The 123,726-nt window shown below is 44.5% G+C and overlaps 1 protein-coding gene across 2 annotated transcripts; it reads right to left on the bottom strand.

Annotated features, from left to right (window-relative positions):
• Positions 1 to 33,309: 33,309 nt before the first annotated feature.
• KERA (keratocan) lies at positions 33,310 to 112,003 on the bottom strand. 2 transcript variants are annotated; one of them, XM_069764371.1, is made up of 3 exons: positions 111,902 to 112,003; positions 109,548 to 110,435; positions 33,310 to 34,072 (listed from the first exon to the last, which is right to left on the bottom strand). In XM_069764371.1, exons 2-3 carry the CDS (start codon positions 110,425 to 110,427, stop codon positions 33,903 to 33,905), a joined length of 1,050 nt encoding a protein of 349 aa, XP_069620472.1. In that variant the 5' UTR covers positions 110,428 to 110,435; positions 111,902 to 112,003; the 3' UTR covers positions 33,310 to 33,902. The 2 variants fall into 2 exon arrangements, with proteins under 2 accessions (XP_069620472.1, XP_069620471.1); XM_069764370.1 differs by lacking the exon at positions 111,902 to 112,003 and adding an exon at positions 111,671 to 111,816.
• Positions 112,004 to 123,726: the final 11,723 nt, after the last annotated feature.

Genomic DNA, 123,726 nt, shown 5'->3' with positions numbered 1-123,726 from the left:
CATGCGAGAAGGGATCAGCAGAGGCCGCCCAGTCTGAAGCAGGTGTAAGGACGTGTGTGAGCGGCCAAAATATTTACTGCTCAAGGCCACGAATCCCAGCACCGCAGTGTGGCTTTATGAAAAGACACTGTGGGTCTGGGATTTATGGCCATCGTTAACCGCACCGGCCAACATGAAATGATGTCATAAGATGGGCAGCGCTAACAGGGCATTGCCAAGGGATAACACAAGAGCGCAGACTCCTGTACAGCAAATAACAACGCTCAGGAAGCTGCGCCAAGCACCAAGGCGTTATTTTGGACACCTGTGCTGCGTCTCATCAAAAAACCAAGTCACGCATCCACTACAGTTTGACTGTAGAATGGGGTAAATTGTGTATGTCTTTCATTCAGCGTGTGCAAGTAGACAAATTAATAGAGCAACCTTTCACTTGTGCAGCATTAAGACTGCACAAGGTGTGTCTCTTGTACTTTGTAACACCTGAGGGGGGGGTTAAAGGTTTCCTTTGAAATTGGTTCAACTAGGCTTCGGCCTACACTCTGCTCCTCTCCTCCTCCTCCTGCTTCAACACGGGCTCTAACATCGCTAGTTTTTGCCCGCAAGTGCTAGCTGCACAGAGAAAAACACACGCCATTGTGTTAGTGGGGTTCAGCAACGCCAGCTGTTCCCCCAGTGTGTAGCCGGCAAAGTGTCCTGCAAACGCAAAGCAGACACAAAGCTGCCTCCAGTGCAGGCTTCGGCCTACACTCATCTCCCCCTGCTTACCCTTTGCTCCAACACCGCTAGTTGGGGCTCTAGGAAGACAATCTTTAATAGGCAAGGCAACGCATCTGGGTTCCAGCACCGCCAGCTGGTTCTCGGCAGTGTTCTTGTCACAGGTACTCCCTCGTGCCAAGCCTGGTTTCAGCACCGTCAGCTGTTTCCGGGTTGTGTCAACTTCACTGAGACGCCTATGCTTGCCCTGTCGTGGTGCGGTCGAGTTAGCCAACTCCAGGGTGCCTCCAGTTTAGGAGCTTCCTATGTGGGCTGCGTGAACTGGTAGTCAAGGCTGGTTCTGTAGTGCCAGTAGGCCCAGCTCCCCCTGTAGGACTGTTGGGGTTCGGTAACTGCAGCTGCCTCGCGGCCTAGCTGTTCTCTCCTCTCCTGTGGGCCTTGGGGTCCACCACCTGGTTCCAGCACCGTCAGCTGGTTCCGGGCCAAGCCTTTGGCTTAGGTGCCTCCTTCTGGGTATCCGAGTTCCGCCAACGCCAGGCGGTCCTTGGTAGTGCTTTTAAGCGCGGGCACCTACAGCTTAGTAACCGGGTTCCAGCACCGTCAGCTAGTCCTCGGTCGTGCCATTGGCTCTTGCACACTGGGGCAACGCATCCGGGTTCCAGCACCGCCAGCTGGTTCTCGGCAGTGTTCTTGTCACAGGTACTCCCTCGTGCCAAGCCTGGTTTCAGCACCGTCAGCTGTTTCCGGGTTGTGTCAAGCTCACTGAGACACCTATGCTTGCCTCGTCGTGGTGCGGTCGGGTTAGCCAACTCCAGGGTGCCTCCAGTTTAGGAGCTTCCTATGTGGGCTGCGTGAACTGGTAGTCAAGGCTGGTTCTGTAGTGCCAGTAGACCCAGCTCCCCCTGTAGGACTGTTGGGGTTCGGTAACTGCGGCTGCCTCGCGGCCTAGCTGTTCTCTCCATTCCTGTGGGCCTTGGGGTCCACCACCTGGTTCCAGCACCGTCAGCTGTTTCCGGGCCGAGCCTTTGGCTTAGGTGCCTCCTCCTGGGTATCCGAGTTCCGCCAACGCCAGGCGGTCCTTGGTAGTGCTTTTAAGCGCGGACATCTACAGCTTAGTAACCGGGTTCCAGCACCGTCAGCTGGTCCTCGGTCGTGCCATTGGCTCTTGCACACTGGGGCAACGCATCCGGGTTCCAGCACCGCCAGCTGGTTCTCGGCAGTGTTCTTGTCACAGGTACTCCCTCGTGCCAAGCCTGGTTTCAGCACCGTCAGCTGTTTCCGGGTTGTGTCAACTTCACTGAGACGCCTATGCTTGCCCCGTCGTGGTGCGGTCGGGTTAGCCAACTCCAGGGTGCCTCCAGTTTAGGAGCTTCCTATGTGGGCTGCGTGAACTGGTAGTCAAGGCTGGTTCTGTAGTGCCAGTAGGCCCAGCTCCCCCTGTAGGACTGTTGGGGTTCGGTAACTGCGGCTGCCTCGCGGCCTAGCTGTTCTCTCCTCTCCTGTGGGCCTTGGGGTCCACCACCTGGTTCCAGCACCGTCAGCTGGTTCCGGGCCGAGCCTTTGGCTTAGGTGCCTCCTCCTGGGTATCCGAGTTCCGCCAACGCCAGGCGGTCCTTGGTAGTGCTTTTAAGCGCGGGCACCTACAGCTTAGTAACCGGGTTCCAGCACCGTCAGCTAGTCCTCGGTCGTGCCATTGGCTCTTGCACACTGGGGCAACGCATCCGGGTTCCAGCACCGCCAGCTGGTTCTCGGCAGTGTTCTTGTCACAGGTACTCCCTCGTGCCAAGCCTGGTTTCAGCACCGTCAGCTGTTTCCGGGTTGTGTCAAGCTCACTGAGACACCTATGCTTGCCTCGTCGTGGTGCGGTCGGGTTAGCCAACTCCAGGGTGCCTCCAGTTTAGGAGCTTCCTATGTGGGCTGCGTGAACTGGTAGTCAAGGCTGGTTCTGTAGTGCCAGTAGGCCCAGCTCCCCCTGTAGGACTGTTGGGGTTCGGTAACTGCGGCTGCCTCGCGGCCTAGCTGTTCTCTCCTCTCCTGTGGGCCTTGGGGTCCACCACCTGGTTCCAGCACCGTCAGCTGGTTCCGGGCCGAGCCTTTGGCTTAGGTGCCTCCTCCTGGGTATCCGAGTTCCGCCAACGCCAGGCGGTCCTTGGTAGTGCTTTTAAGCGCGGGCACCTACAGCTTAGTAACCGGGTTCCAGCACCGTCAGCTAGTCCTCGGTCGTGCCATTGGCTCTTGCACACTGGGGCAACGCATCCGGGTTCCAGCACCGCCAGCTGGTTCTCGGCAGTGTTCTTGTCACAGGTACTCCCTCGTGCCAAGCCTGGTTTCAGCACCGTCAGCTGTTTCCGGGTTGTGTCAAGCTCACTGAGACACCTATGCTTGCCTCGTCGTGGTGCGGTCGGGTTAGCCAACTCCAGGGTGCCTCCAGTTTAGGAGCTTCCTATGTGGGCTGCGTGAACTGGTAGTCAAGGCTGGTTCTGTAGTGCCAGTAGGCCCAGCTCCCCCTGTAGGACTGTTGGGGTTCGGTAACTGCGGCTGCCTCGCGGCCTAGCTGTTCTCTCCTCTCCTGTGGGCCTTGGGGTCCACCACCTGGTTCCAGCACCGTCAGCTGTTTCCGGGCCGAGCCTTTGGCTTAGGTGCCTCCTCCTGGGTATCCGAGTTCCGCCAACGCCAGGCGGTCCTTGGTAGTGCTTTTAAGTGCGGGCACCTACAGCTTAGTAACCGGGTTCCAGCACCGTCAGCTAGTCCTCGGTCGTGCCATTGGCTCTTGCACACTGGGGCAACGCATCCGGGTTCCAGCACCGCCAGCTGGTTCTCGGCAGTGTTCTTGTCACAGGTACTCCCTCGTGCCAAGCCTGGTTTCAGCACCGTCAGCTGTTTCCGGGTTGTGTCAAGCTCACTGAGACACCTATGCTTGCCTCGTCGTGGTGCGGTCGGGTTAGCCAACTCCAGGGTGCCTCCAGTTTAGGAGCTTCCTATGTGGGCTGCGTGAACTGGTAGTCAAGGCTGGTTCTGTAGTGCCAGTAGGCCCAGCTCCCCCTGTAGGACTGTTGGGGTTCGGTAACTGCGGCTGCCTCGCGGCCTAGCTGTTCTCTCCTCTCCTGTGGGCCTTCGGGTCCACCACCTGGTTCCAGCACCATCAGCTGGTTCTCGGCAGTGTCTTTTGCTCTTGTACCTTCTGCTCCCCATCCTGGTTCCAGTACCGTCAGCTGGTTCCGGGCAGAGCCTTTGGCTTAGGTGCCTCCTTCTGGGTATCCAAGTTCCACCAACGTCAGGTGGTCCTTGGTAGTGCTTTCAGGCACGGGTACCTCCTGCTTAGTAACCGGGTTCCAGTAACGTCAGCTGGTCCTTGGTAGTTCCATTGGCTCTTGGACCTTCGGCTACCCATCCGGGTTCCAGTACCGTCAGCTGGTTCTCGGCAGTGTCTTTTGCTCTTGTACCTTCTGCTCCCCATCCTGGTTCCAGTAACGTCAGCTGGTTCCGGGCAGAGCCTTTGGCTTAGGTGCCTCCTTCTGGGTATCCGAGTTCCGCCAACGTCAGGCGGTCCTTGGTAGTGCTTTTTAGCACGGGTACCTCCTGCTTAGTAACCGGGTTCCAGTAACGTCAGCTGGTCCTCGGTAGTTCCATAGGCTCTTGAACCTTCGGGTAGCCATCCGAGTTCCAGTTCCATCAGCTGGTTCTTGGCATTTTCTCAGCCTTCTTGTACCTTCTGCTACATTTCCAAGTTGAAGACCCTAACGTCGACGACCCGGAAGACCACCCCGATGACGACGACCCGGAAGACCACCCCGATGACGACGACGACGACGGCGGAGACGACGACGGCGGAGACGACGACGGCTGAGACGACGACGGCGGAGATGACGACATTGGAGACGACGACCCTGGAGACGACAACATGGAAGACCGAGAAGCAGAAGAACAAGAGGCTGCAGAACAAAGAGCAGAAGAACATTAAGCATAAGACTTAATATCAGAGCAAAAGATATTATCTAAATTATATGCAGAAGAAGACTAAGCAGTGTATGGGGGTGAGTCCGTTCCTCCTCGTGGTGCCCCTGGATAAAGCCTGATGCTGCAGGCCAAACTGAACGCGGACAAATGTAACTTTTGTGACTGGCAGAACGGAAGGTGTAATCTTCCAACTTTTATAGATAACAACTACGGGAATGCCTGTCACAAATGAGAATATGATGAAGAAGTAGAATAGGAAGAATAATAACAGTGGAATAAAAAGAATATGTAGAATAGGAAGAATAATAATAGTTGAAGAAAATGAATATGAAGAATGTAATAAAAAAAAAAAAATAGGTAGAAGATGAAGAAGAAGATGAATAAGGTGAAGAAGTTGATGTCAAAGATGCTGATGATGATGAAGATGAAAGTGTGGGAAAAGGAAAAAAAAGAAGGGGAAGGTCGTGGAATAGTGAAACATCAATATCTGACAAAATAAAAAAAATTTACATAGTCAATATCTTTTTCAATCCGAACGTCTTTAAAAAAAAAAAAAATCATGCTATTCTATTTGATTGGACTAATCCTCATTGCCTTTAATGTCTCCGCCACCTCCCCCATACATCCTACATTATTCTTAGTTGTTTTCCTTCATGTAGAATGAACCTACAAGGAAAGAAAGGGTTTATTTTAATTCCGATATTTTGGTCCCATTGACTTGCATTGGGATCGGGTATCGGTATCGGCGATATCCGATATTTTTTGAATATCGGCCGATCCAAACCGATACCGATACTTTCCGATATCGGAAGGTATCGCTCAACACTATTCATAACGAAACAACATAATCTTTACATGTGTGTGGAACCCACTTTTAGAGAAAAAATATCAGACATGAAACAAATTCCATACCGGGTAAGAGGGGATTAATGGAACCGCAGTCAACAAAGGCGATGGTCATGACAGGACTGCCGGCAAGTTCCAATTCCACCTACAGCACAATTTTAGCAAGTGAGGAAAAATGTGCCTTGGAGTCTGGACAACCTCCTTGATTGTTGCCCAGACTCAGTCGTTTTCCAACGGTTTCACTGAAGAAGGGCAGGAGGGACAGGCCCTTTTCGAGTGTCGAGAGGCTCCACAGTAAAAGCATAGTAGATTGTCTCTACAGTGTCTTCCCTCATTTTCCTTTACCAAGATAGACCCAATCTCCATGGGCTCAGGTATGGGTGCAGCGTCACACAATTTGGAGCACAAGGGAGTCTCTTGTTGCATCACTCCTCTAGCACAGAGTCTCCGATCCATATGGACTACCTGCGTCATGGCATCCTTCAGGATATCAAGAGGAGGATGTAATGCCAGATCATCCTGTAGATGGTCAAACTGGCCCCTGAGGAACTATCCCCTCAGGGCGGCGGCGTTCCAAGCTGCCCAATGCCTAAATTCTGAGCAGAACCATTCAGTGAAGTGCCTCCCCTGTATCAAACTCATCATCATATCCTCTGCCAGACGCACTCTATAACGCTTATCATGAATGTGCCCCGGAGCCTCAAAGAACAGTTTTACAGACATACGTTCAGGAGCAGAGGAAGAGAGAGAGAAAGCCCATGCCTGTGGAGCCCCCCCTTAACAAGGACATTATGACCCTCACCCTCTGCCCTTAATTTCCAGAGGCCCGGGATGTTATTCAAAGAACTGGCATCCCTTCTTGAAGGCCCTAAACAATTTTTTATTTCCAGCAAAACTGTTGCATAACTTTACCGGTGGCTCGAGGTCTGTTAGGGATACATCAGTGGGCCCCCCCAGGGACCCCAATGGAGCAGACCCCTGTAGAGTGCCTGCTACATCTCTCTGCACCTGTTAGTGCAAGCTAACAAGGACTTGCTGCTCCATAGACAGCTTCTGCATAAGCTGGGAGAGCTCATTAACCTGCCCTGTGAGAGCCTGTAACGTATCCATAATATACTAACACCCCACCACCAGGGAAAGACTGTACGGTCAGCTATAATGTCAAGACTTCTGAGTATTACTGCTGCAGGGAGAGCTACGAGCTGCAGCAAGGGAGCTGAGAGCAGAGTGGCGGGGAACTCACCAGGTAGTTAACAAGACCTGAACCATGTGACAGGGAAGCAGGTGGTGGAGGGAGGTGCCAGACACCAGGGTGCAGAGGAGATGATATATACTGGAGGGTAGTTAAACATGCCAAGCTCAAAACCAAGAGATAACGAGGTAACCAAGGGATGAGGCGGAGAGATAGTCAGAAAAGGAGCCAAAGGTCAGAAAGCTAACAGAAAAAAAAGAGCAGAGTAAAGCACGGAGAGCAAAACAAGCAAATGCAAACCGAGCACACACTTAAGGGGTCAGACACACAGACTAAATGAAAGTATAGCTGACAGGGAATCTTAGTATGGACTTTGTATAAATACTCCTCCCAGATCCAAAGAGAGACCAGCAATATTAACCCTGAGAGAGCAGGACATGAAACATGTCCTAAACCGTGACAGCAGAGCCATGAAAATAAAAAATATTTTTATTTTCCTCAAAAATGATTTTCAACCCAAAATTTTTTATTTTCACAAGGGTAACAGGAGAAATTGGTCACCAAAAGTTGCTGTCTAGCTTGTTCTGTGTATGCCAATAATCTATATGTGTGGGGACAACTGTTTGAGCAAACATTGGGGCTCTGAAGGGAAGTAGTGACGTTTTGAAATGCAGATTTTGATGGAATGGTCTGCGGGCATCATGTTGTGTTTGCAGAGCCCCTGGTGTACCTAAACAGTAGAAACCCCCCACAAGGGACCCCATCTGGGAAACTAGACCCCCCCCAAGGAGCTTATCTAGATGTGTGGTGTGCACTATGCTCTGATTCACAGAAGTTTATAATGCAGAGCTGTAAAAATAAAAAAATATTTTATTTCCACAAAAATGATCTTTTCACCCCAAAATTTTTACTTTCACGAGGGTTACAGGAGAAATTGGACTATGAAAGCACGCTGATACCCCATATCTGGGGGAACCACTGTTTGGGCGCATGGCATGGAAGAGAAGCAGGAGGGCGCCCATGGGGGGAAGCAGGAGGTCCGAGGAACACGGGGAGGTACCAGGGGGGTCAGTGATGTGCGATCACATCGGAGGACAGAGAAATGAAATGTCACATCAGACTTTTTTTTGTGGTCGACGGTTTACAGTTAATACCGGCGATCACAACCAGGGGTCGGTAAAAACTGACCCGAATCATGTTCTTTGGGGTCTCGGCTACCCCCAGCAGCTGAGATCCCGAGATCTGCTTGGTGCTGGCTGGCAGATCTCAGCTGGCACCCTGCACATGCGCCTGCCATTTTCTTCCGGCGAGTAACATGGCCACTTTGTTCCCTGCAAAGAGATGATGTGAATGCAACACCATCACCAGTGTCACAGAGCATCTCCACACGATTCCATTGAAGGGTTTAGCTGTACATCCCAGACACTGGATCCCATAGTTTACATGTGGCCTAAGTGATTTCTTAAGAGCTAACAATATGTTGGGATCATGGGAACCACACTATGTGATTCCCAGCCACCGATACTTTTCCAGCTGGCCATCCCTGCTATGCAAGAGCATGTTGCATCAGGTGTGCAGTGCACCATGCCATCAGTGTACAGATCCACATAGCCACCAATACATGGCATGGACCAGTAAGTATAGATAGGGACATTTTATCTCTCTAACTGCCCACTGACTAAATATTGTGGCAGTTAGGCCTGAGGCAGAAAGCATTTTGGTGCATTACTACCACTGCGAAAGATTGCTGGATGTTTTTGGGATGTTTTTGTCCATGTTGCCTCCTTCTTCTACTCCGCTTCCTCCAGTGCCTCCTCAACCAGTCTGCATGACACCTGCTCTACCAACTTCTACACAGCCACTGGTAAACTACACAGGCTGTTCTGAAACGCATTTATTTGTGGGAAAAATCCTACACAGTGCAGAAGCTCTGGATGGGAGTCATAAAACAGACAGTTGTGTGGTTGGTGCCTATAAACCTTAAGCCCAGTCTGGTGATGTGCGATAATGGGCGAAATCTCGTAGCAGCTGTGGGCATAGCTGGTTTGACACGCATCCCTTGCCTGATGCAGGTTCTGAATTTTGTGGTGCAGAACATCCTTTAAAATTACCCAGATATTTTAGAGCTGCTGCTGAAATTGCAGGCCGTCCGTGCGCGCTTTCAGCATTCACAACCTGATTCTGCTCGCCTGTCTGTGCTGCAGCTTCACTTCTGTCATCAGCTCACAGCCTCCTACAGTTGTACTCAAAAGTTTATATACCCCAGCAGAATTTTTGCTCTCTTGCCCTTTTTTGATAATACCAAAACTTTTTCTCTACTCATGGCTAGTGGATGAGTGAAGCCATTTGTCAAACTACTGTGCCTTCTCTTTTTAAATCATAATGACAACTAGTGTTGAGCATTCCGATACCGCAAGTATCGGGTATCGGCCGATATTTGCGGTATCGGAATTCCGATACCGAGTTCCGATATTTTTGCGATATCGGGAATCGGTATCGGGATGAAGATTGATGTGTAAAATAAAGAATAAAAATAAAAAATATTGATATACTTACCCTCAGGTGCGCCCTGGTTGTAACCGCTGCAACCGCCATGCTTCTTTTCCTAAGAATGAGTGTGTGAAGGACCTTCGCTGACGTCGCAGCTTGTGATTGGTCGCGTGAGCGGTCACATGAGCGGTCACGCGACCAATCACAAGCCACGACATCATCGAAGGTCCTTTACGCGCTCATTCTTAGGAAGGGAATCATGGCGGTTGCAGCGGTTACAACCAGGGCGCGTCCGAGGGTAAGTATATCAATATTTTTTATTTGTATTCTTTATTTTACACATGAATATGGATCCCAGGGCCTGAAGGAGAGTTTCCTCTCCTTCAGACCCTGGGAACCATAGAGGATACCTTCCGATATTTGTGTCCCATTGACTTGTATTGGTATCGGATATCGGTATCGGCGATATCCGATATTTTTCGGATATCGGCCGATACCATCCGATACCGATACTTTCAAATATCGGACGGTATCGCTCAACACTAATGACAACCCAAAACATCCAAATGACCCTGATCAAAAGTTCACATACCCTGGTGATTTTGGCCTGATAACATGAACAGAAGTTGGCACAAATGGGATTGAATGGCAACTAAAGGTAACATCCTCACCTGTGACCTGTTTGCATGTAATCAGTGTGTGTACATAAAAGCTGTGTGAGTTTCAGGGATCCAAAAAGACTCTTGCATCTTTCATCCAGCCACTGACGTTTCTGGATTGTGAGTCATAGAGAAAGCATAAGAATTGTCAGCTGATCTACGGGAAAAGGACTGTATAAAACAGCACAGGGATACAAAAAAATTTCTAAGGAATTGATAATGCCAGTTAGCAGCGTTTAAACTGTTATTAACAAATGGAAAATCAGGGGCTCTGTAAAAATAAAATCATGGTCAGGAAGACGAACAAAAATGTCAACCACAACTGCCAGGATAGTTGTTCGGGATGCAAAGAAAGACCCACAAATAACATCAGCTGAAATGCAGGACTCTTTGAAAACTGAAAAATTGTTCTATTATTTTTCAACTTTTTGCATAATTTAGTTGTCTCAAATTGTTCTTTCACTACTGTCATAATTATTTTTTATTCTATTGTTATACAGCAGTGTAGTATTTTCTTCCTGGTGAATTGGTCATTAGATAAATAAACATATCATTCTTTATTATTTAGTTTTTATACTATTGTGTGTTAAAATTTGTGCCGGCACCTTTTGTGTTTATATTACTATTTACCACTATTTGTAAAGGTATTTTATTCGTAACAATTTCTCTATTTTTGTCCTATTACTCTTTGACCTTATGTTCGGGGTTTTCTTTATAGGTTTATATTAATTTCCGAATTTTTCTTCCATTCCTCCTATACAGCAGGTGTTTAACACTTTTGGTGTATATAATTACTATGCCTTTTTTGCACTTGTGTTAAACATCTATTTTTGTGTTCTGTAATTGTGTTTAAAAAGCATTTTTTTTTTGCAAGTCAAAATTTGTCCCTAACTCCAAGTGCATTCAATCACATTAGTGACTGCTCTCAAAGCCATCAGGATCATCATGGGAAATTATGGATTACCTCTTTAATTCTGACAGGTGAGGAACATTGTTAATTATTATTTCAATTAATTTGCAGGGGACATTGGCTTCAGTGGACTTGGTGATTATATGACTATGGTTTAATTTAGAGTCAATAAAAGAGTCTGTGTCACTCTTTCACATAAAGGACTGTTTTCTAAGTGCTTGTTTTTTTATACAATATCACTATGGGATTAGTAATGGGGGCTTGATGTCACTGGACAATACAAAGGTGACATCAATCCCACAAATATGAACCCCACTTGCCACCACCACAGGGCAAGTGGGAAGAGTCAGGCAATGCACCAGATTAAAAAGTACACATATGTTGTATCGCCGCATCATTGCCACAATCTCATCTTGTCCCGCAAAAAAAAGCCACCACACAGCTCCGTCAGCAGAAAAATTTAAAAGTTATAGCTCTCAAAATAAAGCGATGCAAAAATAATTATTTATTCTATAAAATAGTTTTTTATTGTGTAAAAGTGCCAAAGCATGAAAAAAACTATATAAATGCGACATCAATGTGATCATACTGACCCAAAGAATAAAGCTGCCTTATGAATTCTTCAAACGCAACGGCATAAAAAAACAAGTTGCGTTCTCTTGCCGTTGACAGGCGATTCAAAATGACACATCCGCATACATCCGCATGTCCTTCGAGCACAATGTTAAAGATAGGTACGCAGGATGCATGCAGAAGTAGGTGGACCTAAACAGAAGTACGGAAGTGGGCAGAGCTTCAGGGAGGAAGTACACAGCCGTCCGCAAAGCCCCGGTACGCAAATGGGAACAAAGCCTTAGCCTTGCGAAAATAAAATACTTGGCGCTAAAAAAAAATGTTTGTGTGGAAAATATGATTTTTGTTATTTTCACAATTCAACGTTATAAACTTCTATAAAGCACCCGGTGGTTGAAGGTACTCACCATACATCTAGATAAGTTCCTTGAGGGGTCAAGTTTCTAAAATATAGTTACTTGTATGGGGTTTCCACTTTTTAGGCACATCAGGGCCTCTCCAAACTCAACATGGCATTCGCTATTGATTCCAGCAAATTTTGCATTTAAAGGGAACCTGTCACCTGAATTTGTCGGGACCGGTTTTGGGTCATATGGGCAGAGATTTCGGGTGTTTGATTCACTCTTTCCTTACCCGCTGGCTGCATGCTGGCCGAAATATTGGATTGAAGTTCATTCTCTGTTCTCCATAGCACTACGGAGGACAGAGAATGAACTTCAATCCAATATTGCGGCCAGCATGCAGCCAGCGGGTAAGGAAAGGGTGAATCAAACAACCGAAAACTCTGCCCATATGACCCAAAACCAGTCCCGCCAAATTCAGGTGACAGGTTCCCTTTAAAACGTCAAATGGCGCTCCTTCCATTCCGAGCCCTGCCGTTTGCAAAAACAGTAGTTTTCCATTTATCACTGATCACTATCGCTCTGGTTCACTGATGAAGCCTGTGTAGGCAAAACTGTTTGGGGGAGAAAAATGTGTGTGTCTTTTAGTTTCTAAAGTTTTACCAGTTAGGATTGAAGTGAAATAGATATATGTATAAAAAGTTACATAGATGCATGGACTGCAGTCATGATTTAATTAGAGAAATAACCCCATAAAAAGAGATATTGATTATCTGTACCCTATTATAAAGGTGTACCAATGCTGGGAAGCCACTCTGTGTAAACATACAATACATGTTCACTTTAGTAGTTTTATTTTTGTCACACTTTTAAATGAAAATTAATAAATTTATTTTTTAAAGCATCCCTTATATTGGGTCTATTTTTCAAAAGTGTTTTTTTCCCAACATATGGTGTATTCATGTACTGAGGAGAAATTGCACAACAAATTTTGTGTCCATTTTTTCCTTTTTCACTTGTGAAAATAAAAAAATTGGGGTCTAAAGTAAAATTTTTGCAAATAAAGCTTAATGTTCATTCCTTCCACGCTCCATTACTTCCTGTGAAGAACCTGAAGGGTTATTAAACTTCTTGAATGTAGCTTTAAACACTTTGAGCAGTGTAATTTTTAGAATAGTGTCACTTTTGAGTATTTTCTGTCATATAGACCCCTCAAATTCATTTAAAATGTGATGTGGTCCCTAATAATATGGCTTTGTAAATTTTGTTGGAAAAAAGTCATGACACAAGGGCTTCTGTGATTGGCTGCCAAAGTCACATTTGCCTCTCCATTTAAAAAGCGGACATCTTGTTTTGTTGGCACCATTTTCTCAGCATAGCAGCGCAAAGAGTCAGCTCCTGCTTCTGCAAGTGAACTTGTCATTTAGTTAGATAGGATCCTGTCCAATGTGAAATCAACCTTACAGCATCTAACTAGATTGTGCTAAAACTGTGTTGCAGTCAAGAAGCCCCATTTGCTAATTCAAATTGTTTGGGCTATATCTGTGTTGCAGTCATGAGTAGTGTTGAGCATTCCGATACCGCAAGTATCGGGTATCGGCCGATATTTGCGGTATCGGAATTCCGATACCGAGTTCCGATATTTTTGTGATATCGGGAATCGGTATCGGGATTTAGATTAATGTGTAAAATAAAGAATAAAAATAAAAAATATTGAAATACTTACCCTCTGACGCGCCCTGGTTGTCACCGCTGCAACCGCCATGTTTTCCTTGGTAGAATGAGCGCTTGAAGGACCTTTCGATGACGTCGCGGCTTGTGATTGGTCGCGGTAGCGTCATGTGACCGCTCACACGACCAATCACAAGCCGTGACGTCATTGAAAGTCATTAACGCGCTCATTCCTAAGAATGAGCACGTTAGGGACCTTCGATGACGTCGCGGCTTGTGATTGGTCGCGTGAGCGGTCACATGACGCTACCGCGACCAATCCCAAGCCGCGACATCATCGGAAGGTGCTTCAAGCGCTGATTCTTAGGAAGGAAGGCTCCCGGTTACAACCAGGGCGCGTCCGATGGTGAGTATAGCAATATTTTTTATTTTTATTCTTTATTTTACACATGAATATGGATCCCAGGGCCTGAAGGAGAGTTTCCTCTCCTTCAGACCCTGGGAACCATTACAGGATACCTTCCGATATTTGTGTCCCATTGACTTGTATTGGTATCGGATATCGGTATCGGCGATATCCGATATTTTTCGGATATCGGCCGATACCATCCGATACCGAAACTTTCAAATATCGGACGGTATCGCTCAACACTAGTCATGAGACCCAATTTACTAATTCAAATATTTTGGGCTAAAACTGTGTTTTCAGTCAGGCATCAGGAGACCCCATTTGCTAATCGAAATCATTAGGCCTAATATTGGGGTTCAGCCAGGAGGCCGCATTGGCGAATCAAAATCATTAGGGCTAATAGTGTTGATCAGGCACACTATCTAAGAAGATAAATAGTGATTGTTCTTTGGGCCTAAGGTTGTGAAACAGCTGGTTAAAAGAGGGGAAGGATACACAGAACATGAGTGGGAAAAAGTGAGGTAGTGGTAGAAAGGGTAATAGCCTTGTTGTTTGATGTTTTCGTGGGTTGGATGTTAATGTTACTGAAAGCTCAACTTAACAAACATTGTCTTATCCTATCCAAAGACAACTGACAGCATCTTTTACTTGGCTAGTCACCTCCCTTTCTTTTTCAGTCTCACAGCAGTACACTTTGTAGATGAGGCTCGGAAAGAAGTTGTGCTCCAGTGATGGCTAGTGCTACTCTCCTCCTCTTCCTCCACCTTAACATCACAAACAGTATAATACTCAGAGGTGGTACCCCAATCATCCTCATTTCCCCCTGCATCACAATTTTCCAACAACCCTACTGACAGTGGGAAATCACAAATGGTCCAGTCTGCAGAGCTATTCAAACATTCTATTCCATGGGCATCAGTGGTCTGCTCCAAAGATTCACAGAAACCAGATTAGGAAATCAGCTGCACCGATGCCAAAAATATTTCGATTTTTGATCCGGGGCCTGATGAAGTAGGGTCCAAGCAGAACCCTGGAGGTGGCACGGAGGAAGCAAGCTTCAGTATTACCCCGCCACCAACACACTATGGACTTGGACCTCATAGAAGTGGCCAATGCATGAGCACTTTCGTGCTGCACTGACTGCAGCATGATACCTGTATTCTTATGGTTAGAAATCTGACTCTTGGGTTCCCACTGGGGTCTTAATATGAGACTTAACCTTATAATCGATGTTACCATTACGCAACCACCAGATGTGTGAACCAAAACTAGTCATCAATGTCCAAATTTCACATAAGTCTCTCTTTTGTGAAAATCACTCAGTACCAGTAAAACCGGAAATCGTAGATTCTCCCCCAGCAGACATGTCCCATATCGTTGATTGCTGAGATCATCCCCCCAGATTCCATATTTGGTCTTTTTGAACCTGTGAAAAGTGAGAGAGAGATAGAAAGAGAAGGGAAAAGAGAGAATAAAATGGAAAAAAGGGGGGAAAGGTTTCCGAGGACCCTCCCCACCACCGTCTTCATATTGTCCTGTGGAAGATTCCAGCTTTACCTTTAACTGAACACTTTTGCTGTCCATGAAAATCGCTTCTCTTCGACCTCTCAATTGTTGATTCACTTGGCATCTTGTCTTGCCTGGTTCTTTTTGAATGACCTTGTTATAAGGGTTCTCTGTTCCTTAGCCATTGTGCTTTTTCCACTATCTCCCTCTGACTGTATCTCCAATCGCAGTCTATAAGGCCTCTTTCACACATCCGTCGGTACGGGGCAGTCGCAAACCGTCGGCCCGACGTACCGACGGACGTTGTGCAAATAGTGGGCAGCGGATGCAGTTTTCAGATGCATCTGCTGCCCATTATGAGTTCTGGGGCGGAGTTTGGGCCGGCCATTTGTCGCAATGCGTTGCTAATGCAAGTCTATGGAGAAAAAATGCATCCTGCGGGCAACTTTGCAGGATGCTTTTTTTCTCCAAAACGATGCATTGCGACGTTGGCCAAACAATGGATGTGTGAAAGAGGCCTAAGGGCAGGTCTTCCCCCTCTCTTCCTTAGTATCATCTCCAACTACCTCTGTTTGTGGACTTACATTGCCTGGTGAGTGTTGAACAGATGCTTGTAGTTGCTGGGATATACATTTCATGGCCTCCTTGGGGTCTGTTTAGGAATGCAATGAGCCCTCTCTTGTTCTAAATCGCAAAGTTGCTGGGTAACTTAGTTGGAATCTTATATTGCGCCTGAACAGCAGAGTACACATTTCACTGAAGGCCCTCCTTTTTCGTGTCACCTCAGTTGAATAACAGAATTTTATGTCCCTGGATTATCAGTGGTTGTCGTCTCCCTTTATAAGCCCTGAGTAGGGTTGAGCGAAACGGGTCGTTCATTTTCAAAAGTCGCCGACTTTTGGCAAAGTCGGGTTTCATGAAACCCGATCCGACCCCTGTGCGGGGTCGGCCATGCGGTACGCGACTTTCGCGCCAAAGTCGCGTTTCAATGACGCGAAAAGCGCCATTTCTCAGCCAATGAAGGTAAACGCAGAGTGTGGGCAGCGTGATGACATAGGTCCTGGTCCCCACCATCTTAGAGAAGGGCATTGCAGTGATTGGCTTGCTGTTTGCGGCGTCACAGGGGCTATAAAGGGGCGTTCCCGCCGACCGCCATGTTACTGCTGCTGATCTGAGCTTAGGGAGAGGTTGCTGCCGCTTCGTCAGAAGCAGGGATAGCATTAGGCAGGGTCCATTAACCACCAAACCGCTTGTGCTGTAGCGATTTCCACTGCCCAACACCACCTTCGGTGTGCAGGGACAGTGGAAGCTACATTTTTTTTTTTCCCCCTCAGCGCTGTAGCTCATTGGGCTGCCCTAGAAGGCTCCCTGATAGCTGCATTGCTGTGTGTACGCCGCTGTGCAAACCAACTGCTTTTTTCAAAGCACAAATCCTCTTGTTCCTTCCTTTCTGCACAGCTATCTTTTTGGTTTGTACACACTTTTTATTTAATTTGTGCATCAGTCCACTCCTTATTGCTGCCTGCCATACCTGGCTGAGATTACTGCAGGGAGATAGTAATTGAAGGACACTCCCTGTTTTTTTTTTTTTTTTGTGGGAGATTAAGATTGACATTTCTGCTAGAGTGCCATCCCTGTCTGTGTCATCTCTCACTCAGTGGGCCATAGAAAGCCTATTTATTTTTTTGCTTGATTTGGGTTATAAAATCTACCTGAAAAAATCACTACATCAATCAGTGGGAGAAAAATATTGGCCTCAGGGCTTGTGTGCCACTCTTGACTCCTGTGTGCATCATCACTCACTCAGTGGGCCATAGAAAGCCTATTTATTTTTTTGCTTGATTTTGGTTCTAAAATCTACCTGAAAAAATCACTACATCAATCAGTGGGAGAAAAATATTGGCCTCAGGGCTTGTGTGCCACTCCTGACTCCTGTGTGCATCATCACTCACTCAGTGGGCCATAGAAAGCCCATTTTTTTTTTTTTTTGCTTTATTTGGGTTCTAAATTCTACCTGAAAAAATCAATAAATCAATCAGTGGGAGATTAATATTGGCCTTTGGGCTTGTGTGCCAGTCCTAAGCGTGCCATCTCTCTCTCTCAGATAGTGGGCCATAGAAAGCCTATTTATTTATTTTTTTTTTATTGGGTTTATAAATTTTCCCTGGAAAAAAAAAAAAAAGTGGGAGATTAATATTGGCCTCTGGGCTTGTGTGCCAGTCCTGAGCGTGCCATCTCTCTCACAAATAGTGGGCCATAGAAAGCCTATTTATTATTTTTTTTTTGGTTTTATAAATTCTCCCTTAAAAAAAAAGGGAGATTAATATTGGCCTTTGGGCTTGTGTGCCAGTCCTAAGCGTGCCATCTCTCTCTGTCTCTCAGATAGTGGGCCATAGAAAGCCTATTTATTATTTTTTTTATTGGGTTTATAAATTTTCCCTGGAACAAAAAAAAAAAAGTGGGAGATAAATATTGGCCTCTGGGCTTGTGTGCCACTCCTGACTCCTGTGTGCGTCATCTCTCACTCAGTGGGCCATAGAAAGCCTTTTTTTGTTTTATTTGTTTTCTAAATTCTCCCTGAAAAAATCATTTTATTTTCTTTGGTTTCTAAATTCTTCCTGAAAAAATCATTTTATTCTATTTTTTTTTTCCTAAAGTCTCACTGAAAAAAAAAAAAAAAAAAACAAATCAGTGGGAGATTAATATTGCTCTTTCTGCTTGTGTGCCAGTCTTGACTCCTGGGTGTGCCATCTCTCTCTCTCTCTCCAATTGTGGGCCATAGAAAGCCTATTATTTTTTTAGCTTGATTTGGGTTCCAAAATCTACCTGAAAAAATCACTACATCAATCAGTGGGAGATAAATATTGGCCTCTGGGCTTGTGTGCCACTCCTGACTCCTGTGTGCGTCATCTCTCACTCAGTGGGCCATAGAAAGCCTTTTTTTGTTTTATTTGTTTTCTAAATTCTCCCTGAAAAAATCATTTTATTTTCTTTGGTTTCTAAATTCTTCCTGAAAAAATCATTTTATTCTATTTTTTTTTTCCTAAAGTCTCCCTGAAAAAAAAAAAAAAAAAAAAGAAATCAGTGGGATATTAATATTGCCCTTTCTGCTTGTGTGCCAGTCTTGACTCCTGGGTGTGCCATCTCTCTCTCTCTCTCCAATTGTGGGCCATAGAAAGCCTATTATTTTTTTAGCTTGATTTGGGTTCCAAAATCTACCTGAAAAAATCACTACATCAATCAGTGGGAGATAAATATTGGCCTCTGGACTTGTGTGCCACTCCTGACTCCTGTGTGCGTCATCTCTCACTCAGTGGGCCATAGAAAGCCTTTTTTTGTTTTATTTGTTTTCTAAATTCTCCCTGAAAAAATCATTTTATTTTATTTGGTTTCTAAATTCTTCCTGAAAAAATCATTTTATTCTATTTTTTTTTTCCTAAAGTCTCCCTGAAAAAAAACAAAAAAAAACAAGTCAGTGGGAGATTAATATTGCCCTTTCTGCTTGTGTGCCAGTCTTGACTCCTGGGTGTGCCATCTCTCTCTCTCTCTCCAATTGTGGGCCATAGAAAGCCTATTATTTTTTTTAGCTTGATTTGGGTTCCAAAATCTACCTGAAAAAATCACTACATCAATCAGTGGGAGATAAATATTGGTCTCTGGGCTTGTGTGCCACTCCTGACTCCTGTGTGCGTCATCTCTCACTCAGTGGGCCATAGAAAGCCTTTTTTTGTTTTATTTGTTTTCTAAATTCTCCCTGAAAAAATCATTTTATTTTATTTGGTTTCTAAATTCTTCCTGAAAAAATCATTTTATTCTATTATTTTTTTTTCCTAAAGTCTCCCTTAAAAAAAAAAAAAATCAAATCAGTGGGAGATTAATATTTACATTTGTGCTTCAGTCACAGTCCTGCGTGTGTGGCATCTCTCTCATTTGTTGCCACCAACAACAGAGTGTGTAACATTGTGCCTGATTTTCGTTGTGGTCTCACTCACCTGTAAAGGGGTAGCTAAATCATACTGAAGTTATAGCTCACCGTGTAATTTGTGTGACAGCAACAAATACCGTTAGTTTGTTTACGTTTTTAAAACAATGAGGAAGTATGGTGGAAGAGGTCGTGGCCGGGGGCGTTCATTGTCAGCTGGTAATGAGGGTAGTGGTAGTGGTGGAGCATCAGCTGGTCGTGGGAAAAAAAATATTGCACCTAAGTCTGGAGCTGTGGAGCCAGGTTCGTCGTCTGGCTACACAAGGCCTCGAACGCTCCCTTTTCTGGGAGTAGGAAAACCGCTTTTAAAGCCGGAGCAGCAAGAGCAAGTTTTGGCTTATCTTGCTGACTCAGCCTCTAGCTCTTTTGCTTCCTCTCGTGAAACTGGTAAATGTCAAAGCAGCGCGTCGTTAGTGGATGTTCACGGTCAGGGATAAGTCGCTTCCTTGTCCTCTTCAGCAAAAACAACAACAGAGAAGAATGCAGCAGGCGACACAACGGGTTACTCCATGGAGCTCTTTACACATACCGTCCCTGGCTTAGAAAGTGAAGCAGTTAACAGTCCATGCCCATTACAAGTTGAATCTGACATGGAGTGCACTGATGCACAGCCACAGCCAGACTACTATGCTGGTCCTTTGACTCAGACCACAACATTGCCCTCGCAGGGTGCTGATCAAGAATCAGACCCTGATGAGACTATGTTGCCCCATCACGAACGCTATACCACCGACCGACACGGTGACACAGACGAAGTTGCACACGAGCTACAAGAAGAGGTAATAGATGACCCAGTTCTTGACCCCGATTGGCAGCCATTGGGGGAACAGGGTGCAGGCGGCAGCAGTTCTGAAGCGGAGGAGGAGGGGCCGCAGCAGGCATCAACATCGCAACAGGTTCCATCTGCCGGGCCCGTATCTTGCCCAAAACGCGTGGCAAAGCCAAAACCTGTTGGAGGACAGCGTGGCCATCCGGTTAAAGCTCAGTCTGCAATGCCTGAAAAGGTATCCGATGCTAGAAAGAGTGCAGTCTGGCATTTTTTTAAACAACATCCAATTGATCAGCGCAAAGTCATCTGTCAAAAATGTTCAACTACCTTAAGCAGAGGACAGAATCTGAAAAGTCTCAATACAAGTTGCATGCATAGACATTTAACCACCATGCATTTGCAAGCCTGGACTAACTACCAAACGTCCCTTAAGGTTGTAGCACCCTCGGCCAATGAAGCTAGTCAGCAACGCAACATCCCTTCCGGCAGTGTAGGGCCACCATTTTCCGCACCACCTGCAGTATCTGTGCAGGTTTCTTTGCCAGGCCAAAGCAGTCAGGGTCAGGGAATCACCAGTTTCGTAGTAGGAAACACTGCATCTAGGGCACTGGTGGCAACAATACCATCTCCCACCGTCTCTCAGTCTGCCATGTCCACCGGCACCCCCGCTAGTTCCACGATCTCCAGCTCTCCAGTCCAGCTCACCCTACATGAGACTATGGTTAGAAAAATGAAGTACTTAGCCTCGCATCCGCGTACACAGTGTTTGAACGCACACATAGCTAAACTAATCTCGTTAGAGATGATGCCCTACCGGTTAGTTGAAAGCGAAGCTTTCAAAGCCCTGATGGACTACGCTGTACCACGCTACGAGCTACCCAGTCGACACTTTTTTTCCAGAAAAGCCATCCCAGCCCTCCACCAGCATGTTAAAGAGCGCATCGTCCATGCACTCAGGCAATCTGTGAGCACAAAGGTGCACCTGACAACAGATGCATGGACCAGTAGGCATGGCCAGGGACGTTACGTGTCCATCACGGCACACTGGGTAAATGTGGTGGATGCAGGGTCCACAGGGGACAGCAAGTTTGGGACAGTTCTGCCTAGCCCACGGTCTAGGAAACAATTGGCTGTAGCCGTTCGCACCCCCTCCTCCTCCTCTTCGTCCTCCTGCAGAAGCGAGAGCTCGTCCACAGACCGCAGTCGCACAACCACTCCATCCGCAGCTGCCACTGTTGCACACCAGGTCTCCCATTATGGGGCAGCTACTGGCAAACGTCAGCAGGCTGTATTGGCTATGAAGTGTTTGGGCGACAACAGACACACCGCGGAAGTTCTGTCCGAGTTCTTGCAGAAAGAAACGCAGTCGTGGCTGGGCACTGTAGATCTTGAGGCAGGCAAGGTAGTGAGTGATAACGGAAGGAATTTCATGGCTGCCATCTCCCTTTCCCAACTGAAACACATTCCTTGCCTGGCTCACACCTTAAACCTGGTGGTGCAGTGCTTCCTGAAAAGTTATCCGGGGTTATCCGACCTGCTCCTCAAAGTGCGTGGACTTTGCTCACATATCCGCCGTTCGCCCGTACACTCCAGCCGTATGCAGACCTATCAGCGTTCTTTGAACCTTCCCCAGCATCGCCTAATCATAGACGTTGCAACAAGGTGGAACTCAACACTGCACATGCTTCAGAGACTGTGTGAACAGAGGCGGGCTGTTATGTTTTTGTGGGAGGATACACATACACGAGCAGGCAGTAGGATGGCAGACATGGAGTTGTCAGGTGTGCAGTGGTCGAAGATTCAAGACATGTGTCAAGTCCTTCAGTGTTTTGAGGAATGCACACGGCTGGTTAGTGCAGACAACGCCATAATAAGCATGAGCATCCCCCTAATGCGTCTGCTGATGCAAAGTTTGACGCACATAAAGGATCAGGCGTCTGCAGCTGAGGAAGAGGAAAGCCTTGATGACAGTCAGCCATTGTCTGGCCAGGGCAGTGTACAGGACGAGGTAGCGGGCGAAGAGGAGGAGGAGGACGAGGAGGATGATGGGGATGATTATATTTTTAATGAGGAAGCTTTTCCGGGGCCACTGGAAATTGGTGGCGCGGCAAGGCCGGGTTCTGGTTTTTTGAGGGACACAAGTGACGTGGATTTGCCTGAAACTGCCCCTCAACCAAGCACAACCGCAGATTTGAGAACTGGAACTTTGGCCCACATGGCGGATTATGCCTTACGTATCCTCAAAAGGGACACACGCATAACTAAAATGATGAATGATGACGATTACTGGTTGGCCTGCCTCCTTGATCCTCGCTACAAAGGCAAATTGCAAAATATAATGCCACATGAGAACTTGGAACTAATATTAGCAACCAAACAATCAACTCTTGTTGACCGTTTGCTTCTGGCATTCCCTGCACACAGCGCCCGTGATCGTTCTCACACGAGCTGCAGGGGCCAGCAGACCAGAGGAGTTAGAGGGGCAGAAATCAGAAGTGGCGTTGGCCAGAGGGGTTTTCTGACCAGGTTGTGGAGTGATTTTGCTATGACCGCAGACAGGACAGGTACTGCAGCATCAATTCAAAGTGACAGGAGACAACATTTGTCAAGTATGGTTACAAACTATTTTTCATCCCTTATCGATGTTCTCCCTCAACCGTCATTCCCATTTGATTACTGGGCATCAAAATTAGACACCTGGCCAGAATTGGCAGAATATGCATTGCAGGAGCTTGCTTGCCCGGCAGCTAGTGTCCTATCAGAAAGAGTATTCAGTGCTGCAGGTTCAATACTAACAGAAAAAAGGACTCGTCTGGCTACCCAAAATGTAGATGATCTAACCTTCATTAAAATGAACCACAACTGGATTTCGAAATCTTTTGCCCCACCTTGCCCGGCTGACACCTAGCTTTCCTATGAAAAGGTCTTGCCTGTGGACTATTCTGAATGCCTTTTCCAATCTCGTAATTTTCTGCACCTGATTGTCCAGCATACGACATGTTTACACCTCACTAAATGGCCAAACTCCCCACACGGGGCCGTGGTATCGACACTTGGCGACAGCACCCGTGAGAGTGCAGTTTGTCTGAAGAGGTGGGTGAGCCCGCTTTTGGTCGACGGCACTGCCACTGGGTCCCTCCTAGTACAATAAAGTGTCTCTGGCGGTGGTGGTGCGCACCCAACATCAGACACACCGTTGTAATATGAGGGGCCCTGGGCCTGTACCGCCGGCCACAAGACAGTTTCCCCCCACCCCAGCTCAAACAGTGATCTACCACTTGCAAAATTATCTCACAGCTCCACCAATGTTTAGTCTATGCGCTGACATCCTTCAATGCCCGCCACTGACAATACCATTGTATTGACATTTTTGTTATGTTAGGCCTTCGATGCCTGTCTGTGGTCACTCCTTCCACTAGGCCTCCACTGACCACACCACTGCTGCCCGTGTACCCCTGTAACCAATTTAAAATTGCCTACAGCCATGTGTTATTATTTTAGGCCTTCGATGCCTGTCTGCGGTGACTCCTTCCACTAGGCCTCCACTGACCACACCACTGCTGCCCGTGTACCCCTGGAACCAATTTAAAATTGCCTACAGCCATGTGTTATTATTTTAGGCCTTCGATGCCTGTCTGCGGTGACTCCTTCCACTAGGCCTCCACTGACCACACCACTGCTGCCCGTGTACCCCTGTAACCAATTTAAAATTGCCTACAGCCATGTGTTATTATTTTAGGCCTTCGATGCCTGTCTGCGGTCACTCCTTCCACTAGGCCTCCACTGACCACACCACTGCTGCCCGTGTACCCCTGGAACCAATTTAAAATTGCCTACAGCCATGTGTTATTATTTTAGGCCTTCGATGCCTGTCTGCGGTCACTCCTTCCACTAGGCCTCCACTGACCACACCACTGCTGCCCGTGTACCCCTGGAACCAATTTAAAATTGCCTACAGCCATGTGTTATTATTTTAGGCCTTCGATGCCTGTCTGCGGTCACTCCTTCCACTAGGCCTCCACTGACCACACCACTGCTGCCCGTGTACCCCTGTAACCAATTTAAAATTGCCTACAGCCATGTGTTATTATTTTAGGCCTTCGATGCCTGTCTGCGGTGACTCCTTCCACTAGGCCTCCACTGACCACACCACTGCTGCCCGTGTACCCCTGGAACCAATTTAAAATTGCCTACAGCCATGTGTTATTATTTTAGGCCTTCGATGCCTGTCTGCGGTGACTCCTTCCACTAGGCCTCCACTGACCACACCACTGCTGCCCGTGTACCCCTGGAACCAATTTAAAATTGCCTACAGCCATGTGTTATTATTTTAGGCCTTCGATGCCTGTCTGCGGTCACTCCTTCCACTAGGCCTCCACTGACCACACCACTGCTGCCCGTGTACCCCTGGAACCAATTTAAAATTGCCTACAGCCATGTGTTATTATTTTAGGCCTTCGATGCCTGTCTGCGGTCACTCCTTCCACTAGGCCTCCACTGACCACACCACTGCTGCCCGTGTACCCCTGGAACCAATTTAAAATTGCCTACAGCCATGTGTTTTTATTTTAGGCCTTCGATGCCTGTTTGCGGTCACTCCTTCCACTAGGCCTCCACTGACCACACCACTGCTGCCCGTGTACCCCTGGAACCAACATCAGAAAATATAAAAATAAGTATTTTGCTTATAAAAAAGAAAATACTGGAGAGATATCAAATGCAGACATTTTAACATTAAAAACAAACACATACAACAAAAATCTGGTACAGTACTAAAAATGGCCACCAGCTACAATAACTTTCTCCTGCAAGTAGTTAACTGAAAGGTTTTTTCAATTTTAAACACAGATATGGCATCCACCGAGTGTTGTCCTGTCGCGTCTTCTTTATATTATTGCCAAGAAGATGCAAAACAATGAAAATAATAAAATCATTATTTACCAAAAAAATAGAGTAAGTCAAAACCACATTGCAAATAAACATTCATTACAAATAAAGAAGCAGGGCGCGTCCGAGGGTGAGTATATACCTAATAAGAATATAATCACCCTCGGACGCGCCCTGCTTCTCTCCGACAGCCTTCCTTCCTAAGAATCAGCCCTTCCGTGGTGTAGAGAGAGGGTTTGTTACACTCCAAGGTGTTCCCCAGGTTGCCTTTCCTGAGCTTCGATCTTCCGGCTCTCGTTTAGTAGTTGTTGGAAACTACGCTGCATTGGGCCTACAAATTGGGTATGGGGTGTAGAGAGATGGTGTGTTCCACTCCAAGTTGTTCCCCAGGTTGCCTTTCCTGAGCTTCGATCTTCCGGCTCTCGTTTAGTAGTTGTTGGAAACTACGCTGCATTAGGCCTACAAATTGGGTATGGGGTATAGAGAGATGGTGTGTTCCACTGTAGAGAGATGGTGTGTTCCACTCCAAGGTGTTCCCCAGGTTTCCTCGCCAATGCTTCGATCATCATGCTCTCGTTTAGTAGTTGTTGGAAACTACGCTGCATTAGGCCTACAAATTGGGTATGGGGTGTAGAGAGATGGTGTGTTCCACTCCAAGGTGTTCCCCAGGTTTCCTCTCCATTGCTTCGATCTTCATGCTCTCGTTTAGTAGTTGTTGGAAACTACGCTGCATTAGGCCTACAAATTGGGTATGGGGTGTAGAGAGATGGTGTCTTACACTCCAAGGTGTTCCCCAGGTTTCCTCTCCATTGCTTCGATCTTCCGGCTCTCGTTTAGTAGTTGTTGGAAACTACGCTGCATTAGGCCTACAAATTGGGTATGGGGTGTAGAGAGATGGTGTGTTACACTCCAAGGTGTTCCCCAGGTTTCCTCTCCATTGCTTCGATCTTCCGGCTCTCGTTTAGTAGTTGTTGGAAACTACGCTGCATTAGGCCTACAAATTGGGTATGGGGTGTAGAGAGATGGTGTGTTACACTCCAAGGTGTTCCCCAGGTTTCCTCTCCATTGCTTCGATCTTCCGGCTCTCGTTTAGTAGTTGTTGGAAACTACGCTGCATTAGGCCTACAAATTGGGTATGAGGTGTAGAGAGATGGTGTGTTCCACTCCAAGGTGTTCCCCAGGTTGCCTTTCCTGAGCTTCGATCTTCCGGCTCTCGTTTAGTAGTTGTTGGAAACTACGCTGCATTAGGCCTACAAATTGGGTATGGGGTGTAGAGAGATGGTGTGTTCCACTCCAAGGTGTTCTCCAGGTTGCCTTTCCTGAGCTTCGATCTTCCGGCTCTTGTTTAGTAGTTGTTGGAAACTACGCTGCATTAGGCCTACAAATTGGGTATGGGGTGTAGAGAGATGGTGTGTTCCACTGTAGAGAGATGGTGTGTTCCACTCCAAGGTGTTCCCCAGGTTTCCTCGCCAATGCTTCGATCATCATGCTCTCGTTTAGTAGTTGTTGGAAACTACGCTGCATTAGGCCTACAAATTGGGTATGGGGTGTAGAGAGATGGTGTGTTCCACTCCAAGGTGTTCCCCAGGTTTCCTCGCCAATGCTTCGATCATCATGCTCTCGTTTAGTAGTTGTTGGAAACTACGCTGCATTAGACCTACAAATTGGGTATGGGGTGTAGAGAGATGGTGTGTTCCACTCCAAGGTGTTCTCCAGGTTGCCTTTCCTGAACTTCCATCTTCAGGCTCTCATTAAATTGTGGTTAAACGGAACAACTGCATTTGGCGTACTAGTTGGTTTGGGGCCTACTATCGGTGTCTGCCGCTCCTTGCTGTTCTCCTGGTTTCCTGTCCTGAAATTCCGTTTTCAGGCGCTCGTTAAGTAGTTGTTAATGTTAGACTGCATTTGGCCTACTAGTTGGGTTGGGGCCTACTATCGGTGTCTGCCACTCCTTGCTGTTCTCCTCCACTGAACAAAGCTGTGCCGCCTGTTTACTACTGTTGCCAATTTTGAACTGCATTTCGACTACTTACTGATTTGGGCCTACTCTCTGTGTCAGCCTCTCATTCCAGTTGTCCTCCACTGCAATGCCCCCTGATTAGTCCTGTGTTACCAATTTTGAACTGCATTTAGCCCACTTTATTCTTTGGGCCTATATCTGTGTTTCCTCCTCATCCTGCCCATTGCCCAGCCAGTGATAGATGAGTCTGCTGGTACATTGACCCATAACGCAACATTTCCCGTGCACGCTACACTGCAAGATTGTGACCCTGCTGAAAGTCAGGTCCCCCTTCCCGCATACCATACCACCTTACACGGGGACAAACAGGAAGGTGCAGATGAAAGTGCAGGTTCCTTCATCAGGTGGGGGGAGGAATACTAGTTGGCGACGTCACTGGCACAGGGCCTCTCATGGTACGCAAAAGTGTTGCTGCCGGTGGGAGGCGCCCCCGCCGTGCAAACACACCGCTGTACTTTGAGGGGCCCTGTGCCAGTGCCAATGCCAACGAGTGGGCCCCCCCTGCTTGCTCAGGTTCACAGCACTTGCAAAGTTGAAATACTTACCTCTCCCTGCTCCACTGCCGTGACGTGGTCCAGATTTCCTGGGCCCACTAATTACTTGAACCAGCCCTACCCACCACAACTTTAGCCAAATGACCCCCAATTTCAAATGCCTTCCAATTATTATAAGGTAAATTACGCTTGACAAGCTTCATTAAGAAGAATGGATGGTTTTGACATTAAAATGGGCACTCTAGGTGTTTTCCTGGCCCCCACTCACTGCCGACTATGCTGCCCCATTGACTTGCATTGGGTTTCGTGTTTCGGTCGATCCCGACTTTACGTCATAATCGGCCGATTTCACTCGACCCGACTTTTGAGATAGTCGGGTTTCGCGAAACCCGGCTCGACTCTAAAAAGGTCAAGGTCGCTCAACTCTAGCCCTGAGTATTTTGTCTAGAGTTCTAGTCCTCTTCCTCTCTGAAGAGACAATTTGCATATTTCCCAGAGGAGCATTGTGGCTTTAAGTCTCCTCACCTCGACATGCACTCTCCGCAAGGAGAAACGATTCTTCTTGGATCCCAGTCAGACGCCTCTCAATCAGCCAAACCAGATCTCCACTTTGCACTGACGAGGGGCAGTACCCCAAAACACAGTGTCTGCAAATTGAGATTCTAGTTTGGCTATTATCCTAAGTCATGTGACAAGGCTCGTTAAAGGGTTGACATTGACAGTTAGGATTGCTACTTCCAATAGGTGGCACTAGAGTTCTAGTCCTCTTCCTCTCTGAAGAGACATTTGCATATTTCCCAGAGGAGCATTGCGGCTTTTAGTCTCCTCACCTCGACATGCTTATCATGTCACTCTCCGCAAGGAGAAACAATACTTCTTGGCTCCTTGTCTTTGAAATTCAGGCACTTTGCCACTGACTGATGCGGTCTCTTTGCTTCCTTGTTGTTTTGCATATTTCTGCCTCCACCAAGTTCTGGAAACTCTCTGAGGGGGCCTATCCTGTGTGCATGCTCCACTCTGCATTTATATGGTAGTCCCAATTCCTTCGGTAATTCCACCTCAAAGATGTCATTAAGCTGCTGTGTATTTATTGACTCTGAGAGACCTATTAATTTCAGGTTATTTCTGCGGGACCTGTTTTCCAGATCTTCCAGTTTATCCATAGTATATGAGGACTGTTTCTTTAAATCATTAACTTGCTTGTCTAGCTGGTTGATTTTGTCCTCAGCCTCAGATAACCTTTGCTCTGCCTCTTGTAGTTGCTGTTTCTGGTGAGACAATTTGTTCTGCAGATCTTTAGTGGTAGCTTTTATCATGTCAGCTACAGCCTGTGCAAAGTCTTCAGCTAGATATAATGCCATTTCTTTTGCTAACTGCTTAAAGTTCATTGTGCTATGGGCATGTAGCTGCTTTTCTAATGTGTCTCCCAGCTCTGTGATTCCTTGGGGGCTATAACCCTTTTCTATCACTGGGGCTTCTTCCCAACCCCCGCTTTATCTCTTCCACCATCTGACCTGTCTGTGACTCCTATGCCATTATCTCTTTCCCGCTCAGCAGGTCTCCTTCGATCTCCTCCTCCGCCTGCTCTTTCCCCGTGCCTCTGGTAACAAAGCGGTCCATGCTGTGACAGCTTTACAATCAGTTCTGTGACTCCCCCGATGCCTGATAAGTGTCAGGGCTGTGTAATAATAATAATAATCTTTATTTTTATATAGCGCTAACATATTCCGCAGCACTTCACAGTTTGCACACATTATCATCACTGTCCCCGATGGGGCTCACAATCTAGATTCCCTATCAGTATGTCTTTGGAGTGTGGGAGGAAACCGGAGTACCCGGAGGAAACCCACGCAAACACGGAGAGAACATACAAACTCTTTGCAGATGTAGTCCTGGGTGGGATTAGAACCCAGGACCCCAGCGCTGCAAGGCTGCAGTGCTAACCACTGAGCCACCGTGCTGCCTATAGTGCTGCCCATGTGTAATTGCAGGATTGCTGCGGAGGCAGCGGGAGCCCCTTCACACACATCTGTACATGGCGATGCCAGAACTAGAAGTTCAATGGGATGTTTTACTTGTTAAGGTACCTTCACACTGAACAACTTAACAACGATAACGATAGCGATCCGTGACGTTGCAGCGTACTGGATAGCGATATCGTTGTGTTTGACACGCAGCAGCGATCAGGATCCTGCTGTGACATCGCTGGTCGGAGCTAGAAGGCCAGAACCTTATTTCGATGTCTTAACTTGTAACCAGGGTAAACATCGGGTTACTAAGCGCAGGGCCGCGCTTAGTAACCCAATATTTACCCTGGTTACCATTGTAAATGTAAAAAAAAACAAACGCTACATACTTACATTCCGGTGTCTGTCGCGTCCCTCGCCGTCAGCTTCCCGCACTGACTGTGAGCGTCGGCCGGCCATAAAGCAGAGCACAGCTGTGACATCACTGCTCTGCTTTACGGCCGGCCCTCACAGTCAGTGGGAAGGTGACAGCGAGGGACGCGACAGACACCGGAATGTAAGTATGTAGTGTTTGGGTTTTTTTTACATTTACAATGGTAACCAGGGTAAATATTGGGTTACTAAGCGCGGCCCTGCGCTTAGTAACCCGATGTTTACCCTGGTTACCCGGGGACCTCGGCATCGTTGGTCGCTGGAGAGCTGTCTGTGTGACAGCTCTCCAGCGACCACACAACGACTAAACAGCGACGCTGCAGCAATCGGCTTTGTTGTCTATATCGCTGCAGCGTCGCTTAATGTGACGGTACCTTTAGTAGCTTCTATAGAATCTGCACTTACTTTGCCATTTCTTTCCACTGAGAACTATCTTGGAAAGATAAATTAATCACCTAAAATAGTATGATTTGTTCTTGATAAAAAAATTATCTGCTGATAAATTTGACCTGTCCTGTGTTAGGAGTCGAGTTCCCGCCGCTGCACAGGAGGTATCTTAAACCATGTCCGCTGCGGTATCCCATTCTTCTCCAGCCACAGTGGAGTCTGCTCAGCAGAGATGTCGGTCACAGCATCTGGCTCAAGCTGATACTGTGTGCTTGGTTACTGCTGCCTTTCCAGGTTCTGCCTTTGCATCCAGTACTGATAAGCAGCGAGCAGGCATTTCAGGGACTAAGTCCTGCTTTTCCTATACTGAGCATGCCCACAGGACGACCTCTCATTGGAGGTTGGGGGTCACACGCTCAGGTTCTGTAGCAGCTCCTATTGGACCACTAGGAAGGTCCTTCAGTGCTACAGCTGTAACAGGTTTGCATGGCCGCACGGCCATGCGCAAGTGTAAACCTATTATCGTGTGGGTGTGGATGTGTGCTTGTTCTGGTGATTGCTCCTTAATCATTCCCATTCCTTGTGTTGTTGAATGTTCGCGAATGTTGGAGCACTCTGTGCTATAATCTTAACTTATCCTGACAAATGGTCAGTGTAGGGTGGGAATTCCCACTTGATCTCTGCATCTGACTCAGGGCGTCCTCAGGCACACGCTCAAAAGCCACCGAGGGTCAGAGCGGGATAAATCACTGGCTTAGTAGGGGTGAGTCTCAGGGATCCCACTAGTATTTGTCTGCTGCATCCTGTGTTCGCTAACAGGGCACAGTGTTTCATTTGTTTCACTGCGACTCTGTGAAGCAACAGAGTTCGCTTTAGTTCTTACCGGGTGTCTGAACCCGAGTTTACTCTGGCGTAGAACCACCATATAGTACCGCCATTACTTAGCAGCAGGCTACACCTCTGCACGGTGCACCCCGGGCTGCGAACGCACCTTTACCATCTTTAATCTATTCAGTGCGTTCTGCCAGCCGTAACACCCTGCTACTATTACAAAAAGTAGATGGTCTAGAAAAGAAAACTTTGTGTTCTTAATGAAGCCATGATTGCACAACAATTTAATTTTTAGATGTAAAAGCTTAACAGGGGCAGCACGGTGGCTCAGTGGATAGCACTGCAGCCTTGCAGTGCTGGAGTCCTGGGTTCCAATTCCACCTTGCCACCTTGGACAACATCTGCAAAGAGTTTGTATGTTTTCCCCGTTTTTGTGTGGGTTTCCTCCGGGTACTCCGGTTTCCTCCCACATTCCAAAGACATACTGATAGGGATTTTAGATTGTGAGCCCCATCGGGGACAGCGATGATAATGTGTGAAAACTGTAAAGTGCTCCGGAATATGTTAGCGCTATATAAAAATAAAAGATTATAAAGATTAACAGACTCAGTTGTCCTAAGATGCCTACTAAAAATCATAGATCCCCATACCAAACCCCCTCAAAAAATAAAAATAATTACATTTAATATTCGGGGGTCACAGGAGATCATATCTCATAACTTTGTAGCCTTTACAAAGTAAATTTCCTTCTACTGAAGGGGTTAACTAGTGGGACAGTTTAATAGAGCAGGTCGTTACGAATGAGAAGGTACCAAATATGTGTACTTTTTTGTTTATTTTTTAATTTACATAAATAAATGTATTTATTGGAAAAATCAATATTTCAGACCATATGGCAACAGTCTATGGTTCTTGGCCAACTGAAAATAGACATATGGAAAGTTAAGATTAAATGATGTGTTGTCACAGTTATTAACATAGTTCTACTCACTAATTGTCACATCACTCATTTTTCTCAAGGCTAAATATATCTCTGCACCGTATTAGCTAGTATGCAGAGAAATACTAAAAGTTGAGAATATTCAGGTCAATGGTCTTTTTCTTTTTCACTGAAATAGTTCTATATCCTGTTGTGCATAAATGTGTGACTCTTCACATTTTGTGTGGTTCTCTACTATGTCCAATGAAAAGAGTAGTCTCAAAAGCTTGCTATTTGTTACGATCTTTTCAGTTAGCTATTAAAAGATATCAGCCATCGAAGACACTCAATTTTTAATATTTTTCTCACTCGGGTCAAAGAGATCTCCCTGATTTCAGTTGAAATCAAAACTATCTACCCCCTATTGCATTTTTAGTACTTGTTAGAGCACCCTTTACCTGTTATGATCTGATGCCAATGTGTTACATAGATATACACAAGCTTATGGTATTGTTCCTACGTAGCCATAGCCCATTCCTAATGGACAATAGCTTACAGTTCTGGAATAATCTAACTTTTTACATGCTACACCCACCTTCTTCAAATCTTACCAAATACCTACTATGGAATCCAAGTCAAGTGGCTGTAATGGTCACACCAGAATCTCCTAGGACTTTTGAAATCACACCTTAATGGATTTAATGAGGTGTGATTTTTTCCTGTTGGGAGTTCAAAAGACACCCAAACTTCAACTTCCTTACATAAGGCATGACAATTTCTCCTAAGATTTTTTGATACTTGAATGAATCCCTCTTGTCCTACACATAGTTTGGTTTGCAGTAAAACATCCCCAGAGAATCATTGAGCCACGGTCAAGCTTCCTTGTAGTTAGGTTGTCTTTTCAGCATAAGCTTCATTCTTCCTTCTCCCGACATAACTCTGTTACATAGGCCAAAAAAAGTTCCAATTTTCTCTCATCGATCCAAAGAAATGAATACCAAAGCTTCTCTTGCTTATTTATATGGCTTTTAGTATATTGGAACTGACTTACCTTCTATCTATAGTCCTTCCAAGCATTAACACCTATGTCTTCCTTTTTTCATAATCATCTGTATTCTTCTAAACCACCTTTCAAATTGTCACATTTTCTAATTTCAGAAATTATTTTGGGTAATTCTTTACAGAAAAAAAACTGTGGTTATGCACTTTTATGACACTTGAACCTGTTATATTTTTTATGGGAATTTCTTTGTATGCCGCTGTGTTCTTTATTTTATGGTGTGGTATACATTTTTGGATGCTTGCTTTTGAATTGCAGATCTTAATATTAACATAAAGGAACTTATAAGCAAATTATTTTCGATTACTTTAATTTTAATTTTTACAGATTTACAATAGAGTTGTCACTATTTGCACAAATAAAACAGAAAGCAGAGGTACATAAACATTTACATATTATTAGGTTAACCTGGTGCATGGTTTCCATGTACATCATGGTGAAACACCAAGTCAGTCAAATGTCTTTGCAACTAACATCCACATTTAATTAATAGATTTAGTACATTGATATTTTAAAGATTCCAATAAGGAACCCAATGTAAAAACACACTAATACATTGATTGAGCCATACCAACATTACTATAGTTTAAAATAATGCTTTACAGTACACATTAAATCATATGGGCTATACTCTTGGAACACCCCAGTTTGTAGCATTATCTGCCAAAGCCTGTAACCTTTGGATCCAGGAAAATTGATCCCTCAGCTGCTTTAGCTGTGCTAATATATGATTATTCTGCAAACAGAGGCATTAGTTTACAAAAATATGTTAATCCCATCCAATTACATCAATACAAAAATTCCTTGAAAGATGATTATGAATGTAAAATGACTTGCGTTCATTTTGTCAATCTCAATCAGTTTAATTTAGTCATACAATAGATACCTAAATAACAATAGCCTGAAGAAGTCTAAAGCAAATGATAAGATCTAATGGAATTGGTGGTTTAACTTCGTTTCCATCCAGACGTAAATAACGAAGACGAGGTCCATGTGGAAAATGTGAGTCATTTTCTTCCATGACTACATTAGGACAAATTGTAGTTCCACTTATGTCTGAAAAATAAAAAACAATTTAATTAATACATTTTCTTCCTAAATATCATAAATTAAGGAATGCGCTGTTTTTTGTTTCAGATGTTATGTTTTCGATATTTTGACAAATATATCTGTATAGTGCTTTTACCATGATTTCTGTAATATACATATAGAATTAGAAATACCAGAGCAGATGTCTTTTAGTACATATTATGCAAAAGTGCAATGTCTTCATTAGTAGATTAAATATATTAAAATGTACAAAATATTAACAAAAATGACATGCAAAAACTATTTTGAATGATTCTCATTATAATGATTATAATATAAATTGTCAATATTCAATCATTTAGTAGAGTACAGTACAGTAGACATGTCAACTCCTGGCAATATTAAAGGGAATCTGTCATCTCATTTTTCGCATATAATCTGCAGCCACCACCATTAGGGGCTTATCTACAGCATTCTGTAATGCTGTAGATAAGCCCCCTATGTAACCTGAAAGATGAGAAAGACAAGTTAGATTATACTCACCCAGGGGCGGTCCGATGCGGTTCGGGTCCGATGGGCATCACGACACTAACAAAGGAGGATGACGACATCGTATGAAGAGGGGAGGCGCCTGACCCAGACCTGTGACGCCCCTCGGACCCGGACCACCCCTGGGTGAGTATAATCTAACTTGTTTTTCTTATCTTTCAGGTTACATCGGGGGCTTATCTACAGCATTATAGAATGCTGCAGATAATCCCCTAATGGTGGTGGCCGCAGCTTATATGCAAAAAATGAGGTGACAGATTCCCTTAAGTATGCAGCCAGTTCTTATTTTTATGTTTTCATTTTTTCCTCCTATTTTTCATGGAGCTATCACTTAAAAAAAAAAAATCCATTGACACATACATATCAGGGCATGCCTTTGCAGAACAAGATTTCATTTTGAAATGCATCATTTATTTTGCTATATAAATGTTAAGGGGTAGCTTTTAATGGTAGCCAGACAACTCTAAATGAGTTATAAGTAAACCCCTGGATGTTTGAGATCGCTTCAGCCGGACTTTTTAAAAAGTCCAGTTTGGGACCTGAACTTGATCCTGGACACCAAACCATATATATGTCAATGAGGACCCAAACTTCAGTGCTGTTTAAATTGTGTATAATGGTCAGAGTAAGGGCTAGAGGGCTGCAAAGGAAGATATGAACAGGACAATTGCCCTGCAAACAAATTACTAAAAGGGAATCTGTCACTCCCTGGGACATATATAACCTTTTCTTATGAGCATACATGTGATAGAAATGTTAAACTAGTCCAACCTGTATGCCTCACATTAGCGGTCTTGTTAAGAAATCTTATTTTATTTCTTGAGGCGCAGGTGCTGGTGACTTCCGCTCCAGTAACCTCCGGCGTACGTGATGATAAGGTGCTCTCCCCACTTCCTCCCTGCATAGTCAACACTATATACACATGGTTCCTAGCGATGACTATGTAGGCAGGAACTGGGGAGAGCACCTTACCATCGCACACCCCAGAGGTAACAGTGACTTGCTGGCGCCTGAAAATCCCTGAATACATTGCCCACAGAAGGGACAAAACTCTTGGTTTGTGGAGAGAGTGCAGGGTGCAGGGGCAGGATACCGGTACCACAACAGACATGCATGGAACGGAGGTAATATTAAAATGAAGACAGGAGGCAGGGATTTCTTCCAGGCCCCATACACCCCAGGGCCTGGAAGAAATCATTGGCATAAAGAAAGAAAATAAGATTTCTCAACAACAAGACCACTAATGTAAGGCATACCAGTAGGACTAGTTTAACACTTCTATCACCTGTATGCCCATATTAACAGGTCATATACATCCCAGGGGGTGACAGATTCCCTTTTAAGGGGTTTATAGCAATCATGATAAAATAGAAAGTAAATGTGTAATATAAAAATTTTAACAGTGCCTTCTCAGACCCTGAAGTTTGCTACCATCATGCCAGTTAACAATTTCACCCACAGAGCATGGGGTATAGTACCCCTACAGAAGGAGCTTACAGATTTTACCCACAGAAAATGGGGCACAGTACTCCCATATCTCCAAAATGTCAGCTGCAGTAGCCTATGTTACAAATGCCGCTGATGAAAAGCTGGTAGTATAAACTTGAATGGAGCTGGCGGTCCGCCGAGAGGCTTGCTGCCTGCAGTCTAGTTTAAAATTTCACCCACAGAGCATGTTTCCACATTTCCTTCACAAAAGCTGATAACAAATTCCACCCACAGAGCATATTTTCACATTTTCCCCAGAGAAGCTGGTTGAAAGTTTCACACCCAGACAATGTGACACAGTACCCCCACAGACAGAATTACAGAGTACACACAGCAACATTTGCCACAGTACTCCCATAGGTGAGGTTTCAGGGTACACAGGGGTAACAGAGAATCAGGGTTATATTTCAGTGAGGCAGCCTGATAAACATGTACCATATCCAAGGAAGGCAGCAGTCAAGCAAATTATCCACTTCTCAACAAGTCAAGAACTGTTGTAGTGAGACAAAATAGCCATCCATGACAATTTAGAGGCTGTGTAATTAGATTGAGTAGTTAAATCCTTTAATGAGCATTAGGCCCGGCCACAAAGGTACAATACAAATTTTTTTTCTAGGTACACTATGCTTTCAGAAATGGCTGCAGAGTATATTGAGGCTTTTGGGCACAGTATCCCCACAGAAGTTCATAATGAATTTCACCCATAGAGCTTGTTTCCACATTTCTCCCTCAGAGGCTGGTAACAAATTTAATGCTTAAAGCATGTTTTCACATTTCCCCCACAGAAGCTAACAAATTTAAACCACAGAGCATGTTTCCACATATCCCCCACAGAAGCTGATCACAAATTTCAACCCAAGAGCATGTTCTCACATTTCCCATGCAGAAGCTGATAACAAACTTAACCCACAGAGCATGTTTTCACATTTCCCTCACAAAAACTGATTACAAATTTCACCCACAGAGCATGTTTCCACATTTCCCTTACAGAGCATGTTTCCATAAAAGCTGATAGAGAATTTCACTCACAGAAGCTGACAACAAAGTTTAACCAAATAGCATATTTCCACATTTCCCCTACAGAAGTGGATCGCCCCCAGTAGGGCAGTTGGGTACTCGGAGCCGGGCCCTTCGGTTCTCAAGGGGGATGTCACGGTGGCTGACCCGGTGAGTGGCCCTAGGGGGTCCACAGTAAATGGGGGAAAGGTCTTTAAAGGGATAAAGTTAGTGATGCCACCTGTGGTATTCGGTCAGGGTGACCGACGCTGCTTAGGGGTCCGCCGGGGTGATGTTATGGCAGCTAGATGGTATACCTTCCCACAGGTGAAGTATGTTCCCAGGGCTTCCCAGAGATGTAGATAGTGGATGGTGTGAGGCGCAGTGAAGATCAAGGACACAAGGTTGCAGTCTCTTTACCTTTTTACTGAAGGCTTCAGCATCCACAGTCCAGAGCACCAGATCACAGGGCAGGCAGAGTCCAGCCGATCTGAAGGCAAATCCAGAGTCCCCTTATCCAGGTGGAAATCAGTAGCCTTCCTCTAGCGCCTGAGTGTTGTAGCCCCTTCTTGCTGAGCTTCTCGGTAAGGTCCTCACAACTATTGAAGATGTTATGTCCCTCTCTGTCCCCCAGAGGGATAGGACAAACCCATATGACTGATGGCCTGAGGCTTTTTACAGGGACTCTAGCATGCCCCAGCCCCCACAAGTTGCCACCGTGCCTCCTGTGTATAGGTGCAGATAGGTAACGTGGAATTATCTGTCCTGTCAGTCTCTGAAGTAAAGCATAGAGATCCTTACTCCCTCGGTATTCTGGCTACCGGATTCCTGTGCCTCAGAAGGAAGCAGTGTGCTCCTGGTGTTATGATCTGGTGGCCTTGGAGCAGCATGAGATGTACTCTGGAGAAGGTGGTCCCTGTACTGACCGCAAACCCTGAACCTAGCAGCGCAACTAGAAGTAGCCGTGGGGGGTACCTAACACTCCCTAGACCCCTCGGCACAGCCTAAGATCTAACTACCCCTAAAGACAGAAACAGGAAACCTATCTTGCCTCAGAGAAAATCCCCAAAGGATAGATAGCCCCACACAAATATTGACTGTGAGAGGAGAGGGAAATAACATACGCAAATATGAAATCAGATTTTAGCATAGGAGGCCATACTAGCTAAAAAGAAAGAATAGAACAGAGTACTATGCGGTCAGTATAAAAACACTAGAAAATATCCACCGCAGAAAATACGGATCACCACATCTGACTAAAGACATGGGGGGTATATCTGCATCTCTAGAGAAATAGCTAGGCTGCAAAAAATCCTTCACAGACCAAGCTGGACAAGACAAAAACATGAAAATGCAAGAACTATAAGGTCCACTGCAGGTGGACAGCAAAAACAAAGCCAGGACTTATCTTTGTAGAAAAAAACAGCAAACTGGAGAGACCAGCAGGGAAGTGAATCCTTCAAGAACAATGGACAACTGGCACTGACTAAAGGATCCAGCAAAGCTATATACCCCAGTCAGTTTTGCAATTAGTAGATACACCTGTCCACTCCTGCAGTCCAGGCACAACTGCATTACCCTCTACAACCACCGGAGGGAGCTCAAAAGCTGAATTCACAACAGTACCCCCCCCCCTTGATGAGGGGTCACCGAACCCTCACCAGAGCCCCCAGGCCGATCAGGATGAGCCCGATGAAAGGCACGAACCAAATCAACGGCATGGACATCAGATGCAGAAACCCAAGAATTATCCTCCTGGCCATAACCCTTCCACTTGACAAGGTACTGAAGCTTCTGCCTCAAAAAACAGGAATCCAAAATCTTCTCAACAATATATTCCAACTCCCCATCGACCAATACAGGGGCCGGAGGATCAACAGAGGGAACAACGGGCTCCACATATTTCCGCAACAAAGATCTATGGAAGACATTATGAATAGCAAAAGAGGCCGGAAGCGCCAGGCGAAAGGACACTGGATTAATAATCTCAGAAATCCTATAAGGACCAATAAATCGAGGCTTAAACTTAGGGGAAGAAACCTTCATAGGAACATGACAGGAAGATAACCAAACCAGATCGCCAACCCGAAGCCGGGAACCAACACACTGACGACGGTTAGCAAAACGCTGAGCCTCCTCCTGAGACAGCACCAAATTGTTCACCACATAAGCCCAAATCTGCCGCAACCTGTCGACCACAGAATCCACACCAGGAAGGTCAGAAGGCTCAACATGCCCAGAAGAAAAACGAGGATGAAAACCAAACTTACAAAAAAAAGGCGAATCCAAAGTAGCTGAACTAGCCCGATTATTAAGGGCAAACTCGGCCAATGACAAAAAAGCCACCCAATCATCCTGATCAGCAGACACAAAGCATCTCAAATAGGTCTCCAAGGTCTGATTAGTTCGCTCAGTCTGGCCATTTGTCTGAGGATGAAATGCAGAGGAAAAAGACAAATCAATGCCCAGCTTGGCACAAAAGGCCCGCCAAAACCTAGAAACAAACTGGGAACATCTATCGGACACAATATTCTCCGGAATACCATGCAAACGTACCACATGTTGAAAAAACAATGGAACCAAATCAGAAGAAGAAGGCAATTTAGGCAAAGGCACCAAATGAACCATCTTAGAAAATCGGTCACAGACAACCCAGATAACCGACATTCTTTGGGAAACAGGAAGATCGGAAATAAAATCCATAGAAATATGCGTCCAAGGTCTCTCAGGGACCGGCAATGGCAAAAGCAACCCACTAGCGTGGGAACAGCAAGGCTTAGCCCGCGCACAAATCCCACAGGACTGCACAAAAGAACGCACATCCCGTGACAAAGAAGGCCACCAAAAGGACCTACCAACCAAATCTCTGGTACCAAAAATCCCAGGATGGCCAGCTAACACAGAACAATGAACCTCAGATATCACTTTACTAGTCCATCTATCAGGAACAAACATTTTCCCCACAGGACAGCGGTCAGGCTTTTCAGCCTGAAATTCCTGAAAAACCCGTCGCAAATCAGGGGAGATGGCAGAAAGAATCACCCCTTCCTTCAAAATGCCGACCGGCTCAAGAACCCCAGGGGAATCAGGAAAAAAACTCCTAGAGAGGGCATCCGCCTTAACATTCTTAGTACCAGGAATGTACGAGACCACAAAATCAAAATGGGAGAAAAACAGGGACCATCGAGCCTGTCTAGGATTCAGCCGTTTGGCAGACTCGAGGTAAATCAGATTCTTATGATCGGTCAGGACCACAATACGGTGCTTGGCCCCCTCAAGCCAATGTCGCCACTCCTCAAATGCCCACTTCATAGCCAACAACTCCCGATTGCCGACATCATAATTGCGTTCCGCAGGCGAAAACTTAAGAGAAAAGAAGGCACACGGTTTCATCAAGGAACCATCAGAATTCCTCTGAGACAAAACGGCCCTTGCCCCAATCTCAGACGCGTCAACCTCAACCTGAAATGGAAGAGAAACATCTGGCTGACGCAACACAGGGGCAGAAGTAAATCGGCGTTTAAGCTCCTGAAAGGCAGAAACAGCCGCGGAGGACCAATTCGTCACATCAGCGCCTTTCTTGGTCAAATCGGTTAGAGGTTTAACCAAACTGGAGAAGTTGGCAATGAAACGACGATAAAAATTAGCAAAGCCCAAGAATTTCTGAAGGCTCTTCACAGATGTGGGCTGAATCCAATCATGAATGACCTGAACCCTAACCGGATCCATTTCTATAGATGAGGGAGAAAAAATGAAACCCAAAAAAGAAACCTTCTGCACTCCAAAGAGGCACTTTGACCCCTTCACAAACAAAGCATTATTATGGAGGATCTGAAATACCATCCTGACCTGTTTCACATGAGACTCCCAATCATTGGAAAAAATCAAAATATCATCCAAATATACAACCATGAATTTATCAAGATAACTCCGAAAGATATCATGCATGAAGGATTGGAACACAGATGGGGCATTAGAGAGTCCGAATGGCATCACAAGGTATTCAAAATGGCCTTCGGGCGTATTAAATGCAGTTTTCCATTCGTCACCCTGCTTGATACGAATAAGATTATATGCCCCTCGAAGGTCAATCTTAGTAAACCAGCTAGACCCGTTAATCCTAGCAAACAAATCAGTAAGCAAAGGCAAGGGGTATTGAAATGTAACCGTGATCTTATTCAAGAGACGATAATCAATACAGGGTCTCAAGGAGCCATCCTTCTTGGCAACAAAAAAGAACCCCGCTCCCAACAGTGAAGAAGATGGCCGAATATGCCCTTTCTCCAAAGGCTCCTTAATATAGCTCCGCATGGTAGTATGTTCAGGCACAGACAGGTTGAAAAGTCAGCCCTTAGGGAACTTACAACCTGGAATCAAATCAATAGCACAATCACAGTCCCTATGCGGTGGAAGGGAACTGGATTTGGGCTCATCGAATACATCCTGGAAGTCAGACAAAAACTCAGGAACTTCAGAAGAGGGGGAAGAGGAGATTGACATCAAAGGAACCTGATCATGAACCCCCTGACAACCCCAACTAGTCACAGACATGGATTTCCAATCTAACACCGGATTATGTAGCTTCAACCATGGAAAACCCAGCACAATATCATCATGCAAATTATGCAACACCAGAAAACGACAATCTTCCTGATGGGCTGGCGCCATTTGCATGGTCAGCTGTGTCCAAAACTGAGGTTTATTTTTAGCCAACGGTGTAGCATCAATGCCCCTCAAAGGAATAGGGTTCTGCAAAGGCTGCAAGGGAAAACCACAACGTCTGGCAAATTCTAAGTCCATTAAGTTCAGAGCGGCGCCTGAATCCACAAATGCCATGACAGAAAATGATGATAATGAGCAGATCAAGGTCACAGATAACAGAAATTTAGGATGTATAGTACTGATGGCAACAGAACTAGCGATTCTCTTAGTACGCTTAGGGCAATCAGAAACAACATGAGCAGAATCGCCGCAGTAAAAACACAACCTATTCTGACGCCTGAATGTTTGACGTTCAGCTCTAGACAAAATCCCATCACACTGCATAGGCTCAGGGCTCCGCTCAGAGGACAACGTCACAGTGTGCACAATTCTGCGCTCGCACAAGCGCCGATCAATCTGAATGGCCAGAGACATAGAATCACTCAGACCAGCAGGCGTGGGGAACCCCACCATAACATCTTTAACGGATTCAGAAAGACCCTTTCTGAAAATTGCCGCCAAGGCATCCTCATTCCATTTAGTCAGTACAGACCATTTTCTAAATTTCTGGCAATACAATTCTGCCGCTTCTTGACCTTGACACAGAGCAAACAAGATTTTCTCCGCCTGATCCACAGAATTAGGCTCATCATACAACAACCCCAATGCATGAAAGAACGAATCAACATTAAGCAAAGCAGGATTGCCAGATTCCAGGGAAAATGCCCAATCCTGTGGGTCTCCACGCAGCAGAGATATGATGATTTTAACCTGCTGAATAGGATCACCAGAAGACCGGGGTCTTAATGCAAAAAACAGTTTACAGTTATTTTTGAAACTCAAAAATTTGGATCTGTCACCAAAGAATAAATCAGGAGTGGGAATCTTAGGTTCTAAGGCAGGAGTCTGAACAATGAAATCCGAAATACCCTGTACCCTAGCAGCAAGCTGATCCACCCGAGAAACTTACTCCTGAACATTCATGTTAATACTAGACTCCGTAGCCACCCAGAGGTAAAGAGGGAGGAATAGACCAAACAGGCTAAGGGAAAAAAAAAATGGCTCAAAATCTTTCCACCCTTCTTCTGTGATGCAATTAACTCATTGTTGGCCAGTTGTACTGTTATGATCTGGTGGCCTTGGAGCAGCATGAGACGTACTCTGGAGAAGGTGGTCCCTGTACTGACCGCAAACCCTGAACCTAGCAGCGCAACTAGAAGTAGCCGTGGGGGGTACCTAACACTCCCTAGACCCCTCGGCACAACATAAGATCTAACTACCCCTAAAGACAGAAACAGGAAACCTATCTTGCCTCAGAGAAAATCCCCAAAGGATAGATAGCCTCCGACAAATATTGACTGTGAGAGGAGAGGGAAATAACATACGCAGATATGAAATCAGATTTTAGCATAGGAGGCCATACTAGCTAAAAAGAAAGAATAGAACAGAGTACTATGCGGTCAGTATAAAAACACTAGAAAATATCCACCGCAGAAAATACGGATCACCACATCTGACTAAAGACATGGGGGGTATATCTGCATCTCCAGAGAAATAGCTAGGCTGCAAAAAATCCTTCACAGACCAAGCTGGACAAGACAAAAACATGAAAATGCAAGAACTATAAGGTCCACTGCAGGTGGACAGCAAAAACAAAGCCAGGACTTATCTTTGTAGAAAAACACAGCAAACTGGAGAGACCAGCAGGGAAGTGAATCCTTCAAGAACAATGGACAACTGGAACTGACTAAAGGATCCAGCAAAGCTATATACCCCAGTCAGTTTTGCAATTAGTAGATACACCTGTCCACTCCTGCAGTCCAGGCACAACTGCATTACCCTCTACAACCACCGGAGGGAGCCAAAAAGTTGAATTCACAACATCCTGGCTTGTTTCCCTCTGATATTCCTCTCCTGTGCTCTGCTTTCCTGCCCACTCTCTGCACTTATTGTTTTCTTCCAGGAGCTGCAGCACTTCAGGCTCCAGGACTCCATCCTCTCCCTCTGTCCTCCTGACAGGAACTGAACTCTAAACCCCTTTTCCCTCCAGATCAGGATGTTTTATAGGGGAGTTCACCTAAAACCGGCTTAGAGCTCCCCTCTCTGGTCTGGAGTGTGAACATGCTGCATGAATTGTGTTTACCTGGTAAAGAGATCTCCTTTATTGCCTTCAGATGTAACATCACTCCCCCTGGTGGAAGAATGACATTACTGCAACGACCAGGACCCTGGGTTGCTGCAGAAACTGATAACAAATTTCACCCACAGAGCATGTTGTCATATTTCTCCCATAGAAATTGATAACAGTGATGAGCGAATATACTCGATACTCGAGATTTCCCGAGCACGCTCAGGTGTCCTCCGAGTATTTTTTACTGCTCGGAGATTTAGTTTTCTTCGCCGCAGCTGAATGATTTACATCTGTTAGCCAGCATAAGTACATGTGGGGGTGGCCTGGTTGCTAGCGAATCCCCACAGGTAATTAAGCTGGCTAACAGATGTAAATCATTCTGCTGCGGCGAAGAAAACTAAATCTCCGAGCACTAAGATATACTCGGAAGACACCCAAACGTACTCGGGAAATCTGGAGTAACGAGTATATTCGTTCATCACTAATAACAAATTAAATCCACAGCATGTTTCCACATTCCGCCTACAGAACTGATAACAAATTTCACCCTTAGAGCATGTTTCCACATTTCGTTCTCAGAAGTTAACAAATTTCACCAACAGAGCATGTTTTTACATTTCCCCCACAAAAGTTGATAACAAATTTCAACCAAGGAGCATGTTTTAACATTTCCCATACAGAAGCTGATAACAAACTTAACTCACACAGCATGTTTTCACATTTCTCACTGAGAAGCTGATTACAAATTTCACGCTCAGATAACCAAAGAGCATGTTTCCACATTTTCCCCCCCCCCCCCGCAGAAGCTGATAAATTTAACTCCACAGAGCATGTTTTCACATGTTCCCCATAGAATTTGATAACAAGTTTCACCCACAGAATGTTTCCACATTTGCCCCACAGAAGCTGGTAACAAATTTCACCCACAGAGCATGTTTTCAGATGTTTCCCACAGAAACTGATAACAAATTTCACCCACAGAGAATATTTCCACATTTCCCCCACAGAAGCTGATAACAATTAAAACCCGCAGATCATGTTTCCATGATTCCCCCTCAGAAGCTGATAACATTTGTAACACACAGAGCAGGTTTTTGACATAAGTGCCAAAAAATGACTCAGACCAGTCTATGAAGGGGTGAAAATCTCAGCACATCTGCTCTACCCCTGTATGGACCGGTACGTGCTACGTAGTGCGTAGAAGAAAACAACAAGATGCCAAATGGCTGGCAGGAATGAATACAAGGGGAAAGGCAATATGGTGCCAACCCCAGTGTGTGCCTATGTGAGAGAGGGCCAGGGCTGTAGTCGTGGCTGAGTATATCTGTTTACACACACCCTGGTCTCCCATCACATGAAAACAATGTCTCTTTGTCAGAGTACTTGACTTTCTGTCCTCCGCACCTTCTGGATCTCCTTTGAGTTGTAGTGGGCCTTCTCCATACATTTGCAAAGAGAGACACAATCCAGTTGTGACTTTAAATGTAGAACTTTACTTTTTTCTCTTTGCAGCACATCCTCATTAGATACAACATCAGCATAGGGTTCCATATAGTTCATATTCTCCACTTTCCATGCACTTCTTTCTATGGCCTTCAGTATGTGCCCGGGTCCTACCGCCTCTTGCGGTAACACAGCGTCCTCCCTGTTCAGACCCACCACACTCAGGAGTTCCCTTGTCCGTTTCGTCCAGATCAGAGGGCATCTACCCATGCAGTAAGCTGCCACATTATAGAGTCACCTGCATCCCTGTACTGTTATGACCTCCATTGTAGCCTCTGTTCCACCACTGCTTTCACACTGTTGCTAAGGCTGTACTTCTGGCCCATTGGGCCCTGGATGGCTGGGTCCAAGCTTATAACGTTAAGGACCCTAGGGCCCAACCGAGCTGTACGGGCTCTCTAGCCCCTCTGAACTGCCTTAGCTCCCTGGCCACACTAACTCTAACAAGGAAGTACTCCTATCTTATCCCAGCTTGCCCCTCCTATGTTAACTATTACTCTTCCTATTGAAGCTACTGTACTAGGTATCTCCATCTAGTGTCCTAATCAACATACTGCACTTTCCTTGTTCACAATATATACTGTGTATCACAGCAATAAGAAGACACAAAAGAGAATAGTAAAACCAAAAACACTCAGTTTGAAAAAATGTTGCAGTAATCCGCAAGTGCTAGTAAAAGATGTAAAAAACAGGGTATTTGGTTGATACGTTTTTTGCAAAAAATGTATACTAAGCTGCTCTACCAATCTTCACGGTATACCCTTATCAGAGCAGTCCTAACTAATGTATGCAATCCCTATCTGATGTATTTAAAAACCTGATCATCTGTATATAACCTGTGTGAACAGGGTTCAGAGAGGAAAAATCCATGTGTGCATACAGGGTAGAACAGCTTTTGTGCAGATAGCCCAAGAGGAGTGGTGGAACTCCCCAGTCTTGTAGACACAAGAGAACAATTATGGAAACAGGAACACATGGGCTACTTGCACAGTGAACAAGTCTGTATGATCATGTTCACACACCACCAAGAAACCTGAAGACACAAAAGAGAATAGTAAAACCAAAAACACTCAGTTTGAAAAAATGTTGCAGTAATCCGCAAGTGCTAGTAAAAGATGTAAAAAACAGAGTATTTGGTTGATACGTTTTTTGCAAAAAATGTATACTAAGCTGCTCTACCAATCTTCACGGTATACCCTTATCAGAGCAGTCCTAACTAATGTATGCAATCCCTATCTGATGTATTTAAAAACCTGATCATCTGTATATAACCTGTGTGAACAGGGTTCAGAGAGGAAAAATCCATGTGTGCATACAGGGTAGAACAGCTTTTGTGCAGATAGCCCAAGAGGAGTGGTGGAACTCCCCAGTCTTGTAGACACAAGAGAACAATTATGGAAACAGGAACACATGGGCTACTTGCACAGTGAACAAGTCTGTATGATCATGTTCACACACCACCAAGAAACCTGAAGACACAAAAGAGAATAGTAAAACCAAAAACACTCAGTTTGAAAAAATGTTGCAGTAATCCGCAAGTGCTAGTAAAAGATGTAAAAAACAGGGTATTTGGTTGATACGTTTTTTCCAAAAAATGTATACTAAGCTGCTCTACCAATCTTCACGGTATACCCTTATCAGAGCAGTCCTAACTAATGTATGCAATCCCTATCTGATGTATTTAAAAACCTGATCATCTGTATATAACCTGTGTGAACAGGGTTCAGAGAGGAAAAATCCATGTGTGCATACAGGGTAGAACAGCTTTTGTGCAGATAGCCCAAGAGGAGTGGTGGAACTCCCCAGTCTTGTAGACACAAGAGAACAATTATGGAAACAGGAACACATGGGCTACTTGCACAGTGAACAAGTCTGTATGATCATGTTCACACACCACCAAGAAACCTGAAGACACAAAAGAGAATAGTAAAACCAAAAACACTCAGTTTGAAAAAATGTTGCAGTAATCCGCAAGTGCTAGTAAAAGATGTAAAAAACAGGGTATTTGGTTGATACGTTTTTTGCAAAAAATGTATACTAAGCTGCTCTACCAATCTTCACGGTATACCCTTATCAGAGCAGTCCTAACTAATGTATGCAATCCCTATCTGATGTATTTAAAAACCTGATCATCTGTATATAACCTGTGTGAACAGGGTTCAGAGAGGAAAAATCCATGTGTGCATACAGGGTAGAACAGCTTTTGTGCAGATAGCCCAAGAGGAGTGGTGGAACTCTCCAGTCTTGTAGACACAAGAGAACAATTATGGAAACAGGAACACATGGGCTACTTGCACAGTGAACAAGTCTGTATGATCATGTTCACACACCACCAAGAAACCTGAAGACACAAAAGAGAATAGTAAAACCAAAAACACTCAGTTTGAAAAAATGTTGCAGTAATCCGCAAGTGCTAGTAAAAGATGTAAAAAACAGGGTATTTGGTTGATACGTTTTTTGCAAAAAATGTATACTAAGCTGCTCTACCAATCTTCACGGTATACCCTTATCAGAGCAGTCCTAACTAATGTATGCAATCCCTATCTGATGTATTTAAAAACCTGATCATCTGTATATAACCTGTGTGAACAGGGTTCAGAGAGGAAAAATCCATGTGTGCATACAGGGTAGAACAGCTTTTGTGCAGATAGCCCAAGAGGAGTGGTGGAACTCCCCAGTCTTGTAGACACAAGAGAACAATTATGGAAACAGGAACACATGGGCTACTTGCACAGTGAACAAGTCTGTATGATCATGTTCACACACCACCAAGAAACCTGAAGACACAAAAGAGAATAGTAAAACCAAAAACACTCAGTTTGAAAAAATGTTGCAGTAATCCGCAAGTGCTAGTAAAAGATGTAAAAAACAGGGTATTTGGTTGATACGTTTTTTGCAAAAAATGTATACTAAGCTGCTCTACCAATCTTCACGGTATACCCTTATCAGAGCAGTCCTAACTAATGTATGCAATCCCTATCTGATGTATTTAAAAACCTGATCATCTGTATATAACCTGTGTGAACAGGGTTCAGAGAGGAAAAATCCATGTGTGCATACAGGGTAGAACAGCTTTTGTGCAGATAGCCCAAGAGGAGTGGTGGAACTCTCCAGTCTTGTAGACACAAGAGAACAATTATGGAAACAGGAACACATGGGCTACTTGCACAGTGAACAAGTCTGTATGATCATGTTCACACACCACCAAGAAACCTGAAGACACAAAAGAGAATAGTAAAACCAAAAACACTCAGTTTGAAAAAATGTTGCAGTAATCCGCAAGTGCTAGTAAAAGATGTAAAAAACAGGGTATTTGGTTGATACGTTTTTTGCAAAAAATGTATACTAAGCTGCTCTACCAATCTTCACGGTATACCCTTATCAGAGCAGTCCTAACTAATGTATGCAATCCCTATCTGATGTATTTAAAAACCTGATCATCTGTATATAACCTGTGTGAACAGGGTTCAGAGAGGAAAAATCCATGTGTGCATACAGGGTAGAACAGCTTTTGTGCAGATAGCCCAAGAGGAGTGGTGGAACTCCCCAGTCTTGTAGACACAAGAGAACAATTATGGAAACAGGAACACATGGGCTACTTGCACAGTGAACAAGTCTGTATGATCATGTTCACACACCACCAAGAAACCTGAAGACACAAAAGAGAATAGTAAAACCAAAAACACTCAGTTTGAAAAAATGTTGCAGTAATCCGCAAGTGCTAGTAAAAGATGTAAAAAACAGGGTATTTGGTTGATACGTTTTTTGCAAAAAATGTATACTAAGCTGCTCTACCAATCTTCACGGTATACCCTTATCAGAGCAGTCCTAACTAATGTATGCAATCCCTATCTGATGTATTTAAAAACCTGATCATCTGTATATAACCTGTGTGAACAGGGTTCAGAGAGGAAAAATCCATGTGTGCATACAGGGTAGAACAGCTTTTGTGCAGATAGCCCAAGAGGCCCACTCCTCTTGGGCTAGCTGCACAAAAGCTGTTCTACCCTGTATGCACACATGGATTTTTCCTCTCTGAACCCTGTTCACACAGGTTATATACAGATGATCAGGTTTTTAAATACATCAGATAGGGATTGCATACATTAGTTAGGACTGCTCTGATAAGGGTATACCGTGAAGATTGGTAGAGCAGCTTAGTATACATTTTTTGCAAAAAACGTATCAACCAAATACCCTGTTTTTTACATCTTTTACTAGCACTTGCGGATTACTGCAACATTTTTTCAAACTGAGTGTTTTTGGTTTTACTATTCTCTTTTGTGTCTTCAGGTTTCTTGGTGGTGTGTGAACATGATCATACAGACTTGTTCACTGTGCAAGTAGCCCATGTGTTCTTGTTTCCATCACAGCAATAAGGTAGATAATTCCAATATACATAGCAGCATTTAGTAGTAAAACATATACAGTAAGAACATTTAACAAAGAGAAGGGTGATAGTCTTTTCAGTCTTTGTAACCCCTTACACCTCAGCAACACAAACAGTTTTACCCTCTCCTAACAGGGAGTACATCAAGGATGCTTAATCAACGGAGTTATACTCTGTCCTGCTGGACTATAAAAAGATGGCTGCTGAAGTAGCAAGCAGAATTGCTTCTGATATTTAGAGGATTCTGAAACAGGCTATTCAAACCTGCTTTAACCATTTACAGGGTGAATTAAGATGCCACGGAGATAGAATTTATGAGCTGCAACAATGGGTTCTGCATTTAGAAGATGAAAATGGACAAATATCAACTTGCCTTAAAGAACTCTCTGCAGAATTTAACTGCCTCAGCAAAAAGGTGGAGTATCTAGAGAACAGAACTAGACGCAGTAATTTGAGATTAGTAGGGCAAATATAATCGGTCTCTACCTCAGAATTACATTGACTTTGTGAGAGAGAGCTACCCCTTTCATTGGGCCTCAACCATAGCTGCAGAGTTGAAAGAGCACACAGGGCGAGACTTGATCTACGATCTTACAATCTTATCCTGGCAGCCGAGGGTCAAGACCTCGTCAGCTTATAATAAAATTCTTAGATTTTAATGTCAAAGCAAACTTTAACCCCTTACCGGCATCGGACGTACTATACCATCCGATGCCGGCTCCCCTGCTTTGATGCAGGGCTCCGCGGTGAGCCCGCATCAAAGCCGGGACATGTCAGCTGTTTTGAACAGCTGACATGTGCCCGTAATAGGCGCGGGCAGAATCGCGATCTGCCCGCACCTATTAACTAGTTAAATGCCGCTGTCAAACGCAGACAGCAGCATTTAACTACCGCTTCCAGCCGGGCGGCCGGAAATGACGTCATCGCCGACCCCCGTCACATGATCGGGGGTCGGCGATGCTTGTATATTGTAACCATAGAGGTCCTTGAGACCTCTATGGTTACTGATGACCGGTGGCTGTGAGCGCCACCCTGTGGTCGGCGCTCACAGCACACCTCCATTTCTGCTACATAGCAGCGATCAGCAGATCGCTGCTATGTAGCAGAGCCGATCGCGTTGTGCCTGCTTCTAGCCTCCCATGGAGGCTATTGAAGCATGGCAAAAGTTAAAAAAAAAGTTTAAAAAAATGTGAAAAAAATAAAAAAAACATAAAAGTTTAAATCACCCCCCTTTCGCCCCAATCAAAATAAATCAATTAAAAAAATATCAAATCTACGCATATTTGGTATCGCCGCGCTCAGAATCGCCCAATCTATCAATTAAAAAAAGTATTAACCTGATCGCTAAACAGCGTAGCGGGAAAAAAATTCGAAACGCCAGAATTACGTTTTTTTGGTCGCCGCGACATTGCATTAAAATGCAATAACGGGCGATCAAAAGAACGTTAATGCTATCATTAAAAACGTCATCTCGGCACGCAAAAAATAAGCCCTCAACCGACCCCAGATCACGAAAAATGAAGACGCTACGAGTATCGGATATATTTCACCACTTAGATAAAAAATAACCTAGTCATGTTAGGTGTCTATGAACTCGTACTGACCTGGAGAATCATAATGGCAGGTCATTTTTAGCATTTAGTGAACCTAGCAAAAAAGCCAAACAAAAAACAAGTGTGGGATTGCACTTTTTTTGCAATTTCACCGCACTTGGAATTTTTTTCCTGTTTTCTAGTACACAACATGCTAAAACCAATGATGTCGTTCAAAAGTACAACTCATCCCGCAAAAAATAAGCCCTCACATGGCCAAATTGACGGAAAAATAAAAAAGTTATGGCTCTGGGAAGGAGGGGAGCGAAAAACGAACACGGAAAAACGAAAAATCCCCTGGTCATGAAGGGGTTAAGAGAGCTTACAAGAAAAGATCCTTCCCTTTGACAATTAAAGGATTGAAGCTCTTGCTATTTGAAGATTACTCAGCTGCTATTGCAAAACACAAGAAAGCCTTTAGCAAAATCTGCTCAACTTTTTTCCAGTCAAAGAAGAGATTTAGACTCCAATATCCTGCTGTACTAAAAATGTTCCAGGAAAATGGTGGGGTTATTACCTTCAAGACACCTCAGGAGGCTGAAAGGGACATGGAAGTTCTCCTCTCCGAATTATCAAGACATATAGGTAGAAAGAGAAATAGAGGTGAATGGGAAGAGGACGGACCATACTGAACAACAAGAGCCCAAATACAACATAGACACTGAAGCAAATCACCTACTAGAAGAGTAATCACCTCATGCAACTTTGATATTATTCTTTACCTGTTTGGAATGGGTTTGTATTTTTTGAAAAAGTTATGCCTGATACTGTCTTGCATAAATGGAAATGCATTGCTTGCTGACAACATTCTTATTCTCCTTGTAGAAAGTTATAATATTATTCCTGCCATTAAGGAGAAGGGTTAATTTTGCTCTCTTTAAAAATCTGTCTCAATGTAGAGTTACTAATGATATATAGATAATTAAGGTTATGCTGTTACAAGCACCCTGTTATTGAATGGGTTTTCTAGTTCTTAATTTAGCTCAATATTCTGAGGCCCAACTCACCAGAAAAAAGAGAAGCTCGTAGCACATTTAGTGGTGCGGTTAGTATTAGTAAAGTACTTTACTGTAGTGCATTAATTATTCAGTGTTTAACTGTCAAGGGTTTAGGGTTTCCCCCATCTAGCATTTCCATTCACCCCCAACCTCTTTTTTTTTAAACATTCTAGTCAGTTGAGCCACAGTCCCCCTTACAATTACTATATGGTGAGATTAAATTAACTATAAACAATTAATATAATTTCTTGGAACGTAAAAAGGTCTTAGATCACCTCACAAAAAGAACAAAAATCCTGAGACATCTCAAATGCTTTTCCTCTGATATCGATCTACTATGGGAGACACATTTAAAAGAGGAGGATTTTTTTAAAAGGTTTAAAGTGTTTTATGGTGGCGGAGCTTTTGGGGTCAGCCGCTCAGGAGTAATTATTCTATTTCACAAACAGTTCACAAACACCTTACTAATCCAGGAATATGATGACCAGGGATGCTGGATTCACATCACTTTTAAACATAGTGGAGAAATGTATAGTATTTATTAGGGTTGAGCGACTTTTGTTTTTATAGGATCGGGTCGGATTTCACGAAACCCGACTTTTTCAAAAGTCGGGTCGAGTGAAATCGGCCGATCCTATAGAAAAGTCGGGGTTGGGGTCGGCCGAAACACGAAACCCAATGCAGTGCATTGGGTTTCTAATGGTTCCCAGGGTCTGAAGGAGAGGAAACTCTCCTTCAGGCCCTGCGATCCATATTAATGTGTAAAATAAAGAATAAAAATAAAAAATATTGCTATACTCACCCTCGGATGCGCCCTGGTTGTAACCGGGAGCCTTCCTTCCTAAGAATCAGCGCTTGTAGGACCTTTCGATGACGTCGCGGCTTGTGATTGGTCGCGTGAGCAGTCACATGGGCGTCACGTGACCAATCAGAAGCTGTGACGTCATCGAAAGGTCCATCAAGCGCTGATTCTTAGGAAGGAAGGCTGCGGGTTACAACCAGGGCGCGTCCGAGGGTGAGTATATACCTATTAGGAATATACTCACCCTCGGACGCGCCCTGGTTGTAACCCGCAGCCTTCCTTCCTAAGAATCAGCACTTGAAGGACCTTTTGATGACATCACGGCTTCTGATTGGTCGCGTGAGCGGTCACATGGGCGTCACGCGACCAATTAGAAGCCGTGACGTCATCGAAAGGTCCTTCAAGCGCTGATTCTCAGGAAGGAAGGCTTCCGGTTACAACCAGGGCGCGTCCGAGGGTGAGTATAGCAATATTTTTTATTTTTATTCTTTATTTTACACTTAAATCTGAATTCCGATACCAATTCCCGATATCTTAAACATATCGGAACTCAGTATCGGAATTCCGATTCCAGATTCAGAAGATCGCCGACTTCATGGCCGACCCCACACAGGGGTCTGGTCGGGTTTCAGAAGTCATCGACTTCTGAAAATGGCCGACCCGTTTCGCTCAACCCTAGTATTTATCATATATGTAGCCCTAATGGTACTAATAAAGTTTTTTTTTTAACAATTAGAACAAAGGGTTGGATGTCACATTTATTATAATTGGGAGTAGTCTAAATACTGTTAACAATATCAGAGAAGACATGAGGGGTCATACCCCAACATAAATGAGGGGAGATGGCACTACATACCCTTTTATGTAATACAGGCCTAAAAAGATTTGTGGAGAGGTTTAACCCCTTTATCCCCCCAGGTGGTTTGCACGTTAATGATTAGGCCAATTTTTACAATTCTAACCAGCATCAGGTTATGAAGTCAAGGGATCCCACTGATTTTGAGAATGTTTTTTTCGAGACATAATATGCTTCATGATATTGGTAAAATTTCTTCAATACAACTTGTGTTTATTTGTGAAAAAATGAAATTTGGAAAACATTTTCAAAAGTTTTATTCTTATGCCCGAAAATCAGAGAGAAATGTCACACAAAAAAGTTAATAAATAACATTTCCCACATGTGTACTTTACATCAGCACAATTTTTGAATTTTTTTTTTTGTTAGGAAGTTAAAAGGGGTAAAAGTTGACCAGTGATTTCTCCTTTTTTCCAATAAAATTTACAAAAACATTTATTTTTTTAGGGACCAACTCATAGTTGAAGTAACTTTGAGGGGTTTATATGATAGAAAAAAACTAAAGTGAAATTATTGTAAAAACTGCACCCCGTTACCTGCTGAAAACCACATTCAAGATGTTTATTAACCCATCAGGTGCTTCACATGAATTTTTACAATGTGGGAAAAAAATAAACATTTAAGAAGGGTAACAGGAAAAAATGGAGCCAAAAATTAGTTGTACTATTTCTCCTGAGCATGCCAATACCCCATATGTGTATCTGTTTTGGTGCACACCAAGATTGGAATTGAAGGAGAGGCATTTGACTTTTTGAATGCACCATTTGCTGGAATAATTAACGGGCACCATGTTGCGTTTGGAGAGCCCCTGATGAGCCTAAACAGTGAAAATCCCCCACAATGACACAATTTTGAAAATTATACCTCTCAAGGAACTGATAAAGGTGTGTGGTGAGCACATTGAACCTTCCGGTGCTTCACAGAAGTTTAGAATGTTGAGCCATGAAAGTTAAAATTTATCACATTTTCCCCACAAACATGTTTTCTAGTCCCAAATTTTGCATTTTCATAAGGGTAACAGGAGAAATTGCACCATACAGTTTGTAATGCAATCTCTCATGAGTACACTGATACCCCATATGAGGGAAAAAACTACTGTTTGGGTGCACGGCAGGGCTTGGAAGGGAAGGAGTGTCATTTGACTTTTTGATAGTAAAATTTGCTGGAATCATTAGTGGACAACATGTGCTGTTTGAAGAGCCCCTGATGTTCCAAAACTATGGAAACCCCCCACAAGTAACCCCATTTTGGAAAATAGACCCTTCAAGGAATGTATTTAGATGTGCAGTGAGCACCTTGAACACCCAGGTGCTTCACAGTTTATAATGTTGGGACATGCAAATAAAAAAAATCACATTTTCCCCACAAAAACATTATGTTAGCCTCAAATTTGCATTTTCATAAGGGTAACAGAAGAAATTGTACCATACAATTTACTGTGCAATTTCCCCTGCCTACGCAGATACCCCATATGTTAGGAGAATACTACTTTTGAGGCACAGTGCAAAACTCAGAATGGAAGAGGTGCCACTTAAGAGTTCAGATTTTGCTGCAATAGTTTGAGGGTGCCATGCCACATTGGCAGAGCCCCTGAGGTGCCGGAACAACATAAATCTCCATATGTGAACAAACTACACTCCCCAGTGAATTAATCTAGGGGTGCAGTGATAATATTGACACCACATGTGACTCATTGAATTTTATACCATTAAACAGTGAAGAAAGAATAAATTACATTTTTACCACTAAAAATGTTGTTTTAGTGCCAAGTTTTTTACATTTTTATAAGGGCAAATAGGATTTGTTTTTTTACAACAAACTGAGGTCCATTTTTTCCTGAGTGTGCCCATACCCTATATGTAATCGGGAAATATTTTTTATGCATAGTGCAAAGCTCAGAAGGGAAGGAGCGCCATACTATAGTGCAGATTTTACTGTTATGGTTTATGGATACCATGACACACTGGGAGATCCCCTGATTTGCCAGAACAGCAGAACCCTCATATGTGACCACACTTTACAAACTACAACTCTCACTGAATTTGTTTAGGAGTGCAGTGATTAAATTGACACCACAGGTGTGTCACAGAATTGTATTCCTTTTTACTGTGAAAAAAAATAACTGCACTTTTTCAGCCACAGATTTTACATTTTTATACAAGAAATGGGTAAAAATGGAACCATAATTTGTGCCACAATTTCTACTGAATGTGGCAATACCTCATATTTGGCTGTACCATACTGATTAGCCATAGGGTGAGACTCGGGAGGAACAAAGCGCTATTTGCCTCCTGGAGCGCAGATTTTCCTAGAATACTTTGTGAACTTCATATACAGAGCCCCTTATTGCTAGAAGAGCAGAATCTCCCTCAAGTCACCCCATTTTGGAAGTTATACAGTGGGGCAAAAAAGTATTTAGTCAGTCAGCAATAGTGCAAGTTCCACCACTTAAAAAGATGAGAGGCATCTGTAATTTACATCATAGGTAGACCTCAACTATGGGAGACAAACTGAGAAAAAAAAATCCAGAAAATCACATTGTCTGTTTTTTTAACATTTTATTTGCATATTATGGTGGAAAATAAGTATTTGGTCAGAAACAAAATTTCATCTAAATACTTTTTAATATATCCTTTGTTGGCAATGACAGAGGTCAAACGTTTTCTGTAAGTCTTCACAAGGTTGCCACACACTGTTGTTGGTATGTTGGCCCATTCCTCCATGCAGATCTCCTCTAGAGCAGTGATGTTTTTGGCTTTTCGCTTGGCAACACGGACTTTCAACTCCCTCCAAAGGTTTTCTATAGGGTTGAGATCTGGAGACTGGCTACGCCACTCCAGGACCTTGAAATGCTTCTTACGAAGCCACTCCTTCGTTGCCCTGGCGGTGTGCTTTGGATCATTGTCATGTTGAAAGACCCAGCCACGTTTCATCTTCAATGCCCTTGCTGATGAAAGGAGGTTTGCACTCAAAATCTCACGATACATGGCCCCATTCATTCTTTCATCTACCCGGATCAGTCGTCCTGGCCCCTTTGCAGAGAAACAGCCCCAAAGCATGATGTTTCTACCACCATGCTTTACAGTAGGTATGGTGTTTGATGGATGCAACTCAGTATTCTTTTTCCTCCAAACACGACAAGTTGTGTTTCTACCAAACAGTTCCAGTTTGGTTTCATCAGACCATAGGACATTCTCCCAAAACTCCTCTGGATCATCCAAATGCTCTCTAGCAAACTTCAGACGGGCCCGGACATGTACTGGCTTAAGCAGTGGGACACGTCTGGCACTGCAGGATCTGAGTCCATGGTGGCGTAGTGTGTTACTTATGGTAGGCCTTGTTACATTGGTCCCAGCTCTCTGCAGTTCATTCACTAGGTCCCCCCGTGTGGTTCTGGGATTTTTGCTCACCGTTCTTGTGATCATAGAGACCCCACGGGGTGGGATTTTGCGTGGAGCCCCAGATCGAGGGAGATTATCAGTGGTCTTGTATGTCTTCCATTTTCTAATTATTGCTCCCACTGTTGATTTCTTCACTCCAAGCTGGTTGGCTATTGCAGATTCAGTCTTCCCAGCCTGGTGCAGGGCTACAATTTTGTTTCTGGTGTCCTTTGACAGCTCTTTGGTCTTCACCATAGTGGAGTTTGGAGTCAGACTGTTTGAGGGTATGCACAGGTGTCTTTTTATACTGATAACAAGTTTAAACAGGTGCCATTACTACAGGTAATGAGTGGAGGAAAGAGGAGACTCTTAAAGAAGAAGTTACAGGTCTGTGAGAGCCAGAAATCTTGATTGTTTGTTTCTAACCAAATACTTATTTTCCACCATAATATGCAAATAAATTGTTAAAAAAACAGACAATGTGATTTTCTGGATTTTTTTTTCTCAGTTTGTCTCCCATAGTTGAGGTCTACCTATGATGTAAATTACAGACACCTCTCATCTTTTTAAGTGGTGGAACTTGCACTATTGCTGACTGACTAAATACTTTTTTGCCCCACTGTACCTCTTTGGGAATTTATCTACAGGTTTAGTGACGATTTTTACTCCATGGGTGTTTTCCAGAAACAAGCAGCAGTGGATGTTGTAAAGTGAAAATTGCAAACTGTCATTGTAGTGACCAGTATTCTGTACTGACCAGTACATTATAGTGACCATTACGTTATGCCCAGCTCATGATCCTGGAGACATTCACCCGTAAATTAGGTGAGCTCTCATCACTACAGAAATGCCAAAGGTGGACGCTTTATGTGGTTTAGGCACACTGTGGGGCTAAAAAGGGAGGGGGCATTTGGATTTGGGAGCACAGAATTTGCCAAATTTCTTTATTGGGCGAGGAGCCATTTCAGTTTTCCAAAGCTTTTATGCTACCAGCAACGTGGAAGCCCACTACATTTTCATTGACAGATGATGGACCTGAGTGGGAACTTGCTTATTTTGTGGATTTAGTTGAAGCTTTTGTTAGGAAGTTTTTAAATAACATTTGGGATCACATTTATCCGGAGCTCTACTCTGACCTCTTACATCTGGGTTTCCATATAACTCTCCGAGTGACGTGATTTAGATGAAACCCCCGAGGGATTCATTCACTATAATTCATTCACTTTTCAGAAGTGTGCAAAACTGTGGCTGATGACACTTTTATGGAATCCTACGTGCCTCCATCTGTCTCATTATAGGGAATCTTTGCCTGAAGGTTCCGTCTGAATGATATATTTCGGAGATACACACAGAAGCCCCAGTGTAAGGGCTCAGTACAGGATAACTATGAGCTGTGCCTTACTGCAATGTTTGGGAGCCAGAATGAACAAAACAGCAGGTTGTATTATTTTTTTACGCTGTTCCTCATACCGTGTAAGTAATTTTGCAACTTTGTTCTTTGGGTTGGTGCGATTACTGTGATACCAGATTTATATCGGGTTTTTTATGTTTGGCTGCTGTCACACACTAAAATGCTTTTTTATTGCTAAAACTAGTTTTTGCATCACCATACTTTGAAAGTTCTACTTTTTCCATATTTCGCCTGACAGAGTCATGAGGAGCCTTGTTTTTTGCAGGATGAGTTGATGTTTTTACTGGTAGTATTTTCCAACACATGATGTGTTTTGATTGCTTTCTTTCTGATTTTTGGGAGGCAAAATGAACAAAAAACAGTAATTGAGGATTTCCTTTTTATTTTTATTTTTATGTCGTTCCGCATATGGTAAAATTGATAAGACGGTTTTATTCTCCTAGTCAATACGATTACAGCAATACCACAGTTATATAGCTTTTTTATGTTTTAATGCTTTTACACAATAAAAACTATTTTATAGAGAAAATAATTATATTTGGATTGCTTTATGCTGAGAGCTATAACTTTTTTATTTTTCTGCTGATGGATCTGTATGCTGTTTGTTTTTTGCAGGACCAGATGATGTTTTCAGCGGTAGCATTAATATTTAAATACGTCTCTTTCATCGGTTTTTATTTCACTTTTTGTTCAGCGGTATGTTAGGGCTAGCGGAACGCACCAAGTAATAGGGTGATAACGTATAGAGATACCTGCTGCAAGTAATGGTGGATGGACACTGAGCTCACATGTGGGTTAAACTTCACCCCTTGTGAAATGAAAGCGAGCTCTGTTGCCTCACAGAGTCGCGCTGTACACAGGGACTAAAACCCTAACTAGAAGTTGTGCTTGTTCTGAAACTCTTCTGTGCTAACCACACACATGAAGAAACCAGATGCTAAGCCAAGGCGTATTGCTCCCACTGACGCTAGCTGCCTGCCTAAATGTACAGCCCCAAGGCTAAACAGACTCACACCTCTTATATACAGTGTGGCAGAGTATCCACTGGCAACTGCCAAACACAAATGAAACTAGCGCATGGCCATGTGGCCATGCAAACCTTTTATAGCTGTAGCAGTTTAGGACCTTCCTAATGGACCAATAGGAGCTGCTACAGGACCTGAGCGTGTGACCTCCGACCTCCAATGAGAGGTCTTCCCTTCGGCATGCTCAGGAGGGGAAAAGCAGGACTTAGTCCCAGGAGCGCCTGCTCGCCACCGTAGAGCACTAGTTATAATGGCTGAACGTGGAAAGGCAGCAGTAACCAAACGTGCAGTATCTGTCCTGGCCAGGTGCTGGGACCGACGTCTCCGCTGAGCAGGCTCCACTGCGGTGGGAGAAGAATGGGAGACTGGAGCGGACATGGCTCGAGATTCACCCTGTGCAGTGGCAGGAACTCAATGCCTAACATTACCCCGCCTCCTAGGGCCCCCCTCCTTGGGCCTCACTACGCTCAAAGGCTGCAATGAGCAGCGGAGCCCGAATATGCTCCACAGGCTCCCAGGTTCTATCCTCTGGGCCGTGGCCCTTCCAGTCCACCAGATAGTATTTTTTGCCACGTATCACCTTGCACCCCAAGATAGAATTCACCTCGTACTCATCCGTGAACGAACCCGATGTCCCGGCAGATGACTCAGAAAACCGGGACAAGTAAACAGGCTTTAAGAGGGATACATGAAAAGTGTCAGTGATACCTAGGCGCAGAGGAATAGCCAAATGGTAGACCACCGGGTTGACCTGTTCCAGAACCTTGAAAGGGTCTATGTAGTGAGGCGCAAACTTAGTGGACTCAATTCGCAGCCTGATCTTACGGGTGGAGAGCCACACTAGGTTGCCAGGAGCAAAGGTCGGAGCGGGGCGCCGGTGTGCATCAGCAGAAAATCTCATTCTCTCCTTTGAGGCCTGGATGGCATCCTGTGTGCGGTCCCAAATGTCTCTTGCCTCAACTGCCCAGTCTGCCACCCTAGAATCGGTGGATGGCATGGGCATGGGCACAGGGATACGCGGATGCTGGTCGTAATTAGGGAGAAATGGAGTCTGCCCAGTAGAGTCAGCTACGGCGTTGTTCAAAGCAAATTCCACCCAAGGTAACAAAGATGCCCAGTCATCCTGCCTGGCGGAGACAAAATGTCGCAAGTATGTGACCAGAGCCTGTTTGGCCCTCTCTACCAACCCATTCATCTCGGGATGGTATGCAGAAGAGATATTCAGCTCAATGCTGAGTAAACGACAGAGCTCTATCCAGAACCGAGATGCAAACTGAGGACCCAGGTCACTGACAATTTTGTCAGGCATGCCATGTAGATGGAAACATGTCTAATGAACAATGCCGCTAAGGCCCGTGCAGAATGTAACCATGGAACCACCAATCAAGTGCACCATTTTTGAAAAATTGTTGGTGACTACCCAGATAACTGTGCAGCTGTGAGACCTTGGTAAGCCTACCACGAAGTCCATACTGACCATCTAGCAGGGCCTGTCTGACACCGGCAGGGGGTAATGTAGCCCAGCAGGCCATTGCCGAGGAGACCGATTCTTGGCGCAGGAGACACATGCCCGAATAGTTCCCAACGTCACGAGCCATTTGCGGCCACCAGTACGTCCTCGCCAAAAGCTTAGATGTCTTCTTGGTCCCAAAATGTCCACCCACCCTGGACGAGTGAGCACAAGAGAGAACCTTTGGTCACAAATTAGATGGAACGAAAGTCTTGCCTGGGGCACAGACTCTAGGGACACTGGAGATTCAGTTCTCAGGCTCTCTGAAGAGACAATAAGCCGAGGCTCCTCTGATGATGATGATGACACTCTGATGATGTTCTTCTCCCTGGAGAGAAAATGGAGGGTAAAGTGGAACAGGGAGAAGAACAGGGACCATCTGGCCTGGTGAGAGTTTAGCCGCTGGGCGGTTTGCAAAGACACTAAATTTTTGTGGTTGGTGAAAACTCGGAAGGGAAAACAAGCTCCCCCCAGGAGGTGTCTCCCCTCCGAAAAATTCAACGTCATGGCTAGCAACTCCCTATTTCCTATGGAATAATTCCTCTCTGCTGGTGTGAAGGTCATGGAGAAGAAGAAGCAAGGATGCTTCTGACCTTCAGCACCCTTCTGGAAGAGGACTGCTCCAACACCGACGGAAGAGGCACCCACCTTCATGATAAATGGTTTATCAACATCAGGGCGATGTAAAATGGGAGCGCCAGTGAAGTGTGACTTAATAGAGAGGAAGGCCTTGGAGACCTCCTCCGACCACAATTTGGGATAAGCTCCCATCTTGGTGAGGGCAACCAGAAGAGCTACCAAAGTTGAGAAGTGGGGAATGAACTGGCGATAATAGTTGATGAACCCCATAAAGTGCTGCACCGCTTTGAGAGAATGGGGTTCCTGCCAGTCCATCACAGCCTGTAGCTTGGCGGGATCCATAGCCAATCCTTGGACCAAGATGATATAGCCCAGGAAAGGCAAAGACTCCCGCTCAAACACACACTTCTCCAACTTGGCATAGAGGGAATTTGCCCGTAGGAGGTCGAAGACTTTGCAAACATCTCTCCGGTGGGAGGCTATATGTGGAGAGTAGATGAGAATATCATCCAGGTAGACTACAATCAAGGTGGAGAGCATAACCCGGAAAATATTGTTCACAAAGTCTTGGAAAACAGCTGGGGCATTACAGAGCCCGAAGGGCATCACCAGGTATTAATAGTGCCCATCCCTGGTGTTAAAAGCCGTTTTCCATTCGCCCCCCTCACGGATGCGAATCAGGTTGTAGGCACCCTGCAAATCTAACTCAGTAAACACCCTTGCTCCCTGAAGCCTATCAAAAAGCTCAGATATCAAGGGCAATGGGTACTTGTTCTTGACGGTGATGGCGTTAAGACCCCTGTAATCTATGCATGGACGTAATTCTCCGTTCTTCTTCTGCACGAAGATGAACCCAGCCCCTGCAGGTGACACTAACTTCCCAATGAATCCTCTTGCCAGATTCTCCTGGATGTACTGAGACATTGCCTCTGTCTTCGGGAGAGATAACGGGTAGACTCGACCCTGGGGAAGCTCAGCACCAGGAAAAAGGTCAATAGGACAGTCATAGGGGCGATGAGGCGGAAGGGTCTCCGCAGCCCTTTTGAAGAACATGTTCGCATACGGCCAATATTGCTTTGGGAGAGAGGAAAGATCTGCGGGTACCTTAGTAGTAGCAACCTGAATGTATTCCCTTTGACATCTACCCCCACAAAATTCACTCCATCCCAAAATTCTGCATGTGGACCACTCAATATGAGGGGAGTGGTACCATAGCCAAGGTATCCATAACAGTACCGCATCAATTCCCTCAGGAATGACAAGCAGAGACGTAATCTCCTGATGAGATGGCGACATAGCTAGAGTAAATGGGATGGTCTGGTGTATTACCTGAGAGGGCAGTGTCGACCCATTCACCACTTGTACTGTCACTGGTTTGGCGAGCATCACCAGGGGTATTGTGTGTCGTTAGGCAAAGGCAGATGGCATAAAATTGCCCTCCGCCCCGGAATCCACGCAAAGCTCTACCGAATGAGTGGATGAGCCGATGGTAATTGTCCCCTTAAAGGACAATTTTGAGGTAAATGTCGCCGTGTCTAGTATACCTCCACATACTACCACTAGACGCTGACGTTTCCCCGACCGCTGGGGATATCTGGTGGCAAGATATCCTGACTGCCTGCAAACATGACAGATCTTGAGTGCACGAGCGGTCCGGGACATAGATCCCACTCGTGACACCTCCATGGCCTCATGTGACTCGGGTGCCTGAACCGGAGTTTCCAAAGGTTTGACAAAGATGGGAGCCAGCCGGAACCTCTGCGTACACTGGGCTCGTTCTAACCTCTGCTCTTTAAAACGGAGGTCAATGCGAGTGGATACAGCTATTAGCTCCTCCAGTGTGGCGGGAATCTCCCTAGTGGCCAAAGCGTCCTTCACATGGTCAGCCAGCCCCCTCCAAAATACAAGGATGAGGGCTTTATCCAACCACTCCAGCTCAGATGCTAGCATCCAGAAGTGGATGGCAAAATGGCTGACCATGGACGAGCCCAGAGTCAATGTAAACAGTTGGAGTGCCATATCATGGGTGACTCGAGGTCCCAAAGAGACCTGTTTCACAGTGCTCAAGAACAGTGGAGCACTCTGCACCACATGTTCACCAAGCTCCCACAGTGGCGTAGCCCACTCTAACGCCCGGTCCGACAGAAGAGATATAACGAATCCCACCTTTGCCCGCTCTGTGGGAAAAAGTGAAGCTAGGAGCTTGAGGTGTATTGTACACTGGCTCACGAAACCCCTACAAGATGCACTATCACCAGAGTATTTATCTGGCAGCGGGAGGCGAGATAAGGTTGGAACATGGGTTGCAGTGGACAAACTTGCTGCAGCCACGCTTGCTGCCTGAACAGCTACGGCGGAAACATCCACAGCTGAGGTTGTGTGCTTGAGAGCCGTCAATCTGCCCTCCGCCATTACTAGCCCAATCCTGGTGCTAGTATACTTTTAGGGCTAGCGGAACGCACCAAGTAATAGGGTGATAGATATGAGGTGCGATCGCAGCCCGGGGTCCTCCGTGCAGAGATACTTGCTGCAAGTAATGGCGGATGGACACTGAGCTCACACGTGGGTTAAACTTCACCCCATGTGAAATGAAAGCGAGCTCTGTTGCCTCACAGAGTCACGCTGTACACAGGGACTAAAACCCTAACTAAAAGTTGTGTTTGCTGTGCAACTCTTCTGTGCTAACCGCACACATGAAGGAACCAAATGCTAAGCCAAGGCTAATTGCCCCCACTTACGCTAGCTGCATGCCTGAGTGTACATCCCCAAGGCTAAACAGACTCACACCACTTATATACAGTGTTGCAGAGTATCCACTGGCAACTACCAAACACAATTTATACTAGTGCATGGCCATGCGGCCATGCAAACCTTTTATAGCAGTAGCAGTTTAGGACCTTCCTAGTGGACCTAGTGGAGCTGCTACAGGACCTGAGCATGTGACCCCCGACCTCCAATGAGAGGTCTTCCCCTCGGCATGCTCAGGAGATAAAAAGCAGGACTTAGTTCCAGGAGCGCCTGCTTGCCACTGAACAGCACTAGTTATAATGGCTGAACCTGGAAGGGCAGCAGTAACCAAACTTGCAGTATCTGTCCTGGCTAGGTGCTGGGACTGACATCTCTGCTGAGCAGGTTTGACTGTGGCTGGAGAAGAATGGGAGACCACAGCAGACGTGGCTCGAGATTCCCCCTGATCAGCGGCAGGAACTTGATGCCTAACATGGTATGATGATAAAGCATTGATTTTTGCCTTCTTTTTTATTTATTGTTTTATGGTGTTTACTAAAGGGGCAATTATTGGGACAGTTCCATAGGTCGGGTCATTGTGGCCGTGTCAACATCAAATATGTGTTGTTTTCAGTTTTTTTTGTCTTAAAAACATTTATGTATAGGTACAATATATTTTGATTTAGAATAAGTTATGAGTGAGTAAACTCGTTGCTCGGGTTTTCCAGAGCACGCTCGGGTGGTCGCCGCGTATTTGTGATTGCTCGGAGATTAAGTTTCCTTCATCTCAGGTGCATGATTTGCGGCTGTTAGACAGTCTGAATACATGTGGGGATTCCCTAGCAACCAGGCAACCCCCACATGTATTCAGGTTGGTTAGCAGCTGTAAATCATACAGCTACTGCGACGAACACTAAATCTCCGAACAGTTACAAATACTCGGAGACCACCCGATCGTGCTCTGGAAAACCAGAGCAACGAGTATACTCGCTCATCACTATTTATAATTATCAAAAACAATTTTGATTTTTTTTTTTTTGTAAAAAATATTTTTTTTTACTTCTTTTAACTTTTTTTACTTTGTCACATTATGGAATTCTCATTTTTTGCTGGCCGATTGCTTGTATAACATGGGAATGCAGCAGCATTCCTTTGCTGTGCAAACTGTCAGTGCTTCACGGACAGACAAAGTTGATGATCATGCTCTGAGACCAGAAATATCAGTCTGGAGCAGACAGTGGAAGAGAGAGGAAGGAGAGCAAAGGGAGTGGAGCCGTGCAGCCAGGACTGTGCTTCAGGTCCAGGAAAAGGGAGATAACCTGAATGGTTGAATTGTAGTGAGCATCAGAGGAAAGAAACATAGGATCAGGAAAGCCCTTAGAGGGGAACTGTGACCGGGCACCCTCTGAGCCAAAGCGCAGAAGCCGGGCACCTGGAGCCCGAGGCTGTGTTGCACTGCAGATTGCACGGCAGAACAGGAGGGAATAGGACTTTATGTAATTTGCCAGCGCCCACACCTGAAGGTGCAGCAGTACAGTGAGAGCCCGGGTTATGATAGAGACCCTATAAAAAGGCTCACACTGCCCACCATACAGGTAACTGTCCTAGGACAGGAGAGAGAGGACTTTGTACGGAAGCCACAGGCAGCAAGGACCTCGCATACTAACGCAAGTAAGAAGGCTTACGGACCTCACCTGGGAGAGGGATCCACCTTTGCCTCCAGGCAGATGGGACCATATCACCACCTGTTCCTAGTACCCTGGACTGTGGCCTGCTACCACCAGTTAACCAGGTAAAGATGTTACAACGCCTTGTCCTCCATTTATTTGCCGGCATACACCATCCCTGCCTAGCTCACCGGGAGCAATGGGGACCCCGCTTCACCTGTGGGAAGCGTCATCATCTTTGCTGCAGTAACATCACCCCAGAGGACTCCTTTAAGCAGCGTTGGTCCTCTCTGACCGAGAACCACAGATGGCGTCACAAACACAAACTTTATTACAACTCCCTTAAAAGACCTTTCCCCTTTTACTTGAGTGCCCAGGGACATGGACCGGGTCGCTGTCACCATGACATCCCCTTTAATTGTGACCGGACCCGGTACCGAGTACCCCAGGCACTGGCGGGCGAGTCGCAACCATCATGAAATAGTATTTTTTTAATTTACCATGCCTGCTGTGGAGATATTAGCTTGTAAAGTTTAGATTCTATTTTATAATAAGCCTAGGAAGTCATTACCAGAGAGTGTTCTCTGTGTTCATTTAATTTTTCCCACAAGCACATCCCAGAAATTCAGAAGAACAAGCTTTCTCCTGTGGGACATATAATGAAAGACGACTCTGTTCTCAGCCCTGAACTCTGTGGAATAGAACTGAGTCAAAATAAAAACATTTCCAGTTTTCTTCTTACAGCAGACATTGTGGAGACAACTGATCTGACTGTCATTATAAACACCTAGAGCTTTCATTTCACAGCAGACAGTGTGAGGAAGAAGTACAGCTGAGAAGAGTGTCCTTGCAAACACTTATTATTAGGGTTGAGCGACTTTCATTTTTTAGGATCGAGTCGGGATTCGCGAAACCCGACTTTGTCAAAAGTCGGGTCGGATGAAATCGGCCGATTATTGCGAAAAGTCGGGGATCAACCGAAACACTAAACCCAATGTAAGTCAGTGGGGAATCAAAGTCGGCAGTGAGTGGAGGACAGGAAAACACCTACAGTGCCCATTGTAATGTCAAAAACATCAATTCTTGTCACATAAGCTTGTCAATCTTAATTTACCTTATAATAATAGTTAGGCATTGAGAATTGGGGGTCATTTGGCAACAGTTGTGGGGGGGTAGGGCTGGTTCAATTTTTTGTGGGCCCAGGAAATGCGGACTACGTAATGGCGGTGGAGCAGGGAGAGGTAAGTATTAAAACTTTGCAAGTGCTGTGATCCCGAGCAAGCAGTGAGGGCCCACTTGTTTGCATTGGCACTCGCACAGGGCCCCTCAAAGTATGGTGTTGTGTTTGACGGCAGGGGCGCCTCCCACCGGCAGATACACTTTTGCGTACTATGCGGGGCCCTGTGCCAGTGACGTCACCAGTCGCCAATGAGTATGCTCCCCCACCTGATGATGGAACCTGCACTTTCATCTGCACATTCATCTTTGGCCCCGTGTTAGGTGGTATAGTATGCGAGAAGGGGAACCTGACTTTCATCAGGGTCAGATTCTGGCTGTGTAGAGTGAAAGGGGAATGTAGTGGTCTGGGTCAATGTACCAGCAGACTCATGTAGCAGTGGCTGGCCAATGGGCAGGATGAGGAGGAAACACAGATATAGGCCCAAAGAATAAAGTAGGCTAAATGCAGTTCAAAATTGGTAACAGGACTAAACAGGCGGCATAGCTTTGTTCAGTGGAGGAAAACTGTAATGAGTGGCAGACACAGCTAGTAGGCCCAAGTAATAAAGTGGGCCAAATGAAGTTCAAAATTGGTAACTGGAGTAAACAGGCGGGACTGCTTTGTTCACTGGAGAACAACAAGCAGCGGCAGACACCGTTAGTCCGCCCAACCAAACAAGTAGGCCAAATGCAGTTTATTATCTGATATATGCCGAAAGCCTGAAGATTGAAGCTCAGATGTGTTCAGTCGAGTACACCAAGCAGCGTCAGAAACATTTCTTAGTCCAAACCCAACAAGTAGTAATGCAGTGTAATATGTCCTTTAGGCCGAAAGCCTAAAGATTGAAGCTCAGATGTGTTCAGTCGAGAACACCAAGCAGCATCAGAAACCTTTATTAGTCCAAACCAAACAAGTAGTAATGCAGTGTAATATGTCCTCTAGGCCGAAAGCCTAAAGATTGAAGCTCAGATGTGTTCAGTGGAGAACACCAAGCAGCGTCAGACACCCTTATTAGGCCCAATCTAACAAGTAGTAATGCAGTGTAATATGTCCTATAGGCCGAAAGCCTAAAGATTGAAGCTAAGATGTGTTCAGTGGAGAAGACCAAGCAGCGTCAGACACCCTTATTAATCCAAATCAAACAAGTAGTAATGCAGTGTAATATGTCCTATAGGCCGAAAGCCTAGAGATTGAAGCTAAGATGTGTTCAGTGGAGAAGACCAAGCTGCGTCAGACACCCTTATTAATCCAAAAAAAACAAGTAGTAATACAGTGTAATATGTCCTATAGGCCGAAAGCCTAAAGATTGAAGCTCAGATGTGTTAAGTCGAGAACACCAAGCTGCGTCCGACACCCTTATTAGGGCCAACCAAACAAGTAGTTTAAAAAGAAGTTTAATATGTGACACCGGCTGAAAATTGAGGCTCAGCTTTGTTGAGTGGAGGACAACTGTAATGGGAGGCAGACACAGTTAGTAGGCCTTAATAAGTAAGTATGCAAAATGCAGTTCAAAATTGGTAAGTGGAGTACACAGGCGGCATAGCTTTGTTCAGCGGAGGACAACTGTAATAAGTGGCTCAGACAGATAGAGTAGGCCCACATTTAAAAAAGGTGGCAAATTGCATTTCAAAATCGGTAAGAGGAGTACACAGGCGGCATAGCGTGGTTCAGCGGAGGAGGACAAGTTTAATTAGTGGCTCTGACACACTGAGTAGGCCTAAAATAAAAATGAAGGCTATATTCAGTTCACAATTTGTAAGAGGACTACAGAGGCGGCATTGCTGGGTTCAGCGGTGGAGGACAACTGTTGTGAGAGTGTGACACAGTTACTAGGCCCAAATAAGTACGTCGGCAAAATGCTGTTCTACATGGGTAAGATGAGTACATAGGCGGCATAGCTAGGTTCAGCGGAGGAGGACAACTGTAATAAGTGGCTCAGACAGACTGAGTAGTCCTAAAATAAAACAGTTGGCTTAATGCATTTAAAATTTGGTAATAGGAGTACCACAGGCGGCATAGGTTTGTTCAGCGGAGGACTGTTGTAATGTGTGGCCCAGACAGACAGACAGACAGAGGCTTAAATTAAAAAAAGGTGGCTTCATGCAGTTCATAACTGCTAGCAGGACTAACCAGGTGGCCTAGCTTGTTTCAGGGGGGGGCAGTTGCAATGTGTGGTCCAGACAGATAGACAGACAGACAGACTGACAGAGGTGTAAAATAAAAAAGGTGGCTTCATGCAGTTCAAAACTGCTAGCAGGACTAACCAGGCGGCCTAGCTTGTTTCGGGGGGGACAGTTGCAATGTGTGGCCCAGAGAGACAGACAGACAGACTGACAGAGGAGTAAAATAAAAAAAAGGTTGCTTCATGCAGTTCAAAACTGCTAGCAGGACTAACCATGCGGCCTAGCTTGTTTCAGGGGGGGACAGTTGCAATGTGTGGCCCAGACAGACAGACGCGTAAAATAATAAAAAGGTGGCTTGATACAGTTCAAAACTGCTAGCAGAACTAACCAGGTGACCTAGCTTGTTTCAGGGGGGACAGTTGCAATGTGTGGCCCAGACAGACAGACAGACAGACTGACAGAGGCGTAAAATAAAAAAAGGTGGCTTCATGCAGTTCAAAACTGATAGCAGGACTAACTAGGCGGCCTAGCTTGGTTCTGCGTGGGAGGACAACAGTTATGAGAGGCTGACACAGTTACTAGGCACAAATAAGTAAGTAGGCTACATGCATTTCACAATTGGTAACAGGAGTACACAGGTGGCATAGCTTTGTTCAGCGTAGGACAACAGTTATAAGTGGCTGACACAGTTAGTTGGGCAAAAAACTAAATTGGACTAAATGACAGCCAAGGAATTGGTCATAAATAAACTTGTGGCATAGCGAGGTACAGGGGTGGGCTCCTCTGCTAAGTTGCAGCTAGTGGTATTTGGCGCAAAGTATTAAGGGGTGTAAATGGAGGCCAGGGCCCCTGTATATTTTAACTATCATCTATCATTGCTACAAATTTGTAATGGCAGTGGCATTAAAGGATTTAACAGCAGAGACTACACAGTGGTGGAGCAGGGAGAGGTAAGTACTGCAAGTGGTAGAGCACTGTTCAAGCTGGGGGGGGAACACTCTCTCGTGGGCGATGGTGTGTCTGACGTTGGTTGTGCACCACCACCGTCAGAGACACTTCATTGTACTATGTGGGACCCTGTGCCAGTGCCATCACCCAAAAGTGGGCACACACACCTGTCCAGGCAAACGGCACTTGCACGGGTGCTTGCGCCAAGTTGTGACCACGGCGCTGTGGGGGGACTCAGCCCATTTTGGGAGGTATACAAATGGCCTGTGGTGGGCATTCGGCAACTGCAATTGGCGGAATAGGAGCAGTCAGTAAGAGGAGGTGAAAAAAAGAAAATTTTTCTGGCAAGCTACGTGTCAGCAGGGGAAGGTGGGGCAAAATAATTTGAAATCCATGATTGGTTCATTTTAATGAAGGTTAGATCATCAACATTTCGGGGAGCTAGACGTGTCCTTTTTTCGGTCAGTATTGAACCAGCAGCACTGAAGACTCTTTCTGAAAGCACACTAGCAGCTGGGCAAGCGAGCTCCTGTAATGCATATTCTGCCAATTCGGGCCAGGTGTCTAGTTTAGATGCCCAGTAATCAAACGGGAATGACCTGTGAGGGAGAACTTCGATAATGGCTGAAAAATAGTTGGTAACCATACTGGACAAATGCTGTCTCCTGTCACTTTGAATCGCTGCTGCAGTACCTGTCGTGTCAGCGGGCATTGCGAAATCACTTCACAACCTGGTGAGAAATCCCCTCTGGCCAACGATACTTCTGATTTATGCACCTCTAACACCTCTGCCATGTTGCCCCCTACAGCTCGTGTGAGAACCATCAGCGCCGCTGTGTGCTGGGAATGCCTGAACCAACCGGTCTACAAGAGTTGCTTGTTTGGTAGCCAATATTTGCTCTAGGCTCTCATGTGGCATGATACTTTGTAATTTGCCTTTGTATCGTGGATCCAGGAGGCAGGCCAACCAGTAATCATCATCGGTCATCATTTTAATAATGCGGGGGTCCCATTTTAGGATACGCAAGGCATACTCTACCATGTGGGCCAAAGTTCCAGGTGTCAATTCACTGCTTGTGCTGCGTTGAGGAGCACTTTCTTGAAAATCTACATCACTTGTTGCCCGCAAAAACCCTGTACCTGACCTTGCAATGCCACCAGTTTCTATTACCCGCTGAGAAGCATCCTCCTCCCATAAATAGTCAGCCCCATCATCTTCCTCCTCCTCCTCCTCTTCATCCACCACCTCGTCCCAGAGACTTCCCTGACCAGACAATGGCTGACTGTCATCAAGGCTTCCCTCCTCCTCGGACGCAGACGCCTGCTCCTTGATGTGCATCAAACTTTGCATCAGCAGACGCATTAGTGGGATGCTCATGCTTATGATGGCGTCGCCTGCACTTACCAGCCGTGTGCATTCCTCAAAACACTGAAGGACTTGACAGAGGTCTTGGAGCTTCGACCACTGCACACCAGACAACTCCATGTCTGCCATCCAACTGCCTGCCCGGATATGTGTATCCTCCCACAAATACATGACAGCACGCCTCTGTTCACACAGCCTCTGAAGCATGCGCAGTGTAGATTTCCACCTTGCTGCAACGTCAATTATTAGGCGGTGCTGGGGAAGATTCAGGGATTGCTGATGGATAAGCATGCGGCTGGAGAGTACGGGCGACCGGCGGATGTGCGTGCAAAGTCTGCACACCTTCAGGAGCAGGGCTGGTAAATCAGGGTAATTCTTGATGAAGCACTTCACCACCAGGTTCAAGGTGTGAGCCAGGCAAGGTATGTGTTTCATTTCAGAAAGGGCTATGGCAGCCATAAAATTCCTTCCATTATCACTGACTACCTTGCCTGCCTCAAGATGTACACTGCCCAGCCATGACTGAGTTTCTTGCTGCAAGTACTCGGCCACTACTTCCGCGCTGTGTCTGTTTTCGCCCAAACACTTCATTTGCAGCACAGCCTGCTGACGCTTCCCACTAGCTGTTCCATAATGGGACACCACGGGTGCAACACTGGCAGCTGCAGATGGAGTGGTCGTGCGACTTCGCTCTGTGGACGAGCTTTCGCTTCTGGAGGAGGAGAAGGAGGAGGGGCAAACGCCTACAGCCAACTGTTTCCTAGACCATGGGCTAGGCAGAACTGTGCCACTATGGCTGTCCCCTGTGTACCCTGCATCAACCACATTAGCCCAGTGGGCCGTGATAGACACGTAACGTCCCTGGCCATGCCTACTGGTCCATGCATCTGTTGTGAGGTGCACCTTTTTGAAACTCATCAAAGAGAATGAAGACTTTCTAGACAGAACAGAAGCATCTCTACTGGTCACAGAAGGTGCAAAAAGTGTCAGAGAACCTCCAAAAGCAGATGAGTGGAAGCATGTGACCAAAAGAAGTAAGAAGACCATGGAGAAATCACCAACCACACAACTGAAGAACCGATATCAAATCTTTGTAGAGGATGAAGATGGCACACCTAAGAATGAAGCAATACCAGCAAGCAAAAAAGAAAAGGGCACACAGCAACAAGTGACAGCAAAAAGTACAGCCAAGAAGCAACGAAGAGTGGTGGTGGTGGGAGACTCACTACTGAGAGGCACAGAAGCAGCCATCTGCAGACCGGACATAACTGCAAGAGAAGTATGCTGCCTTCCAGGTGCGATGATCAAGGATGTGACCGATAGGATACCAAAGCTCTTCAGCTCCAAGGACGTCCACCCATTTCTTCTGATACATGTTGGCACCAATGACACGGCAAGGAAGGACCTACCGACAATCTGCAAGGACTTTGAAGAGTTGGGGAAGAAAGTAAAGGAACTGGATGCACAGGTAGTTTTTTCTTCTATCCTTCCAGTAGATGGGCATGGCACCAGGAGATGGAACAGGATCCTTGATGCAAACAACTGGCTAAGACGATGGTGCAGACAACAAGGATTTGGATTCCTGGACCACGGTGTGAATTACTGGTATGATGGACTCCTCGCCAGAGACGGACTACACCTCAACAAACCTGGGAAACACACATTCGCCAGAAGACTCGCTACACTCATCAGGAGGGCGTTAAACTAGAAGAAGAGGGGACGGGAAGAAAAACATTAGACTCGAACAAAGACGACCCAGGAAAACATACTCAGAAGGGAGGTAAGAACATTTCTAAAACAATCCACAGTGAGGAGATTGGAACAAAACAAAATCCTCTAAACTGCATGCTCGCAAACGCCAGAAGCCTGACAAACAAGATGGAGGAACTAGAAGCAGAAATATCTACAGGTAACTTTGACATAGTGGGAATAACCGAGACATGGTTAGATGAAAGCTATGACTGGGCAGTTAACTTACAGGGTTACAGTCTGTTTAGAAAGGATCGTAAAAATCGGAGAGGAGGAGGGGTTTGTCTCTATGTAAAGTCTTGTCTAAAGTCCACTTTAAGGGAGGATATTAGCGAAGGGAATGAGGATGTCGAGTCCATATGGGTTGAAATTCATGGAGGGAAAAATGGTAACAAAATTCTCATTGGGGTCTGTTACAAACCCCCAAATATAACAGAAAGCATGGAAAGTCTACTTCTAAAGCAGATAGATGAAGCTGCAACCCATAATGAGGTCCTGGTTATGGGGGACTTTAACTACCCGGATATTAACTGGGAAACAGAAACCTGTGAAACCCATAAAGGCAACAGGTTTCTGCTAATAACCAAGAAAAATTATCTTTCACAATTGGTGCAGAATCCAACCAGAGGAGCAGCACTTTTAGACCTAATACTATCTAATAGACCTGACAGAATAACAAATCTGCAGGTGGTTGGGCATTTAGGAAATAGCGACCACAATATTGTGCAGTTTCACCTGTCTTTCACTAGGGGGACTTGTCAGGGAGTCACAAAAACATTGAACTTTAGGAAGGCAAAGTTTGAACAGCTTAGAGATGCCCTTAATCTGGTAGACTGGGACAATATCCTCAGAAATGAGAATACAGATAATAAATGGGAAATGTTTAAGAACATCCTAAATAGGCAGTGTAAGCGGTTTATACCTTGTGGGAATAAAAGGACTAGAAATAGGAAAAACCCAATGTGGCTAAACAAAGAAGTAAGACAGGCAATTAACAGTAAAAAGAAAGCATTTGCACTACTACTTTATAGGCTGAACTGGATGGACAAATGTCTTTTTTCGGCCTTACTAACTATGTTACTATGTTACTAAAGCAGGATGGCACCATTGAAGCTCTAAAAAACTATAGGGAGAAAAATACTTTATCTAAAAAACTAATTAAAGCTGCCAAAAAGGAAACAGAGAAGCACATTGCTAAGGAGAGTAAAACTAATCCCAAACTGTTCTTCAACTATATCAATAGTAAAAGAATAAAAACTGAAAATGTAGGCCCCTTAAAAAATAGTGAGGAAAGAATGGTTGTAGATGACGAGGAAAAAGCTAACATATTAAACACCTTCTTCTCCACGGTATTCACGGTGGAAAATGAAATGCTAGGTGAAATCCCAAGAAACAATGAAAACCCTATATTAAGAGTCACCACTCTAACCCAAGAAGAGGTGCGAAACCGGCTAAATAAGATTAAAATAGATAAATCTCCGGGTCCGGATGGCATACACCCACGAGTACTAAGAGAACTAAGTAATGTAATAGATAAACCATTATTTCTTATTTTTAGTGACTCTATAGCGACAGGGTCTGTTCCGCAGGACTGGCGCATAGCAAATGTGGTGCCAATATTCAAAAAGGGCTCTAAAAGTGAACCTGGAAATTATAGGCCAGTAAGTCTAACCTCTATTGTTGGTAAAATATTTGAAGGGTTTCTGAGGGATGTTATTCTGGATTATCTCAATGAGAATAACTGTTTAACTCCATATCAGCATGGGTTTATGAGAAATCGCTCCTGTCAAACCAATCTAATCAGTTTTTATGAAGAGGTAAGCTATAGACTGGACCACGGTGAGTCATTGGACGTGGTATATCTCGATTTTTCCAAAGCGTTTGATACCGTGCCGCACAAGAGGTTGGTACACAAAATGAGAATGCTTGGTCTGGGGGAAAATGTGTGTAAATGGGTTAGTAACTGGCTTAGTGATAGAAAGCAGAGGGTGGTTCTAAATGGTATAGTCTCTAACTGGGTCGCTGTGACCAGTGGGGTACCGCAGGGGTCAGTATTGGGACCTGTTCTCTTCAACATATTCATTAATGATCTGGTAGAAGGTTTACACAGTAAAATATCGATATTTGCAGATGATACAAAACTATGTAAAGCAGTTAATACAAGAGAAGATAGTATTCTGCTACAGATGGATCTGGATAAGTTGGAAACTTGGGCTGAAAGGTGGCAGATGAGGTTTAACAATGATAAATGTAAGGTTATACACATGGGAAGAGGGAATCAATATCACCATTACACACTGAACGGGAAACCACTGGGTAAATCTGACAGGGAGAAGGACTTGGGGATCCTAGTTAATGATAAACTTACCTGGAGCAGCCAGTGCCAGGCAGCAGCTGCCAAGGCAAACAGGATCATGGGGTGCATTAAAAGAGGTCTGGATACACATGATGAGAGCATTATACTGCCTCTGTACAAATCCCTAGTTAGACCGCACATGGAGTACTGTGTCCAGTTTTGGGCACCGGTGCTCAGGAAGGATATAATGGAACTAGAGAGAGTACAAAGGAGGGCAACAAAATTAATAAAGGGGATGGGAGAACTACAATACCCAGATAGATTAGCGAAATTAGGATTATTTAGTCTAGAAAAAAGACGACTGAGGGGCGATCTAATAACCATGTATAAGTATATAAGGGGACAATACAAATATCTCGCTGAGGATCTGTTTATACCAAGGAAGGTGACGGGCACAAGGGGGCATTCTTTGCGTCTGGAGGAGAGAAGGTTTTTCCACCAACATAGAAGAGGATTCTTTACTGTTAGGGCAGTGAGAATCTGGAATTGCTTGCCTGAGGAGGTGGTGATGGCGAACTCAGTCGAGGGGTTCAAGAGAGGCCTGGATGTCTTCCTGGAGCAGAACAATATTGTATCATACAATTATTAGGTTCTGTAGAAGGACGTAGATCTGGGGATTTATTATGATGGAATATAGGCTGAACTGGATGGACAAATGTCTTTTTTCGGCCTTACTAACTATGTTACTATGTTACTATGTATTTTTACTGACTGATTGCCTGAGTGCATGGACAATGCGGTCTTTGACATGCTGGTGGAGGGCTGGGATGGCTTTTCTCGCAAAGAAGTGTCTACTGGGTAGGTCATAGCGTGGTACTGCGTAGGCCATCGGGGCTTTTAAACCTTCGGTTTCAACCAATCGGTAGGTCATCATCTCTAACGAGATTAGTCAAGCAATGTAGCCGTTCAAGCCCTGTGTACGTGGATGAGAGGAAGAGTACTTTCTTTTCCTATCGAGAGTCTCTTGTAGGCTGAGCTGGACTGGAGAGCTGCATATGATGGAACTAGCGGGGGTGGTGGTGGACATGGCAGATTGAGAGAGGCTTGGTGATGGTATTCTTGAGGTGGGCCTACCTACAGTGTTTCCAACCAAGAACCTTGTGATTCCCTGGCTGCTTTGGCCTTGCAACAATACCTCCACATTTGTTACTGGTGGTGTCATAACCGGTGAGCTTCCAGTGAGGGAAGCAATGTTGCATTGCTGACTAGCCTCAATATGAGCAGGTGCACCAACGGTACGGGACATTTGATAGTTAGTCCATGCTTCCAAGTGCCTGCTGGTTAGATGTCTACGCATACACGTTGTATTTAAATTTTGAACATTCTTCCCTCTGCTAAAGGTCTTGGAGCATTTCTTACATATAACTTTGGACTGATCATTCGGATCTTGGTTAAAAAATTGCCACACTGCACTCGTCCTACTATGGAATACCTTTTCAGGCTACTGTCTCCGGATTGCAACCCTGTCCTTCACCTGTTGTGGTTTTTGAGACACGTTTTTGGCCTGATGCGGGCCTGCCAGATGACAGCTTTTGCGATGTAGGTGGCTGCTGCACATCATCCTCCTCCGATTCTGAGCTACAGCCAGCGGCACCCTCTTCCCCCAATGGCTGCCAATCTGAGCCAACAACTGGGTCATCTATCACCTCCTCTTCAATGTCATGTGCACCGTCATCTGTGTCACCGTGTAAGGTGCTATAGCGTTCGGGACTGGGCACCATAGTCTCATCAGGGCCAGATTCGGGCTCAGTACACTGCGAGGGCAAAGTAGTGATCTGAGTCAATGGAACAGCATAATAATCAAGCTGTGGCTGTGCATCTGTGCACTCCATGTCCGATTCATCCTGTAATGGGCTTTTAACAATTTCACTCTCTAACCCAGGCACGGTATGTGTAAAGAGCTCCATGGAGTAAAGTGTAGTGTTGCCTGCCGCATCCTTCACTTTCGGTTTGGGTGAAGGACACAAAGGAGCTACTTTTTCCAGACCTGGAGCAGCCACTGATGACTCGTTGGTTTTAGTTTTTGAATCTTCTGAAGAGGAGGTGAAAGAGCTAGAGGCTGAGTCAACAAGGAAAGCCAAAACTTGTTCCTGCTGCTCCTGCTTTAAAAGCTGTTTTCTAACTCCCAGATAAGGGAGCCTTCGAGGCCTTGTGTAGCCAGACGATGACGCTGCCTCAACACCTCGAGCCTTTGGTGCTATCTTGCTTTTCCCAGTACCACCAGATGCTCCACTACCACCACCACCATCAGTACCAGCTGGCAACGACCGCCCATGACCTCTTCCACTAGAATTCCTCATTTTTGCAGAAATGTTAGAAAAAGAACAACTGTTATATGCTACTTTTAAACAAGGTAGAAGGTGTAGAAAAACTTTTGGAGAATTTAGATCTCCCGTATTTTGTGTGAGACTGCAGGAAAAATCAGGCCCTGTGTGTTAAACTACACACAATGTACAAGGCAGAACGTGGCTGGCAGATATACGCCAAATAGAACTCATGTTACTCCACTTAGTGGCAATTTAAAGCACCCTTTTTAATTTATTTTGTGGGAGACTGCAGGAAAAAACAGACCCTGTGTGTTAAACTACACACAATGTACAAAAGCAGAATGTGGGTGGCAGATATACGCCAAACAGAACTCACGTTACTCCACTTAGTGGCAATTTAAAACTCCCTTTTTTATTTTTTTTGTGGGAGACTGCAGGACAAAACAGGCCCTGTGTGTTAAACTACACACAATGTACAAAGCTGAACGTGGGTGGCAGATATACGCCAAACAGAACTCACATTAATCCACTTAGTGGCAATTTAAAGCACCCCTTTTTATTAGTGGGAGACTGCAGGACAAAACAAGCCCTGTAAATTAGACCACACAATGTACAAGGCAGAATGTGGCTGCCAGATATATCAAAAAATACAAGGACTATAGTAGAATTTCAATCTCCCTACAATTATCAAAGGACAAGTATGGCAGCAATAAAAAGGACTGCTGCACAGTGCACACAAAACAGTGTGGACAAAGAAACAAGAGAACTGTGCAGAAAGAAACAACAGGATTTTTGCTTTGAAAAAAGCAGTTGGTTTGCACAGCGGCGTACACACAGCAATGCAGCTATCAAGGAGCCTTAGAATGCAGCCTAAGAAGCTACAGAGCTGATGCACCCCCCCAAAAAAACACTGTCCCTGCAAAGAAAAGGTGGTGTAGGACAGTGGAAATCGCTACAGCACAAGCGGTTTGGGGGTTAATCTTCCCTCCCTAAATATATCCCTGCTTCTGACGAAGCTGCAGCAACCTCTCCCTAAGCTCAGATTGGCAGAAGTAAGATGGCGGTCGGCATGCACGCCCATTTATAGCCCCTGTGATGCCGCAGAAAGCAAGCCAATCACTGTCATGCCCTTCTCTAAGATGGTGGGGACCGAGACCTATGTCATCACGCTGCCCACACTCTGCGTGCACTGTCATTGGATGAGAAATGGCGCTTAAAGCGTCATACGAAACGTGGCTTTGGCACGCAGATCGCCGACCTCATGGCCGATCCCACAGTGGGATCGGGTCGGGTTTCACGAAACCCGACTTTGCCAAAAGTCGGTGATTTATGAAAATGTCCGATCCGTTTCGCTCAACCCTACTTATTATAGCTGAAGTTCACTTCATACAGAGCTGTCAGCTCTACTGTACTGCCCTTTTCCCATACTGACTTCCATAGTAACATAGTAACATAGTTAGCAAGGCCGAAAAAAGACATTTGTCCATTCAGTTCAGCCTATATTCCATCAGAATAAATCCCCAGATCTACGTCCTTCTTAATATCCTTATCACTGTAAGCTACAATATTGCTACACTCTAGGAAGACATCCAGGCCTCTCTTGAACCCCTCGACTGAGTTCACCATCACCACCTCCTCAGGAAAGGAATTCCAGATTCTCACAGCCCTAACAGTAAAGAATCCTCTTTTATGTTGGTGGAAAAACCTTCTCTCCTCCAGACACAGAGAATGCCCCCCTGTAACAGTCACCTTCCTTGGTATAAATGGATCCTCGGAGACATATTTGTATTGTTGCCTTATATACTTATACATGGTTATTAGATAGTCCCTAAATTGTCTTTTTTGTAGACTAAATAATCCTAATTTTGCTAATCTCTTTGGGTATTGTAGTTCCCCTCCGTTTATAAAAAGCTAAAGGTGTTTGTAATGATATTCAGTCTGCTGTATCCTTTCCCCAACATTGACTGCCCTGATTGGTGTTTGGAGTGACAATCAGCTCTGCTGTTCTCCCTTTCATACACTGGTTGCTTTGAGATGAAAGATGAAGATGTTTGTAATAGCACTCAGCCTTGCTATACCCCCTACCTCCATATTAACTACTGTTAGATAATATGCTGTAGCTAATGTGGCACCCCAGGAGTCCGGTTGCCACGATGGCATTGCCTTCCTCACTGGGGAGGTGATGTCATGCCTGGATGCAAAGAGGAATTCCGTAATGAGGTAACAATTACATGCAACACCTTTCTGACTCCAGGCCAGAAGGGGGAGCTCTAAACCCGGCTTCAGGGGAACTTCTCTTACAAGTTCTGGTCAGGAGGCGGGGTTAGGGAGTTGAGTGGGAGACACTGAAGGGAAAGGAAGCAAGAGAGAGAGAGAAGCCTGGGGTCTGGGGATGTAATTGGGCTCACCCCACGATAAAGCGCCAAGAGGCCGGACACCGGAGGCCATGGTGGTGAGAGGATCACATACTCAGCCACCGAATCCAGAGGGCAGGAGATTCATTCATTGACATTAATTGATTTAAAATTTATTGAAATAAATGAATTTGCCTTAAATTCAGCACACAAGTTGCGAAGGAAATGACAAAAAGCGTACTCAGATCCTCAATTTCATTCCTTAAATATTTTGCTTAGCAACAATAGATTATTGTGAAAAGTTGTGCTCACCAATCAGAATGTCTTTTTTCTGTAATTTAGAATTTTCCCTCAAATTTCAGACAAATACTTTACATCTCTCGCGAGGTTTGAATGATTAAGTGCAATATTTTACATTTATATCCTGCATAATTCTTACATTCCAGTAGAACACTAATAATTGTGTGCCCCATAGACTTGCTGTAACTATGTTTGTGGCAGTTATAATTAATTTCAAGTTATTTAAATGTCTTGTTCTAACTATTGTAACTCTTCCTTTACAACATTTTTTTCTATATATTTTAACTATCTTTGAACAGGTGGTGTTTTTCTCCAAGAAAGAATGAATAAAAGCCTTGAGGGAATGCGAAATCAAAGAGAAAATCTTCCGTTCAGCCTTGTCAGACATGAAAAGATTAAGATAAAATGCAATTTATCTCTAAATGTGACAGAAGTTATTGCTGATGGACTGCTGGAGATATCTTTTCATTCCCTGGGGTGATTTTGTTAAAGACTTGTTGAAAGGTGCACATTAAAACAAAAAATAAAACTTTCTAGCTTGCAGGCATGCCCCACTTTATTGGTTTAGGCAGTTAATTAAAACTTGAACAAATAGCCCACTGGACTAAGATGCATCTCTTATGTCGACATAACTTTTGGAGTGTCTATTTATGAAAGTTATTGGCTGACATAGATTTTTGTGTCAAGTAATTCATGTCAGTTATCCATGCTCTCTTTGACTAAATGTAACCATTGTCTTATAAATATAGTATGGTTTGGGTAGAAGGTCACAAAGTTTTTAAGTAATAACCGCTTGCGCAAACTTTTTTTTACACCAGAAAACCAATGTTATTGGCTCATTCTTGCTAACTCTTCTATTAAGCCTTGCAGACTCTTAGAAGTGTTGGCAAATCGCCTGGATGCTACTGAAACTTCCAAAAAAACAATGCTTAGGATCTTTTATGTGTGATGCCAGAATATTCCATCATCGGACAGAGCAGAGGCAACCAATCACACATTTGAGTTGTGGGGATCAGGGTAGAGAGGGGTGGGGGGGTGGGGTGGCGGTTGTAGAATATGGATAGAAATAACCTGTAAAAAGTGAGTATGGTTCTTGCACTGAATTTTAGTCTTGAATAGGAGATATATGATTGGATGAGCTCAGTAATACATAACTATTATTTAATATTATTTATACTGTTTAACCATCGTTCCGTGAAGAAGCGCAAAATATATATAGATATGGATTGCCTTTGCTATAAATGATCAAAATAACTTGAAATGCTATAGCGAAATACAATTACATGCAATTGTTTACCTGTGTATTATCAAGAAAACTAAAATGTTGTTAAGTAGAGAAGGGTGAATTTACTTTAGAGGAATTAATTTCTACTTGAATTTTTTAAAAAAATATGCATTCTGGAGAAGGAAGACTTTTTGTGATTTGCTTCCAACAAAATCAGTAAAATGGCAGTCAGCTGCAGTCACAATCTCAATGGATATTAAAAGCTTGGCAAAAAGTTAAAGAGAAAAAAATATATACGGTATTCTTCTCACTAATCATCTCTCTGGCCGCCCTTGCTGCTTGATACCCACTGTTTGGCCCTCCTCACCTTCATCACGTCACATCTGTGGCCCATTGTTCACTCTAGACTTGGGGTTCTAGCATGAGCATGTCCTGGACTTCACTGTGCATGCTTTGCGGCATAAATGCAGCTGGAAGTCCAGGTCAAGAGAAAACACCATGCTACAACTTCCATCCACAGGCTCCTGAGATAACCGTTGTATGCGCGGTGATTCCAGGGATCTGATCACGACAGGAAGCCCAGGCGTCGTGTAAAGTCCAAGCTGGAGAAGCAATGTAACAAAGACATGGCAGACTGGTCAGATTTTTTTTCAATTTTTACATTATATTTATTATGCTCTGGCATTTGGATAGATCCCAGACCATGATAAAGAACATAAAATTCACAGAGAATAACTTCTATGTGAACCTAATTTCTCAGGAAAATAGGTATGAACAGGCAAGTTAGAATTTTATCAGATCTGCTCATCTGCTCTGTGTTTATATACAGTACAACCCCTGGCAAAAATGATGGAAGAATGTTGGAGAATGTTCATTCAGTTGTTTAATTCTGTAGAAAAAAAGCAGATCACAGACACGGCACAAAACTAATGTCATTTCAAATGGCAACTTTCTGGCTTTAAGAAACACTAAAAGAAATCAAGAACAACAAATGTGGTAGTCAGTAATGGTTACTTTTTTTAACCAAGCATAGGGAAATAATTATTGAATCACTCAATTCCAAGGAAAAAATTATGGAATCATGAAAAACAAGCAAAAAAACTCTCCAAAACATCACTAGTACTTTGTTGCACCACCTCTGGCTTTTACAACAGCTTGCAGTCGCTGAGGCATGGACTTAATGAGTCAAACAGTATTCTTCATCATTCTGGCTCCAAATTTCTCTGATTGCTGTGGCCAGATCAGCTTTGCAGGTTGGAACCTTGTCATGGACCATTTTCTTCAACTTCCACCAAAGATTTTCAATTCGAATGAGATCCGAACTATTTGCAGGCCATGACATTGACCTTATGTTAGGTGTCGAGTTCCCGACACTGCACAGGGGGAATCTCAAACCGTGTCCGCTGCGGTCTCCCATTCTCCTCCAGCTGCAGTGGAACCTGCTCAGCGGAGACGTCGGTCCCAGCGTCTGGCTCAAGCTGATACTGTGCGAATGGTTACTGCTGCCTTTCCAGGCTCTGCCTTTGTAGCCAGCACTGATCAGCAGTAAACAGGCCTTTCTGGGACTAAGTCCTGCTTTTCCCATACTGAGAATGCCCATGGTACGACCTCCCATTGGAGGTTAGGGGGTCACATGCTCAGTTCCTGTTGCGGCTCCTATTGGACCATCAGGAAGGTCCTGGAGCACTACTGCTATGAAAGGTTCGCATGGACGCTCGGTCATGCACTAGTGTAAACTGATTTACTTGTGTGTGTGTAGATGAATGCCTGTTGATGGATGAAAGCTCAGAATCTTTCCAATCCCTAGTGTTGTTGCCTGCTCGCGAATGGGAGAAGCTACCTAGTGCCAGACAGTGCTACTCTGCACATCCTGCACACAATTCAGCGTCTTTCAGCAGCGATCGCCAGTGCAGCACCATGCGCTTAGTGCACTTTCCGGGCCCTTGCTAAGGTGGTTAGTGGCGTCCGCCAGAGCAACGTTGTCAGCACTCTTGTGCGATAAATTATTATTATTATTAGTTCAGTTCTACTCCTGACACCACAGTAATGGTGTCAAGCGTAAGAGGTCTAGAGGAACTCTTTCCCCATGTCTTGGGACAGAGTTCTGTGACCCTTTACTTGCGCTCGCTGTGTGGTCTTGCGGCCCTGGGAAGCAACAGGGTTCGCTTCCTTCATACCACATGAAGCTAACCCTTGTGTGTATTCACATTATACCGCCATCTAGTCTGCCATTACCGAGCAGCAGGTGTCCTTTCTGCAGGGTGGACCCCGGCCTGCGAACTCACCTCATATCCTCTCTAAATATTATTTGGTGCGTTCCGCCAGTCCTAACACCTTATGTGTCTTTTTTCAAGGAATGTTTGCACAGTTTTTGTTCTATGGCAGGATGCATTATCATCTTGAAACATTATTTCATTATCCCCAAACATCCTTTCAATTGATGGGATAAAAAAGTGTCCAAAATGTCAACATAAACTTGTGCATTTATTGAAGATGTAATGAGAGCCATCTCCCCAGTGCCTTTACTTGACATGTAGCCCCATATCATCAATGACGGTGGAAATTTGTATGTTCTCGTCAGGCAGTCATCTTTATAAATCTCATTGGAACGGCACCAAACAAAAGTTCCAGCATCATCACCTTGCCCAATTCAGATTTGCGATTCATCACTGAATGTGACTTTCATCCAGTCATCCACAGTCCACGATTGCTTTTCCTTAGCCCATTGTAACCTTGGTTTTTTCTGTTTAGGTGTTAATGATGGCTTTCTTTTAGCTTTTCTTTAAGTAAATCCCATTTTCTTTAGGCGTTTTCTTACAGTTCGGTCACAGACGTTGACTCCAGTTTCCACCTATTCGTTCCTCATTTGTTTTGTTGTGCATTTTCTGTTGTGGAGAGATATTGCTTTAAGTTTCAGATCTCAACACTTTGATGTCTTCCTTGGTCTACCAGTATATTTGCCTTTAACAACATTCCCATGTTGTTTGTATTTGGTCCAGATTTTAGACACTGCTGACTGTGAACAACCAACATCTTTTGCAACACTGCGTGATGATTTACCCTCTTTTAAGAGTTTGCTAATCCTCTTCTTTGCTTCAATTGACAACTCTCGTGTTGGAGCCATGATTCATGTCTGTCCACTTGGTGCAACAGCTCTCAAAGGTGTGATCACTCCTTTATAGATGCAGACTAAAGAGCAGATCTAATTTGATGCAGGTGTTAGGTTTGGGTATGAAATTTTACAGGGTGATTTCATAATTTTTTCCTCAGAATTGAGTGATTCCATAATTTTTTCCCTGTGCTTGGTTAAAAAATGTAACCATTACTGACTACCACACTTTATGTTCTTGATTTCTTTTAGTGTTTCTTAAAGGCAGAAAGTTGCCATTTGAAATGACTTTAGTTTTGTGCCATGTCTATTATCTGCTTTTTTTTCTACAAAATTAAACTGAATGAACATCCTCCAAGGCTGGTGATTCCATAATTTTTGCCAGGAGTTGTATATACAGTGCGGGAAATAAGTATTTGATCCCATGCTGATTTTGTAAGTTTGCGCACTGACAAATATATGAACAATCTATAATTTTGAGGGTAGTTTAATTTTAACATTGAGAGATAGAATATCAAAAATAAAATCCATAAAATCACATTGCATAAATTATATAATTTTTTTTGCATTTTTCAGTCAGAAATAAGTATTTGATCACCTACTACAGACCAGTTAGACACTCCTAACCAACTGTTTACCTTCATTAAATACAGCTGTCTAACAGAGTAACCGTTTTAAAAGCCTCCTGTCGATAGCCTCAATTAATCAGTCAGACTCTCACTTCTATAACATGGGCAAGACCAAAGAGCTTTATAAGGATGTCAGGGACAAGATCATAGACCTGCACAAAGCTGGAATGGGCTACAAAACCATAAGTAAGACAATGGGTGAGAAGGTGACAACTGCTGGTGCAATAGTAAGAAAATGTAGAAACACAAAATGACTGTCAATCGACATCTATCTGGGGCAACATGCAAAATCTCACATCGTGGGGTATCCTTGATCATGAGGAAGGTGAGAGGTCAGCCTAAAACTACACGGGGGGAACTTCTTAATGATCTCAAGGCAGCTGGAAGCACAGTCACCAAGAAAACCATTTGTAACACATTACATCGTAAAGTTTCAAAATTCTGCAGTGCCCACAAGGTCCCCTGCTCAAGAAGGCACTAGTGCAGACCCATCTAAAGTTTGCCAATGAACACCTGGATGATTCTGTGAGTGATTGGGAGAAGGTGCTGAGGTAAGATGAGACAAAAAATGAGGTATTTGGCATTAACGCAACTCGCCATGTTTGGAGGAAGAGAAATGCTGCATATGACCCAAAAGAACACTGTCCCCACTGTCAAGCATGTAGGTGGAAACATTATGTTTTGGGGGTGTTTCTCTGCTAAGGGCACAGGACTACTTCACAGTAGCAATGGGAGAATGGATAGAGCTATGTACCGTCAAATTTTGAGTGACAACCTCCTTCCCTCCACCAGGACATTAAAAATGGGTCATTCCTGGGTCTTCCAGCAAGACAATGACCTAAACATACAGCCGAGGCAACAAGAGAGTGATGCAAAAAGAAGCACATTAAGGCCATGGAATGGCCTATCCAGTCTCCAGACCTTAATCCCGTAGAAAACTTATGGAGGGAGTTGAAGCTTTGAGTTGCCAAGTGACAGCCTCAAAATCTTGATGATTTAAAGATGATCTGCAAAGAGGAGGGGACGAAAATTCCTCCTGACATATGCGCAAACCTCATAATCAACTACAAAAAGCGTTTGAGTGCTGTGCTTGCCAACAAGGGTTTTGCCACCAAGTATTGTCTTGTTTACCAGAGTAATCAAATGCTTATTTCTCATTGCAAAATGCAAATAAATTTATATAATTCATACAATGTGATTTTCTGGATTTTATTTTTGATATTCTGTCTCTTAATGTTAAAATTAACCTACCCTTAAAATTATAGACTGTTCATGTCTTTGTCAGTGGGCAAACTTCCAAAATCAGTAAGGGATCAAGTACTGATTTGCCCCACTGTATATATATATATATATATATATATATATATATATATATATATATATATATACATATACACAGTGGGTATGGAAAGTATTCGGACCCCTTTAAATTTTTCACCTTTTTTTTCATTGCAGCCATTTGGTAAATTCAAAAAAGTTAATTTCTTTCACAATAATGTGCACACTGCAGCCCATCTTGACTGGAAAAAAAACTGAAACGTAGTGATTTTTGCAAATTTAATAATAAAGAAAAACTGAAATATCACATGGTCATAAGTATTCAAACCCTTTGCTCAGTTACTCATATTTAAGTCACATGCTGACCATTTCCTGGCAATTCTCCTTGAGATGGTCCTACTTCTTCATTGGAGTACAGTTGTGTTTAATTTAAACTCATAAGACTTGATTTGGAAAGGCACACACCTGTCTATATAAGACTTCACAGCTCACAGTGCATGTCAGACCAAATGAGAATCACGAGGTCAAAGGAACTGGCCCAAGGACCTCAGAGACAGAATTGTGGCAATGCACATATCTGGCCAAGGTTACAACAGAATTTTTGCAGTACTCAAGGTTCTTAAAAGCACAGTGGCCTCCATAATCCTTAAATGAAAGAAGTTTGGAACCACCAGAAGTTTTCCTAGACCTGGCCGTCCAGCCAAACTCAGCAATTGTGGGAGAAGAGCCTTGGTGAGAGAGGTAAAGACGAACCCCAATATAACTGGGGCTGAGCTCCAGAGATGCAGTAGGGAGATGAGAGAAAGTTTCGCAAAGTTAATTATCACTGCAGCCCTCCACCAGTCAGGCATTTATGCCTTTCTCAGTGCCACACATATGAAAGTCCACATAGAGTTTGCTAAAAAAAACACAAGAAGGACTCCCAGACTATGACAAATAAGATTCTCTGGTCAGATGAGATGAAGATAGACTTTTTGGTGATAATTCTAAGCGGTATGTATGGAGAAAGCCAGGAACTGCTCATTACCTGCCCAATATAATCCAAACAGTGAAGCATGGTGGTGGTAGCATCATGCTATGGGGGTGTTTTTCAGCTGCTGGGATAGGGCACCTGGTTGTCATTGAAGGAAAAATTAATGCGGCCAAGTACAGAGATATCCTGGATGAAAACCTCTTCCAGAGGGCTCTGGACCTCAGACTTGGCCAAAAGTTCACCATCCAAAAAGACAATGACATTAAGGACAAAGCTAAAATAACAAAGGATTTGCTGCAGAACAACTCTGTGACCATTCTTGACTGGCCCAGCCAGAGACCTGACCTAAACCCAAATTAGCATCTCTGGAGGGACCTTAAAATCGCTGTCCACAAATGCTCACCATCCAACCTTACAGAACTGGAGAGGATCTGCAAGGAAGAATGGCAGAGTATCCCAAATCCATGTGTGAAAAAATGTCTGCATCATTTCACATAAAGACTCTTCACTGTACTAGCTCTAAGGATGTGTCACGTACCCGCTTCTCAGCACGTGACTTGGGGTTGTGCCTGCAAGGGTTAATCTATCTCCTCTCACTCAGTCCAGCATTCAACTTTTGTCCTATGCTGTGATGGGAGCATAATTCACACCCTGACACAGTCCACACATCCCACTCATACACGCTGCCACCACTCACCGGACATACGGGCGATGAGTCCCAGAAATATTACTATTACTGTCTGCCAATCACAAGGAACACACCCTCTAAGGCTATGGATTTTTTAGAGCATACAAGGTTCAGACTTATTAAAGTTTTAAGCTCTAATAGAAAATTTACAGTGCTTACAATAATAAGGTTTAAAAATATGGGAATAAAAAGTGTCATACAAATATGCAAAAACAGTGGTAAAATTAAAGGGAGAAAAACTTACAGAAATATTGAACTTTGCGATCTGGTACTCTGTCCCTGAGGGAAGGAGAGATATGGAATGGCTCATATCAGCTTTCCAGGCTGCCCCCACATGTGAACATATTTTTTTGTGTGTAGCCCTAATTTATAAAGCAAACCTGGAGATTAAATTTCTAGACCAGCCTCTCATGTTAATATTATAATTGCTGGTTTGTGATGGGACCATGGCTCCTCCACCAATGAATATATTATTTTCTCTGCAACTCTTTGGGTATGTGTCCACGTTCAGGATTGCTTCAGGATTTGGTCAGGATTTTATGCAGGTAAAATCCTGATTAAATCTGCACCTGAGGTCAGTGGCAGGTCACCTGCATTGTCCTTCCTTTGTATATGCACTGCAAGGACATGCTGCGTTCTTAAAAGATGCGCCGCATGTGCGTTTTCACGGGTATGCCGCATGCGTCTTTTAATGCATAGTGGAGACGGGATTTCATGAAATCCCCTCCACTATGCTGTAACATGCTGTTCAAACTGTGATTAAAAAATGGAAAATCAGGAGGTCTGTAAAAACAAAGCCATGGTCAGGTAGGCCACCAAAAATGTCGTACACAACTGCCAGGAAAATTGTTCAGGATGCAAAGAAAAACCCACAAATATCATCAGCTGAAATACAGGACTCTCTGAAAGCCAGCAATGTGGCTGTATCATGTTGCACAATAAGGAGGCACTAGAAGAAAAATTTACAGCATGGTTGGGTCACCAGAAGAAAGCCATTACTGCGCAAATGCCACAAAGTATCTGTTCTACAATATGTAAAACAACTGAGAGACAAGCCTCAAAACTTCTGGAACAAGGTAATTTGTAGTGATGAAACCAAAATTGAACTTTTTTGGCAACAACCATAAACGTTACATTTGGAGAGAGGTCAACAAGGTCTATGATGAAAGGAACATCATTGCTACTGTAAAGGACAGAGGTGAATCACTGATGTCTTGGGGAAGCGTGAGCCACAAAGGCACAGGAAACTTGGTCAAAGTTGAAGGAAAGATGAATGCAGCATGTTATCAGCAAATACTTGAGGAAAATTTGCACTCATCAGCCAGGTAGCTGCGCATGCGACACACATGGACTTTCCAACATGACAACGATCCAAAACACAAGGTTAAGTTGACCTGTCACTGGCTAAAGCAGAACAATGTGAAGGTTCTGGAGTGGCCATCTCAGTCTCCTGACCTCAATATCATAGAGCTACTTGTCACCACCTCGCAGTCCGGGGCGCCTTCTTTCTCTTCCCCGCCTGCTCTTACCTCTTCTGGTCCTGTCCTTAGCCAGCAGGGTCACGCTCCGGTCGTCCGCCGGCGCTCCGGGGTCCGTCCCTGCAGACGTGCTGCCCGGGTCCTTGCTCCCATGTCTGCTGCACTTCCTCCTTTCTCTCCCTCTCCTAGGGAGTGCATAGGGGGCGGTCAGGCGAGCTCTCTGGCTTCTTAAAGGGTCAGCCCCTCCCTACTCACTGCCCCTCCTCCCGGCCTATCACCTGGAGGCTGGAGATATATAAGGATCTCAGTCACTCCTGGACACCGCCTGGGCAACTTCTGTTATGGCCGGCAATCAGGCAACACAGCGTGCAGTAATCAGCGCACATACAGAGATCTGGCAATAACCAAAAACAATAGGACGAGCTCTGAGACGTGGAATCTCTGTAGACTGCAGTACCTGATCTATCCTCACACAACTATAAGCAGCAGTGGATTGCGCCTATCACTACCTATGCAACTCGGCACTGCCTGAGGAGCTGACTAGCCTGAAGATAGAAATACAAGCCTGACTTACCTCAGAGAAATACCCCAAAGGAATAGGCAGCCCCCCACATATAATGACTGTTAGCAAGATGAAAAGACAAACGTAGGAATGAAATAGATTCAGCAAAGTGAGGCCCGATATTCTAGACAGAGCGAGGATAGCAAAGAGAACTATGCAGTCTACAAAAAACCCTAAAACGAAAACCACGCAAAGGGGCAAAAAGACCCACCGTGCCGAACTAACAGCATGGCGGTGCACCCCTTTGCTTCTCAGAGCTTCCAGCAAAAGTTAATAGCAAGCTGAACAGAAAAAACAGAAAACAAACTAGAAGCACTTATCTAGCAGAGCAGCAGGCCCAAGGAAAGATGCAGTAGCTCAGATCCAACACTGGAACATTGACAAGGAGCAAGGAAGACAGACTCAGGTGGAGCTAAATAGCAAGGCAGCCAACGAGCTCACCAAAACACCTGAGGGAGGAAGCCCAGAGACTGCAATACCACTTGTGACCACAGAAGTGAACTCAGCCACAGAATTCACAACAGTACCCCCCCCTTGAGGAGGGGTCACCGAACCCTCACCAGAACCCCCAGGCCGACCAGGATGAGCCACATGAAAGGCACGAACAAGATCTGGGGCATGGACATCAGAGGCAAAAACCCAGGAATTATCTTCCTGAGCATAACCCTTCCATTTGACCAGATACTGGAGTTTCCGTCTAGAGACACGAGAATCCAAAATCTTCTCCACAATATACTCCAATTCCCCCTCCACCAAAACAGGGGCAGGAGGCTCCACAGATGGAACCATAGGTGCCACGTATCTCCTCAACAACGACCTATGGAATACATTATGTATGGAAAAGGAGTCTGGGAGGGTCAGACGAAAAGACACCAGATTGAGAATCTCAGAAATCCTATACGGACCAATAAAACGAGGTTTAAATTTAGGAGAGGAAACCTTCATAGGAATATGACAAGAAGATAACCAAACCAGATCCCCAACACGAAGTCGGGGTCCCACACGGCGTCTGCGATTAGCGAAAAGCTGAGCCTTCTCCTGGGACAAGGTCAAATTGTCCACTACCTGAGTCCAGATCTGCTGCAACCTGTCCACCACAGAATCCACACCAGGACAGTCCAAAGACTCAACCTGTCCTGAAGAGAAACGAGGATGGAACCCAGAATTGCAGAAAAATGGAGAGACCAAGGTAGCCGAGCTGGCCCGATTATTAAGGGCGAACTCAGCCAACGGCAAAAATGACACCCAATCATCCTGGTCAGCGGAAACAAAACATCTCAGATATGTTTCCAAGGTCTGATTGGTTCGTTCGGTCTGGCCATTAGTCTGAGGATGGAAGGCCGAGGAGAAAGATAGGTCAATGCCCATCCTACCACAAAAGGCTCGCCAGAACCTCGAGACAAACTGGGAACCTCTGTCAGAAACAATATTCTCAGGAATGCCATGTAAACGAACCACATGCTGGAAGAACAAAGGCACCAAATCAGAGGAGGAAGGCAATTTAACCAAGGGCACCAGATGGACCATTTTAGAAAAGCGATCACAGACCACCCAAATGACCGACATTTTTTGAGAAACGGGAAGGTCAGAAATGAAATCCATCGAAATATGTGTCCAAGGCCTCTTCGGGACCGGCAAGGGCAAAAGCAACCCACTGGCACGTGAACAGCAGGGCTTAGCCCTAGCACAAATTCCACAGGACTGCACAAAAGCACGCACATCCCGTGACAGAGATGGCCACCAGAAGGATCTAGCAACCAACTCCCTGGTACCAAAGATTCCTGGATGACCGGCCAGCACCGAACAATGAAGTTCAGAGATAACTTTACTAGTCCACCTATCAGGGACGAACAGTTTCTCGGCCGGACAACGATCAGGTTTATTAGCCTGAAATTTCTGCAACACTCTCCGCAAATCAGGGGAGATGGCAGACACAATGACTCCTTCCTTGAGGATACTCGCCGGCTCAGATAACCCCGGAGAGTCGGGCACAAAACTCCTAGACAGAGCATCCGCCTTCACATTTTTAGAGCCCGGAAGGTATGAAATCACAAAATCAAAACGAGCAAAAAATAACGACCAACGGGCCTGTCTAGGATTCAAGCGCTTGGCAGACTCAAGATAAGTAAGGTTCTTATGATCAGTCAATACCACCACGCGATGCTTAGCACCCTCAAGCCAATGACGCCACTCCTCGAATGCCCACTTCATGGCCAGCAACTCTCGGTTGCCCACATCATAATTACGCTCAGCAGCAGAAAATTTCCTGGAAAAGAAAGCACATGGTTTGAACACTGAGCAACCAGAACCTCTCTGTGACAAAACCGCCCCTGCACCAATCTCAGAAGCATCAACCTCGACCTGGAACGGAAGAGAAACATCAGGTTGACACAACACAGGGGCACAGCAAAAACGACGCTTCAACTCCTGAATAGCTTCCACGGCAGCAGAAGACCAATTAACCAAATCAGCACCCTTCTTGGTCAAATCGGTCAATGGTCTGGCAATGCTAGAAAAATTACAGATGAAGCGACGATAAAAATTAGCAAAGCCCAGGAATTTCTGCAGACTTTTTAGAGATGTCGGCTGAGTCCAATCCTGGATGGCCTGAACCTTAACCGGATCCATCTCGATAGTAGAAGGGGAAAAGATGAACCCCAAAAATGAAACTTTCTGCACACCGAAGAGACACTTTGATCCCTTCACGAACAAGGAATTAGCACGCAGTACCTGGAAAACCATTCTGACTTGCTTCACATGAGACTCCCAATCATCTGAGAAGATCAAAATGTCATCCAAGTAAACAATCAAGAATTTATCCAGATACTCACGGAAAATGTCATGCATAAAAGACTGAAAAACAGATGGAGCATTGGCAAGTCCGAACGGCATCACCAGATACTCAAAATGACCCTCGGGCATATTAAATGCCGTTTTCCATTCATCTCCCTGCCTGATTCTCACCAGATTATACGCACCACGAAGATCAATCTTAGTAAACCAACTAGCCCCCTTAATCCGAGCAAACAAGTCAGAAATCAATGGCAAGGGATACTGAAACTTAACAGTGATCTTATTAAGAAGGCGGTAATCAATACACGGTCTTAGCGAACCATCCTTCTTGGCTACAAAAAAGAACCCTGCTCCCAATGGTGACGACGATGGGCGAATATGTCCCTTCTCCAGGGACTCCTTCACATAACTGCGCATAGCGGTGTGTTCAGGTACGGACAAATTAAATAAACGACCCTTAGGGAATTTACTACCAGGAATCAAATCGATAGCACAATCACAATTCCTATGCGGAGGTAGGGCATCAGACTTGGACTCTTCAAATACATCCTGAAAGTCCGACAAGAACTCTGGGATGTCAGAAGGAATGGATGACGAAATAGACAAAAATGGAACATCACCATGTACTCCCTGACAACCCCAGCTGGTTACCGACATAGAGTTCCAATCCAATACTGGATTATGGGTTTGTAGCCATGGCAACCCCAACACGACCACATCATGCAAATTATGCAGTACCAGAAAGCGAATAACTTCCTGATGTGCAGGAGCCATGCACATGGTCAGCTGGGCCCAGTACTGAGGCTTATTCTTGGCCAAAGGTGTAGCATCAATTCCTCTCAACGGAATAGGACACCGCAAAGGCTCCAAGAAAAATCCACAACGTTTAGCATAATCCAAATCCATCAGATTCAGGGCAGCGCCTGAATCCACAAACGCCATGACAGAATACGATGACAAAGAGCACATTAAGGTAATGGACAAAAGGAATTTGGACTGTACAGTACCAATAACGGCAGAGCTATCGAACCGCCTAGTGCGTTTAGGACAATTAGAAATAGCATGAGTAGAATCACCACAATAGAAACACAGTCTGTTCAGACGTCTGTGTTCTTGCCGTTCTACTTTAGTCATAGTCCTGTCGCACTGCATAGGCTCAGGTTTACTCTCAGACAATACCGCCAGATGGTGCACAGATTTACGCTCGCGCAAGCGACGACCGATCTGAATGGCCAAGGACATAGACTCATTCAAACCAGCAGGCATAGGAAATCCCACCATTACATCCTTAAGAGCTTCAGAGAGACCCTTTCTGAACAAAGCCGCTAGTGCAGATTCATTCCACAGAGTGAGTACTGACCACTTCCTAAATTTCTGACAATATACTTCTACATCATCCTGACCCTGGCATAAAGCCAGCAGATTTTTCTCAGCCTGATCCACTGAATTAGGCTCATCGTAAAGCAATCCCAGCGCCTGGAAAAATGCATCAACATTACTCGATGCAGAATCTCCTGGTGCAAGAGAAAACGCCCAGTCCTGTGGGTCGCCGCGCAAAAAAAAAATAATAATCAAAACCTGTTGAATAGGATTACCAGAAGAATGAGGTTTCAAGGCCAAAAATAGCTTACAATTATTTCTGAAGCTCAGGAACTTAGTTCTGTCACCAAAAAACAAATCAGGAATCGGAATTCTTGGTTCTAGCATCGATTTCTGATCAATAGTATCTTGAATCTTTTGTACATTTACAACGAGATTATCCATTGAGGAGCACAGAGCCTGAATATCCATGTCCACAGCTGTGTCCTGAAGCACTCTAATGTCTAGGGGGAAAAAAAGACTGAAGACAGAGCTAAGAAAAAAAAATGATGTCAGGATTTCTTTTTTCCCTCTATTGGGAATCATTGGTGTGGCTCCTTGTACTGTTATGGCCGGCAATCAGGCAACACAGCGTGCAGTAATCAGCGCACATACAGAGATCTGGCAATAACCAAAAACAATAGGACGAGCTCTGAGACGTGGAATCTCTGTAGACTGCAGTACCTGATCTATCCTCACACAACTATAAGCAGCAGTGGATTGCGCCTATCACTACCTATGCAACTCGGCACTGCCTGAGGAGCTGACTAGCCTGAAGATAGAAATACAAGCCTGACTTACCTCAGAGAAATACCCCAAAGGAATAGGCAGCCCCCCACATATAATGACTGTTAGCAAGATGAAAAGACAAACGTAGGAATGAAATAGATTCAGCAAAGTGAGGCCCGATATTCTAGACAGAGCGAGGATAGCAAAGAGAACTATGCAGTCTACAAAAAACCCTAAAACGAAAACCACGCAAAGGGGCAAAAAGACCCACCGTGCCGAACTAACAGCACGGCGGTGCACCCCTTTGCTTCTCAGAGCTTCCAGCAAAAGTTAATAGCAAGCTGGACAGAAAAAACAGAAAACAAACTAGAAGCACTTATCTAGCAGAGCAGCAGGCCCAAGGAAAGATGCAGTAGCTCAGATCCAACACTGGAACATTGACAAGGAGCAAGGAAGACAGACTCAGGTGGAGCTAAATAGCAAAGCAGCCAACGAGCTCACCAAAACACCTGAGGGAGGAAGCCCAGAGACTGCAATACCACTTGTGACCACAGAAGTGAACTCAGCCACAGAATTCACAACAGACTTCTATTATCCTGAAGTTGCTGCTCCAGGTCTTATCCTGCTAGGCTTATCAGTCCAATTTGCCTGTCTTACTCTGTGTTCCTTTTTTCCCTAGGATCGAGTCTGGTCTCCACAGCATCCTGAGTCCAGTATCCTGTGTGGTTCCCTGCAGTCTTCTTCCTGCTTCCAAGTTCCACATCCAGCCCTGTTTTGTTTATTCATTTCTTCCTACCTCCTAGGTCGGTTTAACACAGGTGTCTGCCTCATCGGACCCTCTATTGGTGGTCTAGGGGAAATCCCTGTATAGGGGTCACTCCAAGCCTTGGTCTCCTTAGAGGTTTTCTGGTGTTGTGGCCCTGTGGCCTTCCTTTGGGGTGTCTCCCCTAGTGTTTGTATTACTGTACAATAAAACGTTTGAACCTGCTTTCCTGGTCTGGTTCTCCCTTCCTGGTATCAGTAACCGCTGTATTTGCGGTCCAGTGGGTCCACCCGATAGACACGTCTGTAGGGCGTGACAGATTTTGCCCAGGCCATGGACCCCGCTGATGCCAGGTTCGATGCTCAGAGGGAGCTCGCCAGTCTCCGCCAGAGCCAGGAACAGGTAGTTGCGTTCATGCGTACCCTTGAGGCCCGTCTAGCTTCCCCTCAGGGGGTGGATGCATCTTTCTCCTCTCATCTTGCAGATCTCCATCAGGAGTTGGATCAACAAGGACGGATGCAGACCCAGATGCTGAGTTACATGACGTCTGTGGACGAGCGGCTTTCGAATCTGCAGCGATCTCCTTCTGCTCCGGTTGCCGCACCCGTGTTGTATCCCAGTGCCGTAGGAGGCGTCTACTCTTCCCCTCGCCTCTGCAAACCTACCAGGTACTCTGGGGATCCAAAGATGTGCAGGGGTTTCATCAACCAATGCCAGCTGCATTTCAGGCTTCTCCCTCATCAATACCCTACGGATGTGGCGAAAGTGGCCATTCTGGCATCACACCTGGAGGGCGAGGCCTTGGCCTGGTTCAACCCACTACTGGAGAGAGAGGACCCCATTGTATCCGATTTGTGGGCCTTCTTTGACACCTTCCGGAAGATCTTTGATGAGCCAGGTAGGGTGGTTTCTGCCACGGAAGAGTTGTTCAACTTACAGCAAGGTACTCTGTCGGTTGACCAATACGCCATACAGTTTCGCACTTTGGCTTCTGAGCTTCGCTGGTCTGATGAGCCCCTGATCGGTGTCTTCCGGAGAGGGTTATCCAGTCGCCTGAAGGACGAGCTCGCCGTACGAGATCTTCCCGGTACCCTGGATGAATACATCTTCCTTGCCGTCCGGATAGATCGCCGCCTACAAGAACGCACCAAGGAGAGAACCCAGGAGAAAAGACCACCTCGATTGGCACCCTCTTTTCAGAGGCCCCTGTTACCAGGTAACGCTTCTTCTGCTGAAGCACCCGAACCCATGGAGGTGGATCATGTCCGGCTGAGTCCCCGGGAGCGTGAGGAGAGAGTCGCCCGGAAGTTGTGTCTCTATTGTGGTGGCTCCAACCATTTCCGCCGGCAATGTCCCAGAAGACTGGAAAACTCCTCCACCTAGGACAGGTAAGAGAGGCCATCCTAGGTGAGAGTGATACCTCTCTACCGTTAACTGTTTCCATACAGGTGAAAGTCGGTGACAGGCGATTCTCAGAGTTGGCGTATTTGGACTCGGGATCTGCAGGTAACTTTATTCAGCGAGACATGGCTCTCCGCCTCGGCATTCCTATACACCCCCTGCAGCATCCCCGCATCATCACCACCATAGACGGGAGACCCCTACTAGATTCCGTTGAGGGCATTACCAGTGAGGTGGAACTTCAGATCGGAGCACTCCATGCTGAGAGGATTGCCTTTTACGTGCTACCCACTCTCTCTCCGCCTTTCATGCTCGGTCTGCCATGGCTGCGTACGCATGAGCTAGTCATAGACTGGCGAAGTGGGAAGGTCCTGCGTTGGGGTTCGGCCTGCCATAGCCATTGCCTGCTGTCCGTCCGGCCTATCCGTTTGCCTCCCTCACCTACGTCCTTGCCCGGACTTCCGGAGGCCTACTGGGCATTTGCGGATGTCTTCGATAAACGAGAAGCAGAGGTCTTGCCCCCGCAAAGGCCTTATGATTGTCCCATCGATTTGGTTCCAGGTGCTTCTTTTCCTACAGGACGAATCTACCCTCTGTCCCCTGCTGAGACTCAGGCGATGTCAGAATACGTCACAAACAGTTTGGCCCGGGGATTCATCCAGAGGTCCACATCCCCTGTGGGAGCCGGGTTCTTCTTCGTAAAAAAGAAGGACGGGTCCTTGCGTCCTTGCATTGACTACCGCGGATTAAACGCTATCACGGTAAAGAATAAGTACCCACTGCCTCTTTTTCCAGAACTCTTCGATCGGCTCCGGGGAGCCCGGATCTTCACCAAGCTGGACCTGCGAGGGGCTTACAACCTTGTCCGCATCCGGGCCGGTGACGAGTGGAAAACCGCCTTCAACACCTGTGATGGTCACTTCGAGTACCGGGTGATGCCCTTCGGACTGTGCAACTTACCAGCCGTTTTCCAGGAGTTCGTGAACGACATCTTCCGTGACATGCTGTACGTATGTGTAGTGGTATACCTGGATAACATCTTAGTTTTCTCCCCAGACCTACCCACACACAGAAGAGACGTCCGACGAGTTCTCCTTCGATTACTGGAGAACCGCTTGTATGCCAAGTATGAGAAATGCCTCTTCGAGCGGTCTTCTCTGCCGTTCCTTGGATACATCGTCTCTGACTCTGGGCTGGAGATGGATCCTAACAAGGTGTCGGCCATCATGAACTGGCCTCGGACGGTCGGCATCAAAGCCATCCAGCGGTTCGTAGGATTCGCCAACTACTGCCGGCAGTTTATCCAGCACTTCTCGGATCTGGTCAAGCCTCTCACAGCACTCACACGCAAGGGAATACCTGCTAATGGATGGACTCCAGAGGCCGAGTGTTCCTTCCAGGCACTCAAACGGGCCTTCTCCTCCGCACCAGCCCTGCACAGGCCCGTCGCTGAGAAGCAGTTCTTTCTGGAGGTGGACGCTTCCTCCACAGGTGCAGGGGCCGTCCTCACGCAGAAAGCCGCCTCCGGACGCATGGTCTCTTGCAGCTTCTTTTCGAAGGCCTTTACCCCCTGTGAGCGGAATTACTCCATTGGTGACCGTGAGTTGCTTGCCATCAAGATGGCCTTGGAGGAGTGGCGTTACCTCCTAGAGGGAGCGGTCCACAAGAACTTGGCCTATCTCCAGTCTGCCCAGAGGCTCAATCCTCGTCAGGCCCGTTGGTCTTTATTCTTTGCTCGGTTTGACTACCGTCTTCATTTTCGTCCCGCAGATAAGAATATCAAGGCTGACGCCCTCTCCCGGTCTTTCCTTACCAACGATCAGGAGGAGGAACCTCGTCCCATCATTGATCCATCCAAGGTGATCATGGTTGCACCGCTTCGACTGTCGCAGGTACCTCCTGGTAAGACGCTGGTGCCCGAACTGAGTCGAGAACGCATCCTTCGCTGGGGACATTCCTCCTTACTAGCCGGCCACGCAGGTCTGACAAAGACTCTACAGTTGATCGGTCGGTACTACTGGTGGCCTGGGATGCGTCAAGAGGTGTCAGACTACGTCTCAGCCTGTTCTTCCTGTGCCCGCAACAAGACCCCCAAACGGCTTCCCACCGGTCAACTCTTGCCCTTGCCTATACCATCAAAACCATGGCAACACATTGCGATGGACTTCATCACGGATCTCCCTGCATCCTCCGGGAATACTGTCATCTGGGTCGTGGTGGACAGATTTTCCAAGATGAGTCACTTCGTTTCTCTGCCTGGTCTTCCTTCGGCACCCAAGCTGGCCGAGTTGTTTGTTCAACATATCCTCCGGTTGCATGGGTTACCCTCCAACATTGTTTCCGATAGGGGAGTACAATTCGTGTCCCGATTCTGGCGGTCTCTCTGCAGGAAACTCGATATTGCCTTGGACTTCTCTTCGGCTTATCATCCACAGTCTAACGGACAGGTGGAACGGGTAAACCAGGTGTTGGCATGCTTTCTACGACACTTTGTCAACGCACACCACGACAACTGGGCGTCCCTACTGCCTTGGGCGGAGTTCTCGTACAATAATTATGTTGGTGAGTCCTCTCGTAACACTCCATCTTTTATTGTATATGGGCAACACCCGAGGATCCCGACTCCCTTGGACATCGCGACTCCCAATCCTGCAGCAGAGGCCGTGGCTCGCGACTTCGCCAACATCTGGAACAAGACTCGTGAGGCTCTTGTGAAAGCATCCCAGCGCATGAAGGACCATGCCGACAAGAGAAGACTTGATGCCCAGATGTTTCAACCGGGAGACAAGGTATGGTTATCAGCCAAGTACGTCCGCCTTAAGGTGCCTCCTTCTCTGTGAATACATAATTCTTTCCACCGTTCCCTTCTCAAACCTGTGATCCTCAACCGCTTCTCCCAGGATCCGGGAGAGCATCCTCCTCCGATTTCGGCCAATGACGAGTATTAGGTCAGTGCCATCCTGGACGTGAAGAAGAGAGGGCGTGCCAAATGGTACCTGGTCGACTGGAAGGGGTTTGGTCCTGAGGAGAGGTCCTGGGAGCCAGAGGGCAACGTCCATGCTCCTCGTCTCCTACGGTGGTTCTTTGCCAGTCGCCGCCCGGGGGGGCCTGGAGGGGGGGGGGTACTGTCACCACCTCACAGTCCGGGGCACCTTCTTTCTCTTCCCCGCCTGCTCTTACCTCTTCTGGTCCTGTCCTTAGCCAGCAGGGTCACGCTCCGGTCATCCGCCGGCGCTCCGGGGTCCGTCCCTGCAGATGTGCTGCCCGGGTCCTTGCTCCCATGTCTGCTGCCCTTCCTCCTTTCTCTCCCTCTCCTAGGGAGTGCATAGGGGGCGGTCAGGCGAGCTCTCTGGCTTCTTAAAGGGTCAGCCCCTCCCTACTCATTGCCCCTTCTCCCGGCCTATCACATGGAGGCTGGAGGTATATAAAGATCTCAGTCACTCCTGGACACCGCCTGGGCAACTTCCATTATCCTGAAGTTGCTGCTCCAGGTCTTATCCTGCTAGGCTTATCAGTCCAATTTGCCTGTCTTACTCTGTGTTCCTTTTTTCCCTAGGATCGAGTCTGGTCTCCACAGCATCCTGAGTCCAGTATCCTGTGTGGTTCCCTGCAGTCTTCTTCCTGCTTCCAAGTTCCACATCCAGCCCTGTTTTGTTTATTCATTTCTTCCTACCTCCTAGGTCGGTTTAACACAGGTGTCTGCCTCATCGGACCCTCTATTGGTGGTCTAGGGGAAATCCCTGTATAGGGGTCACTCCAAGCCTTGGTCTCCTTAGAGGTTTTCTGGTGTTGTGGCCCTGTGGCCTTCCTTTGGGGTGTCTCCCCTAGTGTTTGTATTACTGTACAATAAAGCGTTTGAACCTGCTATCCTGGTCTGGTTCTCCCTTCCTGGTATCAGTAACCGCTGTATTTGTGGTCCAGTGGGTCCACCCGATAGACACGTCTGTAGGGCGTGACACTACTCTGGGGAGATCTCAAGTCTGCAGTTCTTGCTTGACAGCCCAGGAATTTACACGAACTGGAGGCTTTTTGCCAAGAATAGTGGGCAGCCTTACCATCTGAGAAAATAAAGAACCTCATCCACAACTACCACAAAAGACTTCAAGCTGTCATTGATGTTAGATGGGGCAATACATGATATTAAGAAATGGTGTATGTAAACTTTTCATCAGGGTCAGTTGCATGTTTTGGGTTGTCATTATGATTTAAAAATGAAACCACAGTATTTTGACAACAAACGGCTTCACCCAATCACTAGCCATGAGTGGAGAAAATGTTTTGGTGTTATCATTCATATTCACTGAAAAAGACCAAAAAAGCAAAAATTCTACAACGGTATGTAAACTTTTTAGCACAACTGTATGTGTATGTACATACTGCATATCAGAGGTGTCAAACTGCATTCCTCGAGGGCTGCAAACAGGTCATGTTTTCAGGATTTCCTTGTGTTGCACAGGTGATAATTTAATCACCTGCACAGAATGATTCCATCACCTGTGCAATACTAAGGAAATCCTGAAAACATAACCTGTTTGCAGCCCTCGAGGAATGCAGTTTGACATCTCTGCTGTATATATACTCTGTATATAGTCTGCTATTCAAAATTCCACTTTTATTATGATATATATATATATATATATATATATATATATATATATACACTGCTCAAAAAAATAAAAGGAACACTAAAATCCCACATCCTAGATATCACTGAAGGAAGTCTGGAGTTGGAATGATGCTCAAAATCAAAGTGGAAAATGAAGTTACAGGCTGATCCAACATCAGTGGAAATGCCTCAAGACAAGGAAATGATGATCAGCAGTGTATGTGGCCTCCACGTGCCAGTATGACCTCCCTACTATGCCTGGGCATGCTCCTGATGAGGCGGCGGATGGTCTCCTGAGGGATCTCCTCCAAGACCTGGACTAAAGCATCCGCCAACTCCTGGACAGACTGTGGTGCAATGTGACATTGGTGGATGGTGCAAGACATGATGTCCCAAATGTGTTCAATCGGATTCAGATCTGGGGAATGCGTGGGTTAGTCCATAGCTTCAATGCCTTCATCTCGCAGGAACTGCTGACACACACCAGCCACATGAGGTCTGGCATTGTCCTGCATTAGGACGAACCCTGGGCCAAGGCACCAGCATATGGTCTCACAAGGGGTCTGAGGATCTCATCTTGGTACATAATGGCAGTCAGCCTACCTCTGGCGAGCACACTGAGGGCTGTGCGGCCCTCCAAAGAAATGCCACCCCACACCATTACTGACCCACTGCCAAACCAGTCATGCTTAAGGATGTTGCAGGCAGCAGATAGCTCTCCACGGTGTCTCCAGACTCTGTCACGTCTGTCACATGTGCTCAGTGTGAATCTGCTTTAATCTGTGAAGGGCACCAGTGGCGAATTTGCCAATCCTGGTGTTCTGTGGCAAATGCCAAGCGTCCTGCATGGTGTTGGGTTGTGAGCACAACCTCTATCTGTGGACGTCGGGCACTCAGACAATTCTCATGGAGTCGGTTTCTAACTGTTTGTACAGACACATGCACATTTGTGGCCTGCTGGAGGTCATTTTGCAGGGCTCAGGTAGTGCTTTATTTGTTCCTACTTGCAGAAACGGCTGAGGTAGCAGTCCTGCTGCTCGGTTGTTGCCCTCCTACGACCCCGTCCATGTCTACAGGTGCACTGGCCTGTCTCCTTGTAGCGCCTCCAGCCTCTGGACACTACGCTGACAGACACAGCAAACCTTCTTGCCACAGCTTGCATTGATGTGCTATCCTAAATGAGCTGCACTACCTGAGCCCTTGTGTGGGTTGTAGAAAGCACAACCAACATTCAAAAGTGACCAAGACATCAGCCAGAAAGCATTGGTACTGAGATGTGATCTGTGGTCCCCACCTGCAGAACCACTCCTTTATTGGGTGTGTCTTGATAATTGCCAATAATTTCCATCTGTTGTCTATTAATAATAATAATCTTTATTTTTATATAGCGCTTACATATTCCGCAGCGCTTTACAGTTTTGCACACATTATCATCGCTGTACCTGTTGGGGCTCACAATCTAAATTCTCTATCAGTATGTCTTTGGAATGTGGGAGGAAACCAGAGAACCTGGAGGAAACCCACGCAAACACGGAGAGAACATACAAACTCTTTGCAGATGTTGTCCTTAGTGGGGTTTGAACCCAGGACTCTGCGCCACCGTGCTACCCCATTTGCACAACAGCATGTGAAATTGATTGTCAAACAGTGTTGCTTCTGAAGTGGACAATTTGATTTCACAGAAGTTTGATTTACATGGAGATATATTCTGTCGTTTAAGAAGTGGTCCCTTTATTTCTTTGAACAGTATATATATATATATATATATATATATATATATATACACACACACACACATATGCAGTGGGGAAAATAAGTATTTCATACTTAACTGTGAGAGACAGAATCTAAAAATAAAAAACAGAAAATCACATTGTATGATTTAAAATATTTAAATGGCAATTTATTGCATGAAATACAGTATTTGATCACCTACCAACAAATAAGAATTATGGCTCTCACAGACCTGTTTTTCTTTAAGAAGCTCTACCTCTACTACTTTACACTAATTACCTGTACTAATTGCACCTGTTTGAATTTGTTACCTGTATAAAAGACACCTGCCCACACACTCAATTAATCACACTCCAGCTTCCCCACCATGGCCAGAGAGCTGTGCAAGGACACCAGGAAAAAAATTATAGACGTGCTCAAAGCAGAGATTGGCTACAGGACAATAGGCAAGCAGCAGCTTGGTGAGAAGGCAACAACTGTTCACACAATTATTAGAAAATGGAAGAATCTTTTCTCGAGGGGTAAGGATAATTCTGAGAAAAGTCAGGAATCAGCCCAATACTACACAGGAGTACCTAATCAATGACCTGAAGAGAGCTGGGACCACAGTCTCATACATTACTGTTAATAACACACTGCGCCATCATGGATTAAAATCCTGCAGGGCAATGCAAGGTCCCCCATCTCTCGACAGCACAGGCCTGTTTGAAGTTGGCCAATGACCATTTGGATGATCCAGAAGAGGCAATGGATAAGATCATGTGGTCAGATGACCAAAACAGAATTTTTTGGTGTCAACTCCACTTGCCGTGTTTGGAGGAAGAAAAAGGATGAGAATAACACCAAGAATACCTACCCAACCGTGAATTATTGTAGGCCAAACATCATACTTTGGGGGTGCTTTTATACAAAAGGGACAGGATGACTGCATGACATTGAAGGGAGGATGGATGGGGTCATATATAGCGAGATTTTGGCCAACATTCTCCTCCCCTCAGTAAGAGCATTAAGCATTGAAGATGGGTCATGGCTGGGTCTTCCAGCATGACCATGAAACAAAAAACACCACCAGGCAACTAAAGAGTTGCTCCATAAGAAGCATTTCAAGGTCTTGGAGTGACCTAGCCAGACTCCATACCTGAGGCTAAACTCAAACACAAATATTAAGTACTGTGTCTCTTTTGTATCAAATACTTATTTCATGAAATAACAGGCTAATTAATTATGCAAAAATCATACAATGATTTTCTGGATTTTTTTTAAGATTCTGTCTCTCAGGGTATATGCACACGTCAGGATCTCTTGCAGAAATTTTCCTGACAAAAACCGGACATTTCTGCCAGAAATCCGCATGTGTTTTTTTTCACGTTTTTTGACACGTTTGACGCGTTTTTGTACGTTTTTTGTGCATTTTTTCCCAAATGCATAGAATTGAGGGAAAAATGCAGAAAATCCGCAAAAATAATGAACGTGCTTATTTTTTTACAGCGATGCGTTTTTTTTCGCAGAAAAAAAAGCATCCATGTGCACAAAACATTCAGAATGCATTCTAAATGATAGAATGCATAATGTATGCGTTTTTAATGAGTTTTTATAGCGTTTTTAGCGCAAAAAAATGCAAAAAAACCTGAACGTGTGCACATAGCCTCACAATTTAAATGTACCTAAGAAAAATATGACAGACCTCTCCAATCTTTGTAGGTCTCAACTCAGAGGTCGTCTCATTACAGACACAGAAAAGGCTGAAGGAAAAGTTTCAGAGGTTCATAGCCTCCGAACTGATATGACGTATTTCTGATAAGGATATGCACAGCGATTTAATTAGCTAAATGCTGAGTGATTGGAAGGCCAAGCCTGTATACATCCCTGGTAGCGTGAATCGGAGGTATGGTATGTTAGAGAGCGCCTAGATGGGCAAGTCTTTGTTGTTTTTAGTTTCTCTACTGTTTGTTACTTTTTGGCAAAAAACAAAGCCTCACATTTTCTTTGCATGGTCTGTGTCTTCCTAAGTCACTGCAACAGTGCCCTACAATGCCTGTGCCCATTACAATATAAATATAAATATACATATAGTAATGTGCAAAAATCTTAGGCAGGCATTAAAAAATTCTGCAGCAGTAAGAATGTATTTGAAAATAGATACAGGAAAGAAATATATCTTGGTACCGTGTTAGCCAGTGGATAGAAAAATATTTAGAATTGAGAGTCCTCAGTGGTTGATACCTTTTAATGGCTAACTGAAAAGATGGTAACAAATTGCAAGCTTTCGAGACTACACAGGTCTCTTCATCAGGCAAAGACTAAAACAAATTCTGAAGAATCACATATTTATGCACAACATTGTATAGGAAAAAAAGAGGGGAAAAAAAACCATGGATAAGCCAGGTAACATGAAGCAGAATTACCATGGGTGATAAACAGTTACGTCCATAAATATTGGGCCAATTCTTAGATAAGGATTGTTTTATTGTCCTGTGAATTGTCCCCTAATCACAGGACAATAAAACAATCCTTATCTAAGAATTGGCCCAATATTTATGGACATAACTGTTTATCACCCATGGTAATTCTGCTTCATGTTACCTGGCTTATCCATGGTTTTTTTTCCCCTCTTTTTTTTTTTTTTCTATACTATGTTGTGCATAAATATGTGATTCTTCAGAATTTGCATTAGTCTTTGCCTGATGAAGAGACCAGTGTAGTCTCGAAAGCTTGCAATTTGTTACCATCTTTTCAGTTAGCCATTAAAAGGTATCAACCACTGAGGACTCTCAATTCTAAATATTTTGAAAATAGAAGCATTGCCGGTTTATTTTTTATCAGTTTACAAAATGCAAAGTGAAAGAACAAAAAAGAAAGTTAAATCAAATCTAAAATCAGTGTGACAACTTTTTCCTTTCTTCACTTGCAAGATGATAATCAGATGTGTAACCATCAAACTATACCAAACAGGTGTGTTAGCGTACATGAGTTTCATAGGGTGGCTGAAGCAAAGTCATTAACTGTAACAGAAACAGCTTTGCAGGAGGGTTAAAACTGGGTGAGGAACAGCCAAACTTCTCCAAAGTTGTGAAACACAGTTTCATGCCACAGGTCATACACCATGGCAAGATTAAGCACAGCAGCAAGACCCAAGGCAGTTATACTGCATCAGCAAGTATTGATGAGCCAGCAGTCAGGCATGCTTTCAGCTTTTACTCACGATGCACTGAGTGGTGATTGAAGCCACACTGGCCGAACCCCTGTCACTGAAAGCCCAAAACTGCTGGGAGGATGAAAGTTCATTTCCTTCAGGCAGAGGGGCTATCAGTGTAGAGACGAGCTTCGGAACTATAACCTGCAGATTAATCCCATAGCTGAAGGTTAACAGTGTTTTTAAATGATAGGTTCCATTTAAAGGTGTCTGCAATGCTGAGAAATAAAAGCAGATATTTATCATTCATGCAATACCATCAGAGAGGCTTCTGATTGACTCCAATTTTCTGCAGCAGAACTAATTGTGGGTGTAAAGTCAAAAGGATTATGAAGCCAGTCTTAAATGGATTTAAAAGAAAAATACAACAGCTTCATCAGGTTCTTCTATTGAGTGTTCAATAAAAACGCATTGTACTAAGTTGGAAAATTTTAAACAAGTCGCTGACTTATAGCTGAACCAACCTTATATAGACATCATTTTTGAACAAACTTTAATAGAATTGCAATATGTTTTGCCTGTTTTTCCAAGTTAAAGTTCTTGATTAGCTCACAATCATTTCTACATTATCTACAGTGATAAGCATCAATGTATTGAAACATCATTTGTAGTGATGGGCGAACTCCCCCAATGATTGGGTTAGGCGGGTTCACCTGAGTTTTTTTGCAAAGTTCAAGATCGGGGCCGGAGATGACGCAAACTTGCATCTGAACCCTGAGCTTGGACTTTACAGATATCAGATGGGGCGGGGGGCTGTAAAGAAAAGCATAAAATTAATAATAAACATTATAATTATACTTATTACACCGCATGAAAACTGCCGGAAAAAAAAAGGCGAAGACTGACGAGTAGTGTTGAGCATTCCGATACCGCAAGTATCGGGTATCGGCCGATACTTGCGGTATCGGAATTCCGATACCGAGATCCGATACTTTTGTGGTATCGGGTATCGGTATCGGATCAATAGGGATGTGTAAAATAAAGAATTAAAATAAAAAATATTGATATGCTCACCTCTCCAGCGGCCCCTGGACATCACGCTGGTAACCGGCCGGCTTCTTTGTTTAAAATGAGCGCCTTTAGGACCTGAGAATGATGTCGCGGCTTCTGATTGGTCGCGTGCCGCCCATGTGACCGCCACGCGACCAATCAGAAGCCGCGACGTTATTCTCATTCACAAAACTCCTAATTCTAGGAATTAAGGACCTGCGAATGACGTCGCGGCTTCTGATTGGTCGCGTGCCGGTCACATGGGCGGCACGCGACCAATCAGAAGCCGCAACGTCATTCGCAGGTCCTAAAGGTGCTCATTTTAAACAAAGAAGCCGGCTGGTTACCAGCGTGATGTCCAGGGGCCGCCGGAGAGGTGAGCATATCAATATTTTTTATTTTAATTCTTTATTTTACACCTCACTATGGATCACAGGGCCTGAAGGAGAGTTTCCTCTCCTTCAGACCCTGGGAACCATAGGATACATTCCGATACTTGATGTCCCATTGACTTGTATTGGTATCGGATATCGGTATCGGCGATATCCGATATTTTTCGGGTATCGGCCGATACTATCCGATACCGATACTTTCAAGTATCGGACGGTATCGCTCAACACTACTGACGAGTGTAGTGAATACCGTCGAAAGGTAATGAGCGGCCCCGAGAGCAGATGCGGCCGGGAGACAGCAGGACTGGAGGACGCATCGCTGGACAGGTAAGTATAATTATAATGTTTATTATTAATTTTATGCTTTCTTGTACAGGCCCTGGACCCGAACTGGACCCAAACTGTAACACGGATTTCCCATGGAAACACATGTTCGGGACCTTGTGACCGAACACATAGTGGTATGGGTCCAGAACTTTACAGTTCAGGTTCGCCCATCCCTAATCATTTGGCCTATAGCATTGCCCCTGTTTCCATATCATTATTCAATAGACTTACTGTTGGTGATTCTTCATGAAGTATTCTTTACTATAAAGAAAACAAAGGGACTTACTTTTAATTTTGTTGTGATCTAGGTAGAGACGCTCCAGATGACCATTAACATTGGGCACAGCTGTTAGTTCATTGTAGGACAGCTGCAAGTCTAGTATGGAAGATACATTAAACACATTTGCTGGTATGCCCATGTCTGATAACTTGTTGTAGTTTAGCCTAATGAAAGAGATTTTTGGTACTTTATTAAAGTACTCATTAGGTATTGACTCAATATTGTTGTTATCTAAATACAATTGCACAGTATTAGAAGGAAGGCCTGAAGGCATTTTCTTTAAGGTATTTTTGGCAATGTTGAGCTGCACCAAATTTTTAAGTCCTGCAAATGCATCAGCTTGGAAAGAACCATCTGTAAGCTTATTCTGGTGTAAATCCAGTAAAGTGAGATTTCCTAAACCACTAAAAACATCTTTAGGAATCTTAGAGATTTTATTTCTTGCTAGACGAAGTTGTTCCAAGCTGTTTGGTAATGGTGAAGGTACTCCTTCTAAAGCATTGTCCTCTAGAAATAGGTAAAGTAAATTCTTCATAGATCCAAAGACATTACTTTTAATACTTTCACTTGTAATTTTATTTTTGTTTAGATTGATCCACCTAAGCTCTGTAGCATTAGAAAATTGCTTCTTATCAAGTGTCCTAATTTCATTATTTTGCAGATACAAATACCAAATTCTTGATGGGATGGGAGGAACTTCTTTCAAACCTTTGTTTTCACAATATAAAGCACGTGGAAAACTCGTGGGGCACGTGCACTCTTTTGGACAGTCGTTGGAAAGTAAATAGGAAGGCTCCAGGTCAAAATAGTCATAAACTTGACTTTCAGCAACAATAAAGATGGTGAGAAAAAGAATCAAAGTTCTACAAATAATATGTTTTTCCATTGTCAACCCTAAAAAAGGATAATGGAAAATATTTATTTACATGATGGCAATGACAGTCTCCAACTCTGTAATAACTATTCCAGCTTTTTAAATTTCCATTCTAAAGTCATCATTTGATTACAAGTAGGCCTCACTTTATATGTTTGTAGCATTGCTGTGTAAAATGTCTACAGTGTATTGTGAACATTAAACCCCTTACAGAAGACCAGATGTTTTAGTCTTTACATCAGTCAGCTAGAATGAACTCACATCATCTATTTTTTTTCCATGGTCCCAAATGGTTTACAATACAAAGCTCTTTATTGTTGTAGAGTTCCATGAATTTGTGCAACGTTTGAGTAGGAGAATTAGTCTCATGGGAACATAGACAAAACAGATTAACTTGTTTAAATCAGGTATGAGTTCTCAAAAGTATTCACGGTATTATGACTTTCCATTCTACAATATAAAGGTTCATCTGGTTAGCATTTTCAATAAATATGGTATTCTCTAGTATAAAGGATCAAAGGGCATTTAAACAGCTGTTTCTTGTGCATTGCTCAGAAACCTGGAAAGATTATGAGAATCTTTGCCCTCAAGCTATGTGAATAACCATAGACAATTTATTCTTTCTCAAAACTAAGAGCACACTGTTCCACTTAAATTGTAATTAACAAAGTAATGTCTGCGCTTAAATACTTGAATTAGATAAATACTTTCAACTATGGTACTGTATCTTTGAAAACATATATATACTGTATATATAATATACATATTATATATATATATACATACATATATATATACTATATATAATTATATATTAAAGACATCACAGTTAAGAATTACTATAGATCTAATTGTTTGATGAACTATATATCCACTGTAACTAAAAATACAAAAGCAATTTTTACTCATTGGCCAAATATAGTAGTAAAGACAAGCATCTTTCATCTATAACTTTAGCTTTCTAGCTGAATATCATTATCTTACTCTTTAGATTATGCTAGAATTTTCAGTGGAAATGTAAGTGTATCTGTTACATAAATGATGCATCTTCATTAAACATCAACATCTCAGCAAGTGACTTTCACAACCAGTGTCAGGTGAGTGACAGTTCTACATTTCAATTCACATTACAAATAGTTTTAAAACCTGGACTCTTTCCAAAAACATTATGGATAAAATCTGAGCAAACATCATCTATAATGCCTTAAATAATAGTGAATCTTATAGTACTAGATAGTGTTTTCGAAAGATTTACCTCGTGGAATGTAGATGTTCTTCCTCACACTAGCTGATGCCTCTTAGGATTCACCTTATAGTGGGAACTCTTGGCTCTTAGCAGAATGTTTTGATCCTGTCCTTTGAGGTTTAACTGCCTCTTACATCAACTCTACTCTTGTTACACTCACAAGAAACTTCCTAGATTACTTGTATATTAGAAGTATAGCCATTAGCCATTGTTCCTAAACAGCTGCTGTTTTGGGCTTACCTCTTGTTTCCTGACTTTTCAGTCCTTTTTTGTGGCTTCCTGGTCAGACTATGACAGAAGTAAAATGCCTAAGTTTGTGAACGCTGACAGTCTAATATATATGCACCAGTGACTACAACAGTTAACCCATAAAGCAACTTTAGACGTTTCAGCTCCTACAGGGGCATGCTGGGCTCTTAACTAAATTGCTGCAGGGAACTATGTAATAATCTGCTTTAGCAAAAAAAAAATAATAAAATTGCACATTGTGGACTCTGTAACCATTTTATATTACTTGTAATGACAGGCTTTTTTTTTCAAAATAATAAATAATGTACTATAATGAAAAATAAAATAAAGATTCACTATACTTGAAGTACTTTGGTATATAATTTTTACAGTTATTAAAATCAAATTTACCCGTTTTTGTAGCAGAGAGCCAGCTACAGTGTACTGCTATCTTATAATATAGTATAGGCCCCACATTAGTTCCACAAACACCAATTAAACCAAATAAAATTACAAAAAAATGTAACTGCTGTAACTGAAATCAAGCACCAACAGTGTCCCATTTCACATCTAATCACTGAAAATATTAGTAGTTGTGTCTAGGCTAATTCTTATTTCTGTTTTTTTTTATAGCACTGGTTTGAGATTGTTTGATTGCTACCAACAATTTCAACATTTATGAATAATGCAAACCATCCTACTAATATTTGTTTAAGAAATGAAATGGAAGAGGTTGTCCAAGACTTATATTGACGGCCTATTTATAAGATGGGTCATCAATTTCTAATCATGAGGGTGAAACACTTGATAGTCTCGCCAATCACCTGTTCCCGTCTGAGCATAGCACAACTCCATGAACTCCGTAGTGGCCATGACCATGTACTTAATATCTGCTTCTTATTGATTTGATTTGAGCAGGCCGCTGTTTCAATGCCAGAACTGTACTTTGAAGCTTCGCAATTCAGCACATATGGCTTCTGCCAGAGTCAAGAACAGCTGATCAGCAAAAGTAATGAGTGTCGTCCTTCCACAATTATGATATTAATGACCTATCCTAAGACACAGCCATTTTAACTAACTTTTCAATTTGAGTTGTACAAAAAAATTGTTCTATGCAGAGGGACAGGGAAGACAGTAACTCACAAGACTATAAATACCAAGTTGGTAAATTATTTATTTGCAGCACAGAAGCATAACCCCATCATGACCTTTGACATAACTATATGTCATGATCGGGAAGGGTTTCCGAGTCCGACCCATGACTTACAGGTATGTCATGGAAATTATTCATGGCACAGGAGCTGTGCCTGAACGATTGCCAATGGGAGTTTGGCTTAAAGGTACCTTCACACTGAACAACTTAACAACGATATCGCTAGCGATCCGTGATGTTGCAGCGTCCTGGATAGCGATATCGTTGTGTTTGACACGCAGCAGCGATCTGGATCCTGCTGTGACATCGTTGGTCGGAGCAGAAAGGCCAGAACTTTATTTTGTCGCTGGATCTCCCACAGACATCATTGAATCGGCGTGTGTGACGCCGATTCAGCGATGTCTTCACTGGTAACCAGGGTAAACATCGGGTTACTAAGCGCAGGACCGCTGGTTACCATTGTAAATGTAAAAAAAAAAAAAACAGTACATACTTACATTCCGGTGTCTGTCCCCTCGCCGTCAGCTTCCCGCACTGACTGTTAGACGATGCTCCTGGCATGGTCAAGCATGGCATGACAAGATGACCTCGGATTGAGATGACAACAATTGTCAGCCCACAATGATGTCGCGGGGTGCCAATTGCATAGAAGAGTGAGCACCGTTCATCTTCTAGCTTCTAAATTGATGAGATTGAAATTGATGTCATTTAGGGGATAAACAGTCAGAAGTGGTGTTATCTCTAATCTTGGTTACAATGGTAACCAGGGTAAACATCGGGTTACTAAGCGTGGCCCTGCGCTTAGTAACCTGATGTTTACCCTGGTTACCAGGGGACTTCGGCATCGTTGGTCGCTGGAGAGCTGTCTGTGTGACAGCTCTCCAGCGACCACACAGCGACGAAACAGCGATGCTGCAGCGATCGGCATCGTTGCCTATATCGCTGCAGCGTCGCTTAATGTGACGGTACCTTAAGTGATAGCTGAGCCTCAGCTATCACATCCAAGATTAGATATAACACCACTTCTGACTGTTTATCCCCTAAATGACACAATCAATTTCAATCTCATCAATTTAGAGGCTAGAAGATGAACGGTGCTCACTCTTCTATGCAATTGGTACCCCGCGACATCATTGTGGGCTGACAATTGTTGTCATTTCAATCCGAGGTCATCTTGTCATGCCATGCTTGACCATGCCAGGAGCATCGTCTAAAAGGCATTCTTTGAGTGTTACACTGACAGGTATATTGCATTGCAATGCATAACCCTTGCAAAGCATTATTATAGTTATTATTATTTATTATTACAGCACCATTTATTCCATGGCACTTTACATGTGAGGAGGGGTATACATAATAAAAAGCAAGTACCTTAATCTTAAGCAATACAAGTCATGACTGGTCCAGAAGGAGAGGGGACCGTGCCCGCGAAGGCTCATAATCTACAAGGGATGGGTGAGGATATAGTAGGTGAGGATAGACTTGGTCGTGGAGTTTTTTGGTCGATCGTTGGTTACTGTCGGTTGTAGGCTTGTCAGAAAAGGTAGGTTTTCAGGTTGTTTTGGAAGATTTCAATGGTAGGCAAGAATCTGATACAGTATGTTGTGGTAGAGAGTTCCAGAGTAGGGAGGAGATAAGAGGGGAGTCGATAAGGAGATCTTGTGAGGATCTGAGGTTGCGTAAGTATTGGGAGACTAGGTCATAGATGTATGGAGGACACAGGTTGTGGATGGCTTTGTAAGCCATGGTTATGGTTTTGAACTGGAGTCTTTGGGTAATGGGAAGCCAGTGCATGGATTGACATAGGGGAGAAGCTGGGGAATAGCAAGGGACAGGTGGATTAGTCAGTCAGCAGAGTTAAGAATAGATTGGAGGTGTGTGAGAGAGTTATAGGGGAGGGCAGAAAGCAGGAGTTTGCAGTAGTCAAAGCGGGAAATGATGAGGGAATGGACTAGGGTTTTGCAAATTCTTGGTTGAGAAATGTATGGATACGGGAAATACTTTTATGCTGAAATCGGCAGGAAGGGGAAAGTGCTTGGATATGTTGTTTGAAGGAGAGATCATGGTCAAGGATTACCCCGAGGCAATGAGCTTGTGGGACTGGTGAGAGTGAGCAGCCATTTACTTTAATAAATAGGTCCGTTGGGGGGGTCGAGTTACATATATGACATTATTTCACATACACACGTGGTCAAAATTGTTGGTAACCCTCATTAAATGACAGAAAAACCCACAATGGTCACAGAAATTGTTAATTGGAGATAAAATAAATTAAAGTGCAATAGCAACCCGGGGTCCACCATGCAGAGATGTAACCTGCTGCTAGTGTGATCAATGGTGGAACCAAGCACCGAGCGTTTCCTTAGGCAACGCCAGACAGTGTGTACGGAACGCTGAGTATCCAGCTCAGTTACTTCACCGAGAGGTACTACACTTAGAATGCTAAGCGCTAAAGCCTGTTCACGACACGGGGAAATAAGCACGTGAATTAGACTTGCACTGCAACTAAACCGTGTCAATCGCACACATGAATGAAGCAAATGCTAAGCCAATCAATAGGAAGAACTCTTATGACGTTAGAAATAATACAATGATGCCTTCATAGAGAAACATAGCATGAGGGTTGAACTTGTTCTGTAACTGAGCTGTGTCAATCGTACACATGAACGAGACAGATGCTAAGTCAATCGGCTGGTACCCCTTAGTCCTGATACTACGGAACCTGTGCCTATCCGGCACTCTAAGCATGTAACAGACTAAAGACTCTGGCGTGAGCCATAGGAATGAAACTGCATAAGTGTACAACCTGCCTGCTAACGTGTACATTCTTCAAGCTGAGATAGACACACAACACATAGAGTGGTAGAGCATCTACCCACACACACCAAAACTTAAATGACACCAACGCGCCAGCACATCAGTCAAGCGAGACATAGCCAGCAGGACAATCGGGCACTGCCACATCACCATAGCAGCTAACATCCGACCACCAATGAGAAGACACCACATCACGGTCATGCTCAGTAAGGAGTCATAGGACATTCTCCCAGAAGCTTTGGCAAATTTGGCAAATCCAGTCTGGCTTTTTTATGATTTTTTTCAACAAAGGTGTCCTCCTTGGTCGTCTCCCATGAAGTCCACATTGGCTCATACAACGACGGACGTGTGATCTGACACTGATGTTCCTTGAGCTGGAAGTTCACCTTTAATCTGTTTAGAAGTTTTTCTGGGCTCTTTTTCTGGGTTTTTGACAACTATGAGAGACAATTACCTTTCACAATTGGTTCAGGACCCAACAAAACGGTGGGCACTGCTAGACCTAATATTAACCAACAGGCCAGACCGCATATCAAATATAGGGTTGGGGGTCACTTGGGGAATAGTGATCACAAAATAATAAATTTTCATGTATCCTTTAATAAGATGTGTAGTAGAGGTGTTACAAGGACACTAAACTTCAGGAGGGCAAATTTCCAATGGCTGAGAGATAATCTTAGTGCAATTAACTGGGACGATATCCTGAGACATAAAAATACACAAAGAAAATGGAAGACGTTTATTAGCATCCAGGATAGGACCTGTGCACAGTATATAAATAATATAAACATACTAGAAATAGGAGGAAACCAATATGGCTAAATAGAGCTGTAAGGGGCGCAATAAGTGACAATAAGAAAGCATTTAGAGAATTAAAGGAAGTAGGTAGTGAGGAGGCATTAACCCCTTTACCCCCAAGGGTGGTTTGCACGTTAATGACCAGGCCAATTTTTACAATTCTGACCACTGTCCCTTTATGAGGTTATAACTCCGAAACGCTTCAACGGATCCTGGTGATTCTGACATTGTTTTCTCGTGACATATTGTACTTCATGATAGTGGTAAAATTTCTTTGATAGTACCTGCGTTTATTTGTGAAAAAAACGGAAATTTGGCGAAAATTTTGAAAATTTCGCAATTTTCAAACTTTGAATTTTTATGCAATTAAATCACAGAGATATGTCACACAAAATACTTAATAAGTAACATTTCCCACATGTCTCCTTTACATCAGCATAATTTTGGAACCAATTTTTTTTTTTGTTAGGGAGTTATAAGGGTTAAAAGTTGACCAGCAATTTCTCATTTTTACAACACCATTTTTTTTTAGGGACCACGTCTCATTTGAAGTCATTTTGAGGGGTCTATATGATAGAAAATGCCCAAGTGTGACACCATTCTAAAAACTGCACCCCTCAAGGTGCTCAAAACCACATTCAAGAAGTTTATTAACCCTTCAGGTGTTTAATAGGAATTTTTGGAATGTTTAAATAAAAATGAACATTTAACTTTTTTACACAAAAAATTTAATTCAGCTCCAATTTGTTTTATTTTACCAAGGGTAACAGGAGAAATTGGACCCAAAAAGTTGTTGTCCAATTTGTCCTGAGTACGCTGATACCCCATATGTGGCAGTAAACCACTGTTTGGGCGCATGGGAGAGCTCGGAAGGGAAGGAGCGCTATTTGACTTTTCAATGCAAACTTGACAGGAATTGAGATGGGACGCCATGTTGCGTTTGGAGAGCCACTGATGTGCCTAAACATTGAAACCCCCCACAAGTGACACCATTTTGGAAAGTAGACCCCCTAAGGAACTTATCTGGATGTGTGGTGAGCACTTTGACCCACCAAGTGCTTCACAGAAGTTTATAATGCAGAACCGTAAAAATAAAAAATCATATTTTTTCACAAAAATTATATTTTTGCCCCCAATTTTTTATTTTTCCAAGGGTAAGAGAAGAAATTGGACCTCAAAAGTTGTTGTCCAATTTGTCCTGAGTACGCTGATACCCCATATGTGGCAGTAAACCACTGTTTGGGCGCATGGGAGAGCTCGGAAGGGAAGGAGCGCAGTTTGACTTTTCAATGCAAAATTGACAGAAATTGAGATGGGACGCCATGTTGCGTTTGGAGAGCCACTGATGTGCCTAAACATTGAAACCCCCCACAAGTGACACCATTTTGGAAAGTAGACCCCCTAAGGAACTTATCTAGAGGTGTGGTGAGCACTTTGACCCACCAAGTGCTTCACAGAAGTTTATAATGCAGAACCGTAAAAATAAAAAATCATATTTTTTCACAAAAATTATATTTTTGCCCCCAATTTTTTATTTTTCCAAGGGTAAGAGAAGAAATTGGACCTCAAAAGTTGTTGTCCAATTTGTCCCGAGTACGCTGATACCCCATATGTGGCAGTAAACCACTGTTTGGGCGCATGGGAGAGCTCGGAAGGGAAGGAGCGCCGTTTGACTTTTCAATGCAAAATTGACAGGAATTGAGATGGGACGCCATGTTGCGTTTGGAGAGCCACTGATGTGCCTAAACATTGAAACCCCCCACAAGTGACACCATTTTGGAAAGTAGACCCCCTAAGGAACTTATCTAGAGGTGTGGTGAGCACTTTGACCCACCAAGTGCTTCACAGAAGTTTATAATGCAGAACCGTAAAAATAAAAAATCATATTTTTTCACAAAAATTATATTTTTGCCCCCAATTTTTTATTTTTCCAAGGGTAAGAGAAGAAATTGGACCTCAAAAGTTGTTGTCCAATTTGTCCCGAGTACGCTGATACCCCATATGTGGCAGTAAACCACTGTTTGGGCGCATGGGAGAGCTCGGAAGGGAAGGAGCGCCGTTTGACTTTTCAATGCAAAATTGACAGGAATTGAGATGGGACGCCATGTTGCGTTTGGAGAGCCACTGATGTGCCTAAACATTGAAACCCCCCACAAGTGACACCATTTTGGAAAGTAGACCCCCTAAGGAACTTATCTGGATGTGTGGTGAGCACTTTGACCCACCAAGGGCTTCACAGAAGTTTATAATGCAGAGCCATAAAAATAAAACAAAATTTTTTTCCCACAAAAATTATTTTTTAGCCCCCAGTTTTGTATTTTCCCTAGGGTAAGAGGAGAAATTGGACCACAAAAGTTGTTGTCCAATTTGTCCTGAGTACGCTGATACCCCATATGTGGGGGGGAACCACCGTTTGGGCGCATGGGAGGGTTCGGAAGGGAAGGAGCGCCATTTGGAATGCAGACTTAGATGGAATGGTCTGCAGGCGTCACATTGCGTTTGCAGAGCCCCTAATGTACCTAAACAGTAGAAACCCCCCACAAGTGACACCATTTTGGAAAGTAGACCCCCTAAGGAACTCATCTTGATGTGTTGTGAGAGCTTTGAACCCCCAAGTATTTCACTACAGTTTATAACGCAGAGCCATGCAAATAAAAAATATTTTTTTTTCCACAAAAATTATATTTTAGCCCCCAGTTTTGTATTTTTCCAAGGTTAGCAGGAGAAATTGGACCCTAAATGTTGTTGTCCAATTTGTCCTGAGTACGCTGATACCCGATATGTGGGGGGGAACCACCGTTTGGGCGCATGGGAGGGCTCGGAAGGGAAGGAGCATCATTTGGAATGCAGACTTAGATGGATTGGTCTGCAGGCGTCACATTGCGTTTGCAGAGCCCCTAATGTACCTAAACAGTAGAAACCCCCCACAAGTGACCCCATATTGGAAACTAGACCCCTCAATGAACTTATCTAGATGTGTTGTGAGAACTTTGAACCCCCAAGTGTTTCACTACAGTTTATAACGCAGAGCCGTGAAAATAAAAAATCTTTTTGTTTTCCCACAAAAATTATTTTTTAGCCCCCAGTTTTGTATTTTCCCAAGGGTAACAGGAGAAATTGGTCCACAAAAGTTGTTGTCCAATTTGTCCTGAGTACGCTGATACCCGATATGTGGGGGGGAACCACCGTTTGGGCGCATGGGAGGGCTCGGAAGGGAAGGAGCATCATTTGGAATGCAGACTTAGATGGATTGGTCTGCAGGCGTCACATTGCGTTTGCAGAGCCCCTAATGTACCTAAACAGTAGAAACCCCCCACAAGTGACCCCATATTGGAAACTAGACCCCTCAATGAACTTATCTAGATGTGTTGTGAGAACTTTGAACCCCCAAGTGTTTCACTACAGTTTATAACGCAGAGCCGTGAAAATAAAAAATCTTTTTGTTTTCCCACAAAAATTATTTTTTAGCCCCCAGTTTTGTATTTTCCCAAGGGTAACAGGAGAAATTGGTCCACAAAAGTTGTTGTCCAATTTGTCCTGAGTACGCTGATACCCCATATGTTGGGGTAAACCCCTGTTTGGGCACACAGGAGAGCTCGGAAGGGAAGGAGCACTGTTTTACTTTTTCAACGCAGAATTGGCTGGAATTGAGATCGGACGCCATGTCGTGTTTGGAGAGCCCCTGATGTGCCGAAACAGTGGAAACCCCCCAATTATAACTGAAACCCTAATCTAAACACACCCCTAACCCTAATTCCAACGGTAACCCTAACCACACCTCTAACCCTGACACACCCCTAACCCTAATCCCAACCCTATTCCCAACTGTAAATGTAATCTAAACCCTAACCCTAACTTTAGCCCCAACCCTAACTGTAGCCCCAACCCTAACCCTAACCCTAATCCTAGCCCTAACCCTAGCCCTAACCCTAACCCTAGCCCTAACCCTAGCCCTAACCCTAGCCCTAACCCTAGCCCTAACCCTAGCCCTAGCCCTAACCCTAGCCCTAACCCTAGCCCTAACCCTAGCCCTAACCCTAGCCCTAACCCTAACCCTAACCCTAGCCCTAACCCTAGCCCTAACCCTAGCCCTAGCCCTAACCCTAGCCCTAACCCTAGCCCTAATGGGAAAATGGAAATAAATACATTTTTTTTTATTTTTCCCTAACTAAGGGGGTGATGAAGGGGGGTTTGATTTACTTTTATAGCGAGTTTTTTAGCGGATTTTTATGATTGGCAGCCGTCACACACTGAAAGACCCTTTTTATTGCAAAAAATATTTTTTGCAATACCACATTTTGAGAGCTATAATTTTTCCATATTTTGGTCCACAGAGTCATGTGAGGTCTTGTTTTTTGCGGGACGAGTTGACGTTTTTATTGAAAACATTTTTGGGCACGTGACATTTTTTTATCGCTTTTTATTCCGATTTTTGTGAGGAAGAATGACCAAAAGCCAGCTATTCATGAATTTCTATTGGGGGAGGCGTTTATACCGTTCCGCGTTTGGTAAAATTGATAAATCAGTTTTATTCTTCGGGTCAGTACGATTACAGCGATACCTCATTTATATCATTTTTTTATGGTTTGGTGCTTTTATACGATAAAAACTATTTTACAGAAAAAATAATTATTTTTGCATCGCTTTATTCTCAGGACTATAACTTTTTTATTTTTTTGCTGATGATGCTGTATGGCGGCTCTTTTTTTGCGGGACAATATGACGCTTTCAGCGGTACCATGGTTATTTATATCTGTCCTTTTGATCGCGTGTTATTCCACTTTTTGTTCGGCGGTATGATAATAAAGCGTTGTTTTTTGCCTCGTTTTTTTTTTTTTTTTCTTACGGTGTTTACTGAAGGGGTTAACTAGTGGGCCAGTTTTATAGGTCGGGCCGTTACGGACGCGGCGATACTAAATATGTGTACTTTTATTGGTTTTTTTTTTTTATTTAGATGAAGAAATGTATTTATGGGAATAATATTTTTTTTTTTTTTTCATTATTTTGGAATATTTTTTTTTATTTTTTTTACACATTTGGAAATTTTTTTTTTTACTTTTTTACTTTGTCCCAGGGGGGGACATCACAGATCAGTGATCTGACAGTTTGCACAGCACTCTGTCAGATCACTGATCTGATAGGAGTGCAGGCTGCTTCACAGTGCCTGCTCTGAGCAGGCTCTGTGAAGCCACCTCCCTCCCTGCAGGACCCGGATCCGCGGCCATCTTGGATCCGGGGCTCGAGCAGGGAGGGAGGTGAGGAGACCCTCGCAGCAACGCGATCACATCGCGTTGCTGCGGGGGGCTCAGGGAAGCCCGCAGGGAGCCCCCTCCCTGCGCGGTGCTTCCCTGTACCGCCGGCACATCGCGATCATCTTTGATCGCGGTGTGCCAGGGGTTAATGTGCCGGGGGCGGTCCGTGACCGCTCCTGGCACATAGTGCCGGATGTCAGCTGCGATAAGCAGCTGACACCCGGCCGCGATCGGCCGCGCTCCCCCCGTGAGCGCGGCCGATCGGCTATGACGTACTATCCCGTCCAGGGTCAGATAAGCCCAGGGCACCTCGACGGGATAGTACGTCTAAGGTCACAGAGGGGTTAAATAAATACAGAAAATTAAATAAATTCTGTAAAAAGCAAATCAAAGCAGCTAAGATTGAGACAGATAGACTCATTGCCAGATAGAGTAAAAATAATCCCAAAATATTCTTTAACTACGTAAATAGTAAGAAACTAAAAAATGATAGTGTTGGCCCCCTTAAAAATAGTATGGGTGAAATGGTGGATGAGGATGAGAAAAAAACAATATGCTAAATTACTTTTTTTCATCAGTATTTACACAAGCAAATTCCATGGCAGACAATATGATAAGTGATAGCAAAAATTCCCCATTAAGTGTCACCTGCTTAACCCAGCAGGAACTACGTTGGCGTCTAAAAATCACTAAAATTAACAAATCTCCGGGCCCGTTTGGGATACACCCCCGAGTACTGCAGGAATTAAGTACAGTCATTGATAGACCATTATTTTTAATCTTTAAAGACTCCATAATAACAGGGTCTGTACCACAGGACTGGCGTATAGCAAATGTGGTGCCAGTATTCAAAAAGGGGACAAAAACTGAACTCGGAAATTATAGGCCAGTAAGCTTAACCTCTACTATGGGTAAAATCCTGGAGGGCATTCTAAGGGATGCTATGCTGGAATTTCTGAAGAGGAATAACCTCATGACCCAATACCAACATGGGTTTACTAGGGACCGTTACAGTCAGACTAATCTGATCAATTTCTATGAAGAGGTAAGTACCGGACTGGACCAAGGGAATGCAGTGGACGTAGTGTAAATGTACTTTTCAAAAGCTTTTGATAAGGTGCCACACAAAAGGTGGATACATAAAATGAGAATAATGGGGATAGGGGAAAATATGTGTAAGTGGGTTAAGAGCTTGCTCAGGGATAGGAAACAAAGGGTGGTTATTATTGGAGCACACTCGGACTGGGTAGCGGTTAGCAGTGGGGTACCACAGGGGACAAAATTGGGCCCTCTTCTTTTTAAAATATGTATTAATGATCTTGTAGGGGGCATACAGAGTGAAATTTCAATATTTGCAGATGACACTAAACTCTGCAGGGTAATCAATACAGAGGAGGACAATTTTATATTACAGGATGATTTATGTAAACTAGAAGCTTGGGCTGATAAATGGCAAATGAGCTTTAATGGGGATAAATGTAAGGTCATGCACTTGGTAGAAGTAATAAGATATATAACTATGTGCTTAATTCTAAAACTCTGGGCAAAACCGTCAATGAAAAAGACCTGAGTGTATGGGTGGATGACAAACTCATGTTCAGTGGCCAGTGTCAGGCAGCTGCTACAAAGGCAAATAAAATAATGGGATGCATTAAAAGAGTCATAGATGCTCATGAGGAGAACATAATTTTACCTTTATACAAGTCACTAGTTCAACCACACTTAGAATACTGTGCACAGTTCTGGTCTCCGGTGTATACCCCCCAAGGAACTTAGATAAATGGGTGGGGAGCAATTTGAACCCCCAGGTGCTTCAC

This window comes from Ranitomeya imitator, chromosome 4, assembly GCF_032444005.1.
Source record: "Ranitomeya imitator isolate aRanImi1 chromosome 4, aRanImi1.pri, whole genome shotgun sequence".
Taxonomy (NCBI): domain Eukaryota; kingdom Metazoa; phylum Chordata; class Amphibia; order Anura; family Dendrobatidae; genus Ranitomeya; species Ranitomeya imitator.
The sequence above is the reverse complement of the archived record's forward strand: the minus strand, read 5'-3'. Positions and strand labels throughout refer to the sequence as shown.

Bases quoted from the DNA above. Each gene is read 5' to 3' on its own strand.
- KERA (XM_069764371.1), bottom strand. From the start codon at position 110,427: ATGGAAAAACATATTATTTGTAGAACTTTGATTCTTTTTCTCACCATC. The intron at 34,073-109,547 runs GTAAGTCCCTTT...TTTATTTTTCAG, and splicing joins AGATCACAACAAAATTAAAA to ACATAAGTGGAACTACAATT.